The sequence below is a fragment of the Gavia stellata genome, chromosome 7 (genome assembly GCF_030936135.1).
Source record: "Gavia stellata isolate bGavSte3 chromosome 7, bGavSte3.hap2, whole genome shotgun sequence".
NCBI classification, from domain to species: domain Eukaryota; kingdom Metazoa; phylum Chordata; class Aves; order Gaviiformes; family Gaviidae; genus Gavia; species Gavia stellata.
The window spans coordinates 7,106,583-7,214,488 of record NC_082600.1 but is presented as its reverse complement, the minus strand read 5'-3'; the positions used below and the strand labels follow the sequence as shown (position 1 = coordinate 7,214,488).

At 51.2% G+C, this 107,906-nt stretch overlaps 1 protein-coding gene across 1 annotated transcript; it reads right to left on the bottom strand.

Moving 5' to 3' along the window:
* Positions 1-4,548: 4,548 nt before the first annotated feature.
* On the bottom strand, positions 4,549-85,198 carry DAAM1 (dishevelled associated activator of morphogenesis 1). Its single transcript, XM_059819173.1, has 26 exons — positions 85,133-85,198; positions 65,321-65,544; positions 51,880-51,969; positions 38,924-38,995; positions 35,782-35,876; positions 33,613-33,946; positions 33,034-33,144; positions 32,812-32,915; positions 32,316-32,382; positions 31,853-31,970; positions 31,590-31,728; positions 31,044-31,102; positions 30,519-30,706; positions 29,891-30,199; positions 29,669-29,776; positions 24,662-24,691; positions 23,148-23,251; positions 17,712-17,796; positions 16,813-16,919; positions 14,981-15,069; positions 14,568-14,736; positions 13,688-13,795; positions 11,503-11,563; positions 10,720-10,851; positions 7,829-7,999; positions 4,549-7,373 (listed from the first exon to the last, which is right to left on the bottom strand). The coding sequence occupies exons 2-26, from the start codon at positions 65,501-65,503 to the stop codon at positions 7,164-7,166; spliced, it is 3,243 nt and encodes a 1,080-aa protein (XP_059675156.1). The 5' UTR covers positions 65,504-65,544; positions 85,133-85,198; the 3' UTR covers positions 4,549-7,163.
* Positions 85,199-107,906: the final 22,708 nt, after the last annotated feature.

Genomic DNA, 107,906 nt, shown 5'->3' with positions numbered 1-107,906 from the left:
TCTTTCTGCCTGCTTCTGCCAGCAGTACTGATGTGCAGGATTAAGCACTTAAATTTATGCTCAAGGGCTTGACCAGAGGGCTTCACTGAAGTGTGCACACTCAGAGCAGGTGGAAAGTGTCCCCAGGTTGGGGCTGCATGTGGGTGTTGGGCTGGCTCCTAGGCAAGGCTGACAGCTAGGACCGGGCTAGCCCACCCCACCCCACCATGGTGGAGGGCAGCTGGGGAGATGCCGGTGCTGCAGCTGTGGGGAATGAAATCCCCTGGATGAGTCCTACAAATTAAAAACCCTCAGGGTCATAGATGTGGACAAAAGCAGCAAGATAACTGTCTCTTAAATCGCTCACCCAGCAATTCCCTCACAACCACGTAAATGTAATTTGCTTACCTGACCTAGCAACATACTCTGAACTAATCTCAGCATCAGGGAAAAAAAAATGCTCCAAGTAACCAGGTCACTTATTTCTCCAGTGAAATCTAATGCGCCACAGCACTTGTGCTCCTCCCTGACCTCTGCCTGTGGCTGCTGTGCTCAGTCTGGTGCATTTTACAGAACATTTGGTAATATACCGTCCCTGAGGTCATATCAAGTTTTGAATAAAGCAACTGAATTGTGGATTCTTTCCAGAAAATGTAACTCAAACGGTAATCACCCCCTGCTATTAAATTGGAAAGATTTGCCATAGAAAGTAGGTCTTGCCTGAGTGCTTCACACTCTGATTTCACAGTAAAAAGGGTCCCAGGCAGAGGTTGGGAGCTGGCAAAGTGCATGGCTGGGGCTTCCTCACCTTTCCTTTGGCCCAGGGGATGCTCTGCACAGAGCTTGGCAGAATAAATCCATGTGAACGTACACAAGTGCAAATTCAAGCGGATGGAAAAGCTCCCAGTACCCTGCAGTGCTCAAAACCCGGGGAAAGTTGCGGGCACCGTCCCAGCCCGGCTTTGCTTACAGCAGCACCCTGGAAAGCCAAAGGCATGGGTTCGGCAGCAGGAGCATAGCTATGTTGGGCTGTCCTGTGTCCTCCAGACTTGCTATTGTGGTGCCCAGGATAATCCTGGTTTAGGGCAGCTCTGTTTGCGGTTGCCCAAATACATAGTGTATGTGTCCTACCCCTCCTGCGGAGCCATGGCTGAACTGAGAGCATGGGCATGTGAGCAAGTGCTGGAATATGGGCTGGTAAAGAAAGTAATGGAAAAAGTGACAAGTCAATGACTTATCTTCACAGAGCTGCCCTGGGAATGGGGAAACTCCATCTTAATGTTGAGTTCATGCAACATGACAACAGAGTGCAAGGAAAGCTGGGTTTTAGCAAGGGGAGCCTGCACGAACGAGGGTCCCAACACAGACCCCAGCGCTGGGACAAGTCCTGGGCGGGACTGTAGTGGACTGGGGGACTCTATGGTTTTAAAAGCCATGGAGGTAAGTTCAGATGACCCATGAAAGTATTTTGAGTTAGTTTATCTTACACATACATGCATTTGTGTTGCCTGCATGCGCACACATGGAGTGCACCAACCTGAAGCTCAGGCAGTGCCGAAAATTGCAGCGAAGCCACACGTTGTGACCTTTGGCTATTTGACTCGAGCTATGATGGACAGAATTAAAATTATCCTTCCTCAATTATGTTGGGGGAATCTTAAATATAAAGTTTAGCATTTTGACTGTTCCACAGCCAGAGAACACTGAACTTTTCAGACCACAGTAGAGATCTGGTAGAGGAAAGCAAGAAGCAGGATTGATGTCATACTCAGGACAGCTCTAGAACTGTGAAGTCCAGAATGTGCCAGGAGATGGTGGTGCTGCCTTTCCTCAGGCTCTGCTGGGGCCCAGCAGCACAGACTCCCGGCTTTCTCCCTGGGTCATCTGCGCACACTCATCAAGCCTGGTTTAGGGCTAAAAAGAATATAAAATGCTTAGAGGTTTCAGGTCAGAGCACCTCTGATTAAAACAGAGAACTCTCCTTTTCACATGCATGTGTTGCAGGACCCTGAGCAATGCCGGAGAGAGAGCTCACAGGAGAGATGTCTGCAGGATTTGCTGCAGGAGAGGGGATGGGGTTGGCTCACAGCCTTCCTCTTGCACCCACCAGCCTTTGTGTCAGCTTGGCTTCTCCATTTCCTCCTCAGAAGCACAGCTCAAAAGGCACGTTCACCCCACAGCACAGGCTGGTACAGAAATACCCGGGTGCTTTTATGGGGTTTTATTGCTACGCTGGTCTCTGCATTGAGGGATGAGCCTGTTCCTGGGGCACTTTAGCAGTGCCAGCCCTGCACAAAGGCTGCAGATCTGGTGATGGGGCTGCGAGAGAACGTGACGTTGGCAAAGTGCAATTTTACCCCAGAACATCTGCTTGAGCTGTGACATAGGCACGGGCATCGGGGACAGAGCCAGGTCTAGCCACAACAACAGGACTGGCAACATCCCCACTTTGCTTACCCTTTCCTGAGTGTCTCCAGGAGGGACGTCAAAGCCTGACAGATCCATTGGTCCCAGTGTACCCTCCCTTGGGAGTAAATAAATATTTTTGGACATGAAGTCCAGCAAGCTCCTGCTGACCTGGCACCCTGCGACCCCTTGCCAGTGGCACCAAAGCAGCAGTGCTGCCAGCGGGGCAGCCGTGTCTGCCCTACTTGCTGAGCTGAGTTTTGAATGCAATGCTGTTTCCGCATCAGGTCATCGCCCCAACTGCTTGACTCATCTTTTCCAAGGCGGGGCGTGATGCCAAGGGTAACAGGTTGAGAGCGGGAGATGACACCTAACACTCCTCACTCCGGCGGGACTCCCAGTCGCCCCAGCCTTCGGCAATGGGGAAAGCCGCTGGGCTGGAGCGGAGCACAGCCAAGGCTGGCTCAGCAGGTTTGGTGCCACCAACCCGGGTGGCCCCATGGGGCAATTCCTCCGGGAGCGCCATGCCCGGCAGCTCCCCTGGCACCGGCGGGTCTGGGCAGGTTTGGCCCATCCAGCACACCCTCCTCATGGCTTTAATTGGAGGGAGCGGCCACGATTTGGGGCACAGCAGCCCTTTTTCAGGTGAAAACCCAGACAGCCAGGCCATTGGTGGACATAAGCTCTTGGTGACATGGGCTCACACAGCACAGATGTGCCAGTCCAGCACAGCACCCACCCCAATACCCTTTCCTCTGGGATGACAAATGTTGTGTCTCAAATTTATGTTCTCAAGCCATAGATGCTGCTATTTCAGCCCTGAGGAAGGGTTTGCTGGCTAGGAAACTTGCACGCTACTAGGGTTTTTTTCCTCTCAAATATCTTGGTTGATTAAAAAGCTATACCCTGTCCTTGCTCACATCTCCCACTGCCACACCGTCCCCGTCCTGGGGACTGTCCTGTGTCACACACTGGTGTGGCCCAGGAAACCTGCGATCTGCCATTAACCAGAATTTCAGGTCCTCATCAGGTTGTAGGGTTTGGCTGGCTTGTTCACATCCATTTACGGATGCACCCCAGAGCACCCCTGGGCTGGGGACACGGGGATTTGTGAAGGGAAGAGCAGCTGAAGCCATTCCCCTTTTGCGTGGGTCCTTTCACTACACAGCCTGGGGCTGCTTTTGCATGGCATCACCAGCCCACCCGACCACCGGGCGCTGCGGTGGTAGCCGTGCCCTTCACCACCACGCCGTGCTCCCTGCCAGCCCAAATCTGACCAGCGCTGGGTCATAAATACGCTCCGTGGCAGGAAACACTGGCCATGGGATATAAACATGGGATATAAGCTGCCATGTCTACCAGCCCTGACACTGGGTGGGATCGCACCAAACAAAGCCCCAACAAGCCCAGGGATGTGTTAGATGCCCCATCTGTGCTGGCTCGGTGCCGGCTTACTGGTTATACTGGGGAAGCCCTGATCGAAGGGGAAAGCATGAGTCTGAGCACGATGCAGGTACTCCCGTTGCTACAGACAGCGGGGTCTGGGGATGCTGGGTGCTGCAAAAGTCACTCAATGCAAAGAGCATTGGAAAAAGAAGAAAAGTAACACAGAGCCCAGATGGAAAGGTGTGCAGGAAAGGCAATGGTGGGCGTGAATAGGCCAAGAGGGGATTGGGCTACTGCCATGAAAACATCTCTGGTGTGTCTGGATAGGTTTGCTAGAGGCACATTGGCCAGCCCAGCCGGCACTGGCTCGGCTCCGTCAGCTGGAGAAGGGGACATGATGTGATCCCACGATGCAAAACCGGCAGCTGCCTCAATGCAGGCTCCTAGAAAGGCTGGTCACCAAGGTGGGAACAGGCATTAGCAGCAACACAGCGGGGAGAAATGAACGGGGTCACTAACTGGGAGGCATTTCAGAGCCTGCAAGTGGGTGACCGTGAGGACGCTGCGAGCCAGGAGGGTGGAAAAACCCCTGATTGCCTAAAACCCAGCACGCAGGAAAGCGGTGAAGTGGGGTTATCAGCCAACCCCAGCAATGACCACAAATACACCTGAAGAAGAGTAACCCATGGAGCGCCTTTTCTTCAACGCCTGTCTCAATCCCCAAATATCTCATTTTTTTTCCCCAAAAAAATAACTCATGGCTCTGCCATGTACACTCACTGAAATCGTTTTTCTTTATTGCATATTGCCATCTTAGAAAATGTACAGTCTCATAACATTACACAGCATTTCCCGCTAGCTAAGACTACTAACATCCTTGCACCTAACAGACTACCTTGGTCACTATGAAGCTAATAAAGTCCAAGACATATACTTCAGTTTACAAATTATTATGGAATTATTTTTTTTTCCTTTTTGGCATTATTAAAAAAAAAAAAATCATCTTTAAAATACACACCCAAGAGAAAAGAGTGGCTACTTACACCAGCACCAATCTAAAAGTAGTTTTTGACAATGGCACATGGAATTACCTGCACACAGCCTCTGTATTTATTTATAGAGATATAATTTTTTTCTTTTTTTTTTTTTTTTTAAAGAAAACAAAGAAATGGCAAACTCAGCCCAATAACAAGGCTGTTGTAAAACAACAATAATAAAAAAAAACAGGTTTGGAAGGGCAAGAGGAAATCTGTCAGGAAAGGTCCTGATGTGGCACTGGGGTCGCGGAGGCAGGAGCCGGGGGTGGGTGCTGGTGGCCAAGCCCTGCACCCAGGGACCCCGGGAGGCGATCGCCCTTTCCGACTCCCACCACCTTTCGAATTAAACACATGTGACCAACCATTCCTTAAACCATCAGAGGCCAGACTTTTTTTTTTTAACCTTTTTTTTTCTTCTTTTTTTATATTTTAAATTCCCCCCAAAGTTCATTCCCTCAATTTTATATCAGCCCCATTTTTTCAGCCATAAATAAAAAATATAAATAGAGGCACTTTAGTTAAGGAATAGTATTATCATTACCTTTTGTCTTTATTTCCCCCTCCTTCTTAAAGCAAAGTGCTTAACTCCACCTTTGAACATAATCTGCAGGTTTTGCAGCTGCTTGGATATGAGGTGCTGGACTTTTTTTTGCGCTTACCTGCTTTATTTATTACTGCTTTAAATGCTACTCAGAAAGTCTTTTTTTTTCCTTTCTTTTTCTTTTTTTTTTTTTTTAATCTACAGTGCGTCAAAAGTTGCAAAGAAGAAAAGAACAAAATGGTAAAACCACAGCTCTTGACAACTCTGGTTAGAGAGAGATTTCACAGCTTTCACTCAGCACGCAGACCCCGTGGCCTTCAGGTGCTTAGAACCATATTTTTTTATACAAATTAGTTTAAACAGCACTTTTGCTATACAGTACATATAGTTAACTGACATCCCATACCCCACCAGTAATACCGATTATCTGACAAAAAAAAAAAAAAAACAACCTTATTTCAAATAGTGTTAATATCTAGTGCAACAGGGACAAACTCATCTCTCCACAGGAAAAAGAACAAACAAACAAAAAAAAAAGGATCACGAAAGTATTGGTGGTATAAAAAGGTTTTGTTTTGTTTTTCTTAAAAAACCACACCACAAATAAATAAAAGTAAAAAGTAACAGTCCTCTATATACTCAGCATAATTTAAGAATAGAAATGTTAATATGTTAATGGTGGTTACTTTTTATTCTCCAATTCTTAATTTTCTAAACCTTTAAATTATTACTCCCTGAGAGCTTTGAATTATTTTTTTTTTTTTTTTGTCTTTTTTTGGACTGACATGTGACAGGTAGTTCTGCTTACAAATTTGCAATGACAATGAACAGCAAACCAGTCGAAAAAGGACCTGGCTAAGAGACGAGCGTTTCTTGGCATCGCTGCTTCTGTGTGTCCGATAAAGAAAAGAGAAAAGAAGGTGGGTGAAAACCTGGCAGGTTTTGCACCAGCCCCTTTGTATATCAGAGACCTTCGGTCCTGACCCACCTTTACAGAGGATACAGTTTGTCCCATTGAACAGAAAGCAAGAATAAAAATTACAACGCAAAAGTTTATGCTCTTTGTCTCCTCCAAGAACCGACCTTTCCCACTGTCTTGGGCCAGAAAACGTTACAAAAGTATAAACACATTTTGTGGCGTTAGAGCGATAAGCACTTTGGGGTAAACTTTCTCCTTTAGCAAGGTGGCGGTAAGAGGAAAAAGAGCGTTTCCCAAGGACGACAGGAAGAGCATCGCTGGGAGTGCCTGCAGCGCCGAGCTCGGGAACCAGCGCGAAAGCACGGATCTGCGAGTTTTTTGGAATAATCACAACAACGAGAAAAAAACAACCAACAGATTAAAGTTCAGTCAACTTTGTTTTTTTCTTTTCTTCTTTAAACCGCTCGGCTTGTGTGCAAGGCATCCCCCGCAAACGGCCCGGGGGGGTCCAAGCAGGAGAGCGGCGGGGAGCGGCTTCCCGTTGCCTTTGGGGACCATGGGGACTGCCGGCGTCTCTGGGTTGGGTCCTTTCTTGCTCCGCAGACGCGGCATTGTGCTTGTGCATGGGGAGAACTACTTTTCGGAGTGGGTTGGAGGGGAGGAGGCGGCGCTGGCACCCGTCAAGGTGGGCTGCCCACACACCTCCATCCGCGCCCCCGACCCAACTATATACACGGTATATACACACACACACACACTCGCCCGCGGGGAGAAAGAGCGTGCCGCTGTTTCGCTTTGAATTGCAAGGCAGTCTAATGGGAATAAAAAACCCCCCTAGCCACTTCAAAAAGACTAACCCATGGTTTTTTGTTGGGTTGTTATTGTTGTTTGTTTTTCAGAAGTTGAGCTTGGTGACGGGCCTCTCACGGCTGCTGTCGGCCAGCTGGTTGGCGATGCGCTTGCGGTTGCGCTTGAGCTTGGAGAGGTCCTTGTCAAACACTTCGCCTGAGCGCAGGGCTGAGACGAGGTCATCAAACTCACCGCCTTCCTCTCCGCTCTCCTTTGCCTTCCTCGCCTTGCGCTCCCGCTCCCGCTGCTCCTTCAGCTACGTGCCATGGCGGGAGGGGGAAAGGAGAAATCTTATCCTCATGCAGGTGGTTGCGGGGGTGCCCAACACAAGCGTGGTGACCCCCAAACCCATGAAACAAGAGCAGTTTCCCACCCCAGTGCTTAGCACACAAGAGCTGGTCAGGGTTATGGATAGAACCTGCGGGCCGAGGCCCACAGCCCCATGGCTGCTGCTGGTGGGTCACAGCAGCCCACAGGCAGCATTAGCTCTGCTGCACGTTTTAGCTCCAAGATCTCACCAACCCAAGGTCATTAGTTAATTAAGCAACCAAGAGTGAAAAGCAGGTGGGTCTAAGAGCGCAGAAGCTCCTTGCCCAGCCTTCAGTGCTCCCTGTGCCAGCATGGCCAAGGGCATCTGTTGGGGACAGCACAGCACGGTTGCCATCCCTGGGTGTCCTGGGGTTGCTGCCAGACTCGCCAGTGCCCGCTCACCTGTGCCTCCATGCGCGCCCGGCGCTCTTCCTCCTCCTTCCTCCTCCTCATGTTCTCGTTCTCCTGCTTGGCCTCGGTCACAGCTTGAAGGAACTGGTCAAAGATGCCAAAGAACTCATCGGGCTGCATTTTGTCTGTGTCTTCTCCAAAGTGCTTCACAGCCTTGGAAAACTGGGAGAGAGAAGATGGGGGTCCATCAGTCTCAGAGATACCCACCGCACCAGCAAAACCCCCCATGGGAAGCCTTCAACCTGATGGAGCAGAGAGAAACGCTTCCAATGGCCACGGTGGAGAGCAGAGCTTTGCTTCATCAAGCCTTGACTTAAACATGAAATAAATCATCTGACGTTTTACCTGCTGCCCTGTAAGGGCTGACTTGGATCACTCCTGAGCCCCCTCTCCTAAAACATCCCCCACACAACCCCTCTCGCCTCTGGCTCTGCCGAGCCTCTCCCCACCCCAGCTCGACTTTATTAACTAAGCAGCAGTAAAAACAAGGAAGCAAAATATTGTGGGACTGAAGACCGAAGACATAAAACTAATAGTAAACACGGCAGGGGAAGGGAAACTCGCACTTTTAAGTTTTTCTTTGAAGTATTTTTGGGGTATTATTTATCATTGCCACATGCTCTGCTATTGAAACCAAATGTGTTGGTGAAACTTCTAAAAGACATTTCTGCCTAGGTTCAGGCACAGCCCTGGGTAGGGAAATAGGGAGTTTTCCGGCCTTTCGTGCTGTTTGCACACCATTAGTGTAAGGGAGTCGAATGGGGCTGTAGCAAAGGTCAGGACAGGACATCCACGATCTGCCGATGTATCCCGGTCCCCGAGGAGCCCAAGAGTTGTCCTTGGGACTGACATCCTTTGTTCTCACTTCCAGTTTGAAGGAGACTCTTTGTGCACAGAAAGTTTGTTAAAATTGTGATGGTGCGTTCTGGAGATAAGCACACATAAAAGAGAAGAAAAACAAAATCAAAGCACAAACAGATTTATTAGTTGCTTTGATTTTGCTGGGTAGACCAAGAGGAACATTTTTAAAGCCTGCCTGGATGATTTAGTTTTATTTGCAGGGGTGCCCCAGGCTCTTCAAAAGACATTTAGGGCATTTTTATTTCTTTGTTTACTTAAGAGACTTAGCACTTCAAGTTGCAGGGAGGAATCTGAGAGGTGCCACTATGTAGGTCAAAATAATTGAGGTTATTCTTGTTGATTTTCAAGATACTGGATTCTCTGCCATGTTACAGGAGATTCTGGTGGGGGGGAAAGGCTGAAAATGTTATCCTCGCAGGATATAAAGTTTATAAAACAATGATGTTTCTGCTTTCCTCGGAGAAAGCAGTAACACAATTTGAATCTGGACATGTGTTTAAAAAATGAAGAGCTGGTGCACTTTGCACAGCCCATCCTATCCAATAACCATGGGAACAGCTGTGCATTGCTTCAGAGTGGACTTCGATGGGCACTGGGGACCATGACCAGACCTCCTCCTCCAGATCCAGCCAAGAAGATGATAGAGTTTGCAGAGCATTTGTCACCATCTCCACAGTCCTAACTCACTGCAGGCAAGATCTGCCAGATTACCATCAACAATTTAAAAGGGTGGCCTGGGTTAGCCATGGCCTCAGGAAGGCAATGGTCAATCATAATGACCAAGCATGGGTGGATGGTCTGAAGGACAGTGCCAATTGGACATTGGTACAACCAGGGAGAAGGAGGTGGTGACATTTGGTAACTTCTGTCCTTGGAGAGGTAGCTCATGCAGTGGGACAAGGATGGGACCTCTGAAATGGGCTGTGCTGGACTATCTCCCTGCCACTTCAATCAACCTGAAAGCCAGGCCAGGGAGGAGATACTGGAGGACTGTTCTTGGAGGAAAAGGAAACCAGCTGTGTGCCCCTTTGCTGAAAGAGGGGAACCAAAAGGTGCTTGGGAATCACAGATGTCAGCCAATGGCCACCCGTTTGCTGTGATTTAAACCAGCCTGGTAGGGAGAAAAGGACAACATGGCAAGAGGTCATTGCATGTGGCTGCAAAGCACTCACCAAGGCATTACTCTGGGGAAGGCAAACCTTTTAAGCAGCTCCTCTAACCAGGTCTGAAGTTGGCCTCAATTCACATCACTGAGCTCCTCTACCTTTTCTCTGGAGAGAAGAGCTGGGCAGGTCTCAGACTGAAGTTACGCATTGGATGTTATTTTGCCCTATAGAATTGGGGTCACTCGGGCAGCCTGAGTTGTCTCTGATATCAACCTCTGGGTGATCTCATGTCCAGCCTGAAGACCTGGTTGCTTTTTTCCCGCCTCTTCCATCAACACCAGACAGAACAGCCTGCTTTCTTGCCATCTTCAGCCTTCACTGGCCAAGATGCCCCAGCTGACACACTCCTAACTCTAAAGCCATATTTCCATTTTAAGACACGGAAAGCAAAGCAAGCCCTCTAGGCTTGAGTGAAAGCTCTTCACCAAAACTCAGATCCTCACAAATGACCTATCATCTCTTCCCCTGATGGACACAACTCTCCCATGGCTAGCCCCTGCCTTGCACTTCCAAAAGGTATCTCACGGCTTTCTACAGCACATCTTGTGTCCCAGAAGCAGTCTGTTGGCCTGACCTGTGATCCCCTGGCATGTTGGGTTGTGGAGCACGAAAAAGGCCCTGGGGACAGACAGGGATGTAGCCACCCACCCACCCACTCTAAACAAACCATGAAGAGCAGCTCAGCACCTTTCTCATGTCAGGGTCTCAGCAGGACACTCACATGATCTCGTGAGGGAGCTATCTGAGATGTTAACACACAGCATGTGCTCGGGGAAGGCCAGGACCATCCCTCCCCTGTTGGCTGGAGGAAAGGCTGAAATGCTACCCAGATCTCAAGGACGTTGGTGACCTTACCAGCTCTTTCGCTTCCATCAGAAGATCTTCGACATCCGAGAAGCTGAAGCTGGCTAATGTGATGAACTGGCTGACGACAGACACAAACTTGTCGCCTGTTTGCTGAACCTGAGACTTCTGGAAGTCCAGCTCCTTTGGGGAAAAAACAATGTAAATCTGGTCAGGCCCTTGCTGATGAAGGACACAAATACCATTGGCCTCTGGCAGTGCCGTTGGGTGTGTGGCTGCATCAGTGCCATGGGTACTGGCTGCACCATCACTGCTGCTCTCTCCTGCCACGCGTGAGACCACGGATTACCCCATTTTACAATATTGTGCCTGCAGTATGCTTTTAAGGCCAAATCCTGCAGGAGGCATCGTGGAAGCAGCCTAATTTAGCAAGATAGAGAGTCCTTTGGGATACCTCCACCATTTCATCAGCACTCCAGCTGGGCTGCAGAAGTGCTCCCCAGCCCGAGCCCCAGCCCTCTCCGGTTTTACAGCCAAAGGGAGACCCTTCGGCACATCACAGGTCCTCCATGGTCATCATCACTAGACTTACTCAGCTTCCCTTGGCGTATTAGATATAAACCACGCACGTGCCTAAACACACACGGCAACTTCAGTGCCAAAACAGCCCTAAGAGGACAGGCGCACGTGCAGGGCAGGAAGGAAAGACAAACAGATCTCCAGGATGTGAGATAAAAGCAGCTTTGCTGGGAGCTCCCTTGCCTGCCTCCCTAAGGAGGGATGCTGTGGTGCTCTGAGCCAAGCTGGACTATATTTGATTTAAATAATACTTACAGTCTCCACCGCTCTCAGGCCGCTCCTCAGAGTGTTTATTTCTTTCTCCAGCTCGGTCATGCTGTTGGAAATGGCAGGATGTTAATTTTCAGCTTTCCCCAGCAAATTCTACAGCTCTCCGTCCAACTTGACTGTGTTTTTCCAATGAAAAGACCCCAGCACTGTACACATTGCCTCCTGTTTGCAGACCAGCATGTTTCAAGCAGCAAACTGGGCTGCCAGCCTCTAAGCTAGGACAGCCACCCATCTCAAAGTGGTTGCAGTTGCTTGTTTCAAAGTAAAGCACTTTTCTGTATTTTTAATCAAGGGGACTGTGCAGGCTCAGCAGCCTCCAGACCTCTCCAAGCAAAAGGAGAGCTCAGGAGAGGGTTTTATTGGGCACAGATTTCTCTTCCCCTCTCGAGGGCCAGCAGAAGATAGACTTGTCCCATTGCACAGTGGACAGTTTTTCAGGGAACCATGGTTAGGTGAATGCCATGCAAAGCATCCTTCCGAGCAGCAAGGCTTTCATAAAGGGAGACAACCCAAATATAGAGAAGTAAAAATAAATCATCACATCTGGCGCTGACTGTGTTTACACAAGGCTCAAGCCCTGATGAGCGTCAAGTTCAAGTGCTTACGCGTTTCTACCACTACATCTGAGTGGAAGCTTTCTCACAAAGACTGGATGACCACAGGCTTGACGTCTTTCCAGGGGTGTCTGTCCTAGGGCTGGGGACCCTGGAAACGCTGACGTTGGGTCATGGGGCAAGCATTCCTGGCAGGTTTAGTCTGGGAAAATGCAGTTTTGGGAGCCCTGTGCTCCAGCAGTTCATTACTAGTGGTGGGATTGACAGAGGCGGCAATTTTGCTTCACAGCTGCAGGGCTGGGGGGAATTTAGGGTTTTCCAGAGCTTTAGAAACTTTTTGGTTTCATTCTAGATTGGACCAAACCCAAATATTACATATGGTGTCCAGTTTAGAGCAAAATGATAAAGTTTAGGAGGGAAGAAAAAACCTCTATGCAGACGTTTTCTTTCCCATACGTGTATCTGTACAACAGCTGCAGATACACAAGCATGAGAAAGCAGGAGCCTGCACCGGCGAAGGAGCACGCCCTGCTCAACCATGTCCTCAGCTGATGCTTATGAGCGCGGCAGCCACACACTCCTCCTTGCATGCCAAGATTTGTCCTGTCACTTTGTTTAATCCCTATGGCTGATAATTATTTTACATTTTAAACACAAGGATGCTTGCTTTGCACATTTTACAGATCTTCTGCGGGAAAGCCACTATTGCTACAAGAGCACTTTGAAACTTGAAAGACCCTCGAGCCGCCATAAAATCTGTGCATATTTGCCATCCCCTCCCTAAAAAGGTGGAGTTTCAGGCCCTTTTCATGTCCACGGCTAACACGACCGCGTGCTGACTGCAGAAACGTGTGATCTTTGCTGTTCAGGTCCCCGAAGCGGCAAAGCCTGTAAGCTCCTGCTGAACTTTAAAACCGAAACAGAGCCTCATTGATTTCAGAGGGACTTCAGTACATACTTGACGGCTTTGCAGAACAACAGCAGATTCCTCCTGCACTTCAAAGTTCAGCGTGTGTTTAAGGGCTTTGCTGAACGGGGGCCTCTGCCAGCAACGAGACAGTGGCAGCCTGCTCTGAACAGGTCACCGGGAGGCGGGCAGGGTTTAAAAGCTCATTGCAAACACCAGAAGCTCCATGTTGGTTGTGAAACGGGGGCCAGGCAGGACCTGGAGGCAGGTGACCCCCTTGCACCGCTGCCTGGTCCTGCCTGTGCTGCAGGCACAGCCTCCCCACCACACACAGATAAACAGCTGCCCTTTATCTGCAGCCACACCGCAACCGCTTCCTCCCAGATTACTTAACGTACCATTAGAAATTAATTAAATGCTTCTGCGGTGAGATAACAACAGGAAATGGCTGCTCCAAGCAGCTCTCCTCCCTCGCTGTCGGAGGCTCGCAGCCCTTTGCTGCAAGGGCTGAGATTTAAAGCCACCAGGTGATGTTTGCTCCTGCCTCCGGGGCTGCTCTCCGGCCAGCGTGGTCGCAGCACAGGGCCCAGCCTGGCAGCCAGGATCCGGCTGGGAGTGTGAGCATGGGAGGGCAACACGGAAAGGCAGGCTGAAGCGAGGGGAGAGGCAGTCCCGGCGCTCCCTAAGCACCACCTAAATCTCTGCTTACTTGACTTTGGCTGCCTGTGGGATGTCTCGCAGCTCCTCATGCAGGCGGAGGACTTTGGGGTATTTCTTTTCAACAATAGTGATGAGATAGTGCAGAAGGGTGATGTTCCTAGGAGAGAGGAGCAGCGAGGTCAGCGTGGTGGCACCATGGGGAGCCGAGAGCTCAGTCAAAAACCCTGGTTAAATCTCAGCCCTGGTAATGAACTATTTCGGCATATCTGCAAGGATGCTGCTCACTGCCTGTCTGGATCCCAGAGCAGGGGACATGGGATGGGTCTCTCCCATGCACAGCCACGGTGCAGAGCGGCCTAGTCCCTGCAAGCAAGGGCTCTCTGCAGGAAGGACCCAGGGGAGGTGACTTGAGCATCACCACTCCCATCCTCTGTTGTCTTTGCTGATGGATGAGACCAGGCAGGTTTGAGACCTGACCCAGCTCCTCTTGCTCAATGCATGGAGCTTGGTGGGAGAGACTGAACTAGGTAATAGCTGTGGAAGCTTTGTGGGGGCTGCAGAGGGGGTTCCCATGGAGAGAAGTCCCTCTTCCGGCCACTGCGCCACAGCATGATGGCTCTTGGCTTCTCAAAGAGGGAAAAAAGCATTTAGAGGATGATCCTTCCAATCAGCCTAGGCTGCCGTTTAGCTGGCCCAGGAAGAAAAGTCCCCATCAATCCCCATGCTGATCTGCAGCTCAGCTTCCCTTGAAATCTGTCCTGCTCAAAAGATGGATGCTTGCATCATCAGATGTGCCAGGTGGGGCAGGAGGAGGGAGGGGACCGCTCCCACCTACTCATGTCCCAGAGGCAATGCTAACGACCCTTCTGTTCCCCCAGCATCCCTGGGGCCTGCAGATGCTAGCGAGGACGAGGGCAGGGGCTGCTCACTTGTCAATGCTGGACTTGGTGTCCGCGATCTTGTTGAGGCTGGAGATCTTAAACCCGAAGGCGTTGCCCCTCTGGCCTTTGTTCATGTAGTTCCCGAAGGCCAGGACCACCTCCAGCAGCTGCTGGAGGCTGCTGCTCTGCAGCACTGCCTTGGAGCCGGCACGGATGGCTGAAAGCAGAGAGGCGCGGGACATTACCCCCTGCCATGACAGCACACCAGACCCCTTTACTTGCAGCAACCCCTTTGGTGCCCCCACAGCCGAAGAGTGACCACCAGCTCCCTCCCTTCCCCTGCATCACTGCAACCTCCACGCGGACCAGGCTCGCCCTGGCACGGAGGGATGCTCTTGCTATGAACACTCCCTGTGCTGGCACACAGCCCCTTAGCGACCTTAGCAGGTCCAATCACTTGCCTTCCACCTTGGGTTTGACTTCTGCAACTCTCTCTGCAAACTTCTTCTTGAAGTAGAGGGACTGCAGCCTTTGCTGATAATGGTTTATCCTGGAAAAAAAAGAGGTGCAGGTTGAGCTTTGCTTGCTCCAGGCGGAGCTCAGTTGCTCTGCTGCTTGCAGCTGTGCTTACAAAGCACGCTTGAACCACGGTGATTAAAAAATAATGACCACATTTCTCCCTGAAATTATGCTGGGATGGGAAAAAATGACAACTGAAGCTACAGCTGTCCTGGGGTGGATCCAGGTGGGCTCTTAAGCACATGCTTAAGCCTATCCTTAACTCAGCAGGTTCAACAACTGCATTTTTACACCCTACTGCTATGAACAAACAGTTCATTTATGACCACTCCTTAGTAAAGATGCTGATGAGATCTGGGCTCCCAATGGCTTTGTGATGAGCTGCAGCTGGACACAGACACACCAACTACCAGCACTAAAAAAAAGGGACCTTCAGATCCTCAAAATGATGGCCTGGGCTGGAAAGCCACCAACACAGCCCAATCCAGACCTTTCCTGGGCACGTTAGGGACGGCTCTGCTCATGTCAGTTGTATTTAGGCTAAACAAGATCTCACTTGTACGCAAACGGCAGTCTGATTTGAGTCATTTGGACCAAGGACCCACGGGAGACGTGCTCACAGACAAGGCCATGGGCTACGCTGTCGTACTAATCAGAGGTGACAAAGACATCACACTCAGTTACAGACCACAGGGCAAATTAAAAAGCTGTGCTGGAAATCAAGGAAAATATTTGCATTGGCACGTTGTGCTTTCCAAAAGATGAAGGCATGGGAGCAACACTTGGGCAAGAGACTGTGAAGAAGAAAGGTGACTTGTGATAGGAAAGCTAATTCTGAGCATCTTCCATCCCCGAGGGCTCAGGTCTGAACTTCACAGCTTCGTCCTGCCTGTCTTTGACACTCAGCAACTACACAGTGCATTGTCCCGGTGTTTATCGGCGCATTTCTCAGGGAGGACAGGAGCGTTTCTATTTTTGATCTCCCAGTACGATCTCAGATTGTAAAACTCACTGACTTTGCAAACAAGTGACTTGCTTGAATTTCAGCTAAGAAATTCAAAGAGCTCAATACTCAGTTGGATTTAAATAAGGAGCTTCAAGATTTTAAACCAGCACCTCTAGAGGATGTGCATGCAAAAGATAAGGTTATTTATCCCTGAAGACTTCTAAGCCTTAAATGATTGCTACCAGAAGCAGGAAGAAATGACATTTCCTTTCCGTCTCACATATTCTCAGGAGCCCCAGGGACGAGCCATTCCTGAGGTGAGGAGTGGGACTCATCTACACAGCAGGGCAAAATTTACATACATCAGTCTTGAGTATTCTTGAGTATTCTTGAGTTTGTGTGAAGGGGAAAGGAGCATTGCTACAGCATTGTTATCATTCAAACAGCACCACCCACCTGGGCCACGATGCAGATGATGCAGTCTTTCACAGAGTTGTGCCAGACTGAGCTTTTCTTCCCCAAACGGGAGGAGAAATGTATTGGGACATCCCCTGGGAAGCCAACACCTCTCTTCAGAGGATCCATCTCCCCATCCCTCTCCCCCCTGCTCCATCCAGCTGCTGCTGTCTGGGGTGCACAATCCTGATTTTAGGAGCACAGCATCACAAGTGATCCTTATGGGTGGGAGCACCTTGCTTTGGCCCACTCATTTCTTGATGTGAAAAACAGCAAGCACGGCTTATTTCCCAACCAGGCTCCACGGAACAGCCACCTCGCAACCAGCCCGTGCAGCCACTGGCCAAAACACGTGTCTCCTGGGCCACCCACCTGCTCATTTCGAAGAGGAACCGGTCAGCCTTGGCCATACGATCCAGCTCGTGCTTATGCTCTTCCAGGAGGTCAACGTCACCCTTTTCAGGAACAAACTTCAGGAGCTAAACAAGAGAGAACACACTTGTGGACATGAGGTCCATGCACGGTTTTTCAGGAGGAAAACAGTGACTTATTTGCTTGAATCTACTGCTTTTTCAGCAGGTACAGACAGTGACCCTAAGACACCTGTGAAACAAGTGTTATCGCTGTCCCTGTGACCTTCCTCCCATTAGCCCATCACATTAGTGTCTCTTGATTCTGCCCTACCACCATTCTCGTTTTACAATAGATGTACTACATCTGCTCCAAGGAATTTTCGACATCAGCTCTGCCAGAGGAGATGTCAGGGACTCGCATTTGCTGCAACTCTACCTATTTGCAGATGGAAATTTTGTGCAATGAATCCCCCCACGTCTCTGCTGAAAGTGCAATTACTGGCTCAGCTTTAAGGACAGGTGACTAAAATGCTTCCAAAGGGATTCAGAGGGGGTGAAAAAATGTGATTCCCTTTTTGAGGACTGCACAAATGCTGAACAAGCTTTCAAAAATAAAACCCCACTGAGCATGAACATCAAGCTGCAGGCACAAAATGGGCAACTGGCTCAGCCCTGGGGTCCCAGGGCAGACCCAGGTACAGACATGGCACAGGGAGGCCATTCTGCTCCCAGCGCCAATGCTATGACTGAGCTGCTTTCCTGCTGCTCCAACCCACTTGGGTGGTTTTTCAATATGTGGTTGGTAAATAATTTGGGGCCCCCATGCACTTCGCAAAGCCGCGGTTTGGTCACAAGCGCCTTGCGTGGTGTGGCCTCAGCATAATGCAACCACGGAGGAGTGTGAGACGCATCGCTCACCTGCTCCAGCATGTCTTTCGGGAGGTCCTCCTGCTCGTCCATCGTCAAAATCGCTCGTTTGATCTCCTCATTTGAGAGTTTCAGCCTGGGAGGTGGAGGGGGAAGGAGAGTTATTCCCAGCCCAGTAATCACGCAGGGCTGAGGAGCATTTCCTACACGCCCATGCAACATGAACAGTTTAACTCCTGGCCAGCAGCAGCATCACAAATAACACTATACAGCGTGTTTTGAAGAAGAACATGAGAGAAACATGGTAGGACCGCATTCTGCCAAGGCACAGTGCAGAGCAACCCTTGCCCCGCTGTGAACGGGGAGGGGATCAAACCCCACCGGCCAACTCCCTCTCCACGCAGTGCAGCTGCCATCCCCTATTTTATATAAGTATTGTAAGTAGTATATTATATGTATATTAATAATACATATCTTTTATATGTAATTCTTGCCCATAGCAACGCTGCTCCTGCAGTGCCAGCACCCCCTAAGGCCACGGGGCCAGTGGGGGTCACGCTCCCCGTTGGCAGCGCAGCACAGCCCAGCCCGGGCTCAGGAGCGCAGCTCAGCACTGCTCCTGAACCCACTGCCACAACCCCTGAGGAATATTTGGCCAATTTCTGCTGTTTGTCTTGGATATGAACATTGCCTCTCCCACCCCTCCCAGCCACCTTCGGTTGGAGTCTCCCTCTAGGAAAAAAGAGAAAGAAATCCAAAATTTGGGGAAGCAGATGCTCAGCATCCCAGGAAACCCATCAGCTTTTTTTTTTTTTTTTTAGGGGTGGTGATTCAATGTGCTTCGAAGTGTAAGAGGCTGCAAACCAACCCCCCCTCCACCTTTTTATTCCTCTACTTCACATAACAGGAATTGAAAACGTAGCCTCAAATTGGAGATTTCTAAAACCACAGACCATTGTATCACAGCAAGCAACACCAGGCTGGTCTTCCCTGGAAGTGGTTTATTCGACAGCAGCCTGCACAAAACTGAGGCCATAAATAGAAAGACTCCCTCAGCTCCTCCTGGGCTACAGCAGCTATTAATTATAGTTTAATACATCTGCAGCACTCCCCGTGACCGATCCCTGCAAAGACTTTGATTGCAAAACCACACATATTTTTCTTCACCTTTTTGCATTGAGGTTGATAAAATAATCTAAATGCAAAAGAGGGAAAGCCCAGAAGCTCCTGCAACTCTGTCTGCCAATACCCTATCCCTTGCCCAGCTTGCAGTGATGGTTAAAGCCATTGCCACAGATATAGTTTAAAAAAAAATCCCCTGTCCTTGCATGCAGGGAAAAGTCGCACAGTTGAAAAGACCCGTTTGTGGGCTTTAAGGAAACCCATTGCCCCAGTCTCAGTGATCAGCGCTGCCAAAGGATGCTGAAACACTGGATGCGGCTCAAAGAAATGAGCTGAAACCAGAAACACATCCTATGGTGGGATGTGAGACCTTGTGTCAACCTGATCAGGAGATCAAAAAGATCAGGAGCTGACTTGATCACTCCAAGTAATTAAACGAGGAGGATATTTTTCATCTTGGCATCTTTTCAGGGAGCAGACTGAGACTGTGGAGCTGGCTTTTGGAAGACGAAGCTGAAGCAGGAAGGGTGCTGGTCTCCAAGACCAAGGTAGCAAGAGCTTGGTTTAGCTTGAAATCTTTTGCTTAAGACCTGAAGCGAAGGATTAGCTTTGTTGAGGCTGGTGGATCTTACAGACCTGGTAAGTAAATATTTGCTCCTTATGAGTTCATGTTTCTCATCCTGTACCCAGTCCTCTCTCACCTCCTGCTCCAGGGAGCCCCCCAAGAGAGGGTTTATTAAACGAGGAGTGAGTTAAAATCTCACCTCAGCCAGGGAAGGAAGCAGAAAGGTTGCACCAAGCAGTGGCCAGGACAATTGCTAGGGTGCCCCACAAGGAGCAAACCCAGGATCCATGGAAAATATCCCTTCTGACGCTTGCAGTGACAAGCAGCCATGTCCTGGGGTCACCCTACTTGTCCCATACAAGGGAAGTGGCCAGGATGGACATGACCCGAGGTGGGATATGAAGCTGCAGGAAGACTCTTTTACACCCAGTGACACGAGAGCTCAGACCACCAACAAGTGTCACATCGGTCCTCACCCTGGCGAAAAGCAGACACTGGCCGGGTTTGGACATTTGGGGGATCCCTGGGCAGCAAAAATGCTCCTGGGAGAAGGGCGCTGGTAGGCAGCTACCCTCATCCAAAGCCAAAGTGAACACCTAAAGCATACACTTTCCACCGTGATCGTCTCCAGGAGGGTGGTGAAAGATGAGTGTGACTTTCATAAGCCTTGCTCATTAAAAGCAAAGTCAATAATAGAATATTTTTTAAAAAAAAGAGGCTGAAAAACTTTTCTCAGGAATCATCAAAAGCCAGTGCCAAGAACAAGGGCCTGCCCCAGCATCGGCAGAGAGCAAGTGCGGGGCGCCAGAAGAAAACAGCTTCTCAGACAATTTGATGGGAAAGGGGCCAGTGAAAGCTAGAAGCTTATCTATAACCACAATAATTATCATTGTTGGCAGCAGCTGTCGAACGCGAGCCGTCTGAGAGGAACGGGGTCACAGGACTTGCTGTCACAGGGATTTAAAGCCAGCAGCCCGCCAATGCGAAGTGACAGCTCGGCAGCCTGACAAGCGCGGGGCTATTTTGCCTGGCTTTTGTAGAACCCCGCAGAGGACGTAATAAGTGTGAAGGGGAAGGACGAATTCCGCCGAGAAAGGGACGCGCCCTCTTGAAAAGCCACATTCATTTGAGAAAAATGCTCCACGCCGCCTCGTTGGAGAAGGGAATCAAACGAGCCATTCACCGCCAGCACAGGCAGAAAGCAATGGAGCAAGGGCTTGATTTGCATCTTGCAGAATGCAGCGCTAAAAATACACACACACACAGGGAGCAAAGGCAAGGACATGGTGGTTCACTGATGAAGATGCACTGACTTCAGCAAAGCATTCTCCAAAAAACAAGAAGAAGAAAGCAAGTGTTAAAAATATTCTTGTGCTGCATTACAAGCCGGAGGAAAATCCAGTGATCTCACTGCACAGTAATTTCTCCCAAAGCAAGGGAAGCAGGCAAAAAAATAAATCTACAGAGAGAGATAAAGTATCTTGCTGGCTGTAATCTTTCCACGCTGCAAGCCAGACAATGCCTGGTGAGCTTACAAGCGTCTGGGCTAAATCAGGGGCCAAGCTTGCAGGTCCTTTCGCACGTGAGAGTCTGTTTGTCCCCATGGTGGCTGCGCGAGCAAGGCAGGAGAGCAGCAGTCTGGCTGCAGGAAGCCATCCTGCGAGACCAGCCCCTTTGCAACACTGGGACCAGGGACCTGCTGCTCTGCCTGGCTTAGGGATGGGTAGCTGGGGTGGGCAGAGATGGAAGGGTTTGCCCAAGGTCACACGGAGTCTGCTGGAGATGCAGGGGCTGGACCTGAGCCCACCAGCAGGATGCTCGGGCTTCATCCTGACACTGCCCTTCCTTTTAGCCACTTGGCATCAAGAGTAAATCGCCCAAAGGGATTTTGGGGAGAGAAACTCACTGGTGGTCCCTTGCAGAAATGGGGGAAGGGGCAGATTTGGCTGCTGCTGCAGTGCTAGAAAAATGCCCTGCCCGGCTGGCCCCTCCACCTGTGCGTCCCTGGGAGCACCACGGGATGAACACCAAAGCACCTGCAAAGCAATAGCTGGCACAAGCCACTACTTCCCCAGAGCCACTCATCCCTGCAGAGCCCTGATGCTGTGGGACATGCCCGGGAAAAGCTGTATGAGAGTCCTGGGGACCACCCTGCAGGGCAGGTCTGATCCTGCTTCTCCCCTAGGAAAAGACCCAAAGGGAAGGGCAGACAGGCAGCAGCCTCCATCGTGCCCATTTTGTGGGATTAATTACTGGCAACTCATTTCCAGCCATCACTTTCTTGGAAGAGAAAGGTTTGCTGGTGAGATGAAATTAAGACCTTTACTCAGTAAGACATGCAAGATGCCTTTAAAGTTAAGTGCTTGGATAGCTCCCCTTCCCACCGAAGGGCCTCTGTGCTTAACTTTCAATTTTACACTTAAACCTCTGGCTAAATTATACCCAAACCCACTCTGACTATGCTCAGCCTAAGTACTCCGGGGAGCAGCCCATCAGTGCCCCGAATCCCATTGCTTTACTTCCTAATAGCTGGCTGCCATAGACGTACTCATTTGCCTGCTGCTTTAAACTCTGCTTTCATCGTCATCCTCTTTATTTGGACTGCTAGGAAGTACAAAAATCCTCAGAAGCAAGCCAGAGCAGAGACAGCCATAAAGATGGCAATTTTGCCACTGAATGCTGTGGCACAGGGCTCGCTGCCCTCATCGCTCCCACTGCCCACGGGACTGTGGACCACCTCCGGGAGAGCTTGAAAAAGCACCAGGGACCATTAGTTACCTGCCCAGAGGTTTTTTTTTGCAGGCATCAGCCTCTGCAAGCTTTCTAGGGAAGGAAACCAGCCGGGCTGCCCAGGCAAGGCACTGGCTCTGCTGACCCATGGTCCGGGAAAACACAGAATTTGGGCGCCGCAGCTGCAAGCCCAACCTGTCAGCGATGCTGCTCCATCCCAGCTGGACCTTAGTGCCGCAAAAGCTTCTGTGCTTCCAGGCAGCAGAGCGAATATTTCTGAATGGAGCTATATTTTTCTGCTGTTGGGTTTTTTTTTCCTGGGTGAGTCAGAAACAAGTGGCATTTTCTGCAGCTGTTTGGTGTTTTTTTCTTCCCAAGTAGCTATGCTGATGGTTGATCCTTTCAAGGCTACCGCAGCCTGGCTTCTCCTTTCTCAGGAGTTAGTCTTATTCGTGTAGTTTATCTTGCCAAAAAAGGCCCTTTTTATCCTCTTGGCAGCAAGCTGAGGATGAATTAAATTGCTGGTAGCACGGCAGGGCTGAGCCTGCCTCGCAAGGGGTGAGCAGGAGGCTGTCATCCCAGCGCAGCTGGGCAGCTGGAAGAGGGGGACATCCCCTTCCCGAAATCCCGATGTGGCACAGGACACCCGCGCAGGCAGCCAGGCCCTGGCCGAATTACACTGCCGCTCCCCACACCCTGCCGATACCCAGCGCTTTCCCCAGAGACCCTCTTCAACCGCCATCAAAGAGCAAACAAAACCCAGGCTGAGGAAGATAAGAGGTGAAATCAGCTCCCCTCCCATCCCCTGTAAAGGCTCACTGGGCACCCCAGCCCCTCTGGGGCTTTCCAGGGACACTGAGTTGCTACGTACCCGGTTAAGTGCATCTCCCCCCCGTGCCACCCCGCCATGAACGGTGTAAGGCTATAGCTGGGTTCGGCTGTCGCTGGCTCTCCTTCTGCACTGGCTCCTGTCATTAAAACGCTCCTGGGGATGAGGAGCACCTCCCAGCCCAGGGCAGGGTATCAAGCATCCCCCTGCTCCCCGGGGGGCAAAAAGGCATTAACCGTACCTGGAGAGGAGGATATTGCAATTCTGAGCTCTCCGCCCGTCTATGACCGAAAGCTCCTTGACTTTATGCCGCGAACTCAAGGTGTCATCAATAGCATCTTCCTTCTACAAAAAAACAAGGGGAAAAAAAAAAGCCTGGAGAAAAGCCGTGGAGAAGCAAAGACGTTTAGTACTCTCAGCACATAGCAGTGTGATACACAGCGGGCCCCCATTAATCAGAAGTGTCACCATGGGTTACGGGTAAAACCCATCGCCTGTAACTGAAACACAGTAAGTCGTTTCATAAACCAGAGCTGGCTTTGAAGCCACTGGTTAGAAATGTAAATATTTTCTCAGACAGGGAAGATTTAAGAATCTACAAACACACAGGCGCTGCTGAATAAATAAAGCTGGGCTTTCTTAGCATACATATTTGTTATACTTCATTAAATCCTCGCATGAAATATTTCATTACGGGCTGCTGCACACACTCAGCATCACTCTTGTTCTTCACCTCCGCTCCAAACATCTGCAGTTGCCCTTCACGCATCAGTCCTCCCGAGCAAGCTAACCAATACAAGCTACCAGACTTGCAAATGCGACCTGCAGCATTTGCTGCTCTTTCAGGGAAATTCTCCCCAAATAAGGGATTTGAAAGCACGAATCGGTGTGGCATAAGCACCTACATCTCCTAAGCAGCTTAAACACATTCCCTTCAAATGAGTAACAATATACCAAATTGTGGTTGCAGGCGAATGGACAGATCTACGTAACAGCAATTTTGCAGGGTCACCCAAAGGGTTCATGTTGCCCCCGTTTTTAATTTACCATATCACATGTTTTAGCAAGGTTCATCAATTAAAAGCTGGCTATTCAATCCTCTGAAAGGAACACAACCTGGAGCTGCAAGGTCCCACGCGCTACAGATCCGCACTACATGTCTATGAGCGTAGGAGACCTGGCACATAGCCACTGCACGGGTTGAGAGTGAGCACAGAAGTTGCCATTTTTTACTTTTTTTCTTGTTTGAATGGAAAAAAAACAGCTATGAGAAGCGGGAAGCTGCTGGGACAGGTGGTGTAGAGCGAAGGCAGTGGCAGGTGAAGGAAGGGGAGCCCCAAGTCACCTACCACCAGCTGCCCCTCTCATGTGCCTTCCCTGCTCTGACCGAGATGAAACAGAGAGCTTCAACCTGTAGGTATGAGTTTATTTATTTCCATCTTTTGAAAAGTCAAAATGCACAGTGGTAGGAGCTTCTCTGTGTTAAGCCGCGTCTGAAAATTCAACCCCTGGACACAGAAGTTGGCTTCGATGTCCAGCCAGACAGCAGAGAGGGCAGCTTTGTACTTACCAGCCTCCCCAGCATCAACTTTCAAGCTGCTCCTCCTGGTGATCTTTCTACCTCTCTGATTTAAATCCCACTTCGCCACACATTAACCCCCCCGCAGCACCGCGTGCGTCCCTCATGTCCCCAGCTCCGCGCTCGCCCTGCCCTCGCCGCTCGCAGGCACCAGGCTCCTGTGGGTGCTCGCTTACCTGTCTGGAGTTACCGTTCACAAAGAAGTCCTACGGCCATAGCAGAAGCATGGAAAAAGGCAGTAAAAACACATGCAGTTCAGTGATATCAGCGGAACCAGAAGGAATCAAAGCACAGTCAAGGGGAGGGTGCAACATGGGGTGCTCGGCAGCACAGGGAGGCAATCAGGGTCTGCCAGCACCGAAGTAGGAGGGATGCACATGAAAATGTGGTGAGGATTAAAGGATGCGCAAAAGGGGAGGGCTGATGGGAGAGGGAGAGGTGGCTCCACGAATGGATCAGGCCAAGGTGCTGGTGTGCAAGGAGGTGAGGAGGGGACATGGGACGACATGGGAGGATGCTCGCCAAGCCCTGCCACTGCTCTGCATGAGAGTCAGCAAGCGCTGGCCCAAAGGCACAGCACTGCTTAGCCCGCCGTGCCGGGGAAGAAAATTGCTAGTTTTTACGAATCCAAGAGACTCAAATGCCAACACGACTGCCAGGAAAAACAGGGCTTTCAAGTGGAAATAACGAGAGGCTCATCCCGGAGCAAATCTGGCGGCAGCAAAACTTTACCATTTGCCATGGCAACATGTTTCCCCTTGACTTCTCCTCTGACAGGGACAACCCCCCTTCTTCAGGGCTTGGCAGCCTGGCCAAATGCCACCCTGATGCCCCACCGGCGCCGTGCTCCCCCGAAGGCCTGGTTGTCCTGCTGGGCTCCCCCCAGCAGACTGGAAGCATGTGTGGCCAAGCCAGCACCACACACACACAAGGGTTTTCCCTCCTCGTTTGCTGGGCTGCATCTTTTTTACTTGTGTTTGCTTGGCTCAAGAGACCAGCCAGCAGCCCCATGATGGGGAGGGAGGTTTCAAAGGTGCATAAATAATTTAATTCTTTTTTTAGTAAAAAGAGAAGACTAGCAGTGAGTGGAGGAGGTAGGTGGATCCAAATGCAGTTGGTTTACAAGAGCACGTCCCTCCAGCCCCTCTGCACAGAGGCGGCCGATGGCCCACATGTGTGGTTTGAGTTGGACATCCCCAAACACAGCCCCATCACTGCCTCCTTTTTAAAGAAAACCTTGTTGATGCAGGATTTCCCCTGACCGGCTGCCGAGGCTGGATCAGCCCAGGACCCACACGTGGCTCTGGGTGGGAGGATGGGAAAGGGCTCTGTTAGGTGCCACCAAACACTTGGGGCTGGGGAACCGGCACCCGCCCGGGGCTGAGCTGTGCTGACCGCAATCCCTGTGGCTAAAACTGATGCACCAGGCTTTCCTCGAGCCCACAGAAATGCTGCGGCCACGATGCAGAACAAGATGCGCCAGGAGGCCAAGAAACTTCAGCCAACAAAAGGAGCGACCGGTAGAGGGTTGGGCACCCATGGGGTGCAGTGTGGGCACCCCGGCGCGGCACTGCGCCGAGCGGTTCCCCAAGGCAGCATCGCACCCGTCTGCGTAGAAACACGTGTCGAAGAGCTGTCATGACCCTCCCCAGGAGCAGAGCTCCGGCAATGCCACCACACTGGGGGCTTTGCAAAGCAAGGGGGACCTGCAGACCCTGAATAAGGACACCCAAGCTGCCACTCCTGTACTTCGGGGAGATTAGACGAAAAACCATAGAATTTAGCTGGACATGAGGCTGTTGCAAAGGGAGAATTAACTCTGTGGATCAGTCAAGGTTGTAAAGGATTGGTGTTTCATAAAGCAACCTTTTCACAGCAGGCTCCTTCATGGGACAGGCACAAAGCACACCCACAAGCAGCAATGGGTATCTTCTTGTTCATTTAACTGGTCCTTAATTAGGAAGCCCTCCTTCCAGCCCAATGCTCAGACTTGCCCCACACTGCTGGAGAGGAGAAGGACGCGGTGGTCCTCCTGCAGTCTCCTGCTGCAGGAGAGGGAGGGCTCCCCATGCACTAAAGTAGAGAAAAGGCTCGTTACAAAAACCCTCCCTCTCTGCCTCAAACCAGCCTCATCTCTGCCCCTTTCCCTTGCATGAACCGTGACTAGCCTCTGCTGTGGGATGGTGGTGTAAGAAGGAGTAGCTTGAAAACGGCTGTCACCGTCCCCACAAATGTTCCCCACCCCTGTTGCCCCTGGCCCCTGTGCAGGTCACTCTCACTAGCACAGAGGAGCTGGAGGCTTTTCTTATTTCATCCTTTTTTGGGAGATGAATTCTTTCCCAGCTCACTGCTAAGCCCCTGGTTCAACAACATGTATTTTTTCCACTTGGCCCTGTCTCTTTTACATCACTCACCGCTGTGGGACCTGCCAGGACTGCCCTGGCTATGTCACTGCAAGTTATCAGCATCACTCCCAGCCTCTTTCCTTTGCAGGCTCTCAAAACATCTCCAACGGAGGGGCAGACCACTGCATAGCACATCTAAGCCCTGATGGCCCTCGACCTGCTTTTCTCCATCACTGCATGCATGTCCTTAAGCAGCTACCCCTGGTCCTGCTGGGTCCTCACGCCACAGCCTGAAACGCAGAGCTCCTGCAGGTTTTTCTGTCATATCTAGCAAGATTGGTAAATGTGGATATCACACACAGCTGTGGGGCCAAGCCTTCCACCGGGGACAGGGACATCTGCAGAGCTTCAGCAAGGAGGACAGGGAGGATACGGGCTCTTCTGACAGCATGGGGCAGGGATGCTCCGAGGCTGAGCCCCAGGAAGCACAGAGGGCTCCTGTCCTCCCCACGTGGAAAGGGTCTTTCCTGAGAGCTGCAGAGCTCACTTTATAGCCTGTGTTTACATCCCAGCCTGCAACGTGGGAAAAGCATTTAAAGAGATGCTTAATTTTAAGTACATCATTAAGTCTCGGGTCTGTGCACTATTTAGGGATTCCCAGGCACTATGGCCATAAAAATAGCCAAGTCCCATCAACAGCAGCCCCGCAACAGCTACTTGTGGGGGGTCTGAGAGCTCTCTGCACCACGCACACCTCTGTACGCTGCCCCTGAACCCTGCTGGGTCATTGGCCACAGTGATGTACCACCCGGCCATGCGATTTCGGAGCCCCAGTTTGCTCGGGGCACAGGCAGGCAGGCAGCCCCCGACATTCCACATTGTGTCTGAGGACAAGTGAGAGGTGCGATCACCAAGGAAGTGATTCTCGGCCAAGGGCTCAAGACAGGGAGCAGGGAGGAGGAATCCCTGCTCCTCCCCTGCTTGCTAAGAACAGAAACCAACTTTTGCTAGAGCTCAAAAATGCTGCAAATTATTAAGGCATTAGTTCATCCTGCTTCCCTGCAGGGACAGGCCATTCGCATGGAGCTGCCCCAGCCCCACACCGTATGCGAAGTGCCCCGTGGTGCATGTGTTATCTCAAGGAGTGTGCCTAACCCTGTGTGCTGGGCTGTGCACCGCAGCTGTCTGCAGAGCCGTGCTGCCGGCAACGTTGGGGCACACGGCCAGGCACCCCCTCCTCACTCTGGGACTGCAAGTGGCACCCTGGAGACTCACAGGTGAGCAATCATGTGCCCTCAGGTCCAGGGGGATGTGTCCCACCACTCAACTCACAAAAAATGGTGCTACCATGAAGCCTGGGTGAGCCACAAGGAACTAGTGCATCATGCTCCCAAGGGTGACTCCAGCCCCAGCAGCATCTCATGGGTGGGATTTCACATCCTCTTTCCCAATCTCCCTTTCAGATGCTCTTGCAGTGTCTTCTGCCAGTCCCACCCCAGTCCCTGGCTCCCACGTTCAGCTCCCTTTCGGTCCTCATCCCATCTGGGGTGAAAGCCCGTGTCACAGCTCTCCTTGCAGCATCTCCCCCAGCACTTCCCCCTTCTTGCTGGCCCCCAACCTAACCATCCGCTTCACCCAGCAGGACCTTGGCCAAGCCAAATTATTTTCAAATTCCTGCCTGGCAATAATCCGCAGCACACCAGGTGATTCACAGACTCGGGCAGGCAAGCCAGAGGGCAAATCGTCCTGCTGCCACACCAAGTTTCTATTCTTGCTCCCCTTCCATTTCCTTTTCTTGTCTTCAGATGTGCCCTTCAGTAGGCATGAGTCAAGCTCCAAAAATTCTGGGGGAAAGAGCCAGCACCGTGGTCACCAATTCCTGAAACACACCAGGGCAGCACGTACTTCTGGTGGGTTACTCTTGATATTTGCCCTGCTCTAATCCGCCCTGATCTTTCCCTCGATTAGCCTCTGGAAGAGATTAAACTCTCACATTGCCTAAGGAGCTTATGTGTCAGCTCCACTCCTTCCCGGCACCATACCTCCCTGCCTGAGCCTGGCAAGAGCAGGACAACCTGTCCTCTCCTCCCAGCTACGCAGCCAGATGTTCAGCAGGTGTACGTGACTTTTTTAGCCTCTCTCCTTGCTTTTTCTCCTGCCTTCTTGAAAAACCCATTGCTTTTGCCCATCGTGGTCCTGCCTGGGGTAAAATAAGTGTCTAATTTTCTTCGTGTGCTTTGATGCCCTCCAAACCGGGGCCATACTGCTTGAGCAGGAGATTAAAAAGCAGAGACTTTTGCCTGCAGTGCCATTATTTTGGTTTGGGATTTGCTTTTTTGTTCAAAGCTCACATTTTGCTTTGGGCTCACTAAAAAAATGAAAGAGATCCACCCATGGTAGATGTGGGTAAAACTTAGTCCTTCTTGGCCAGAGAGGGATAGAAATTTTCCACCCAATACAGAGACACAAAGCAGTTGGTGTTAAGAGCTATCCAAAAATATTACCCAACCGTGGCCACATCTGGGTGCTATTTTCATACATTCCCTGTCTCTTTTTTTTTCTGTTGTTTTTTTTGTGATCCATCTTCATAACACACGCGGTGAGGTGCGTGGGCAGGGGTGAAATCAGGCACACCGAGCTGTGAACGGCCACTTCAACACAAAGGCACCGGCATGCAGATGAGAGGACAAAGCGGATCGAGTTGATCTGGCAAACACGACGTTGGTACGAAATAATGACAGGAGACCTGTTTTGAGTCCACAAGTGGAGCCACACGATCTCATACATAAAGGCGGTGCCTTGCCCAGATGCCCACACGTGCCCCTGGCCAGCCGTTACCTGCTGTCTTTGGTAGGCGGAGAACGTCCTTTCCAGGTCTTCGAGATCCAGGATTTTGAACACTTTTGCATCATCTATGTCGGTCCACACGGTACCTGCCAGCTTGTTCTGCAAGACAGTGGGAGAATTGAGGGTTAAGGGTCCCCTCCCCACCTGCCCCTGTGGCACCAGGTGGCCATCTGGCACCTCTGGTTTCACTGCCTGAATTATTGCCTGGCTTACCTCTGGCAGCTTGGACCAGTTGAAGGACTTGAGGGCGTTTGTTGGTTGTGGGATGCTCTTCTTCTTGAGGGCCAAGCCCAGCGGTGCTCCGGGGGGAGGCATCACCCCATCCAGGGGTGGGGGGCCAGGGGGGGGTGGGGGACCGCCTGGAGGGGGTGGAGGCGGGGGAGGTGGTGGGGGACATCCCCCTGGAGGCGGTGGTGGTGGTGGAGGGGGAAGGAGGGATCCAGGAGCTGGAGAAGGTAATGGGCCACCAGGAGCTCCTGGTGGTAAGGGAGGTCCTCCAGGGCCAGCAGCACAGATCGCTCTCTGGGAGAGAAAGAGGAGGGTGGACCAGTCATATGGAGCTGGGGGACACCACCCCAAGAATGTCCCCCTGCCGATTTTTAGGTTTTTTTTGCCAAAATTTAACCAGCATAGGAAGCACCCAAAGGCTTCAGCACTCCTGACTAAGGTCTGATGCAGCCAGAGATGAAATGACCTCATCACCAGTGACAGACATCTTGGTGGCCCTCCCAACAAACACCTTTCTCAGTCCCCTGTGTAGCTCGGCCTCCAGAAATTGCCCAGCGGCGTTTGCAGGGGGTTTGGGACTGGGCCACGAAGGGGAGGAGGTTCGGGGCCTCACCCTGCTCATCTCGTGGAGTTGTGCCGTGAGATCCGCCACCTGCTGCTTGACCTGCTTGTGCTCGCTGGACTCCTTCTCCAGCTTCTCCTTCATCTTGTTCAGCGTCTGCATCATTTCTTCCTTCTCCTGGGCCTTGGCGTCGCACTCCCGCTCCTTCTTCTCCAGCTTCTGCTGAAGCTCAGTGTGCTCTGCAACAGCCCCATGAGACCACTTCTGAGGTGACAAACACTCCCTTTCGGCAAACGGCAGCACGCGGGGGACTAACCCCCATGCTGCCCTATGGAGAAGCTGCACAGTTAAGGGAAGGGAGTGTGTGTTGTGCCTTAACGCCCCGGCCAGGGCTTCCCCACGAAAAAATTAATATCTACTTTGCTTATTTCCCTTGTGAGCCCCATAGCGTGATACTATCTCAGCCACTCAATAAAGCCTGCAGAGTCCATCCAGCTAAATACATGTATACGTTATCTGTTTATTTTACTGTGCACGCTAAAGTTAAAGCTGTATCTCTCTCTCCTCATCACTCACCTTTTCGCATTTTTTCTGCTTGCTCTTTCCACTGTTTCACTTCATTTTCATTGACTAACCTAAAAGGAAAAGACAAGTAGTGCGATGAGACAATACTACTGCAGTAAACAAGCGGCCATCGCCAGCAAGAAACACAACTGAGCAAGCCTGGGCAGTGGGATCTAAGGGTCCCAAACTGGTATTTCTAACAACACCTCCACTCTGCCTCCCCCGGCAGGGTTTTGCGGGCTGGGATGCAGTGCCATCTCAACAGCTCCAGGGATGCTGGCTTGTCCAACCAAGGAGCGGAAACATCACTGGGTGACAGTAAGTGATGAATAAGGAATAGTGACAGCAGCAGTCAGGGGAAATAGCTCACTGAGGACACAGAGGTTGAGCTTAATTCACCTGGACATTGTGCTTAAGAGGTCAAAGTGGTGCCAACCTGTCAGGGATAACCCCCAGTCCTGGCCCTCTTGCCCGCCGGAGCGGGAGGCAGCAAAGCCACAGCGGCCCATGTTGGTGCTGCTCGTCAGCCAGCCCTGGGAAAGGTGGGTGAGCACTTACATTCGGACGACGTTTTTAATATTGAAGTTTTCCAGGGGAGTGGCGTCAGGGTCCTGCCCTTTGTCACTCTGGATGACGATCTGCTGCACAATCCTGTCGAGCAGCAGCCAGTACTGGACAGTGTTGCCACTTCTTTTATCTGGAGGGGAAGAAGGGGAAAGACTGAGGGGAGCTGCAGGGAGGTCGCTGCCACCGCCGGGGAGGAGATGTGGGCTGCCAAGCCCCTGGCAGCCGCAGGTTTCCTCCCCTCCCCTGGGACTCACAAGGCATTTGGAGACAGTGGTGCAGGATAGACATAAAGTGCGGGTACGCCTCGGTGTGTGTCAGCCTCTTTCTCGTCAGCTCGAACATCTGAGTCGCACTTTTGGTGTCGATGTGGACCTGTGGACAGGAGCGAACTGAGGTCAGGCCATCGGACGGGCGATGGCACCGCCTGTTCCCCGAGTCTCAGCTCCAAAACCCATGAGCCATCCCCGCCCCAAGCCTGATGGACAGACAAGCCCCACTGCCCTGCAAGAGGCAAACAGCGCTGGTTGGCAGCCGGGGAGAAAAGGGATGAAGCAGGCTGTCGGATGGCATTTGCAACAGAGCAGGGCAACAGGAGACAGATTTCCAACCTCCAAATTTTATCCAAAAAACCACACTTAGTCCCAGACCACATAGGTGCTTATAAAAGGAACCGTGACATTCAGTGCTGGTGTCTGTATCAGCAACGTTCATACTCACCAGCTCAAATCTTTTGGCAAATTCCAGTTCGTCTTCATTTCTAAGCATTTCGAAAAAATCTAAATGCCTGAGGAGAGAAAGGGAAAAAAAAAAGGACGGTTAAAAGCAGATATGAATGTGCCAATTAATAAATTGCAGGCAGCCAGCCTGGCAGCGGCCCAGAGACAAGCAGAGCTTGAAACATCAACTGGATCTTCAGTCTCGAGCTCATGACAGCCTGTCCAAGGAGCCTTTTGGGACAAGAAGAGGAGGAGGAGGGTTGGCAGCATCCCCAAGGTCCCCCAAGGTACATCCTTCCCGGCTCAACCCTACGTTAGAGTCTGGTAAAATAGCACCGGGGGTTTTTCCCTCCCTCTCTGGCAAAGAACTTCCTTAAGAGGGGCCAGATCTACAGTCTAAACCCACATGCTTTCCCGAAAAGCCAAGTCCAAAACCCAGAAAGTAAGGGCGCAAGGCAAGGTCAAATATAACCGGCAGACTGTGGGTCAACACTCACCGGTCGAGGGTTGAATTTTCATGCTCTCGTAGTTTATCAATGACTGGCTGGATCCCGAGCATGAGAAATTCGTATCTCAAGTGGAGTCTGAAATCCAGGCTTTCCTGCAAGGGACAGTTGTGGGGTCAACACAGCAAGATGCACACCCTCAGAAACTTTATTGAAATAACCCCCCCGCAAACCCACCAAAACACCTCCCTCTCCCAGAGCCCCGGTGCTCACCACGCCTGCCCCCTGGCTCAGGACTGCGTTGATGAAGGACATGATGGCTGTCTTGAGGCTCACTTCATCCCGATACCGCCCCGTGCTCTTGTCCAAGTCATTGATCAGCGTCTGCCAAACATGCAACATCAGTTAAACGCCCAGTGACAGCCCCAAGCTGCACGAACGGCCAGGGGACGCATGCAGGAACAACTCCTCGTGGTGCTCCTACAGCCCCTGTAAGCGACCTGCTGGTGATGGATCATCAGCTGCCGCCTGCTGTAACGCAGCCCACCCCAGCACACATTTCGGTTAACATCAGCCCATCCAGATGTGCTACAGCCTTGCAGAGCTGCAATCCCACCGACCCTGCACAAGCAAGCATTTTTTTTTTTAGGGGGTGCTGCCTTAAGTAACTGGTTCCTCGCTCTTTGCTCAGCTGCAGACCTCATCAGACATGGTTCTGGGATAATTCCCAGGGTATCTAAGTTGCAAATGGCCATAATAAATCATTTGCAAGAGGCATTTAGATATCCAGGAGGAGGAAGGGACAAGAACGCTGAATTTTGGGAGCCAAGGGGCAAGTTGAGACCCACCTACCTGAAAACGAGTCCGTTCGCTGGCATATTTCTGGTAGTGCAGCATCGCCTCCAGTACCTTTTTGTGGCCCCCAGGAACCAGGCACACAGCGCCCATGATTTCCAGCACTGCCACCTTCGTCTTAATATTCTCCGTGCTCAGACTCTGAGCGATTACGTTAATACTCTCTGAATGGGCCAGGACGTGAGCCCGGCCCAGGGAGTTGTTCATTAGTGCTTTTATACATCCAATGAGCGAGGTATGTATTCGAGACTCTGCCGTCTCATAGTCCATGCTTTTGAGAAAGTTCAGAATACACGACAAGCCATCCAGGTCGATGAACCGGGTTACAAACCTGTCAGAAAGAGGGTTTTTAGCTTTAAAACCAAATGCTAAAGGACCCTTTTACCCTCAAACAGGGCTGGCTTGTCTGTTGATGTAAACCCAGGACCTTCTCACATATTTTTTCCTGGACTTTGGATAGCAGAAAGCCTGCAGGACTCCTACGGCCCAGAGACAGGGATGGGGTTGCAAAAATCAATTTAGTCAGTGCCTGGTAGCGTAGGCAACTAGGCATCATCTGCACAAGGTTGTCCAGAGCTGGGATATTTGGAAGAGGACCAGCTAACCCAGCCATCAGCACAAGCCCCAGGGTGGAGGTTAGGAGTCTGCAGCCTTGCTGATGTAAAACCTTCCCAGTCTCCAATCTGAGTCTTATATCTCACTCGCTTGGGACCAGTTTTGCGGGACTGGAAGAAGCTCCTGAGCCCTGGAGTTGCCTCCTCGTCAGCTGCAGACACCCCAACGTCAGCTCAGCGCGTGATGCTCGTCAGACTTTCTGCCTCCTGCTACCTCTCCTGCCTCACCACCCACATCTTTCTCCTCCCTTAGGCACATCTCACCAATTTTAAGGGATTTCTGATTTTTATGATGACTTACAACACCACTAAATAGAAAGCAGACAGCAAATGCACGGCAATGCCCCAGGCAGACTCAGTAGAGCAGGCAGACATAGCACTGCACACTGCTCAGGCATTTTAGAACCTCCCTGCCCGATGCCATCCAGGCTGGGTGTATTCTGGTTTGGCAAAAGGCACAGGCTCGGAAAGCAAATGAGCCAAGAACATCCCAGCATTGGGATGATTTTATTTTGCAACAAGCCATGCTGATGCGCAGCAACAAAAGGGGTAATTGTAGGCTCAGGCAAAACCGATTTCTCTGCTTCAAAGCCTGCTCTTCTTCCAGCCAAAGTCAATAGGAAATTTGATGTTCACTTCCCTGGGAGCAAAAGCAGGTCCAACAGGTAAAATTTTCTATAGAGCCTTCCAGTGAGACAGACTCACAAACCACTTTTAAGGAGTTTGCAAAGTTTCATGGCTGGGTACCAGCCCTGCTCCCAGGACACTGCGGGGAGCCAGCACCCAAGAGGTCCAGGTTTCACAGAAATTGGGTGCTCACCTTTGACCCTGGGAATTTCTTACCAAGTACCATCACCAGAACCATTGCAAAAGAGAAATGGAAGAGGGGAATGTATTTGCAAGCAATAGCAAATTTGTTTCTTCCATAACCAGACCAGGTCACGCATTTCTTAATAAAACATTTTCCCATCAGAAAACGTTGACCTTAAGCATCTTAAAGGTTTTGCAGATGTGTGCATGCAGACTCCAAAGAAACTGAATGTAGGAAAAACTACAGACATTCAGAAAGAGTCCCACCCTTTCTTTATTCTCCCCATCAAAACCTCCTAGCAACACTTTTTTTTGTATTTCATAAAAGCCTGAAGATTCATGTGATTTTATTCCTTTAAAAACTGCAAGAGAAGTTGAAACAAAGGGCCTGGTTGACCAACAAAAATTGGATTTTTTTTTGAAAAATTAAATCTGGAAGGAATTTTTACATTCTCTTCCAATGAGCACAAAAGCAAATTTGAAAAAAAGAAAAAAAAAGAAGTTGCCTCATTTGCCTGAACAGATGTGAAGGTCCTGGTGGCTCTTGGCCACTAAAAGGATGGAGGAAAAGGAAAAAAATGACAAGAGGTGAAACGAAAAAAGCAAGGGGCGTTTCAGGGTCCTTGCCTCCCTCATCCTGTGCAGCCCCCATTTATATTCTATTTAACCCCCTGCTCCGCCAGAGAACTCAAATCCAAAGCCATGACCACGGCGATAAAGCCAGGAAACGGAAGGGAATTGCCTCATTGGTTTCGTCCGCAGTGCAGTCTTCAAACTTTCGATTGTTTTATTTCTCTCCTCTTCGTCTTCTTTTTCCAAGGCGATCAGTGATTTTCTCTGTGAAAGGAGAAAGGCAGATGTGAGCGAGGAGATTTCCCTGTGAAGTTCATGCCTGAGGAGCGGGAGTGCCTGCGGCCTCGCCGTACCAAGCCGTGGTGACGGAGCTGGGACCCTAAACTGACTTTGGAAGTCTAAAAGTCCAGATCCTTATGGCAATTGCGGAACTTGGGAAAAGGGGCAGTCTGGAAAAAACCCTGAGGTCTGCAAGGAGACAGCCTGGATTGGGGACAGCAGGGTGAACGTGTCGCTTTAGGCTGAAGACGCTGCCTGCAAGCACCCAGACAACTCGCTAGCACACGTAAAATTAAGCTGTGAGTGTTTCAGCCATCACAAGTCAGTGACACCCCAGAATCACAGAATCACTCACTAAGGTTGGAAAAGACCTGTAAGATCATCAAGTCCAACCTGGGGGGAAAAAAAAAAAAACCAAACCCACACAACACACCAAAAACCAACCCACCCAACACCACACAGCACCATGCCCATCAAGCCACATCCCACAATGCCACATCCACACGCTCCTTGAATACCTCCAGGGAGGGTGACTCCACCACCTCCCTGGGCAGCCTATTCCAATGTTTCACTACTCTCTCAGTAAAGAACTTTTTCCTAACATCCAGCCTGAACCTCCCCTGGCGCAACTTGAGGCCATTTCCTCTCGTCCTGTCACTTGTCACTTGGGAGAAGAGACCAACACCCACCTCTCTGCAACCCCCTTTCAGGTAGTTGTAGAGAGCGATAAGGTCTCCCCTCAGCCTCCTGTTGGCTTTGGAGCAGCGTTGCGGATGGCCTTGCATCTCCCCGGCCACTTGGATTTTGTTTCAAAGCAGAGGGAAATGATCATCGGCCGGTGCTGAGCGAAGCTGCAGGAACCCAGCACCCTCTTCCCCAAACCGGTCCCCAGCAAGACCTGACAACATGCCGGACTCCACAGCCCTGAGATGACTGGAAGAGCTGGATCACCACTTCGAGAGGACACACTTAGCATTGTCCTGTGTGATCATTAAGTTCCAGAGTTAATGCCCTGTAGGCAGGAGTGGTGTCACCCCAAATTGCTGACCTGCAACTCATCCAGACACGCCTGTGTTGGAGGATGCTCGCGACTGCCCCCCTGCAACCCTCAGACTCAGAGCAGAGAGAGAAAGGCTGCAATTCAGGCACAGAGCATCCCAACTCATGGACTCTGGATGTAAATCCTGGCATGTCCCCTACAGCCCACAACACTCCAGGAAACACGCTTTGTAAAAGGAAGAGGTAAATAAGCGCATCAGAGTATCCCATAAGAAAGTGTCTGGCTGAAGCCTGCTCAGAGATGCTGCAGGTGACATCCGGGTGACGTGAATCTCGGTGCATTTCCAGAGGATGATCCCAGGGCTGGAGGGGGCTGTGAGGATGCAGTGGGCTAAGCCAATGCTAATTGGGGGTCCACAGAGGGAAGGTGCTAAATTGGGGCAGGGGAGAAGGAGGTGTCCTTTAGCCTTCCCTGGTACCCATGCATCCCAACAGGTATCCATGTGCCCCTGCAGAGAAGGTGGGGTGCTCAGGGGATGCCCCGCAGCCTGGAGGGGACAGGATGCTGCAGCCATGCTCGGGGTCAGCCAGGGTGGGTCCTGCCAACCCTGTTGCTCCCAGGTCTCCCAATACAACCCACTGATGTGCATCCAGGCTGGGGACAGCAGCTGTGTGCACAGAATGCCCTTGGCATCTCCCACACTGGATTTTGCTTTCAGGCTGGCACTGGGGGCTGGGACCCCGGCTCCTGCAGCTCTACCCGGGCAGCATGGCTGCCTGCAGCCCTGCGCATGCATGCGGTATGGCTTGCTCACCCCAACTCATGCAACCAAGGACACAGCTAAAGAAACACCCCAGGTGCCTTCTGCACCATCTAACAGTGCTGGGCCCTCGGAAGTGTCAGGGTGAGCCCTGCCAGCACCAGCCGAGGCTAAAGCAAAGGAGGGAGAAAGGGTCCCAGCAGACATAAAGAGCTGCGCTGACCCCCACATTTATCCCAGTTCCTCGTCGGCAGCATGTCAGGGAGATCAAAGCCACCCTCCAGGCATCTGTCAGGCTTTGATCACAAGCTCTGCTCAGGCTCAGGGCTTCGACCAGCCGGCAGCCCGTGGCCAGCCCTGGGCATCCCTGCCTTCCCAGAGGGAAGCAGCACGCTGCCTTCCTGGCTCGCAGCCCCCTGCTCCCCTACTCTGCCCCTGCTCTCCCACCCAGCCCTACCTTCCCTGTCACCCTGGCCCTGTGACAGCAGGGCAAACACAGGGGGAAAAAAACCCAGAAAAACAATGATTTCTTCATTTTCCATGCTGCTCCCATCCCTTGTCCACAAACCACAGCAACCTTCAGCCTCTGAAAGCAGGAGAGAAGACGAAGGGGCTCTGAACTGTGCAGCCCTGCAGGAAATTTCTGTATCTCCTACAGAAAACAGTGCTATTTCTGTCTCACCTGGCACGATGTCGACAAGGAAGTATTTAATAAAATTACATCTAAGCACGTCCCTTGTTGGACAAGACAAACCGCAGCATCGTGTTTCGCTGTGGCCGCCTGGCACAGAAGGGTGTCTCGGGAGCAAGGCATCCATGAAAAAGCACAGGAGCTATTGACTTCAAAGCAACCACAGCAGCTTCGTGCCCCAGTGGCACTGCACAGTCAAACGGGGTCTTTAAAAAACAGCCTGGTGGCTTTATACCAAAAGCTGCTGCTTGCCATCCATCTTGCAGCTTCCCAGCCCGGGCCCTTCCTGCCATAGAAAATGCCTCCATTTTCCAACTGTATCTGTTGGTCTAATAGAGGATATCCTTACATCCTTACATGAGGGGTTTCTGAACTGCTGGGACAAATTGCAAGCTACTGCCAACTCCAAGTTGTCAAGAGATCCGCAGACCCGAAAGGCTGAAAACAGCCAGGTCACACCTTTGTGGCTACAACACTCGTCGCCCTCTCGGGCGCGACGCTGTCCATGCCGCAGACTGTCACTGCTGTGCTGCTGCCCCATATGCGGTTCGCAAGCACCAAAGCGTTGGGGAAATACTTACAGCAGCCATTGAATTCAGCTGATCGATATAAAACTCTGGCCAGCTGGTGGCTCCTTTATTTTCTTCCTGGTCCTGGAGGGAGGGGAAAAAGGGAAACAAAGACAGCAGATTAGTAGAAATAGCGTTAACATCCCCTGCCCTTCATGATCGACCACCTCTGAAGTGCCCTTGAGCTCTTGCATTACTTTATATCAATATAAGCATGACTTTCTACATTCTGAGCTCACCACCAACAGCTCCAGCTACGGGAACATTACCTGATTTATTGAACTAGCATATTTTATATATGATCTACATTACACCATCCGCCTGTGACCAAACTCTGCCCCAATGATACTGCATCAGTCTTGTGGTTATCAGCTTCGGAGAAACCACACTGAAATTTTACATTCAGATTTCTCTTGTACCAACTCTACAGTGCCCTTGAAAGTTTTGGCTGCACAGCCTTGAAGAATGTGCTTTGGGGGGAAAAAAAAAGAGTCTCTTACAAGTAGTGAAGAGTGAATACATGTGACATGAACTAGGCTCCACTCTTGGAGCAGGACCATGACTTAGCAACATCCTAAGAGAGACTCCAGGCACAACAGACAACTCTTCTGGGGGTTTCCTTAGGTGTTAGGAGGGAACATGCACCTGGCAATGTCCCCTGTTAAAGGATGTCACCCATGGCCCATGATCTATGACACTGAATGATGCACAGCCTCATTTGGTCATCCTGGTCTACAATGCCCTGTGTCTGGTGGGATGCACAAGGGGTTTTAAGGTTCTACCATGTTCTTGCAGGACATCACCAAAGGACCTCTGAGCCCAGCTCAGATAAATTACGCTGCATGTCACCAGGGACTGCTTGGAGCAAATAGGCAGATTTTGAGGGAATACTTCAAGATCAACCCTTTCCCCCACCGTATTTTCCTAAAAAACTTATACCAAAAGAAGAAAAAGGATTCACAGAAGAAATGCCACACAGGTCTAGGCTGGAGAGTCAACCGATACTACACAAATCCCAGACATCTCTCAGTAACAGTCTTCAGTTCACAGCCCAACTCGCTGCACAGCTTTGCCCCCTACCTAACTTTAAGTGATGTTTGCAGACGTCATCCTACACTGCAACTGCCTGCAACGGTGGGAGCTGGACAACCTACTTTTCTGCCCCCACATCCGTGCATGCAGACAGCTACTGATCCTCTGGATGATTTCAGCAAGCCCAAGGAGCAGAGTCCCAAATATTTACTCTGGTTCAAGAGGAGTACATGGGGAATGTTTGTGCATCCAAACTTCCCAAGCTGCAGCTTGCCAAAATGAGAACACACGGAGTCAGCGATAGGTAATTTGGACAGGACCCAGTTCCCCCAAGGGCAGCCCATCCCTGCTGACCTGACCCTTTGCTGTGCCTGGCTCTGGGATGGGAACAAAAGAATTCTGGGACCAACAAGGGACCTGGCAACCCCTTGGGCATCTCCTGTGACATGCTGAGGCCAAGAGAAGCTGCTTGTCCACTGTTGTGGCCACCTCCAGCCCTCTCCGAGTGGTCGTGATCCAGCCTGGCAGTAACCAGAATGCCCTGAGCAGCTCTCCATGCTGGCTGCCCATGTACACGGTTAGGAAACACATCCCTTGGGCAGGCTGCCCACTGATGGACGCACATCCGTGAGCCTCACTTTTTTTTTTATCTTCTGCAGATCTGGTCAAATTTAAAGCAAATAAAATAACTTTCCTGAGCAAGAAGACTGCATTCAGCTCTCCCTGCCCTCTGCTTTAATACTTTGGGTTGTTCTCCCCTCCTTCTCCGGCCAAGAACTGACGTTTTGAATGAAACACTTGATTCACCTGCCCTCCACATTTCTTTTTTTTTTTAACCAAGCAGGAATCAGCAAAGAGCAAGAATTTTTCTGAGATGTTAGAAAAACAACAAAAAAATCTGTCCTATCCATGCTAGTGCCAAATCTAATAAACCTGAAGGAGGTCCCACCGCCTGCCTCCGCATGCTCTGATTGTTAGTTTTTGCCAGCAACAAATAAAACTGTCCCCATCCTGTCCAAACAGTGCTTAAAAAAAGAGTAACACTCATCTGCTGGCTGAGCGTGCAACATCCAGCCTGATGGGGAGAGACAGGGATGCCTTTGGTCTTCTCACAGCCAGGAAAAACGGGATGCTCTGGCTTCTCTCTGCTTTCCCCTCTCTCAAAAACTCGCCGCCAGCAAAGGCAAGAGGACGGAGGGGCAGGGACCTCTCGCTATCTGCTGGCAAATGGACTCAGTGAGGCAATCCTCTCCAAATAACCCGGGGACCGTCCGGCTGCCTATCCTGCCGCATTTCTGGCCATGTCTGGGACCACGTGCAGGGACTGTCACCTGCCAGCATCAAGTTTGGCCACCCGAAACCATGGCCAGAGGGAGGTTTCCACCGCAGTGTGGGAAACCCAATGCCTTCCAAGGGGCTGGGAAGAGGACACCCATTTGCAGCTGTCTGGTCGGTCAGAGCTTCCTACTAGATTGTGCAGAGAAGCACCTGCCGTGCCCGCAGGAATCCTGGCAGCCGGCATGTCCACTCACACACAGCCTGCCGAAAGACATCCAGGTTGTTGAAAAGATGTTCAGCAGCACGGAGGAAGTGTCAGGGGGCTTGAGAAACAGGGGTGTAATTTATATTTACGTGTTGAATGGAAAGGCACAAATTATACCACCACCTCTCACAGAGCCGAGGGAAAGTCTTCTGCTTCTCCTGAGCAGGGTGGGAAAAGTAAACTGTCATATTTTGCAAAGTATTTGTCACCCTAGGGAAACACACATCATTTCTGCAACCTGTGAGTTAGTGCTGTCAGTTTAACCCAGGTGGGACCACCAGCCCCTGGGGGCGAGGTTGGAGCAGGATACAGGGGAACTGCCCATGACCAGCCACCGTGGGGACGTGGGGATGTGAGGTCAGGCTGCACCCGATGGCAGGTTCAATCTGCAGAGCATCGCTTGCACTATTTTCCTGCAACCAAAGGGCAGTTTCTTGGTGGTGGCCCTATTCACTGCCGCCCACCTCTCCTGCTGGATGACCCCCTGGTCCCTCAGAGGTGCCAAGCAGCTGGGGTGAGGCTCAGGCCACCTTCCTGCTCAGTGATGATTCCATCTGACATAGGCAGCCAGGTTTTTCTGGTTTCTCAGCTCACATCGCATGCCTTCCTAAAGGACACTCTCATCTGCTCCTGTGTGCAAAAGCACACCCCTCCCTGGTACACACAGCCGTACACAGCATGCCATCTATATGCACCAGAAACAGAAGAGCATGTACACAGAATCACAGAATCACAGAATCACAACAGTTGGAAAAGACCTGTAAGATCATCAAGTCCAACCATCAACCCAACCCCACTATGCCCATTAAACCATGTCCCACACTGCCACGTCCACACGTTCCTTGAACACCTCCAGGGATGGTGACTCCACCACCTCCCTGGGCAGCTTATTCCAGTGTTTCACCACTCTCTCAGTAAAGAAATTTTTCCTAATATCCAATCTGAACCTCCCCTGGTGCAACTTGAGGCAGTTTCCTCTTGTCCTGTCGCTAGTCACTTGGGAGAAGAGGCCAACACCCACCTCTCTGCAGCCCCTTTTCAGGTAATTGTAGAGAGCAAGAAGGTCTCCCCTCAGCCTCCTCTTCTCCAGACTGAACAACCCCAGCTCCCTCAGCCGCTCCTCATAAGACTTGTGCTCCAGACCCCTCACCAGCTTCATTGCCCTTCTCTGGACACGCTCCAGCACCTCTATACCTTTCTTGTAGTGAGGGGCCCAAAACTGAACACAGTATTCGAGGGGCGGCCTCACCAGTGCCGAGTACAGACGCACGATCACCTCCCTGCTCCTGCTGGCCACACCATTTCTGATACAGGCCAGGATGCCATTGGCCTTCTTGGCCACCTGGGCACACTGCTGGCTCATATTCAGCCGGCTGTCGATCAACACCCCCAGGTCCTTTTCTGCAGGGCAGCCTTCCAGCCACTCATCCCCCAGCCTGTAGCATTGCATAGGGTTGAAGCCACTGAAGAAGGAGGGAGGGATGCCAGGGAGCCACAAGCCCTGTGCATGTCTGCCAACCCACCCCTCCAATCCATCCTACGCTCTGCCATGGGAAGGCTCTGCACAAACCCTGCAGGCAAAGATTGTGATTTTCCCAGCTTTCCTGCCCTGCTTTAGAGGCTGGTGTGCAAACGGTGCCCCGGGGGACGGCGGAACCATGGCACCGACATGGGCCTTGAACGTGGTCCAAAAAGGGACCAGCTCCTGTCACCTCCTGGAGACATCACTGGAGGTCCTCCCCATCACCCTGGGTTACAAGGAGCATCCCTCTCTCACCAGTGCTCCCAGCAGCAACACCAGCTGGGAAGGGTGGTGACGTCTCCACCACTGCACAGCACCAAGAGATGATGGGCTGTATCCAGTTGGGAGATTTGGGCAGGGAGCAAGACCCGTGCCAAGGAATGGGGTGGGAAAGCAGCGGGGCCGGCTCATCTCATATTCCAGGGCCTTTCCACATGGTGCAAACACCTGTGAGGCGGGCAGGGATCCGGACCTGCTGCTCATTTAAGGCTGAAAGGAAGCGGTGGAGCAAAAAAATAAAGGTCTCTGGGGGGCGGAGGGGAGGCTGAACAACAAAATTGGCTAAACTGCTCATTTATAATTAATGTGCTGCATTATAAATATTTCCCTTTGCTCGGCTCCCTCGGGCTCTTGCATTTCCTCCCTGAAACCCCCAATTTAGAGAGCGCTCTCAATTAAGTGCAGCAGAACCTCATTAATTCAGATGAGCAGCCGGGCAGGCTTGTCGGAAAGCAGCTTCCCAGGCAAGGGGGGACAGCACAATAAAGCAGGCAAAGATCAGGGCACGGGCTTCCCTCCTCTCACTGCAGGACATTGCTCACTGGTAATTACTGTGGCTAATGGTCTACAGCACACTGATAAGTGTCCTTTAGTGCATTCGGTGGCAGTAAAGAAATCTCCTGACAAAGCAAGGAGCCTGGAGGGAAGTGACTCACAGGCTTTGCTCAGAACCAGGAGGAGGGAGGAACCTCTCCAGGCATCCTGGTTTTAAAGGGTGGATTTGTAAGACTGTTTCCCAGCACCCAGGGTGGGTTTTGGGGATGTGAATTTTGCAGTCTGCCTTTGACAAGGGATGCCTGGACACAGAGCTGCGTACCACCAACATCAGCTCTCCAGGATGCTCCATCGCATCCTGCCCAGCTGGCACTGGGGAAACGAACATCTCCCAATTTCTTCTTCTGTGGGCCGCATTTAGGTCTTCACTGTGTTCGCTCTCAGGAAGCACAGAAATGAGGGCTGATCCGAACCCCACTGACAGCCCAGTGCCATGCTGCGGCTTACTATGAGTTGCTCTTCTAGAGGCAGGCTGATGGCTGTAATTGCACAGTGCAGGGACGGATATCCCTTCTCATCGGTAACATTTGCATCAACATCCCTTGCTGTCCTCTGGAAAGCGGCCCCGACGTGCCACCACACACGTGCTCTGCTGCAAAAATTAGGAAATGCCAAAGTTGTGCACCCAAGGGCAATCTTTACCCTGTCCCCTGCTTTGTTCCCACCTGCTCCCCCCAACATCCACTTCTTCCTTCCAGGGACCTGGCAAAAATACAAAAAATCACGTCAGCTGCGGCCCTGGCATTGCTGTGCCCTCTCCTCGCCTGCGCTGCCCTTTCGCCCCAGTCTCCATGCACGGGGCTGACGGATGCTGCCGCTCGGCTGTCTGCACTGCGGTGGCAGTGGCGGGGGGGTGTTGTGGTGTGAACCTGATGAACAAGCTCCATCCCCTCCATCAGCGCCGGGTGCCGCGGGGAAAGCAGCACCCAGTCAAGATACCTCATTAGCAGGATCTTTTCCAAGTGAAGGTCACTGATCTGCCAGCTCCAGCCATCGCTTTGCTCTTCCTGCGGAGATTTCATGCTCCCCAGCCCTGCCACGTCTTGGTGACAAGCCTGACACTTCCACAGCCCGCACGCCTCCCCCTCGGCGTGTCGGCAGCCCCCACAGCCAGACTGCCCTTGCTGTTCCCAGTGACCATCCTTGGGACACCAGGCAGCAGCACAGAGGAGGTGGTGGCTCCGCCAGCAGTGGCATGAAAGCAGTTCGCAGGCCGGTCTTGGCCCTGTTTGGGCACTGTGATTTACACTGGGAGCATGCATCTCCATGAGCTCCTGCCCCTCTGACCTGCAGGAACACAGCCGCCGGGAGCAATGCACCCTCCTGCTCACAGCATGTTCCCATGGCAGTGGGGAGAAAGATGTCTGAGAAGCTCCTCTGTGCTTTGCTACAGCTGCTTTTCTTCCAAATCAAGCTTCTGGCAATGCCTTTCAGGTGCCCAGCCTGTGGGTGATGTCTGTGTCTGAGCCAGCAGCCTCCTTCCTGCACCCGCAGCCTGTGGTGGTGGTAATGGATCTGGAGCTGCTCTGGGATAACTGAGCCCCGGAGGGCGGCTGGCCGGGTTCCCCGGCCGCCTGATGTCCAACATACCAGGTTAAATCCTCCAAGGTGAAACCAAGTCAGAAGGAAAGGGCTGGCTTGCAACAGCCAGCTCCAAGCAAACCCCAGAGAGCCCTTCAGCGACAACGCTCATGACTGATGGTTCACCTCCCTCTTGGCACCACCTGCAAGGCTGGTCTACCCCAGGAGAACTTCACACTGGGAAAGTCACAGCAAGGGGTTAAAAAAAAACCCTCTTCAAGCTGGCACCTGCTGCAAAAACAGAAGCAACCCCCTTCATTTTTACGCATCCTCCTGATTGCATTTTTATTTTGCACAGTGTTCCCCACCCCTCCTTGCTGCTCTGTAACGGCCGAGCAAGGGAAAGCTGGCGGCAGCTGGCAGCCCACTGCGTTTCGGACACCCCTGCTTCCTTTCTGCCGTGGATGATCCACCAGGATGCTGTTTGCAAGGTCAAAAAAGAATCAGACAGCAGTGCGGACGGGTTTTAAAACCGACAGGCCTGCAGCCTGTACGGGGGGGTTTAAATCCAGCCCAGCTCCGCCGACATGGCACGCCAGGCATGCGCTGGCGGAGGTTTTGGCCCACTGTAGCTCTCCGTGTTTTCCTCATCCCTCCAGCTACTTAACTCACCCAGGTATCCCTGCAACAAAACCTAAACGATGCAACTAAAGCCGCCTCCCCTGGACCGATGCTGCTGTAATTTCATCAGATTCTCCTTGAGTTGGGATCTCAGATTCCGAAATGTCCCATCCCAGAACTCTGGTTTTCTGTATGCTAACACTCCTCTCCTCTACAAATACACACATGCCCTCGTACACTTTTCCCAGGGTTTAAAAATTATGCTCCCCATAAGCAAATATAGCATGACCAGATGCCTTTCATAGTCAGCTGGTTCACTGCTTGAAAAGCTTCGCTTTAAAATCCAAAAAGATTGCGAACAGATGCATTTTTTGGCTGGAGAGGGAGAAAAACCTCGCTTAAACAAAAGTGTGTTGTGATTGGGACTAAAAAGGGAATTACCTTTAAAGATAAAAACTATAACCATTTCCTATTGAAAAATACCCCCAGCCATGCAAACAGCCCGTTTCTCTCAGTCAGCCCGAGAAAATGACACCCGAGATGAAATTTCAACCTGCTGCTGCAGTAACCACAGGTATATCTGGATGCTCAGCGGCCGTGGAACGTTTCTCATCCATCCCAGGTGACCCAGGAGCATAGCAAAACGCCGAGCTATTTTTTCCTCCTTCCCCTGCATGCCATCTTTGTCAGCTTTTGCTCTTAGTTCTGCTACTGCAGCTTTTTGCTTGACATTTTTTTAAAATAATTGATGGTTTTTAAATGAAGGAAATAGATGGAAACACAAGCCCCGTGAACCAGCCACAGGACTGAGCTACAAGTGGAAGAGCGAGCTGGAAAGTGAAGCTCTCTGGAGAGAGCGAGTGGAAGGCGCAGTTAGAAAGAGGCTGTCTGGCTGGGAAAATAGTGTTACTGGAGAGCCATCACTCATTTCCCTATTTATCCCATTTTTTCCCATTCTCCCCTGCAAACACACCATCGCTGCCTTCTCCTAATGTGAAGGGATCCTGCTTTTATATCTGATGTCTGAGGAAATTTTAGATGTAAGCTTTGCTTGCTGGGAACAGCTTAACGCTGCCAAGAGCTACACACCCAGCGTTAGCGATGCCAGCGGGTTTTCAACATGAGCTTAGAGAGTGCAGCATCACTTGGCATCCCTGAAGGTCATTTTTCCCCTACCCCGGCTTTACAGATGTTCAGAGGGCTCAGCCAAATCGAAAGGGAGGGGAGCAGAGTCAGACCCTGCATTCGCGTGAGCTGCTTTTTGCTACCGATCCCTTCCACCTGGTTATTTATGCTGAGCTTCTGCCTGAACACCCCTGTATCCACCCATATTTTGAGGCTCATAAAAATCACCCGATGAGCTCCTTTAATAGCTTGGTGTTACGTACATCAGCTGGCAGGAGCCAAACCTCCTGTAATTAAGAGGTGCTGCAGAATAAGCACAAAGTGTTAATTATTAACTCCCTTCGGAGCGTGGCCTCCTGAGAAAGGCCATCCTGAGTCACCCTCTTCCACTGAAGCAAACCCACAGCCAAAGAAACGATAAAGCTGGAAACCCTCCTGCTTCCTCCCTGCGCTTCCGAACAATATCCTCTCCTGGAGAGCGGGGCCAGCAGGGAGTGAAATATTTCGGGATGAGGTATGAAACAAGTCATCATCCAGAAATACCACTTCTAAAAGCAGATTTCATCCCGCTGTTAATGCATCTCCACCTTCGCATTTCCCTGCTTTATTACAGCCGTAGAGGGGGCTGACGACTTCAAAGAAGGTCTCTCCAATAATCTTTAAATCTCTCTCCTGATTTAAGCGCTGCACAACTGCTGGATTTAATGCAGATTTCAGTTCCCATGTGGGTCGCTGCCGACAGAGTCGCCAGCCCCCATCACAAGATGCTTTTTATCCCTCTACCCCAACCCAGAGCATCACAGGGTGATGCAGGTGGGACAGAACCATGGGGAATTCATCTAGTGCATCCCCCTGCTCCGAGCAGGGTCTGGGCTGGGATCAGACCTGGTGTCTCCATGGATGGAGAATCAGGGAGGACAAAACCTCTGCCCTGACAAGCTGGTACTGTGGGCTGGGATAAAAACAGCTGCTTGCAGGGCAGAGAAACCAGGATACGGAGCTGCAGGGCAGGGGGAAATATTCCAGGGAAGGAAATATGATAGTTTTCCCTAATTTCCTCTCGACAAGCACTGCCGAGGCCAGGTGCTGCCAAATCCCTTGCCAGGACAACCCAGCACAACAATGTCTCGTTTTGGTCACCTTTTACCAAATCTTACCTATCATGGGAATATATAAAATGTGCCATCACTGGGACACGCTCTGCAGAGCTGAGTATGTCTGCCGCTGCCTATGGCAAAGCAGAAGTGCCAGAGATGGCACACAGCAGCAGGGAACGTGCTGAAGGGACAGATATTCAGATGCTTTCTGCACTGCACAGACCTTTGCTGTCCATGGAGGCAGGGGAATGCCCTGGCTGCCCGGGCTACAGCCACCGGGCTACAGCCACAGCAGGAGATATTTTGGAGCCTGGCAAAGCTGATTTTCAAGGAAAGCCCCTGGGAGAAGGTTGGGCAGCGTTCTGTCCTGATTTGTGCTGCTTTTTCGAGGGGAAGCTTGTTGCAACTGGTCTCAAACTGGACTTTCAGACTCAAAGTCTGACCGACCGAAGTTGCCTGACTCTTAACAGTCTGTTTCCAACGGGAGCCAAAATTGGCAGCAGAGGAAAGAGCAAACACTGCTCAGGGGCCAATTTTGGATCCTTGGTAAGTCAGGCAGCTAGCTGCCTGTGACTGATGTTTGCCTTTGCCACTGGCACCCACCAGGTGAAACTGGATGTTACCAGCAACTCCAGCAACAACTTGCTATTAAACACAGGCAGGCCAAAGGGTTGGGGTGCACCCTGGACTTCCCTGCAGCCGGGGCAGGGAGGTAGGACCCCTGCCCTGTCTCCAGCTCTACTGCCCCGGCCAAAACCCAGCCATTGCTCTCAGCTGGAGAAGCCCAGCCCCTCTCCTCGATGCCAGGCTACCCTGTAGGTGATTTGTCCTCATAAAAACATAGGTACATGAGTAAGATTTACCACGAGCCGCTGGGATAGCCATCAATGTTTCTGCTGCCTACCGGTCCTCTTCACATAGGAGCAGGACTGCCTAGAGCCTGCCATGCATACAGACACATTCGCCAGCCCACATGATTCCTGGTTTCCTCCACTGCTGGAGCCTCTGTTGATATGGTCTCGCTCATTTTTAATTAAAAATCACAGAATCACAGAATCACTAAGGTTGGAAAATACCTGTAAGATCATCAAGTCCAACCATCAACTAACACCACCATGCCCATTAAACCATGAAAAGCAGGAGTAAAACATTCATCTCCACCAGCACATCTCCTTCAGAGCAAGCAGTGGCACATACACTTTGCAGTACCGAGATGGCACAAGTAGGGAAGGAGTGGCTGAGAGCAGCCAGAGGAACGAGGACCAGGGCAGAACAGCAGCCAGGATCCAGCCTCGGATGGGTGCCTGCTCTGAGGACCCCTGAGGATGCCACGGGGCACTTCTATGGCTCCTTCCTTCAACACCCCCCCCGGAGCAGGGAGTTTCTCAGCATGGTTTTTAAAAAACCCTGAGCGCAAGGAGGTGCTGGAATGGGAAAAAGGCACCATCAGCCCCATCTAAACCCTTCTCCATGAGATTAGATAGTACATAATCTCCACTCACATTAATAATTACACGGCTTTGCGTGATTTAAGTCTCTGTTTTCTCCCCTTAACCAGACTCACCAGAGCACGGCTCTGCTTATTTGACAGGCAGTGACGAGCGAGCATCCCCTGCCCGTTTTCTTGTTGATTCAGACCAGTGCCTGTAATTTGTTAACATCTCTTCTCCCCTCCGATTTAAATCTCGGGCATGGCGGGCCTCCGTCTAACAATAACACAGGGATTTCAGGGGTATTCATGAGAGGCTTAAAACTTAATCCTACATGAGCAAGGTAAGCCTGCTCTTGGCCTAAAACACGCCTGAAAATCTGGTGCCATTGCTACAGCAGGAGAAAAGAGGCATTAACAGCAGCAAGCGCGCTTCGAGCAGGGCCAGGCGACCGCCAGCACTGCCGAGCCAACTCCTGCAGCCAGGTCAGGGGACGCAGCAGCAAATTTGGGGACTGAGTCACAGAATCATAGAACTGTAGAATGGTTTGGGTTGGAAGGGACCTTTGAAGGTCATCTAGTCCAACCCTCCTGCAATACGCAGGGACATCTTCAACCAGACCAGGTTGCTCAGAGCCCCGTCCAACCTGACCTTGAAGGTTTCCAGGGATGGGGCATCTCCCACCTCTCTGGGCAACCTGTGCCAGTGCCTCACCACCCTCATTGTAAAAAATGTCTTCCTTACATCTAGTCTGAATTTACCCTCTTTTAGTTTAAAACCATTACCCCTTGTCCTGTTGCAACAGGCCCTACTAAAAAGTCTGTCCCCATCTTTCTTCTAAGCCCCCTTTAACTACTGGAAGGCTGCAATAAGGTCTCCCTGGAGCCTTCTCTTCTCCAGGCTGAACAACCCCAACTCTCTCAGCCTGTCCTCCTCATAGGAGAGGCGTTCCAGCCCTGGGATCAATTTTGTGGCCCTCCTCTGGACCTGCTCTAACAGGTCCATGCCCCCAACTGGGGGCATTTCCCTTGCAGGCCTCAACGTCCTCCCGAGATTGAAGATTTTTGCCCCATTTCTCCCCACGGTGGTATGGCCTGCAGGACCTCTGCTTTGGCCAAGGCTGGGAGGGAAAATGGGTTCCAGCACAGATAGCTGGGGGGTAACTCCTGTGCCAACACACAGCGGCAAAAAAATTCAGTTTACTGGGGAAGAAAAGATTGATTTTGGCCACCTGGCAGGTGGACAGCCTGTGGTACCCCGTGCCACCTGGGCTGCCTGACCCCAGGAGCAAAAGCAAATGAACCAAGGGAGAAAGGTGGTGAGGCAGTCTCCCCCGTGCTGGACGGACCGTGAGAGCCAGCACCAGCATCGCTGCATGCCACAATCACGAACCTGCCACAGCCACCACAGGCTGTGGCATATCGGTCTCCTGGGCGTTGATTTGCTGCAGATGAACCTCAGATCTTGACCAAGCTGAGACGTCAGCATATCTCAGCATTGGGAAGATGTCCGTGCATGTTCTCAGCTTGAGAAACGTGGCCGCGAGGGCAACAACGCAGAGCGGACGCATCATGCTGGGAGCTCAGCAGACAGATCAGCGACTCACGTCAACCCTGGTCTCTTATCAGCGGTATCTCGGTTCTGCCTGTGAACCTAGAGCCCTTCATTGCCCCAGGGGTCACACAGCTTCACCCTAAAAGCAACCGCTGGGCCAAATCTCTCACAGGCTGCGCTGCGGGGGCACAGCTTCCCCAGCGGCACTTTCCATTTGTGCCATCCTCTGGGAAGAGCCGGTGGGAGGACAAAAATGACGCCCCAGCCTGTTTCATGGCAGCAAACTGGAAACCCAGGGGAGGGGGAGGCTTTCGGGCAGGTTGTAACTGGGCCCCGAGACAACAGCAGAGGAGAACGGGGCCAAGAGAGATGGTGACCAGAGCAGCCCCTTGCTGCCGCAATGCCAACCTCAATGGCCATGGAGCTGCACGTGGCCCTGCTTGTGCTGGCAGGGATGAGTATGGGGTGGGGGACACCCATGCAGGGTGTGGGGACACCTCCTCCAGCCTGAATGGGCTAGGGAGGAAGGGCTCGGCATTTCAGAGACTGAAGGAACAGATGCGTTTCTGTGACACCCCAAACACCACTCAGCATGTCAAGAGACCTGTGTCCCGCCCCACATCTCCTCCCCACCCTGCATGGGAGGGAAGGGACTCAGCCCCCAACCACAGAGCGGACGGGTCTCTTACTTTCTTCTTGCTGCAGTAGATCTGCCACTTCTTCTCCGCCGGCAGCGCGAACATGGCCTCTCTGTGCTTGTCCGTGAGGTCAAGTTCATCCTGGAAAGGGGAAAAAAACCCACAAAACATGCAACATGAGTACACAAACTGGTGATGGCACAGACGCAACCCCCCAGATAAGTGGTGTAAATCAATGTGGGGCCACACCACAGTGCAGCGATGGTCCTGCAGCATCGCCCCGTGACTATTGATTTGTCAGGGCAATGATGCTAATTCTCGTCCTGCTGTTGCTGACCTCCCCCTGACTCCTGGGCTACAGCTGGCTGCCGGGAGGACAGGGCTGCAAACCTCTCTGCCTCGTTCCTCCCAGACATTGCCTCCGTTGCTTTTAAAGGCAGCAAGTGTTTTAGAAAGGACACCCATGAAGCTGGTACAGCTGCCTGCAAGCTAGCCTTGCACAGAGGATTGAGACCTCCGGATGATAGAACACATCTAAGATACGTACAGTGAAGAAAAATTCAAATTGGACCTTTCTTTTTTACCACCCCAGATAATGGCTTCACCACTGAGCAACCTGAGTTGTCCAGCCCATTTCCATCACCGACACCCTCATATCATCAAAAATTGAGGGGTTTTTTTGGCTTTTGGTTTGTTTTCCTATAACTAAAAACAGAAAGAGCTTTTCCTAATATCTACAGTTCATAAAGAGGTACATCCTCTCCATCAAAACTGGACTACATATTTTCTGGCAGAGATAAAGCTGTTTACTGACTGAAACCTTTATTGGTTTATCTGATTTTGTTTTAAAGGACACATCCATCTTTGGCTTTGAGGCTCGGTTAGCAGCATGCCCTCCGCCGGGATGCCCGAGTATTATCAAAGCCTTGTCGCTTCCTGGTGCTAGATGTAGGTCAAAGCTTTTATCAGAGAACTAAATAAAATATTCAGGCAGGGCTGGGAGGCTCATTGCTAAAGCCAACATTGATCTTACAACCATGGATGTCTCTTAAAATCACCACCACTGATGACAACCCTTGTGCTGGAGGGGTGTTGGCACAGTGGTGGGACCACTGTAGATGCTGTAGAAGGTCACAGGAGAGCCCTGCCGTGGCCTCCAGCCAACTCATCCCACCCAGCCAGTGGATTTAATTAAAAGGCTCTCCATTAAAAATTACAGACTTAATTCCAGCAACTAAAAAAGGAAAAAAAAGAAAGACCCATTGAAGTTTCCCTGCCTGAATAATAACACTTATCAACTCAAGCTGGTAGCCCCTGATACCCCAGTCAAAGGTAAAAGCCCCATTTGGCGAAGGCTGAACAAGATGCCTATGGGGAAAGACAGGTCCCTGCATCAGTAACCCCACAGGCCAGGAAGAAATTCAGCTGATCTAAGTACAGCTCATATTGCACCCAGTAGCCAAGGAAGGGAGCCTTCAGCTATCTTGTAACCCAAACCCAAGGGCCCGCCAGCGCAACACGCAGCAACGGAGTGCTGCAGGCGGTCCTGTGAACATCTCAGAGAGGCTTATACATCCACTTCAGGTATCAATTTCACTTCCCGATGAAATTACTCCTCGAAAGGAAAGGTGTCATAGAGCTTTTTCTGTTACATATACAAAGAGGAGCTTTGCCTCTTCCTTGACTTTTTCCCCCCATATTGAGTGACTCTTCAAACCACCGTGCTGCGCAGAGCTGACGTCGGTGGAGCTCTGGAAGCAGACTTGCAAGATGCCCTTACAACAGAAATAAACGTGCTGCCGTGAGAGAGGCTTGGAAAAAAGTGAGGACTGAGAGAGCCTGAGCCCAATCTGAGACCTGGCTTAGGGACTCCTCCAACGAGCGCTGCTTTCAAATATCCCCCGCCCCTATAATTTGGGAGGTCAGGGATTCATATCCAGCAACCGATCTCCTTCCCAGCCTTGGGCAAGTCTTGTCAGCCTTCCACGTCTTGTGCATGTGAAAAACAGAAATTGCACTTGATGTCTTTCTCCCTTTGTGTCTCCTCAGGCTACCAGCCGGTCAGACACCCAAGCTCTGCTTCAGCCCAAATTCTGCAGGTCTAAAGGTGGCCAACAGGATGACACCTGACACTGGGAAATTCAGCTTGTTAGAAAAGTACATCTGGGAGTGTGGGAGAGGACAAGGGTCTCCTGATGAATATTTACCTCTGCAGTGAGGGTTTGAGTGCAGGAAAATGCTTCCACTGCGATCCCATGTCCCTGCCACAGGAATCTGGGATTCAAGCATGAAAGCACCAGCCACACACTTCTGTACTTAGGTTCTTAGAAAAATATTTATTGAAACTTTCAAAATACACATACCCTAAAAATACAACTTGTGCAAACGTGAAGATTTATTAACCAAGAAAAAAAATCTAAACGGAGCTGAAGCCTAAGCAGGAGCAAGAAGGAATAAAGCAGAAGTACATATTAGGTGCTGGTACATGACAACGTGCAAACACATCCAAAAAAGGTGCAGAAATGCTTCTGAGCCCTACACAGCACGTTTCATTGTGCCCCGGCTCCAATATGCTCAGTCATCGCAGCCCTGCATCACTCAGCAACACCTACCTAATGATATCTTGCAGGATGCTTGGGAGAGGTGTTAAATAAATACTACGTGGCACCCAGTGAATACAACAATCCTCATAATCAAACAATGACTAATGACTGTTATTCCGAGCTGTAACAGTGACTTAACCGTGAAGAGTCAGGTCTTTGCTGTATTTATGTGCATGGGGATTCCTGCACCCACCTCTAGCCCTTCGTTTACGCTCAGTAATGGGTATTTCAGTACTCCTTGGCCCCAGGCAGGTTGCTCATAAACTGCCCTTCAAACTCCAAAAGATCAAGAGGGGACAGGAACATCAGCCATCGCCCAGTGGCTCACAGACCACCGTACAAACAGAGCTCTGACAGAGCCTTTTGCAATTGCACAGCGGAGTTGAAACGCGGCAGAGAAGCTGTGCATAACCTCAAACCCATATGCACCTTCCATTAATCATCATGAGCTCGATTAGGTGATTCTAACTGGCAATTAATTTTATAGGCTATTGGCAAGCCATGCACTCCCGCTACAGCGTGCAATGTTGGTGGATGTTGAAGAGTGAGAAGATAACCAGTAAGTCAGTGTCCCTCACCCCTCACTTCAGCCTCACCTTTCACGGCTCTGCCCCTTCCACCTGGCTGCCTCCCACGGCAAGATCTGCCAACTTCACTATTTTAAATACTTTTTTGGAATCGGGTCAAAGGCACGTAAAATAACAGCCTCATTTTGCTACCAAAAGGAAGTCTCTGCCCAGAGTGTTTTTACTGGAAAGAGATATGCTCCTCTTAAATATTTATCCTGTACAGTTAAACTATTCACCTTTAGATCAGGAAACATGTTTCAACATTAAATCTTCATTTGAATATGACTTAAAAAAAAACTCATGGGGAGATTTGATTCTCGGCATGTAGTTGCTGTTTCTAGGAGGTAAAATACTTCCATGCGGCTTGCTTTGCTGATGGCTCTCCGTTCAAGCCAAGCAAACCTCCTCCTCTCTCTGAGCACAGCACGAGCTCCAGTGAAGGTGATCCCACGCCATTCTCCTAAAGCTACCTCAGAAACATGTGGCTCAGCTCAGCACGCTGTGAGCAGGACCCCATGGGCTAAACAAGTTTTCATCCCTCCCTACACCTTTGCCTTGGAGGTGCTCAGCAGGGAGCTGTTCCCATGGTCCCTACTTTCCTCAGCTGGCAATTGGGTGGTATGAGGAGACCCGGTCACCGGAGGTCCTCTGGTCCAACCCCCTGATCAAGCACGGCCACCTAGAGCCATTGCCCAGGACAATGTCCAGGCAGATTTTGAACATCTCCAAAGATGGAGACTCTACCACCTCTCTGGTTTGCAGTCAAGGTAGTCTCCAACCACCTTCCGAAGGCAAAGCCAGATCAAGCACAAATGCAAGGCACTGCCGCTGGAAGAAATATTTGAGCCTCCCAGCAGAGAAGGCATCAAGTCTAGCCACAGGCTGTTGCAGGGACACTCACAGCACGATGGCGTGGTCCTTCAGTGCAAGCTCCTGTCCCTGCTGCTTCACCCATGCCACGGAGGATGTTTTAATGAGCATCTTCCATGGGCCGAGAGCCATGGGCTTTAATGGGGGCAACGGCAGAAAGCCGGCAGGATGCTGCAAATCTCTGACCTCGGAAACAAGCTCCAGGATGGGCTCTCGGAGCTGGATAAGCCCGCGTACTGCCCATCCATGGCTGCAACACCCCAGCACGGCTATCACCGGTTCTTCCCCTACAGCCCACAGGTGCTGTGGGCCACCAAAAATTCTGCAAGAAGTAGCTGGGGAGTAGAGTTTAAGTAAGGGATGATTCCCTTTACAGAGGTCTGCACCTCCGGAGTATCTTCAGAGGGGGTAGGAAAAAAGATGAAAAACTTATCAGTCTAATGCACCTTTCTGGCTGATAAATTGTGTAACAGTAATAAATGGAGGTGACAGGGAAAAATAAGGAGGTTATCCATTGTCATAATTGAAATAAAAATTAATTAAAATTTGCTGTCTTGTTCTGGGTTTATATATACATACATATGTGTGCATATATATATACACACACACACACATACAGAAAGACGTCACTAGGTCAATAAATGACCAACATAATAAAGAGAAAGTTAATTTACTCCTGATGGATGGATGCACAGAGTTTAGAAACTTCTGCAAGTGAGACTACAGCACGTAAAGGCAAGATGTTCTGCATCCTCAAATAAAGCATGAGAGATCCAAGATTGCTCAAAAAAGAAAAAAAAAATAGAAAGAAAGAAAGAAGCAGGAACTTTTTTGGCAACATTTGGCATTAACTGGTACAGCATGGGAATTAATAAATAAATAAATAATGGCCTGTTGAAGCCTGCACCAGCTTCCTTTCTCAGGGGTCATATCACTTTTTCACCCTCTTCCAGGCATTCTTCTCCAAGTTCATCAATTTGATTTATCCCAGAATGCTGCAGTGTCAAGGGAAACGGCAATCAGCATTTTTCCCCCGTACCTCATCTAATCGTCTTCCGCTGCGCCAAGGCGCTGCCCGCACGGCCAGCTGGGCGGCTGCCTGCCCGCGACTGCCAGCCCTGACGGCGATCTGCACCGGCGTGCCATAAACCTCCACATAAACCTCCACCTCAGAATCGATCTTACTTAGCTCGTTATTTTCTTTTTAAGCTGTTTTCCTAAAGAAACAGATTTATTAATCAGTGGCTGTTACAGTGCAAACAACAACAGCCGTCGCACGCATCCTGCACCGCAGGAGGAGCTCCTCCATCTGCAACATTTATTTAGGAGATTATAATTCTCGATGTATGCAGATTTATCTTAGGTTTGGTTTTTTTTTTAAATAGGAAGGTAGCAGATGAATTCTTTTATTTTTAGTATTAGTAATAAAAATGCCTCCTCCCTAGCACACGTCTTTTCATAGGACCTTGAGAACTTAAAAACAACCTTCCAGACAAACGGGTGCCAGCCAATATTATCATGATGTATTTGTAATTTACCCATGACAACCTGCAGCTGGAATTACAGAACGTGAACAAAATGCAACTATTCATATTTATTAATGAATAAGCCTAAAGGATAGAAGATTTTTATTAATTTTGCCTTTATCACGTAATGAATTTTTTTAATAAAGGAAATGGCCCACAGCAAGAGAATTAACAGCAGCAACGAGGAATAACGTGTAAGCACTTTGAAGCGCTCACACCTAGTCGACCTCTTCCCACATTGAATTTTTAGCCCCAGACTGGAAAAGGAAAGACCCCAATCCACCCTGCTCTGCAGTTTTCACTTATTGACCTGAACGCATTGGACCGACGTAAATAAAATACGTGTTCCTTTCTTCTTCTGCAGGAAAGATTACGGCCATCAATAGCTGATTTAGCTCCTCAATAAAGTCTAGCTGCAGCTGGTTCATGTTCCCATCAGTTCAAACACCTGAGGCAGACAGTACATACTGCTTTATTATTATTTCATTTAATTAATTATTTTAACACGCTAAAGGTTTTAAAGGTGTTCATATTCCAATAGTAATGTCTTTTAAAAGAGAAGTATCTACTTAGGTTTCTCAATCTTTTTTGTTGTAATAGATATCTATAACCGCATATATACTTTTTTTTTTATTTATTGAGCTCAGCCTTCTGTGACCTTTTCACCGACATCATCTGGAAAACCCTTCTCCCATTTTGATTAACACAGGGTACTTTTACAGCCTGAGTTATTGATCTATGCAGTTTTACCCTGAAGAGCGCTCTCCGATCTAGAAGCCCCGCAAGTGGATCACCAGTGCACTTTTTCCACACAATTGTACATAAACCCTGAAAACAAAAACGATGTATTGGCCCATTATTTACTACTGTGATCGCTAAAATGGATTAAATTCAAGTCAACCACAGCTGGGCATGACTGCCCTTTGGTGGGTGTACCTTGTACCATAATAAAGCACAGACCTGGCAAATAAATAAGAAGGTTTCGGATGTGGATTTCCCAGCTATTTACAGACCCAAAGAAGCAGCTCCCTTTTCAATCAGTTTTTAGATGCCACCTTCGCTGCTGGTGTCCCTGAGAGCTACTGAAGTTGTAGGACAAACCAACGGGTCAAGTGTGGCTGCAGATGTCCCCTGCCCGATGCGGATGCTCACTTAGGAAAGCTGTGCATGGTTGGTCTGGGGCTAAAGTGCTCCAAGGTTTCCCCAGCTAAGGCCCTAGGAAAGACATTGAAAAGGAGCTGGATGGGAATTAGTGGCTGCAAAGAAAGCCCCACGTCAACTCGATCCTGAAAGCTTCCCAAGATTTACTGCTCTGGGACCCTAAGGATGTGGCTGAGGGGAGCAGGAGCCAGCTACAGCCCGATGCTGATGGCAGCGTAAGGTGGAAGTGGGTTCCTTGCATACATGTGGCTTGGGTGGGACAAGTAGTCCTCACTTCCCCACAACCATGGCTTTGGTCAGACCCGGCACCCTAAGGTAATTTTTAAGAACTCGAGCAGCTGCAAAGCAGAGTCATCCTGCGAGGAGGCGATTTCTGACCGAGGTTTGACATCCAGCAAGATGCCTAGTGCAAGCAGGCATCGGATGGGCTTACAGATTTGAGGTGCTGTTGGGGAAGGGAAGCTGATCCCCATAAATAACAGTATTGATTTGAACACTGGAGTTGATGGGAATTAGGATGACCGGATGCTGAGGCAGGATCCTGCCTGCAGGGCTGCAGAAAGCCTCGGCTGCCGAGAGCCGACCTCAGTGATGCTCACACGCGCCAACCTCCGTGATGCTCGCACGCCAAGGAACGTTCACACTCTGCCGGCGACAGACACTACAGCGGTACGAACAGCTTTCATTTGCATCTGCCAATGGATACGAGGCAGGCATGGGCTATTCCCAGCAGGAACGCTTCCTGCTGAGGTTGGTGATGAAGCACAACCCACGTGCTGCTCAATCCTGCCCATAACTGCAGCAACACCACCCAACCACCAAGCAATCAGGAAGGAGAAGACCACTGCTGGAGCAGATGCCCCATCCAACGAGGCCGGTACCCTCTGTGGTGACCTGTGCCAGAAACATTTGGAGCCAGTGCAAGCCAAAAACTTAAATGCCCCGATTAAGGTCACTGACGCGTTACCGAATGAGCTGCCCAGGCATCTCCCAGGGGTGTGGCCTCCTTTTTTACGAAGTGCGAAGTGGAAAGCACTTAGCAGGTAGACCATATAATTTTTCCACTTCAGCTGTAATTCTCATGGAAACAAAGGGGTTTCTTGTTTGCTCTCTGCCTTCAGCTGGGGTTCACATTGTGCTATAACACAGCTCCTTCATAAAATTACGGGTCGGGAACACCATGGTTTTTAGGCAAGCCCCCACCCTGGTTTGTACCTGTAACAGATATTGCAATTACACGAATGCTTCAGCTGAAATACAGTGTTCCTCAGTGGATTACTTCATTCAGGTCCGTGGAACGCATGTGGGCAGAAAATGCCTATTTTCTTGCTGAGTAGGTGTGCGACTTCTGTATCAGATGCTTACCTATCAAAACATATGTTTAAGAGATTATCTGCCAGGGTGTAATGCCGCGACATGACAAAAACAAACGCCGTGAGTGGCAGGCTGGGACGGGAGCATGGCAGGTCCAGGCTGTTCACATCTAATGAGCAGAACCTGGGCAGCCCAGTAAAAGTGTCCACATGGTTCCCTGCAGAGTGAATTTAAAAGCAGGTATTACTGAATCACTTGTTTTTCTTCCTTAAAAGTGATTCATAAGCTCAAGGGAGCTTGGTCTTGGGAGACGGTGGTGGGATGGGGTCAGGAGCCCCGTGCTGCCTGTCTGGCCCTGGATAGACTCTGCAGGAAGGCGTGTTTTACCCAGGACACAAGGGTTATTGCAATCGTATTTTTTCTGGGTACCAACTGTATGCTTTTCTTTGCAGATATAGAGGAAAATGGCTTTGGCCACCATTCAGTGGTTCCCAAAATCCTGAAGTCCTTAATGCTGCAAAGACTGGGCAGCAAAAAACAACAGCTGACCTGCAAGCATGAAATGCAAAGCTTGGCTTTGCAGCTGATCCCTCAGCTGTTACTTAAAAGCCGTGTTGTTTGGCAAGGCCCAAAACCTCATATTTTTTCCTTGTTAGATTAGAAACTGGGGGAAAAACACATTACTTAAGTTCCTAAGTAAAACTGGACATCACTAGCAACGAGTTCCCAACCCTGCGCTGCTATTAACACATAACAGCGTTTACACTGACGGCACCACTGCTGAGCCCTCACATTGGGGTTGTCCTCCGCTCCCTGTTCCAGCAGTATATAAAATAGCAATCATCCCGGCATGCCGGGAGGGTGGGAAGGCATGGCTCTGCAGGGCAGTTACGCATGAAGCATCTTACCCAAGCACCCCACATCGTGAGCCACAGACTGATCGCCCACCATGAAGCATTTCAAAGGCGACACAGAATTAATCTCTGTGACGGGGGGGATGTTATCTCCTAACAGATAGCATCCAAAGAGCGGCTATGAAGAAATGCATTAGTTGCCCCAAGTACAGCAAAAACAAATGCTATGACAAATCTTGTAAGCTGCCAGAGACCTTTTTTTGTGTTCCCCAGGCTCTCGAGTTTCCACTACTTTATAAAGCAGCAGGGAGGGATGGAGCAGCATTCAACGTCGCAGGAGGGAAAGGCATAAAGCCGGCACTTTGGAGACCGTGTGTGAATATCTCCCCCCCAGCAGATCCCAGTGAAGGCAGTCACTAACACCGTGCAATGTCAGCGGGCAAGGGTCTGCACCCGTCCTGAGCCCGGGGGGCTGGGGACACTGCACAGCCACTCGCCTCCCGGCAGCACCTCCCCAGGTCTCTGAAAACTCGTCAGCTGCTGGAGTCCGGGTGGAGGGACCTGGGGAAGGTTACCTGCTCTGGTTTCACAGGCTAAAATGGGCTGCTGCGCATCACAGGCAGGATGCAGGGCTAGACAGGGCCTGCTCTAATTTCTTCTGCATTGCTAATGACAAGTCAGAGGTGAAAAGTCTGAGAAGCCCCATTGGGAGCAGTAACTGGAATTTCCTCAAAGCCAGGTATTTGGGAGGACAAGCCTCGAGAGGCAGCTGGGGCAGCATCTCCTCTGAGCCCACCCCTCCGCCTGGAAGCGAGGTGCGGGACCAGGGAGAGGCAGCACCTCATGCTCCAGGTGCAAGCAAAGCCATGCCGGATCCAGCAGCTCCTCTGAGCATCCAGGCGGTCTGAGGAGTCGCCGGAGCATCACTCTCATACTGCCGGGATGGAGATGCCACTGAGACCCGGCCCACCAGGAAGAGAGCCAGCGAGGGGTCCTGGGTCACGCCAGGGCTCCCGCTGCCCTCTCCAGACCAACCCATTCAATCCCCTCGTGCCTCCACCCCCTGGCCCGGCGCACGTCCCGCGGGGCTGATGCACACCACCACACACAGAGCATTTCATTACAAACCTCAGAGTGACAAGGAGTGTTAAGCAGATATAAAGGACATCAGTCATTTACCCATCTGGTGGAAAGTCTAGTTGCTGGCAGAAAATAGAGAGGATTGTTACGGCAAGATCTACCATATGGCACCATTATGTGGAGCTTTGCAAGTGCTTTCTCTGAGCGTGCAAGCAAGATTTCAGCCTTTGAAGAAACGCCGTATTGTTAGCCTGGATACGCAGGAGCCTCTTGAAAGAAGCCGTGGCAGATGGCACAGCTTTGTTCTCTTGGTTCGCAGGCAGCTCGTGCAGCCCCAGATATTCCCCCTCACCGGGGATGAGCAGCCTCACGGCACAGCGATCCTCCTGATGTGTCCTACGGGAGGACCGATGGCTCCTGAACTCCTTCAATCTGAGTCATGTTGTGTGGCGGGTACCACACCGCTGCACGAGCCCCACGAAGCAAACACCACCGACCCAAGCCGGTGGGATGCACCAGTGTCCATGAAAGGAGAACTGAACGAAATTGCACAGCCTTGTCCCAGTGAAGGGAGCTGCAAATTAGTAAATCCTCCTGGAATACCCCACTTTTGTCTGCACCTCCCTGCCAGCACCTGCTCCTCCCTGGGTGGCTGAGCCTGGCTGGAGCCCCGGCAGGACAGCAGACAAAGAAAAGCCTTTCAGACCAGGTCGGTGCCTGCTTGAGCGACATCCCAACAATACCCCGATGAAAACCCATTCAGCCCAGGCAGGAGGAAAGGAAGGGAAAGGGAAAAGGTTCCTCCAGGAGGACGCAGTGATCAGTCATTGACCACAGCAACAACATCTGCATCTGCCCTGTGCCAGGGAAAAGCCATTGCCTGCTGCGTACCGCTGGCTGGGACAGGGTGCATCATCCCTGCAGCTGGGATGGAAATTGGGCATTTCTTAAAGGCTAATTGCTTCTGTTTGTAGCCAGGCAAAAAAACCCCATCCCCTGTTTCCCTATTGTTCCTCCTGAGAAACACTTACACGGCCACAGAATAAAACCCTAACTATTTAACTATTCTATTGAACTATTCTAGCTAAAATCTGAAGTGCCCATATACCACATAACCGGCCATGAAACACACACTGGGAGAGCAGATCGAGCCTTTAGCTGACCTTGGAGTCAGCTGCTCCAAGTCCCTCTGCAGCTCAGGCTCTCGTCCTCTGCCGCTAGCATGGGATGGTCACTGATTTCTCATGCTACGGATGTTTCCTGACTCAGATGAACAGGCACGCTTAAAAACAGCCAAAGCCCAGAGGATATTTTGTGGGATAGCTCCAAAAAGAAAAAGGTTTTGCCCTTTGATGTATGCAGCAGGCTGGGATCTGCGGAGCAGGGACCCTGTTGGATTGTTGGTCTCTGTGGAGGACTGTCCATCCCGGTGATCAAACCCACTGCTGCAACGTCCCCAAAGATACTGCCCATCCCAGGCCTGAAATCTTCCCCCGCTGCTGCTCCGAGTCCCTAATGGGAACAAATGGGGCAGAAAAGTCACTGTTAAGCTGCAAGAGAAGAGTTGGCCAAGGACCAACCCGAGCTGGCAAAGCCTCCAGATACCCTCCAGCCCCTTTGACTTCCCTCAACCCAATCGACTGAGACAACCAAGAACTTCGGAGGGAGCCCTGGTCCCACAGAGCAGGCACAAGCCATCCTGCCCCGGGTTGGTCAAGCATGATAGGCCGAGTGGCATTGGGCTCCCGCAGGCGTAAAAATCAGCCCAGTGCCTCTGAGTGCTTTCTCTGTCTCTCTTCCAAATGTTACACAGTGGGTTTATACAGAAACAGTCGGACACTTTCCAAACCATTTAACTAATGCTGAAATTTAATACCCGACACCAACAGGTTACTGAGAGCAAGAAGGAGCTGTTGTAATGGAGTGGGGGAATTTGCAACTTCTCTCTCCCCAGATAGGAATATGCCCTTTTGCACCCACAGGGCAGAGCTCGGCTTCCCCCTCCCTCCCACCCGGCACTGGCTCGGGTTGACATCTGCCTGATGGGTTTTTTGGGGAGCCAGGGGGTTGCAGCTGCTTTCACGGGAGCACGGTGAGCACCCACTGTCCCCCCTCCCTATATGACTTCAGTCCCTGGGGAGCCAGCACGGCTCCTGCTGCTGGTGTTCCCTGGAGCAGCAGCTGCCTCCAAGCCTTATTCTCACCCTTGGCTGGGGATAAAACAACAAAATCCCAGCAGCACGGAGCAAGGGATGGACAGCAGAAGGGCCACACCAGGGCATGCCCCGGGCCTGAGTGGTCCCTGCGAACGCTGCTGGGCTCCTGCCTTGCCACACACACAGCACTTCCCTGCGGCACAGCCTCTGCATGAAGCATTCGGCTGAATCTGGGGGAGATGCTTTGAAAATCCCGGGCTGAGGAAAGCACTGCGGGTGTACAGGTTTGACGGGGCTCCAGTGCATGACCCTCTGTAGATGCCTCATTCAGCCCAGCTGGCAACACCAAGCTGCAGCGCAACAAGCCCTTACGCTGCCTTTGCCTGGGGCACGGCGGGAGTTTTCCATGGGAAAGAACTTCCCCAGAAAAATCTGATTTGGCCAAGTTATCAGTGGAGAAAAACGTGGAACAGAGGCAGTCACTGCACCTGAACAAACCAGGACTGGCAGCGTTTTGCAGGACTGCTGCAAGAAGAGTCCTGCTGCAGGGGCATCTCATCCCCACCGTGCTGTGTCGGGTGTCCCAGTCTGCCTTCTCATCCCGCCCATGGAGAAGGACATCTGGGCAAAACTGGCTATCGTAATACAACCTGGAGCTCTCCTCTACTAAGTGGCCTGGCTCACCAAAACCATGCTGCCTGGTATCTAATGGGACGTACTATACCATGAGGTGTGACTGACCAGCATCACGACTCCCAGCTCCCTCTACGCATCAAAGCACCGTAGAGAAACCCCATTCCATCGCTGAATCAACTCAAAGTGGAGCACTCTGGGTCCATCCAACAAACCACACCAAAATGTTTTCGCTTAGAGGAAATTAAAGCTTTTTTTGGCTGAGCGTTTTTTTTTAAATCCACGTTTTCCAGAGTTTTAGTACCAAGGGATAAAGAAACAATATCCTGACTTTCCAAATCTCAATTTAGCCTGCACCCAAGGATTTCTGTGAAGCAGAGTGCCCAGCAAGTGAAGTCACTTTGCGCCTATGGGGGACAAGCTGCTTTCTTGGCTCGGACACCCCTGCATCATCCCAGAGGTGCACAAAGTCAGACCAGCCCCCAAGCCCTGCTCTAAGAAATCACGGCTTTCTAACGAGAAAGAGAAACCACCCCAAACTGGCAGGGCTTCAGGGAAGGAGCAGAGCTCAATGTTCAGTGCAGAACTGCTCCCAACAGCAGCCCCGATGCTCCCTTCACAGCAAAGCTTGCCTGAAAACTCAAAACCAAACCTGGGGAGACTAGAAAGAAGGAGGAAATAAAAGGGGGGAAAAAAATAAAAATAAAAAGCATCCATCCTACTTACCACCAGCTCGGTGAACATGACGTCCAGCTCCTCCACCGGCGGCATGGGCAGTGCGGGCTCCATGGTCTGCAGGGCGAAGCTACTGTCATTGCGCAGCCGGTACGTGATCTCGGGGTGGTCGCTGCTGCGAAAGCAGCAGAAGATGAAGGAGATCCCCCGACCGCTCCTCTTCCTTGGGGCCATGGCCGAAATCCTCTGCGTCCCTCCCTCCTGGGCACTAGATCCTGAGGGGAAAAGAAGAGAGAAGGCTCAAGCAGCCGCACCACAGTGCTGCGCTCCTGTCCCGCCGCGGGGAAGAGGAATCAAAGCCACCCACACGCTCGGCGCGGAGGGGAAGAGCGGAGACTGTTTACTTGCCAAATATTTCTGCTCAGATTTGACATTTACAGTCCTGGCAACCTCAATGACCACATGAATTAAAAAGATGCATTTGCTTGCCTTGTGCCGAAGCTGGCAGCGGCAGGGGGATGCACCACCATTGCTGTGGGGAGAGGGGTCCTGGACCCCCACCACTGCTTCAAATCCCTGCCGACCTCCCCGTGCCGTGGCAGCCAGGCCAGCCTCCATCTCAGTCCGGCCAGGGCTATGGCAAACTTGGGAGGCTGCTGCCAGGAACAGCTGGATGTGCTCGGGGCCACCAGGTATGCGGTCCCCAGCACAGGTGACTCGGTGCTTGAAGACCTCATGTGGCTCAGGATGCCCCAAGCCACAGATGGCAGAGCTAAGAAAATATCCCGTATTCTCCCCCCAGCTCTTAAACGTGTCCCTTAACATCCACCGGCAAACACTGGTTGGGCAGCTCTTTTTCATGGAAAGTTTTACTTGGCTTTAATTAGATAAACCCTACTTGAAATTCCAGTAAATATTTACAAGACGCGATTTCAGCTGATAAAAATCACAAAGTGCCGGTAGCTCAGACTTTCCTACGCAGTGCTTACGTTGGGCATTGCTCGCGCCGGCGGTCACTTGGGTTTTGTTGATTTCTGAAACCTAGGTTGGGAGCAAAGCTCAGGGCAGGAGACAAGTGTCTTGCCTGACCGATGATGGCAAGAACCAGGCAAATAGCGCACCAAAATTGGGACCATCAAGCGAACGATACAAGAGGAGGGTCACCTACAAGGAATAAGGATGGCAGAGAAACACCCTAACAAGAAAAATCCACCAGCAAAGTAGAAATTTTTTAAAAAGCCTAAACATTTGTCTTGTAAATCCACACACCCACACATTTTATCTCTGCGAAACAAGACGGCGAGATGTTAAGAGACAGGACAAACAGCCAAGGTTAATACAGAAGGTTGAAATATGGATGACTCAGATCTATTAACAAAGCTATGAAGAGACTTGGGAAAAAAGGTCGGCATTTGGAGAGGAGTGTCTGATCTCCCTGGAGCCAGTCATGTGCCTTCGACTACAGATTTATACACCCAAATAAACAGCCGCTGTGCCCCACGGAGAGCCAGCGCCGGAGGTAGGTTGGGGGCAGACCTGGGGTCGGACCATGCACCACCGCTTGCATGGCAAACACTGCCCTCTCAAAATAGGGACCTTGCAGAAAATTCAGGCTCTACCCACATTACTTTAACTGACCCTTGAAATAATTGTCTTCAATTGCATATTTTTAGCACACGGTGTAATCGTCTGCTGAACCACAAATGACAGGAAACAGCTATCGGGTCTTCACGCGGGACAATCCCAGGCTGCGCAACTGCTCCGTGCCCAGTCTGGAGGGTCCCCCCTTCCTGAAGAGTCCCAAATCTCATTTCACATTTAGCATCTTGGATGTAGAAAAATGCAGCCGCTGGAGGAATTTCAGCTGCCATGAAAGCTCTCTCATCACGGCTCCCCAGCAGCCAGCACCGCAGCAAATCCATTAGCAGCCCGCTGGCATCCCTTCAGTGTTAGGAGGGTTTTGGGACCTGCTGGGGAGTTTCTTTCCTAAAGGAGGGAGGGAAACAAAAAACCAAAGGCACGCAGACCTCAGTCCCCTCTAAAGTAGAGGAAAATGTTGCAGGTTTGGGTTTTAAAGAGCCCTGAGGAGCAGGGCACAGGGAGAGATGCTGGTGGCTGCCCAGCGCTTTGCGCCTGTCGTGGGAGCTCGGTTCTGACCCACACATCCTCAGCTGTGCAAAGTTTGGTCACTTGGTCATTCCCAGTCTGTGGGTATGGCCATGTGTGCCCAGAGCAGGGCCTGATCCTGCTCCTGCAGCTGGTCCAGAGCAAACGGACCCATTCTCCGCTTCCATGGGGTGTTTTCCATCCCCTTTTTAACACCACATCAACCTCATCCTTGAAACCCACTGCTACGTACAATCTCTGACTTGGGCTTGCAAAAATGTATGGAAAACTTTTATCAGAACAACACCTGCTCTTCAGAGATACACACTCCTGATGATGTTTTACGAGGAGTTTGAATGACAGACCAAAAGGCAAGATTTTATTTTGGGTTTTAAAGCAGACAGTCATGTAGCAACCAAGACAAGGCATTTTTGAGCTGCTTCCAGCTTTGGAGCTACTGAGGTTCCTCATTTTCATCTATAAACAATTAAAAAACTCAAACCACCCTATAGTGCAGGCTGAGTGGGTTGTATTAGCCTTCATTATTAGCAACGAAGGCTAAAAAGGGTTAGAGAGAGAATATGTTAGCTACCAGGCAAATAGCATTAAACCTTCAGAAGGCTGATGAATATTGATGCGATGGATCAAAATCAGAACACGGCTCCCTGGCAGGTTGTCAGGAGCTGCAGACAGCGCAGATTGCATCGTCAGTACAAAGTCCAGCTAAGCAGCCTCCTCCTTCCCTGCAAATCCTACAGAAATCGGTTATTCATGGAGAAAAAATGACAGCCCCTGGCAACCTGGAAACTTGTGTTAAGGAGAGCAGAAGGGACCAGCTCCACATAGCATCACATGTCAAGTGTCCTGCTCCCACCTCCCATTTATACCTTTGAGCACTAATTAGATCAATAAATTTAAGTCAGATTGTGATCTAATGCTGCCTTCTGGCCTTTACTATTGAGCGGGCCAGAATAAATTAAGTTTAATTGCCCCTGTACATACAGAGCCAGGGAAGATAGGATGGGAAAGGTCATTGAGGGAACTTGTAGCCAAACCCCAAATCCCAAGGAAGGACTGATGGGGCTGAATCATTCCCAAACAACTTCTCTTTCATAGAAACAGGGGTGGAAATGTGTGTGCGATGGGGTCAGCCTGGAAGCCCAGCGAGAGGAGGACAAGGAGAAGGAGGAGGAGAAGGAGCTTAGCCCACGCGTGCCACTGAGAAGAGCCAGGGTCCCTGCACAGGACAGAGGCCACGGGCTGCAGCTCAGTGATGCACAGAGAGACAAGCTCTGTTGTTTTTCCCAGCCCTAAAAAAAAAGGATCAAGCCTACATCGCCCTGAGCAGTGCTTAAACGAAATCAGTCATTAGGAGAAAATTGGACCCCGGTGTCTCTTCCGCCCTTGCTTTAAGGAAACGAGAGCAGCAATTACCGCTTGCATATTCAACAGCCTCCTTAGCAAGCTAAATTAGCCCGCGTGGAGCAACATGCTGCCAAAGCCTGTCTGCGACCGATGCCCCAACAGGCTGGTTTAAAGCCAGCACTGGCATTGCAGTGTTGCGGTCTGCAGCCTAAAAATACCCAGCAAGGGTACAAACGCATGCAAAGGAGCGTGCACGCTCCCCTTCACACCCGCCTCCAAACCCGCCCAGAAGCTAGGAGCTAAATCTTCAAATATGAATATTAGCGTGTTGTTTTTCTGGCTCCTCTCCCATCCCCTCCCAAAAGAAAGATGCAAGATCCCGAGCGAGCTCTTTCTCAACGGCAAGCTTTATTTCAGTGCGTTGCACAAGAGGACAGTATTTTTGTGCAGGTGCAGTAATGCTCACCGACTGTCTCTGCCAAGCCCTGACCGATTTCAGCATCTTGGTGACAGCAAGCTTTGTCTACCCCCAGCCCGCAGTTTCAGCGCAGCCTGGGCTGCTCTCGACCGATGGAAATTTTCTGACTCTCTTCCAATGCTGCAAAGTGACCTCCTTGGCTGGCGGTGGCTGGGAGGCACTTGGCCTCGGCAGGCAGTTTCGGAAGATACCGTCATCCCCGCCAAGTGCTAGAGCCAGGTGTCCTGGACCACTTTCTACAGCACATAGAAGGCAGCAACTTGGCATCCCACACATTGCACCCTATGCTTGTCCCATCCCGCTGCTGAACAATGGTGCACCCTCCCTTGGTGCTTCTCCCCATGCATCTAATACCCAGCACAGGGCACAGTGCTGGGGTGCACATCAAACCCACTAGTTACTTTGCATCACTTTTTTAAACAAACAATTCTAAATTATTTTCCTCCCATGATAAGCAACGTCGAGACCTCCATAGCAATAAAAGCTAGATGCTCCCACAGCATTTTTCAGACCGCCTGTATGTTTGAGGCAACCCCTGAGAAGCATCAAAGCCTTCCCTGGGCACGTTTTGATTTTTCACCTTATGGACCCAAGACAGCCAGCACCCTCCTTGGCTCTGCTCACTAACCCGACCTCTTCTCAGGTTCAGTCCCTTTTACGAGCCCTCCGAAATGTGTGCCCAGTACTCTGCCCATCTGATCAGGTGGCAGCATTTGGGCTTATCCCTCTCAAGAGCAAGAAGTGCTGCTCTGTTTCATGTTGGCACCAAAACCAGTGCAAAGAAACCCTTTTTAATGAGGGGGATCCAAGCATTATTTAATTTTAAAAATAAAAGCTTCGAAACAGACCCATGTGTGGATGAAAAGCTCAGAAACAAGATTGCCTTCCCCTAAGCAGGTGCCACCTTCCCTCCAGCACAGAAGCCTGAAGGACCTGAGCCCATCACCAGAATTTCCAGCATGGACCCCATGCTAAGCATGGTGCCGGCATCACCAGCATGGCCGTTCCTGTTAAAAGCAAGCAGGATGATTTTTTGGCCACAAGCTCCCATGCCGATTGCCAAAAACCCCCTTCTCCAGTGTAAAGCTGTTTTCAGGCACAGGCTGCAAAGGAGGGGAATGTTTGCGTTTGGTGGAAATCCGTGCGTATCAGCAGGAGGGGGAAAAAAGCCAAAACCCTCGGCTAAAAGGCTTTAAACTGTTTGATGATTGCCTTTTCCCCCTCCATCCATCCATGAAACAGCAACCACGAAAGCGGATGGGGACAGGACCCTTCCAGCGATGCCAAAGGAAAATCAGCTGCCAGGAGGAGCCTGACTCATCGCTAAATCACAAGAACCGTAATTCTCAGCGTAAGCAAATCTCAAAGACTTCGGTTTCATGGATTTATAAATATATCTGCTAAATCCTAAATTACCCCAGATCCTCCTCCCCCTTCCCAGAAATCCTGTTATACTCCATGAACCCAACAAAGAGCATTTTGCACCTCCAAACCTTGCTCAGGCTACCCGGTACCCGAAAGGCACCGGGATACCGCTGGAGCTGGCTGCAGTCACAGGCTCTCGGCTCGCTCCCGGAAGGCCCCATCTGCCAGCATCGTCAAAACCCCAAAGCTCGCCTAAAACGTGTCGCCTCCTCTTTGTATTCTTTCCTTTTATTGTGGCATTCATCACAACCTAAAGCATACACCCGGGCCTGCTGTCTCACGAGAAAACATTTTGTTCTGCTCAAGAACAGATGAGATTCGGGGGCTCAATGGTGAAATTTAGGGTGCAGCAAGAAAAATCAAACCAGTTTATTCACAGAGCCAGCAAACACTCATACGTTCACCAGTGAAGGAAAAAAATAGTTTCACAAATTTGTAACACACCAGAAAAAGCCCTCCTTTTCCCATCTAAACAAAATTTACACCTACCGCAAGCAGCAAAAGTGCCAGGAGAGACTTTTTTGTACGTGTCTGCATGGGGCTCCCATCTGGAGGTGTTGATGATGCTACTCAGGGAAAAAAGCAACAACCTCCATCACACTGTGAGAATATTACAGCCTGGCTTGCAAGCCACCTCTCCAGCACACGAGCGAGCTCCCCACCAAGGGAAGCACACGTGCTATTGACTCTGCAATCCACTTTTCGGGGGGAAGAGCGTGGTGCGCAGCAGGGTGGGACGAGATCTGTCTTAGCGCTCTCCAACCAAAATCAAACCTTGGAGCAGTACTGCTCGGCTTGGCAAGCCAGCAAAAGTCTGGAGCAGGGGATGGTTGCTGGTGTGTTGCAGGACCACGACTGTCCCAGGGCATGGAGATAAGCTTGGGTCCAAGGAGAAGATGCTGAGGGCTTGCGGCATCCATCCCCCGCAGTGGGACCTGCCCCGGGGATCCCCACACAGCCCTTTACCCCCCTGCAGTTGTGGAGACCAGCACAGCTCAGTGCACAAATGAATCTGACCAGGGACGATGCTGCTGGAGCAAAACTTTGTTTAGTTTTTGAGGATTAAAAATCAAACCCTGCTGGAAGTTTCCCAGTCAGCTAGATGGCAAGCAGTAACACCGAAGGAGGTCACGAGTTCTCCGCTAAAAGGGTAAACTTAATCAGTGACGAGCTGAGCGCCAGATCCGCTAAACCGCTACAGACGGCTTCTTATAGGAGCTCCAGCAGATCAGCTCGGGCAAATGCCATTTATTTCAGGAACAAGGACAACAAGCGAGGAACCACAGACAAGACCCAGTTTGGGAACCTATATAAATATATATATATTTTTCTTAATACTCACTAGGGTGCTAAATGACCCAATTCTACAAATGCACACATGCCTTTTTTCCAGCAGCCGGGCGGATTTGTGGTCCTCTTTAGCAAACCAAAAACCGGGGTGGGTTGGCGGTGGGAGGAAGAGAGGGTTTTCAACTCACATATTCCTCCCTTAAATGAACCGAATGATTCGCATCCCGGAACGCAGGCACAACACTTGTTGGAGGTGGGTTAAGCCCAAGAGACTTCCCAGGAAGGCAGAGGGAGGTGAAGACGATGGGGGGACTCCCCAGGAAGGATGCTGGAGCATCCCCCTTGCCCTGCCCGTGCCCCAGCCCGGCTTCAAAAGGCAGCACAGAAAAACCCAGCAGAAAGGAAAGGAGATGCGAGGGGCCACCCCTCCCGGTGCTCCCCTCACCCTGCTCTTGTTTCAGGGTGGCAGCTGCCGGCCCTGCATTGTGGTGGGGCTCAAAGGGGCAGAGATAGTCCTTTCAGAGCCGAGGTCACGCGCGGGGAGGGATTAGCGCGGACCCGGGGCTCTCCTGAAAGCCTTCAGCCTTGCAGAGAAGACCCTCACAAAAGTTGTTCTTTGCCATTTGAACCTGGTCTCTCAAGAAGCCTTTGCGGGCGTCTGGCCCTGCAGCGCTGCAGACGTCCGGGCTGGGCAATGCCAAATCTTGGCCGGGCAGCCCTCGAGGCCAAAAACAGTCAAGAGAGGGATGCAAGATCCCCTGGACAGGTCAGGGGGCTGCTACAGCCCCGCCGAGCATCCCAGGGCAAGCATCCTCCTCCATCCTGGCTCCATCCCCATGACCTGGCACAAGCACAAGCCAACATCCAGCCCCACTCCATTTCCACCGCTGGTTTTGGCCCCAGCTGGGGGAAAACACTCACACAAAGCTCAAAACAGCTCCAGGAGGCTGATAATACCGAGCTGTGAATCCAACCCCAGCGCATCACAAGTTACATATAATTAGCCAGGAAGACCAGCTTCGGTGAGCAGAAACCTCCTGAGATGTTGGGCGCCAGGACCACCTCCCAGCCCGGCCGCTAGAAGAAGACCTCCCCTCCCAGTACTTCCCTCTCCAACTTCAAGGACATGGATTTAAGTCACTTCATTTCTGAGGTCGCTCCTGACTCCAACTACTCCCTTTGATGATGCAAAGCTTTTGTCAATAAAAACTCAACAGCCTGGCAAGCAGGGAGAGAGGAGCTGTATTTCCCACTGGAAGAGGATATTTGTTTGCCAATTAACCTTTTCCCAGAGAACAATAGTTCAATAAAAGCTGTCCTTTATTTTAATTCTCTCTTTCTTCCTCCCCCCACCCCCCGCCTCAAGCCCGGCTCCTCCAGTGAATATTTGGGCTTTGACTTTGATTTATCGTATGCAAAGCCTCACTGCTGAGCTTTCCATGTCACTGCTCCCCATTTCAGCAGTAATCCCCGGGGTGAGACAGGCTCTCCGAGTGTAAAACTGAGGGAGAAGGCAGGCAGGTTTTTCCTCTCTTAAAGCCTCTTAATTAATTTGGCTTAGGAAACTGGAGTTTCCAAGCTACTCAGCAGCAGACGCTTCCAGTCCATCAGCACAGCAACGTCTGCTGTGGGGCCACCACCACGGCAAGGCAACCAGGAGCTGCTGGCTGAGTCCCGACACGTTAGTTTTGGGTTGTGTTTGGAGATTTTTAGGATTATCCATTCTTAAGGTGAGGCTACTGGAACCACTGGTGTTCATGCAGCTTGTGGTGTGTAGCAAGCTGGGTTTTTTCACTTTCAAAATGGAAACTCGGTGGAGGCTGCTGTAAATAGGAGTCCTTCCTAACAGGGACCCTGATGGGTAGATATCATTAAATTTCAAGATATCATTAAACCTGTAGTTCAGAAAGTGCCCAAAGCAAACAAACCACATTTGTCAGATCTCTCAGCTGCCTACCCACCTGCCATGCTGATTTCCCTTTAAAGATTTTGAAATCCTGATGTTAATCCAGAGTGATTTTTCCCCCTAAAGTACGAACCTGGGGTTAAGAATTCCTTGATAAATATGTCTGATGGCAGAAATGGCCCGCCAGCCTCTTTCCTTCCAGTACGACACACATACCTCCCCATGCTTCAGCAGATGAATACCGAAAAACAATACACGTGAGCTCGCGTCAGGCACAACACAATCCCAACAGCTCCAGCACGATGCCTACTCCCACCCGGCCTGGGAAAAAGCAGCAATTTTTACCACATTACACTAAAAGACTGTTTGCATTTAAACATCATAAAGAAAAGCAGGTGAGCACAGCAGGCGAGACTAATTGGAAGGCTTGATTATGTTCTTCTTACGTAGATGCAACACAATGTAGCTTATGGTAAAAGTCCCGCTTTGACAAGGATGGAGCTGCACCACCCCATGCCACAGGACAGCGGGACTCAGGTTTCCCAGGAGAGCTGCTCAAACCCACCACCCGCAATTCAGAGGACCCGGTTTAACGGAGGCACACCATTTCAATTGCCTAACTATCCTGCCTCCCACAGACGGCAGGGAGCAAGGAAGGGCTTGCTCCCAAGTCAGCCGACCCATCGCTGCCGGGGATGGACTGAAGGACCATCCCTCTTCCCTGGCAGGAGCATCCAGAGGGGAACATCCATCCAGTGGAGATCCCAAGGGGATGCATTTAAAAATCAATAGAGGCTATTTTAACGCTTAATCCAGGAAAGTATCAGGATCAGCAGCATCAATACAAACTAAATTTGAACACACTGAGTACATGCACAGGATTATTTTTTTCTTTTGTGCATTGATTTAACCAAATCTGTTTTTCCCCAGACACTCTGAAGTCCAAACAGGGCATCCGTAGCATCCCTAATGCTTCAGGCATCCTGCCTGCCTCCATCTCTACATGCTGCTTAAAAAATGAGTCTCTCCACCCCTCCGGAGCAAACGTTTCAGTCAGGAAACCCCCCTTGAAGGTGCAATAACGCAGTGATAGTGGCCACCTCCCTGCCAGGGCTATTTACAGAAGTGGATTTCTCTTCTTTGCAGGTTTTTTCACACTGTACCCGCCACAAATTGCAACACAGGCTTCCCATCCCTGTAGAAATTTGTACAATGATCTCTCTCTTTTCATCAAAAAAAAAAAAAACAACCAACCCAACAGCCTCACAATCACAAAGAAATGCTTGAAAAAGTGACCCAAGGGGATCCTGAGAGGCTCAGATACCCCGAGAGAAGATAACTGTGTTTGAATTTTTTAATTTAATCTCATCTGCTGCAGGAGGGCAGTCTGGGTGTTCATATATTTGGGACTAGCCACACTCCAGACACACCCACAAGCACAGACGTACCTTCCCAGTGGCCAACGCAGGCACAATATGGGCTCAGAAAGCCATAATGTCACCCATTTCTGTTGGGGTACAGCACAGTGCTCTGCCCTCTTCCATCCGCCAGCTCCCTCCTGTGTGCCCACTGCAATCTCTGCAGAGATGCTCCACGGTTCAACACCATCACTTCGCTCGCCTTCCTAAGTCTTCAAACCAGTCCTCGATGCTCCTGGCCCTTTTCAAGCTCACAACTCCTTGCAGATGACTTCTTGCTTGGGGTTGGAGTCCACCACTCTGGCTAGCAAAGTGAAAGTACTTCTCCCCATCGACACCAGTCCAGTTTACTCACTATCTGAAGCAATGGAGAACTTCACCTCTTTGAGGGTTCCTGAGTCCTGGTGGTGGCAGGGTCTTGCAAAGGTCTTCATATCTGCCACCTGGGCAAGGCTTCACGGTACCACCAAGGTGACCAGTGCCTTCGTGACATTCCTTCAAAACTCACCTCTTTTCCTGGCTTCAGGGCTATGTATTTGACTGACATCAGGTCTGTCCAGCTCTCCAGTGAGAAAGTGTGTCCCCAACATCCCAAAACACACCCCCATTCCTTTAGCAGCTTTGAAGCTGAAACATCTCTAGCAGCAGAGGTGGTGACTGAGTTTGCTGGTAGGAGCCACGCAGGGTTGCATCTTTCCATTAACCAGCTCACCAGATCTTTCAACACGGCCCAGACAACACCACTGATAAGGAACTGGGGCCCAGGAGGTCTAACTGAGCTTGAAACCCAGTGAGCTGAGCCCTGTTCCTCAATTTGTACTTCCTCATGCCCATGCTATGAGGGTCACAAGCCAGCCAAGCAAAGGCTTCAAGTGGGGCAAGCCATGTTCATTGGGCTCCCGAAGTGGCTAAGCAGAGCCCTGACAACCAAAAAGCAAAGCCAAGCCACTGGCTCAGGGGCTGCAACGACGTCAGAGCATCTCTGCTGAGACACCCAAAGGTACCATTGCTCTACGCTTTGCCACAAAACAGAGGTCGCCATGAGAACGGGCTGGGTAAGGCTGTTTTCTGCTTAGCTCTTAGCACAAGCACATCCATCTCAAACCCTCCCCCAAATGGAACAAGAACCTCCAACATCCAGAACCTCCAACTCAAACCCCTCCCTACAACGGAGGGCCTCCAGGTTTGCTGGCTAGCCACTGCCCTAAACCTTGAAAAACTTTTTCCTCCGTGTCTAACCTTGGTAGCCCATTGCTCCAAATTAACACTGCAGTTTGGATGCCCTAAACACATGCTAATGAAATAACTCAAAGAGAGAGCGACCATGAGATCATCCACAATCTCGTGACTGTCCACAGGGGAAGGAAATTAAATGGCTTTTGGATAACAAATCTTCACAGCATTTTCCAGCACAAGACCTGTAATATTGCAGCGAAAGCTTGAAGAAGCTGCAAATTGGATTTAGGTACCTGAAAACTCCAGGTTCACTCCACTACCACCAGAGATACCACAGGAAGAGAAAACACCCTGAAATAACTGCCTCTACAGACAAAAACTTTCAAAACTCCATTAATGCAGGGTTTTAGAGCTGGCAAGAGCTACCCATCCGCACTGACTGCAACATGAGCTGTGAGAGCAGGAGGAGGAGAGAAAAAGCATCTTCCAGGCAATCACAGGCATTTTTCGTCCAGTTGAGTCCCTCGTGGGGAGAGCAACCCATGCATCAACAGGAGCACTTGAAGCATGCCAGCGCTGTATAAATTCACTTTCAGTAGATTTACCAACACGTCATATGGAAAAGGAATGCGTGCTATGCAAATCCAGCCCCAGACTGTTCCCTGCCTAATCTAGCTTTAGATTCAAATGCTTATTACCATGGCGTCTAATCGGGTAATGCGTAATAGACAGGTTTAGTTTGGGCTCCCAGTACTTCAGCTGTGTTCTTACTAAGGCACCCAACGGAGGGGGGAAAAAAAAAAAAAAGAGAAACAAAGAGAAAAAACCCCAACACTGCAAAGAATTCATGCTCTGGTGGAAAGCAGAGAACAAAAACCAGGCGTGGAAAAAAGTATTGACACCTACCAGTAAAGGCCAGGCAGATATGCAAACATTTGGCAGCTCACCAAGAACACAATGAACATTGAGTCCTGTTCGCACCCCATCGTATCCCTGCAGGGAAGTAGGTGGCTGGTCTTTCAGGGTCTCTCCCTTCTGCCCCCTCCGTGAGACATAAGGTGATGCAAGGATCTCACACACCCACGTAGGACCCATCTACCAGCAGGTACCTCCCAGCAGCACCGAGCACAGCTGGTCACACTGTAACCTCCGGAGTACCTTATGGATGCTCTGGCACCCATGCCAGGACCTCCAGAGCCTGGGTAACACGTGCCAACCAGGAGCTGTTTGCTGGTTTGGGAAGGAAGGGGTTCCCTTACTGCATCAGGGTCTGCAGCTGGACACAGGGACCACGGGAAGGTCACTCCCGGAGGCCACGACCTCCCTGTTTGCTGGCACCAGCCACACAGCAGGGCTCACGCCACAGCCAAGGTCATCTCTGCCCTTACCCACACCAGGCAAGATGATTCATTTCACTTCTAAGTTTGTCAAATACAGTCAGTCTGCCCAAGCCATACGTCACCCCTGGTACCTCCAGGATGCAACCCAGATGCCAACCTCTTACCTCCACCATGCAGCTACAACTCAGCCTCTGTGCACCAGAGAGGACCCAGGGGCAGGGACACAGGACCCACCACTCAGGCTTGACAGGTTCTCCTCTCCATCTGCTGCTCATCTGCCACGCTAAGTTTTCCTGTGATAGAAGATGGTGAGGTTTTCAACACCATCGTCCAGCTCCCACCTTCAGCATGCCGAATCCCAGCAGCTTGTCCCCCCGCCTCCGCAACGCCGAATGGCATGCAGACCTGCAACCAGCTTCAGCAAAGGGTCAAGACATGGAAATGTTGCTACCAGCCTCTCTACAAGACTGCATTGACCCTGCTACACTACAGAAACTACACTCGGTGGGGTAAGCAGCACTAGGAATACCAACACTAACAAAGAGGTTTCCCTCTGTGAACCTAAACAATATAAGCCACATTTATATTAAGGCTGCAGGATGAACTTACATTTATTAGACATCAGAGAATTCACATAGGCGAACATCCCCCCTGCAACACGTACATGTCTGTGCAAGTCCTGCAGCATGGGCTCTCTGGTGTCTCGTAACGTGGTAAATCCAACTAAAGCACTCTTTATGGCTTGGATGTTCATAACATTTATGTGTATTCCCTGGTATCTAGTACAGACTCAGTTTTCATTGCATCCTTTCCCTTAATAAAAAAACTCCACAACACCCTTCTAACCCAACGACTATTTTGACAAAACTTGCAGCGGCTCCACATATTTGAGATGAAAATCAACGTGGAAGAAGGGACAAAACCAGCCAATGGACTTGATGAATTGTCAGTGACAGGGGAGGAGGAGCAGATGGACCCACCAACTTTAAAGCTTCCTTTCATTAGGAAACTAAGCTAAAATCATAGGTTAACTTTCCACGATGCATGTTATTACTGCGGAAAGTGAGGTGGTTGCTATTCTGCCTCTCAGGCACATGTGCTCTATGCTTCATCATTTGCTGAATGAATATTCAAATGCTTTGAAAGGAGAAGGAAAACAAACCCAAAGAAACCAGTGGTTGCAGCTTGCAGTATTTTCATAAGCCTGTTCAAAGTCCACGCCAGATCTACCATCGCCTGCTTTGCTGCCTGGCTGCGTGGGTGACTGGCCGGGCTCTCCCTCCGGCCCCGCACCTTCCCAGCTCACAGCAGTGCCTGGAGCTGGTCTGGGGGACTTTCTTCCTCGCTCCTGCAGCCGACGTGACAGCAGGGATGGTTAAACAAATTGGAAAGACCCCCTTTCTCACGCAGCCCACCCCACGGCGCAGAGGGAAGAAACCCTTTGCGAGACTCCCCATCCGAGGACATGGAAGGAGATGCTCGCGGGGAAGTCCTTCCCAGCACCAAAGGAGCCACCCAAATAGTATTTACCTGGCCACAGGGACTAAATACCCTAGCAAAGTCATACTCATTTGTGAGCCAAAAAAGAAAGAGTTCACATTCCCGTATTTATAGCCACTTCCACTTCTGGAGCTCTGTCTACAACAGTCTCCAGGACAGGGTCATTCCCAGTGGTGACTGTGAAGAGGTCCCAGTGAAAAGGTCCTTCATCCCACTGTGGCACAGGGACTTACGGATAGTTCACACATACATATTTCCAAGGGAAAAAATATTTCAAAGCCTCAAGAAGCTGCATTTCTGGAGCTGTGGATAACACACATGCGAAGAGCATGCTTCACTTATGATAACCCAGGATTGGCAACCCATTTGAGATGTAAAAATAATTTAATGAATAAGTATATTTAGATTTATAACCCCACAGCAGCTTTATTTATAGGGATGCCAATCACTTTTACACAGATATAAAACTGGCTGGCAGAATGCCTTAGACTATATCCAGAAACCCATCTGTAACAAATCTAAGCCGTGATATCTCTACATACGTTTGGCCAAAGAATAACGCTAATGCCAGTCATCTTGACTTTAAATGTACAGATGGGCTGGGGGGGGCTTGCCAAGCCTGCCACATGGCCAAAGATGGATGAATTTTGCTATCACCTACTATAAACTGGTTGGGGAAAGGACCAGATGAAGGAAAACCAGTCACTGTCTGGGCTGTGTGGATGCTAATACCAACGCAACGCTGGCTGGAGAGCAAGCCAGCATCCAGCTGGCTACAGGTGAACCTCTTTCAAAGCCTTTCACCACTGAAATGGGGAGCTATAAGCAAGGAAAAAAGACCCACAGGAGCTCTGCAGCACCTTTAAAAGGCGAGGGGTTTAAGCTAGGGCTCTTGCGTATAGTTTTTTTGATCCACCGCTCAAGACACAAAGCTGGAACAGCGGAAGATGCAGGAGAAATTAATTGAAAGTCATCGCTTGGCTCTCGATCTCAAAGCAGGTGAGGATTTCTAGTGAGACCTCTCCTCTCCCACCACTGCCCAGGATCTCACAGCTTTATCTAAACCTGCAGACATCAAGGGGAGAGGTTGCCATTGATTTCCACGGGGCTGGCGTTGCAGCATCCCAAACTACCCCGTGTTGTTGGGGTGGGTCTGGGGGCTTTCTGTTGCTGCCTCTCCAGCTCAAGCGGGAACCACCTGGAGACCTGAAAAGTTGTGTCTAATTCACAAGAAACAAAGAAAAAAATGCTCTTTGTCCCATTGGGGCTTCTGGGGTCTGGTTGTCTCAGAAATGGGGCAAAACAGGGATGGCTCCATGTCAAATACAGACTATGGGTAAATGCATCTCATCCACGGAAGCTGCAGTATTTTGGCAAATGCCAAGACGGAAAAGGTTACTCTGGAATATTATTTTGAATAGCTCTGGGAACAAACCCAGCATTAATTTTCAACACTTATTCAGCAAACGATTTGAATAAACTGAGGGAGGCTTGCGCACACATACCGACAGCATTATTTCGTAGATTTTTGCCTCTGCTCCTCAGATAATTTATGAGAAAACAACTCCCAGCAAACACGATCGCCTTCCAGTTCGACGCATGGATTCAACTGACCCTGCCTTGGGGACGAGGTAACCTCTCAAGATCCCTTCCAGCCTAATTTTAATACCATTTTACACCGCAAACTGTTTACATGCTGGCATTTGCTCTGATTAATCCCTGGAAATAAATACGTCTAAAAGAGTAACCGATGGAAAGAAAAAACAGAAACCCAACAGCAGTTCCCTCTCTCAAGGACAAAGCAAAGGAAAACAACCAGACGCGGAGCTACGACATCCTCGATTCAAATGTTTTCCAAAACATTTCCAAATGTTTTCCAAAGCCTCCAGCTGAAGCTTTCACAGCTAAGCTGCGACTCCACCAAAGCCTTGGGCTATGGTTACAGCCTGTGCCGTTATTTGAGTGCGGCATCACGGCGAGTTGTGGCACACACTGAGGAGATGGTTGGCGATGACTTTTCCAGTGACGCACCTGCCAAAACACACAGAAGACCCTCGTGCAGAAAACACAGCATTTCAAAGAAAACCTGCCTCTGCTTTCTCAATGGGGCATCTTCCAGCGTGATGGAGCTCAATTGCTATGTGGGCTTTCAGGAAGAGAGAGTCAGTGAATGCACGTGGCCAGATGCCCTCACCTTCACGGCAGGCTTTTGAGTTCATTCCAAGCACCTTCGGAAATCACTCCTCTGCCTCTAATCCTTTGGAAATATGGAAAATAATAAAATAAAAAATAAAATAATAAAATAACAATAAAAAATATTTTAAAAGCCCACTTATGGAAAGTAAAGAGAGAAAAACATACATTTTCTACACTTAAGCAAGAAATGCTGAAGTTCTGTCCAAACACCAAGAAACATGGACATTATTTATGGTTATTACACAGCCAAAACTGAGATGGTTGTGGGAGATGCTGGTCTGAGCAGCTGACCCCAACCGCAGCAGCCAAAGGACAAGCAGCGAAGTCTCAGCAGTGCTCAGCTGCAAGAACTGCCTGCTCCGGTGACCGGGGGACTGGCACATGGCAGGTCCCCGTCCCCAGCCTCCTCACCCTGCTGCTGACACAACAGCTTCCACCCATGCCAACGGCCTCGTCAGAAATGGCAGCGCCTGTAAAGCCGAGTCTCAGAGGTCCTTCAAAATCCAAAGCTGATCTCCACCTCTTTCAACTTGATTCTGGACACAATAAAAACCCAGAGCAGGCTCCTTTCTGAAGGAGCCCTCCTATCAACTGTACGTGGGCTTTTGATTAGACCTTTTGTAGAGTTGAAAAAAAAAAAGCCTTGCTTGAGGATGATAAAGTCTAGACACTACAATATATTTTCCAGCTGATCTAGCAAACCTAAAAAGCCCTCCCTTGATCTTGGACTGCCACGATCAAAGCCATTATCCCATTCGGAGCCCTTCTGAAACTTTAGCTTCCAAATGTGCAAGTTATTTTAAAAATCTAAACCAGGCCAAGCCTCTTGTTTGGAGTTTTACGAGAAAAAACGGGGTGTGCTCCTCCCAAAACTTCCCCTGCTGGAAATGGATGGTGGGCACATGGCGGAGGGCGAGAGCAGGAAAGCGGCCCCAGTCCTGGGGGCACTGTGTCTGGGGGCACCTCAGTAGCACCCAGTGGCCACAGTCTGCTTGCATGGAGGGACACAGCCTGTCCCCCGAGGGTGGCTATGGAGTGGGGGAATATTCCCTGTCCTTGACTGAGATGAAATTTCTTGGAGAGCAAACATCCTTTGCATCCCCATCCTTAGGATTTGTGCCTGCCTTTGGTATCCTCCATCACAGGGGTGTGTTATTCTGGGGTGCAAGAAGAGGAAACAGCTTGAAATACTTCCATTTTCTACAGGAATTAAATAAAACTAAGTGCTACGAATTTCCTTTACCAGGTAGCGGGATGCCCAAACGCACAAAGAACATCCAGTTCTGCACCAAGGGACAACCAGGGAAATAAGGTATTTCAGGAAAAAAATGATTCTCCAGTCTCTTGGAGGAGTGTTTCAGGTGGCTGAAAGGAAAGAAGAAACACACAGCCCTGCAAAAGCGTAAGAAAGCCAAAGGGCCATCAGCTCTGCCTTAAGTGGGATGCTCAAAGAGAGGTGATGGAAGACCAGCCAGCTCATCCCAGACCAGCCAGTGCCATGTGGTGAGCACCAAACCTCCTGGCACACAGTGGCCTCCGCAGCAGAGGGAACCCATGGTCAGTCCCGATCACCAACGCTCGTAGCAGCCAGACTGGGAGAAGTCAAGGGATGGGTGGTCTGGAGTGACAAGGAGCTTGGGGAGAACTGGCAGGGCTTTTTCAAAGCATACGGCCACCAAGCTGCACCTCCCGTCTCCCAAGGTGGACTTCTAACAGGGGGACGTTCTTCCAAGAGAGATGGGGACAGGAGGTGACTCCCGCCACGGAAAGGAGAAGAGAGCAACGCGGAGCACTCACATGCTCCAAAGCTATTTAAATGCCAAATGTAGCTCCCTAGTGAATGCTGCATTTAACTAAGCAGCTTTTAAAGCACTGGGCAAACAAGCCTTTTCCTCCCAGCATCCACTTCCACGATGCTACCCACCTCCCTTCCCCTCTGTGCTTTCACCCTCCTCAACTCCCAGCAGCTCTGCTCCTCCTATCCACCTCCCCCTCCTCCAAAGCAAGCAGATCTGTAAAAGGCTGAGTGAAGCGGGCAGGCACGTGCCGGGAGGATGGTGATTAGAGACCCGCCACCCCCTTCGGCATCGCTTGCTGCGGCTGGAGGGGCTGTACCGCGCAGGAGCAATGGCCGCGGTGCACATCACACATCCCCAGCGCTTCGGGAAGTGTCGTCTGAACCTCCACCAGCTTTCTAGCTGAGTAAGCGTCAAAGAAAAAAATCAGGTCAACAGCCCTCCCTCCTTGAGAACGTTTCCATCAAACCGGACTTTTCCCACCCCAACACACACCGAAGCAGAAAAAGCGAGGGCTGCTGGCTGTGACAGCCGCCACGTCGGTTCCAGAGGGGACAGAGGATTTGCCAGCATCTCCCCAAAATGTTGCTTGGGAGCTGGGTGAGGCGGGCATGACATGGGAAATCTGTCCAGCTTCATCTCTGCCGCGGCACAGAGTCCAACACATGCCCCAACGTAGTGGTCCAATCTTTACTCTCCCAAACAAATACAGAGAGGAGGTGGACTTCAACCTTAGCCTCCAAGTAAGCGTGTTTCACTGGGTCTACTGAAGCCACCAAAGCCCCGTACATCCCGATGTTCCCACCTTGCCCTCGCCCTGGCCCCTTCCCTCTAACGAGCTTCTCCCAGGGAAGGACAGCAAAGCCCCACTGCGCATCCGTAATCCCCAAGGACGGCTAACACAAAGTTACTGACCTCGAAAATTTATGGTCCCCATCACACAGGAGAGCAGAGAAGCTGATGGCAATGGCTGCTTCTGGATTTAAAAGGATCTAAACTCCTCACGGAAGCAGCCTGCACCCCAAACCCTCACCCCCAGAGTTTGCACGCCTGACGTGATAAATGAGGCAGGGAGGGCAGCCGACGAGCCAGCATCCCGGCATCCAACCCCTACCACCCCAGCTGGGGAAGGAAGGGAAACCAAAGGCAAAAAAGCAAATCGTCCAGCCTTACACTGCCATCAGCATGGCGGCTGCCCTCAGCTGCTCTTGGTGATAAATATTGAAGGGAAAACATCATGCGATTCATTTAGGCGCCAAGCATAAACCAGGAGTGCGTTCAGCACCACATCTGTCACGTGGCGGGGCTTTCCAGCCATCCCATCCTCTTCTGCAGTGTTTTTCTGTGTCTTTCTCATCTCCCGTGTTAAAGAGATGGGAAATGTGTGCATCGCCGGTCCCCCCTTCCCAAACCAAACGTGCAAATACAGGCTGAAAAACACCCAGTTTCCAATCCTGGCAAACTTACAGCAGTAACTTATTTCCAGGCAGAGCTGTGATTTTTATAAGGGATACTACCTAAGGAGTCAAAGGTGTAACTGTACAAGCAAACGCAAAAGCTCTTTATTTCTGTAAAGTCTGTTTGGTTTTTTTTTTTTCCCCTCTTGAAACGACAGGGAGTAACACAGCTCTTGCCAGTTTAGTGGGGTATACATGAAGGCTTGGCTGAAAGCAACCTCATTAAACTGGCTGCGTTGTTAAGCGCCAATCCAAACACACAGTCCTCTGATCACCGCATGACAGGCTGAGAACCAAAGGCAGTTCGCAATTAAACCCATAATAATCAGGAAAAATCCTTATCCCCCCCCCCCCAACAGAATCCAACACCATCCCCACCCTCCTTTCTTTTTTTTTTTAAATTTACTTACATAATCAGCATGACAGATAACTTGGAGGAAATCAGATGCTTAATGATTAAGAGACACTTAGGCAGCACTCTGGAAGATAAATACACCCTTTGGAAACCCTGCAACAAAAACAGAAGGTATAAACAGAGAGTAACTAGTTATTCTGATTAAATCTTGGAAGACCTGAAATACCCGACTGCAGCAGAACAAAGCCAGTGTGCGCCTGGGCTGCTCATAAAAATAAGTCACACCCTTTTTTTAAAGAATTCACCCAAATAAACCTAAGTGCTTCTGTGTTGTTTTTGTTTGTGTGCGTGTTTCTTAAGGTCTAGGCTGACAGGAAAACTCCGCCGTACCCTGGAGGGATCCCGTCGCCTTCAGCTAAAATTAGACTTCAAGGAAAGCGGGCAAAGGCGAGCGTCTCCAACCTGCGCCAGCACAGCGAGGCTCCCACTGCGCGCCTGAGGAGCGGTGCATCAGGGTTTTCCCTCCCCTCCCATCGAAACCAAAAAGAGAGGGGGTTTTGGATGAAAAGAAATTAAGGAAAAGAAATAAATAAGGCATGCACTGAGGGAGAAGGGAGGGGACAGCAGATCTATCCCACTGCCGGGCTCGGAGGGACCCGAGCGAGGACGTGAGGATGCAGCTGAGCCACGGGGACAGGACAGGGTGCGATGGGATGCTCGACCCAGCGGTGAGAGAAACCGGCAAAGCCCACCAGCAGCTCACCCACCATCGTGGATGCAGAATAAGGCACCTGCTTTATCGTGGTCCGTGACACCAGCGCCGGGAGCCTCTCTTACAGCAGATGGCATGCAGAGCAAGACAAGGGGATGTGCTCAGTAGACATTCCCCTGCTTTCCTCGCCCGATGGTTTTCCTCCTCCACTTCTCTCTGCCCTCCCCCCCACCACATTAAATGCCAGCGAAGCTCCGGGGAATATTTAATCTCAAAACTCAGTAATCAATCAGTTCACCCTCACGCATGAGAAAGAGTCACAGCAGTAAGCACCAAATCCCATTTCTACCCAGCAATACGACGTTTTAATTACGTACATAAAATTTCCCTTTTAACATAAATCCTGAACAGATCCAGGCAGCCCCCGGGTTGTGGGTGGGGAAGGACACACTGCCGGGGAAGAACACAGGGATGGGGGTGAGGGGAAAGAGAGGAGAAACCATGCCGGCAATTACTTAAATCGACAACTCTATATGGCTGCTCCACTTTGCCATTGGCACCACGACGCTTTGACCTTGCGTTCACCATCCCAGAGGAAGGGCAGCAGCGTGGCGAGCAGCAAGTCCGCATCCAGCCCTGCCACCAGCAGATGCATTGGTTTTATCCCATCACACCAGCAAGCATGCGGGAAAATGGGAAACGCACGACAGACACACGCGGAAAGGTTTGGGCCAGGCTGCGACACAAATAACAACAACCGGGCCTCGCCACCGGTGCTGCGAGACTTACTCCAAAAACTGTTCACATCAGAGGAAGCCTTTCTAGCTGGGTTTGAGCAAGTTTGGCGTAGTTCCCTGTAAACACTTGGTTTTTCCCAAGCTCAAGCACAGCCGGACCAGCAGGACCATCAGACAGCTGCCAGTGCAATAAGTAGGCAGCATCCTGCTGCAAGCAACATCCCTCCTTCGCCCAACCAGACCAGTCCTGAGTGGCATAGCTCACAAACAGCTATGTTAAAATATATACTTCTTTTTTTAAATATAAACACATGCACAGACGTTTCTCATATATAGGAACAAAAGAGGGGACACCCCGCTGAAACCCCATGTGCAGCTCAACTGCTCTCTGAAGCAACGAAGGAAATTAGAAGCAGAGACCAGGCACACACGCGCTCGCCATGGCGTGGTTTGGCTCTGGGAACGTTTCTGGATTCCCCAGCACGAGCTCTGACCTCTGAGAGCTGCAAAACAGTCTCGGAACCACTCTGGAGGGGAAGTGGAGGGGTCCTTGGGTGCTCAGCAGGGCAGGCAGAGCAGTATGGAGAGCCAGGCTCTGGGTGCCCATGGGGACGGCTGACCCCAGTCCGTGCCCCATCAGCTCAGAGGTCCCCAAAACACCCATCGTGCCCCAAGAACAAGTCAGAAACCACCTCCCACACACAGCAACAGCCTTGCACCCCTCAGCACAAACAAAACACCCCAATCTCACAGCATGCAGCAGAAAGCAAGGTCCCCTCCCAGGGGATGAACCCACCCATGACCACCGCTCCAGCCCCACCAGACCATGGTGCTCAGAGAAAGCAAGGGAAACAAGCTCAGGATTGGGGATCTCGGAGTTATCTTTGACTTCTCTATGTGTAGCAGGGCTGGGTTTTTGAACATTCTTTTTTCAGGCACATCCCGTGGTGGGCTTCTTCAACATGTGTGCAATGCTTTCAAAAGATGTGCACTCCTTGGCTCGCAAAAGCAGTTTTTGGAAGGGGAGGTGGCGCGGTGCAACAGGAATTTTTCAATTCCTCTCAACAGGAAACATCACGCAGAGATCTGCAAGGGAAACCTACCTGTAACTGAGATTTCCACACAGTGGTCTCCTTCCAAAGGCCAATGCTCCCTCCCCTCCTTTAATCTTTGGCTTCAGTTTCCCCAAGCCCTGTAACATCAGGAATTGCTTGGCATAAGGGACAAATTCCTCAAGCTCCACATGCATACCTAGAGAAACTATTGCACTTACACCCTCCCTAACCTCTTTAGCCCACATTGGAAGATGCACAATTAAGAGGGACCGGGCACCATCAGCTGCCCGCAGCGTGTTCCTGGAGGATCCAGCCGTATCCCCATCCTCTCCCAAAGAGCAGGACTTCGCAGTGCAATTCAGGACAGAGCTACTCGGTACAGTATCTAGAGCAAATTAAACCTCCTGGGCACAGCAGTAAGCATGGATTTATTGATTCATGGAAAAACGTCCTTATAAATTACTTCATTCAGATCAACGGGACAAGACAAAACGAGGGCTATCCTTGGCAGTGAGAGGCTGCAGCGCTACCATTTCCCGTACTCCAGAAGAAACCACTCTTACGGAGCAGACACTTCTAACAGGGCTTCGTGGGGCTGACAGAGGACGATACAGAGGCCAGCGCGGATCTATGCCATGTCTCACCCAGTCCCCACCTCTCCGCCCCACAGCAGGCAGAGCCAACGGATGATTTTTGCAAGCAAATAGGTACAAATGCTGCTTGACATCTGCTTCACACCTGCCTGTTGGCTTGTGTAGGGCTGCAGCCGCCAGGCAAGGTGGGATGCAGGGTCTGGATGCAGAGGTTGCTGCTGCCGACGGCATCCCATGTGCCGCTCATCCGAATGGGTCTGCCTGCCGTGGGGCAGGGAAGTGGGGATCTGGTGAGACATGGCATGAAGGCCCATCAGAAGTGTCTGCTCTGAAAGAGTGATTTCTACTGCAGTATGGGACTCCCAAGCATTGCAGCCTGTTAATCTTATCTGCTTTCTTGATACTGAGGGCTGAAGGCACTTTTGTCAAGCTCAAGCTTCCTCCTGGAGCCACCAGCAGCATCGATCCAGCATGTCAAGATGAGGCTGAGGCCATTTTCTGCGAATGTTTGTTCTAGTGCTTAAATGCAGTTCAAAAATAAACAAATACACAGATGTACCTGTGCCTTGCTCTAGATAGCACACATCTGGCTTTGGCTTCCAGACACGGGCTGTTTGCTAGACTGAAGAGCCGCTGGATGCCCACCACCACCCCCCTGACAAAGCGATAGAAGCTCACATTTTTCAGCTTCTTGATGAAAAGGCAAGAGGACCGCTCACGTTCCCCCAGCATGAAGCATTTCCCCAGCTTTTATGCACGTGTGGCACTTCCCCGCACCCTCATCAGTCAAAGCAGCCCTGTCAAACGCCGAGGGCAGGGCCACGTGCTGCCCTTCCACCACAGGCTCAGCAGCAGCCATGCTCCCCAACTGCCTTTTCCAGGAGCATGTGCAGCTGATCACGGCTCAAAGCCCTTTCCAGGGCTCCAAATCACCTCCTGGGATCACTTCCCAGCATCCCCATCTTCAGATCATCTCCTAGTTTTTAAAATCGGCGCCAATTTGAGACCTACTTTAAAAAACCACGAGCGAAGAAGCTGAGTCACATTGTTGGATGCCTCCAGGACGGTACCTGTGGAGGTCTTCTAGGAACGCCTCCGCCTCACGCGAACTCCTCCGCTGGTAACAGTAAAACTACAATTATCTCTGCAGATTAATAAAGGGTACCGCATCTCTGGCAGCAATCCGAGGCAGGGACTCCCAGCAGCAATAAGTTCAAGTTATCAGGGCGCGCAGGCACACACAGCTGTGTTTGCGGTCCCCATGGCTCGCAGTCACCCACCCCCGCCACGCTGCCTCACCCGTTCCCCAAAACACACCCCATCCCCCCGGCACCGATTAGTATTTTGATAAACAAACATGTCTCCTCACATCTATTCACTTAACTCACCATCGAGGGGTTGCCATTCCCATGCGCATTGGCTTTGCAGAATAAAACAGTGATGGGGTTTCGCATCCCGGTGTGCCACTGTCCCTCCTCCCAGCCCCAGGGCACAGCTCCCAGCTCCACAGCATCCTTCTGGCTCAGGGACTGGGAACTGCCATGCTGGATGGACCACCTGCCCTCACCCTGCTATTTGGGGGTGGTGGGGAGAAAACAGCTCCTTTACGTGGTGAGAATTAAAAAGAAAAATCAATGGATTTGTACCACTGCAGCGGCCCGGGATGTTTGCAATCATCCCCTTATAGCAGACGGGCTGTGCGCAGCACCGGGGAGCATCCAACATGAGTGCAGGTGATTGAAATGGAGGGCACCGGCCGCTGCTCATAGCTCTTGGGAACACAATAAATAATGCCACAGAGCCCAGAGCTAGGAGCTGGGAAGGCTGCAAGCCCTGTCAGCCCTTCCCATCCTGGGCGAGAGGGAGAGCGAGCTGGCACGTGTGCTTTGTGCAGGTCCTTACACTCCTGGCTGCTGGGTCCAGGCACTTTCTGGTTGCGCCATCTCAGAAATTGCCCTCACCGTGAGTATCTTTGAGACCAGGCACAGCAGCCTTCGGGGACTATTGCTCTCCGCTGCACTCCTAAAACGAGCTCTGCGCTCTCGCCGTGGTGCGGCTGGTACCCAGATGAGGTAGGTGAGCCCGTGAGCATCACTGAGCACTGCGCGCTTCCCTTCAGCTGCTGCCCGTGCACACCTGAAGCAATACAGAACAGGCACAAATATACCCTTAAAGTCAGTGTCACGCCAGAGTGAACCACGAAGGTGTCACGCAGGAATATGCAGCCAGCAAATATCTACTTCTTCGCTCACTGGAAATCATTTAAAATGGCAAAGAGGAAAGGCAGAGCGTGGGGCTGGAGCCAAGCCCAGCAAACGCTGAGGGGATGAAGGGGCAGAGGGCTGAGGACGTGCCACCACTCGCTGCCGCTTTCACCCTCACCAGGGGACCTTCTTCCAACCCTAATTGTGGAAACACCTCTGCTTTCAGAGCAGCCCATGCAAGGGCAGGGAGATGAGATCTCACCCCGCCCCGCACCTTTCAGTGTGAAAACAGGCACCACGGTGGAACGCTGCTCTGCTCCCGAGACACCAGGAAAGCACCGACCGCCCCGCCTCTGGAAAGCCATTCTCTGCTTTCCTTAACTCACTCAGGCATGGCCACAGAAGGCAAGGAGTTGATCTTTCAAGGATAAAGCTGATTCCCCCTGCTTTTATCTAAAATTTGCCTCCCCTCTCCATCTGTAAGCCAAATCAGGGATAAAGCAGGTCAGTGGCTCATTATTTTAGGTGCCATGATGAGATGTATATATATATATATATTTGGGTTTTTTTTAATTAAAGGGAAATTCATTCACTTAAACACTTCAATCAGCTTAATTATCCCTCTCCAGGAGTTGTTTTTGGTTTTTTTATTTTCTTATTTTTTTTAATAACAGAAGCAATCAATCATCCCATGGAGGGCAATCACCCATTTCCCCCGGAAGCCCCCACCTCCAGCCATGGCTGCAGCCATCCGGGCTCCTCCCGGCATGCCGGCGCGGAGGAGCAGGACAGCGCGGTGGGCCGGCATGGCACACGCTGCCAACACACAGGCGGATAAGGGGGTTAAATCCAGCTGCTCAAGGATAAGCTGGTCACAAACTGCAGATAAGAAAATGGGGAATAGCGGTTTGCCAGCCTACAGCAAATACCAGCACAAGCCACTTGCGTGACTGTCACCGGGTGTTTAACTCAGAAGTTGCCGGTATCGGAGACCGTGAAGCCACATTTTGTTAAAGCTCTCCTGTTGAACTGCTTTCATGGCTATTTTGAAGCCTGCAGTAGAGAAGGCTGAAAAGATAAAGCAACTCTTGGCTTTGAGGCTGGCACCCCAGAGAAGACGCAGCAGCGCTTTTTACCTGTTGCTGTGACTTTTTGGCCTTTCAAGGACTCTCGTGGGGCCAAACACAGAAGAACCTGAGTCACACCAGAGAAACCTCAGGAGATAAAGCAACCAGAGACCCACCCAGCAGCTCCTGCAGAGCACAAACACAACCACACCAGCGGCCCCCAACATGCACAGAGCCACAACTTGCTGATCTTAATCCCAGGCACATAAATTCCCAGGTGGCACCTTTGGACTAATACATTAAATTTCCCCACTGACATTTAATTTCCTTTTTGCCTTCCAAGACTAAAACTTCTTCCAATTGCTGCTCAAAAATAAAAGCAACAGCTTTTTATTCCTTTGCATCCAGAAATACTGAACTGCTGCCTCTGGGGATTCTGCAAAGATGGAGAGGACCCTTTTCTCTGCACTGAAGCCACCAGCCGTGCCCAGGTAGCTGCAGCACAGCCACTAAACTTTAAAACCTGTCAGACAATGGAAAGCTTATGGCTATGCTGCAATACCTAGTGCTTCCAAAATCTGCATCGCCCAAAACCCCAGAGCTAGAGATCACCACGCAGCTGCCTATCGAGCATCCCGCACCTCAGCTGTGGTCCAGATACAGGTTAGCAGGAGAGAGCAACGCAAGTCTTGGCCATGGGATGCCCCATTCCGCTCTCCTCCCAGCTCCGTTCGGAGGCAGCCAGCTGCATCCCGCGTTAGCGTGTTTTGCAAAACGAAAATGGGAGTTAACCTCCGTAACCACAACTCGAAGGGTATATTTAACTCAACTAGAAGCCAAAGGAGATTGGGTCCACCGCAGATTAAATTAGCTGAGCCTGCTTACGCCAGGAGCTCCGGTCTGGCATCAGCCACACCTCCCACAGACTTATTCCTCCTAGCTCCACGATTTAGTGTTCCCCCAATGAGGAACGGACCTGCTCCATCAAAGCTCTGAAAAGGAAAATACACAGAAAAGAGGCAGCAGAGTGGGTCCAACAGGTTCCCAAAGCCTTGTGCAGGACACAGTCCTGCAAGGGTTTATATCACCCATCTAGACTCCGGAGCCACGGTGCGGGATGAGGTGCGGTAACCTGCGTGGTGTTGCCCCTCCTTCAGCCCAAGGGGAGGAAGAGGAGGATGGAGGACAATGGGGAACCCCCTCAGACCACTCCAGAGCCCAGCTCCAGTGTGTCCCCTGCACCCCAGCACAGTATGGGGGGAGGGTGAGGACGTTTCCCTTGTGGTCTTCTGGACCTTTGTTTCAGATCTGCCTCCCAGGAAAAGGCTCATTTTTCCTGCCTAATTTCCACTGGTAACGTTTCATCCCCCATCTCCCTTCACTGCGGTCTCACGCAACGTGGTTATTTTTACATTTTCCTCCCAGGAGATGGTATCTCCACGGGGCACGGCTGCCACACTACATCAGATCACTGCACCATGCCAGCTCAGCCCTACGACAGTAGGATGAAGTCTTGGGGGAAACCCTGCCGCTGGGTATTTTTCTGTCTCACCGGTGTTAAAACTCCCCAGTTTTTCAGTCATGGGCATCCCAAAAAGCAAAACAGTCCCAGCCCTAAAAGGTAGCAAGGTGCTGTCCCACCCCCTCTCTCCATAGCCCCCCACCCAAGCACCAAAACCATCTTCCAGTCATCCTAGTTTTGGATTTTTCTGAGGCTTTTGCATTTGTCATGGCACCCTGCGAGGCACTTGCTTCACCCAGATCTGGGTCTTTGTGGATCCAGGACTTCCAGCTTGACCCAAATTTCCTCCCCACAGGGAGGGACTGGGTTTGGCCATGCCAAGATGACCATCCTCCTCAACGTGGCATGTGGGCTTCAGCATGACATGGGATTTCTTTAGACCCGCATCGCTTATTGGGTACTTTTATACTGGGAGAAGAAAAAAAGCAGCACTTCCACAAGTAATCTAAGAGCTTTTGGTCTTTAAAGAGCAGGGCAATGGAGAGCAAAGCTGGCAAAGGGAAAGGCTGGTTTGTACACCCATGGGAGACCACCAAGCGGTGCAGGACGGTCTCCCGCACGCTACAGCGCGTCCGTATGGTGCAGCTACACCCCTTCACAGGCACAACATCACAATCCCACCGCCAACCTCCCATAACCCACCGCTGGCAGAGCCCACACTCCTGGCTTGGAGTTGGGGTGGCAGCAGTGAGTGGCAGCCAGGAGCACTGGGATGGGGAAAACGGGATCCTTTCCAACAAAAGGAGGACAGTTCGCCCAGGGTTTGCTTTCCTTCCTTCCCTTGAGATCACTCTCCCCACGATTTGGGCAAGACAGAGAAGCCTGGTGATCAGGGAAGAAGATATTAGGCTGTGCACTGCTTGTTTACGATTACTTTACAAATAAAGGTGACCATAAAGAATGTTTGCATCCTAAAAAAAAATCCCAGCGCCCTTCCCCCATCTACGCCTCCCAAAGCGGAGCACAAATCCAGCTGCTCTGCAATCTTATCTTGACACAGAAGCAGCCTGGGACAGAGATATAAGAACTCCCCGAAGGCACGGTTTATTAAAGGCATCTTTATTTAGTCGGTTCTCTTCAAAAACACCACACTGAAGTGCCATTCCCGGACCGGTTTTCATTGCAGCAGCAGCAAACACCACCCAGGCAGGGTCCCCCAGCCTGGCGATGCAACGTGCCCCCCCCAAAAAGCTGTGGGGTTTTCCCAGGCTAAAAAGCAACTTAAGACCGGAGGGTACACCCAGGCCAAGGCACTTTGGGGGACCCACAGCTGAGAGTCGCCAGGAGCTCCAGAACACGCCCTGCTCTCTCCCCGGGGATATTACAAGGATGGAGACCAGCACATTAATGAAGTCAGCGGGATGTTCCCTATTTATCCAGCAGCTCTGCCTCCGACCCCACGACAGGCACGCTACCATGGAGGTTTGCACACCAGCAGCCAAATATACCTAAGCCCAGATTTCAAGAACCAGAGCTACAAAACAACCACACAAAGAGGCAGCGGTTCACACGCATCCCGGGGAACCTCCCCGCAACCAACGCCTCTCTATTTATCCAACACGCAATCTTTACACGTTCAGCTATTTTCATCCCACCCTGCTATTAATGGATGCAAAAAGCAGTTGGGTAAAGCGTTCGACAAAAATCTCATTTAGAGATCAAGACAAACTTAATTGGTTTCTAGCCAGACCTGCACAAAGATGGGTTACTCCACAAATACAGTTGCTAATCTGCCCATTATACTCCCTAAGCTCTCACCGACAAAGCAAAAGAAAATAAAGGAAAGATGCACAAAGAAAGGCAGTATTTTCAGCATGTTACTTCCAGGGAGTAACACATCAGAAGCGATGAATTCTGCAAGAACAAGGGCTTTGCTTTTCTTTGAATGATAAGGAAAACCAAGTGGTAAACAAAATAACAAAAAGACCTAACGTAGATCAAATCTGCATTTTCCACAGGCAATCCCCTTCCATTTCAGATTCTTGAAGAGCATTTCCAGCAGCTATTGTTTCTGCAGCCGGGCAGTAGCAGGGGAAAAGCTTGTGACATGACGGCTCCTCAGCCATGTAAGTGACGGAGTAAAAAGGATGGAAAACCTTGTGATTAAAAAGCACAAGACTGAAACCCTGGAGAGCTGAATTCACTTCCTAACTTAGCTGTGGAAAAAAAAAATAAAATATGGCGAGTTTCCTGTGTGATCACATCCTAGATGATTTATTCAAAAACCTGGTGTTGAAAAGCAAGGGAGGGGGAGGAAGCAGGAGGAGGAAGGGGAAGACGCGGTCCTGTGGGCTTTAAATAGGCTTGGTGTTAGACCAGCACTGGCAAGCGGTTAACATACATCTGCATTGGGCGCTGCGTGACCTGGAGCTGGTGCTGGGAAAGCAGCGAGCATCCCACGAGCTCAGGTAAGAGACCACTCTGCTCCTCCGCCCAGATGTGCGGCACGAGCTCGCCAACCCCACATCCCCAACAGCAGCGTCCCACAAGCTTGCACAACGCGGAACTCTGAACAGAAACAAAATCACATGCAAAATGGAAAGGTTAGCGGTAATTTCCCGTCTTGGAGCTATGCAAGAGTTTAGAAACAAGAATATAAAGCTGTCCTCCAAATGCAGCATATTATAAATTAGACGGCAACGCAATCACAGCGCTGCAGAGCCAGTTGCAGCAGCAGCACAGGTAGAGAAGCGATGAAAGGGCTGTTTGGCTACAAGCTTCTCCCCTTGTGCAACAGCCCAGGACTCCCAGCTCTGGTGTAGGCGGCGTTGGAAGTCTGTTTATTTTCCCGAATCCAAGCCAATTCTGCTCGGTGGGAAGTGCTGCACCCAAGGGAGAGCGGAGCTGCGGATCCTCTGGCAGGACAGAGCTGAAAGCAAGGCCCGCACCGGAAAGGACGGCAGTCGTGTGTTTTCGACCTTTACAGCAACATTCCTCAAGGTCCAGAGCATCTTTGCAAGAGCCTTTTGTAGCAGGTGGGTTCTCTATAGGGCAGAGAGCCAGAGAGGTGTTTTTCCAAGACCTTCCTCAACCGTGACACGTGCTCGCAAATCCAAGGCTTGGTGCGAGCAAAGGGCAGCCCGATCCCTGGCCTTGGACAAGGGCTGCCAGGCATGGAGATATGGGGCTGGTGCCATCCCAAAAAGCTGCCGTGGGAACCCCAGAGCGAACAGATTCAAACTGTCACTTTCAGCAGCGAGAGAAGCTGTAATTAGCAGCACCAAGTACAGCCCAGATGCTGGGTATGGACATCCCCGTGATGTTTGCTTACAAGGCGACTGCTGGATATATTTGGTTTGGCTTTCCACCCCGCCACCCACCCCCGGAAAAACGAGCACCCATTTTTCACGGGTCTTTCTCCCCCCTCCCTGTGTTGCCCAAAGAGTCGATTTCCCAGAGCAAGAACATGCATCTCAGGACACACCGTAACCACCCATTGCCATAGCTGGAGCTCAGCCCTTGGCATCCCCAGGGACGGGTCCCTCCTTAATTGCTCCAATGCCCCACGGCATACCGGGGATGCCAGACCCCAAAGACACAGTCTCGCCCCTGACTCCCACCAAAATGAAAGATGTAGACCAAACACGAGGCAAAGGGAAGAAAATGTGGACATGAGGCAACTGAGCTACAGCTGTGAGACACATCGTCACCACTGTCTCACGCGTTTCTCACCTACTTCAGCCTCATCCCCGGTGCAAAGTCAACAGAGCTTCCTCTGATGCAACTACAAGCGATCCTTTGGAAATCGATCTGGTAAGTATTTTGAGGTTAAAGTCCCTCTTTACTCTCTTTTTTCTCATGCTGAAAGCTGTCACACTATAGGATGGCTTGAAAAGCCAGGGAGATACTGTATTTTATGGGTGCAAGGAAAGTCTTGTCATGCCAGCTAAGAGAACAGCAGAATTTCACAACTATGTAACACAAATCACAGCCCATCGCATATCACTGCAGTTTGAACGCAACTATGACCACCGCTGCATCACTTAACAAATGGCAAATTTTGTTGAACCCAGTGAACGAAGAGCAGCATTTAATACAAAAGTAAATGTGAGAAAATGATGAGCATAAAGATTAATTTCCAGCTCCATACCCAAAAGCAAACCGACTGTAGGGGTTACAATATTTAGCATACTCCCAGAATTTTCCTTGACATCATTTTGCTTTGTGTGATGGGTAGAGATATCTCGTGGCTCCAGAGCCACCAGCTACTTCACATGCAACTTGCCAGGCAGCACTCTCCACAGAAGAAAAAAGAAGCTGGAGTTTATAAATGGATCCAAGTTGTCCCCAAAAAGCCTCCAGCCTCTTTGCAGGATGCCTCCAAAATGCCTGGGTGAGGAGGCAGCACGTGGGCTGAGGTCTCAAATCCAACCTCTCATACCCAGAGAACTTTGGTAAGCAAACGCCTTACGTAAAATAGCTGTCAGGATACCCAACTGAAGCACCAGCTCTTGTAAACAAGGTTCCTCTGGAGGCAGCGGGGATTAGCACAGTTCAAACAGTCCTTGGCATGACTTACCGGAGCGCCCAGGAACAGATTTGCAAGTTCAGCTTTTCTCCTGCCCGACACCACCAAGCAACACCCAGGCTCCTAACAGCCTTAACCCTGTGACTCCTGCACATGGAGGCTGAGAAACAGGGCCAGGAGAAGCCCTGTGCTTGACCACAGGACCTGACGGCGGAAGAAAACCCAAGGTGGCATCGCCACGGGGCTGCTCTTTTCCCTTGCAGCTGGAGGAGCTCCAACAGCAGGGTGTCCCTGCGCAAGCTGGGTGAGCATCCCTCGGCGGAGGAACGGCAGCCGAAAGTTATGCATCGGATATGCAAGGAGAACAGTGCCAAGCAAAACAGGGCAGCTGAAAGTCACCATGCATCCAAAAGGCTTAACCTGATATTAAGGCAGAGAGCAGCCTCTCTTCCCTGCACCGGGCACACAGCTGCAGCCAAGACACCCCTAGCACCTTGAGGCCAGAGGGGAGAAAACATCAGCAAATGAAGCGTCCTTTGCACGCGATTTCTGTGAAAGCCAGGCATGGCGAGGGTATCCAGCCTCCCAGCCGCCTCTCCCCTGCCCTCAGCTCTGGCTTGGTTGAGACGGTGCTGCGGTTTCCAGGAGCGGCAGCATGCAGGAATGGGAGCGCAAAGGGCGCCTGGCAGCCACGGGAGAGAAAGCTTTACACAAACAGATTTACAGTCGCTTACATCCACACAAGCATCCTTGAAGGAAACAGCTGCACCGGACCTCAGCTACCACAGACTCTCCAGAGTGGCACGCAAGAGTTCCCAGCTCCTCTAAGCACTGTTCGCTTAGAAGATACTGATGCCAAGCAAGTAACAGGCACCCAGAAAAAGAAATAATAAAATCTCATGACTAGGCGAAAGTCAGATGGATGTGCAGCTCCAGAGAGCCGCCTCGGAAAGATCTGCACAAAAGAAACACTCAGGAGCAGCAGCGGGGCAGACCCACCACAGCCTAAGCTAAATAGCATGCAACACATCTGAGCCAGAAAACATCCCGGCTGTGCTGCCTCCACAGCCGTGCCATAGCAAGCAATTCATCTTGCTTGTTTGGGGAAATGGTCTCCGGACTGTTCCTCCATCCTCCTCCTCCCTGCTAGAGCTGGGCACAAGATCTGCTGCCATCAGAGGATGCCGGTAACAGGCACCGAGCAGGTAGGACATGGCCTGAGCAGCATAGCACAAAACACTGTGGGTCTTTCCACGACCCCGACCTGCTGTGCTCACCCCAGACCTGAGAGACTGCGCGTCCCACCCCAGAACGATGCCCCTCTGCATCCCCCATTCTCACACTCCATTTTTCTTTGATTTTTAGGACAAGTATTGTCCTCTCCTCTGGGCTGAAGCAGTGCAAAGCTGGGTCCTGGGTGCAGAGCGCAGCCCCAGCTCCCCTACCCTGCAGCATCAGGGTACGGGCAGTTTTGCTCCTGTCCAAAAACGGTACATGCACTTTCCTGCTTGTTGATAGTCTACCCTCAAACGCTCAACCCTAAAATCTCCAAGGATGCCCCGCTTACTAGAAGGGCCTCCATCGGGAAGGATCCTCACTCCTGCGAAGCAGGATCTTCACTGATCCTCACTCCTGCGAAGCACTGAAGGAACCAATGCTCCATAGCTAAGTTTTGCATATCGGTACAGAGCCCAGCTGTTGGTCTTTCACGCAACCTCTCCCAAGTCAGCTTCTGAATGGCACAATTTGGAATTGCCTTCCTCCTGCTATAGTGCCCCGGGGCAGGATCTGCCAGCAGCCCAGCCCGTCTCACAGGGAGACAGGCATGAGAGTCCCATGCGGAAGACGAGCAGCAGGGAGCAACGAACACCTGGAGATCCCACTGCCTTCTCCTCTGCTCTCCTGAGGATGGGCACAGGTCAGATGAATTAATTGGGTCCTTCCCCTCTCTTTATCTCACCGGTGTCTGGCTGCTGCTGGGTTGCTTTGAGCTTTGGCATTGCTGCTTTCCTCCCGGGGCCGGTGCCAGAAGGGATGAGGAGCCTCAGTGCAAAACTCCTGGCAACAGCCCAAATCCAGAGGTTGGGAACTGGGTCACTGGGTTCAGCTTCTGAAAACCGTCCCTTCAGGAGGGGTGGTAAAAGCAGCAACAGTCGCCTTCACCACCGAAGCCAGCACTGGACACTTCTGCTGCTCCTCCACCACACCCTCCCCGTGTTATTTCATTTACACTCTTGTAAAAACACTCGCATGTCGATGGAGCAGCCTGGAGAGGGACAGCCCTGACTTCCAGGGGATGAAGCTGTGTGCACAGGGAAGACATGATTCAGGTAAGCAGCACGTAGCTGAAAGCACATCGCTATGCAATGCTCACCCCGAGGAATGCAGAAGGCGAAACATGAAGCCACTTGTCTGGCAAGGCAAATAACCCTTCAATCATCCGCCAGGCCCTGCAAGTGCTGGGGAGCTCGGCACTCTGGGTTGAGAAAGACGAGGACGCCTCCAGCCAGCAACACACCACCTCTTACTAACCGCACTGTGGACGTGCTGCTGCATTTCCTCAGTGCCGAGTCCAGAAGAGTTCAGCGAGACAGCTCCGAAATGATGTAAAAGAAAAATCCAAACAGCAGCAAAGCAACTGGCACGTCCTCTGGGAAGAGACGAGGCGTGAAGAGCAACCCTGCTCTGGTGGGTTGACACGCTAGCGCCAGTCAGCACTGCTGCGATGACCAGCTGGCGTGTGCCGTGGGGGGTGGGAACATGCCCGTCCGCCAACACTGCCCCTCCAGTGGGTCAAGGTGATGTTTTGAACACAAAGACTCTCAAGGCAACTCAGTCCATGAGGAGTAATATACTGAGTAATTTATTGAGTCACAATAATACTGACTCATCAATGACTGTCACTAGGTTGGGCCATGCCATCCGTATGGCTGATTTAGGAACAGACAGGGAGCGACCTCCTCACCCAGGTGCTGGAATTCAGCAAATTCACAACAAAGGGCTGGGTGTGAACGCAGGAGGGAGCGCGAACAGGACGGGGTGATCGGAGATTCATACAGAGCACACAGAGGTTGCTCCAGACCTGGGCGCAGCGTGGGTCGGGATGCCCTTGGGAATGACCCCACCCAAATTCACCACAAGGAAAACACGGGCCAGATGTTCAGACAACTTCACGCGTTAATTTGGTTAATTTGCTGTAATTCAGGTGGCTGGTGCTCAGGCCACACCAATCACAAAACAAAGCACTGTCAGCTCAGATCATGAAACTCTCCAGTCAACTAACCACGTCTTCATGGTGTGCCAGGCCGCTTCTCTCATCTCCACCTCCTTTGGTTTTCTTCTGAGCGGCCACAAAGATTTTAAAGCTTTATGACTCACTGAGCTGAGATTTTCTACGCTACCCCAGAACTCCTGGTTCTTCAACGTATTCCAAAACATTACGACACGCCACGAGGACAGGAGATACCAAGTGCAAATGATCTCCTGAGAGGGCAGGAGGGTAAGAAGGCACCAGCACAGCTTTCCTCCCAACCCAGCTCAGGTTGAAGAAGGCAGCGGGGGGGGGGGGGGAGGTGGGGAAGCGGGAAGAAGACTCAAAGGCAAACAGCAAGTCACAAAGTCACACTCAGCGCCTTGCAAGGGGCTGAGGACCATCTATTTTTTGCATGAAATACAAAGTTGGAAATATGTCACTAAGGGTGCGGGAGCTAATGCAATATGCAGAAGAGCTTTTGCTAGCATATTTAACCTCTTTCCAACCCTTTACTAGTTGTTTCTCTTATCCCCTAGTATGGTGAGCACATACAGTAAGAAAATCTATATGGCTTAGCATCTAGATTAACCACCGCAGAAGTCAGGATCAGACATTCAGTATTTCTTCCCCAACATACAGCCCTTTGTTCAGATCACCTCTTTTTTCAGCACAGCGCTGACATCTGTCGTGGTGCAGGAGTGAAAAGTACACATATGATTACCTTAAAGGGGGGGGGGGGGGGAATCAATATGGACATGATTTGAATTTTACAGCATTCAGCTACCACGATTTGCAAATAAACAGCTGTCCCAGCAGGTCCATGCAAGCTTAACAGCACAGCAGTAAAACACAGGATTTTTCTACCCCTTTTTAAGAGAGTTTTACTTATATAAAAAAGTATATTTAAAAAAAAAAAAAATCACAGCCTGAAGAACGTAGTTAGGTCACGCTCAATTCCTGCAGAACAAGCACATCCTGCTTCACATGGCCTCACCAGTCACTCCATGGCAGTGGCAGCTTTCCGAAGCCAAGTTAAGATATTTAATTACCAGCATCAAGTCAGAAACCAAAGCATCCAACAAAATCCTCATTTGTGAGCGAAGCCTGCAGAAATCTTGTTGAGCAGGCTTTGGCAATCTCCAAAGCTGACAGCTGGATGCCCTGGCTTATCGACTGCTAGAGCACGCACAAAAAAAGCTCTGAATACTTGCAGTGCCGAGCAAGCCTTCAAGGCAGCCCTGCCGGCCTCTTGAAAAGGCTCCCATAAATAGGCAAGCTTCATTTATTAATACTTCTGAGATAAAAGTGTCTGTGTAGGAGCGGCTCAGTGCGTATCTGCACAGCAGGATGGGCAGAAGAGGACCACCCGCTCTGGGTGGTGGATCTATCAGCATCCCCAGCCAGTTTTTAACCAGTTCAGGTTATAAACGCAGCAGGTAAATTTGCTACCTGTGCACGTGGTGGGCTGGCATAAGCGCGTCAGCCAAAGATCTTCAGGCATCAAGCCAGCGCCGATGGTCGACGCACACAGACTGTGGAGCGGGAGTATAGAGTGAGAGGGGACGCGCTCCTGGCTGACTGGTAAAGACTATTTGCAAGGAGCCTGGCTGCCCAGCAGCTCTGTGCCTCCCCTGTGCTGGCTTCCTCCGCTGTGGCAATGACAGCACGGGAGAAGAGGGGGGAGAAACCGAAACAAAGCACAGAACCAAGGGAGATAAACATGACCCAGTTAGACCGGCTGTCCCCAGCTCCTGCCCACCCTCGCAGGAGGGCTCATCTGGGACCAGAGGAGCCGGCCCGCCATGGCCATCCCTTTCCTGCTCCCTCCCGCACCCCTGCTGCAAACAAAGGGTCAGATAAGGAGCCAGCTCAGGTCAAGACCGGTTTGACTCCGTTTCAAGCCCAGGGGAGCGGATTCGGCGCTGATTTTACACCTCACCCATCCTGTTTGCCTGCCTGGGGCGGAGGCCGAGATGAAGAGCAGCATGCAGGCCTGGCTGGCTGGACCCAAAAACTCTGGGGCCATGACAGGGGCACCACCGGCAGAGCCACACGCCAGCCAAGAGCTGGCCGGAGCCAGGAAGCATCAGTACTTCCTGCTGTCCTGCTGTCACACATTGTCAGGCGGTCGGAGATCGCGGACTTTGGCTTTTGCTTCCTGCTCCCAATGGAGCAGGGGCAGGTCCCGGCGTACGGCCACGGGGAGAGCAAGACGAGTCACTCATTAATCGAGGAACAGCAAGGTGGATGGATGCCTGACCCTGCGTGCCGAAATGAACCCCAGCACCCACAGAAAAAGGTCCAGACACTGCAGGACCCATTTACTCCTGGTGGGACTGAAAGAGGGGCAGGCAGGGAAGGCCGATGGCTTCGGCATACATTGTTTTCAGCGAGGGATGATAAAGAGGTTACATTGCGGTTCACCATGGTGGCCTTAATAGACACCACCACCCAATTTTGTATGCAGTATCAGAACCAGCCTCTAGAGAGGAAGAAAAAAAAACCACCAAAGAAGCCTTGTTCTGCCATCCCTCTCGGTGCAGCCAGGAGAAGCCGGCTGGTTGCACAATGCTGAGTGCCTGCAGTGCTCGGGACTGGCTGAAATCACCAGGGCAGCCCATGCCCACGGGTTCCCCTCGCCCCAGCACCTGGCAACGGGGGCTCGGCCGTGCTGCCTCCGATTTCCACGGGGAGCTCCTCGTCCCTGGCTTGGCAGCACACAGCCCCGCCAGTTCAAGCGGCTTTTATCAGGAGGAGAATTGTCATCTGTTATTGCCTTAAATTAACCTTAATCACTTAAAGATGCAGAAAGCCTGTTTCACACAGGCAGCAACACACTAGGCAGCACAGCTGTCCACAAGCGGTGCAGACCCCATGGATGAAACCCCACTGCTAATACTGATGACTTTGTGCCAAGCGAGTCAAGACCTGGCAGGATCCAACCGCAGCCATCGCATGCCAGTGGCAGCGGGTGCCAACCCCCAAGGCTCGCATGCAGCAAGGGCATTATCCTACCTCCATGCAGGCCCCCTGACCCGAATCTCCCTGAATTTCCAGCCCGGTGCAGCCAGTGACAGACCCGACCTCCCCATCTGGCAGCTCTCCAGCTGGTACCTGAGCCACAAACCCGCTCGTCCTCCACCACTGACGCAGCCATAGCCCGACACCGAGACACGCCGAACTCCTACTCCCACCCCGGCTCCCACATCAGAGCAGTGGGCTGGACCAGAGCGCGCCCGCAGCGACGTGTTTTACACCAGCACTGGTGTCTCGGCACATACTGACGATTAGGCAGCCCCAAATTGCTGTGCCTAGTGGGGAGGCATGGGGGCATGGCAGAGACCCACCAAACCCCCTTTTGCTCAGCCAGGGGAACCCCATCCCTGGAGCTCTGCGGGTAAGCAGAGGGTCGCATCCCGCCCCTGCGGGGCCCAAGCCCGGTTTGGGAGCTGCCGCAGAGGTAGGAGCCACCGTGCCAGCAAGAGCCGGGGACGAAGCAGCCCTCGGAGGCGTTGCCATGGAGAAGGCAGCGCAGCAGCATCCCGCATCCCACGCCCGCGGGTGGGCGCCCCCTGCCCGGCGTCCACAGGGGCGGGCACCGCCCGGGCGCAGCGGCGGGGCCCCGCTCCTCTCCCCGCGCCCCCCCCACCTCCACCCCGCCCAGGCCACACCGGGGCCGGAGGGCACGCCAGGCCCCGCGGGACCGCAGACCCGGGATGCCGGGTAGGGGGGGGGCGGTGGGCGCCGCAGGGCCTGGCCGCTCCCCACCCGAGGGGACAACCCCACGCAGCGCCCCGGAGTGGGGCGTGGGCTCGGCTCCCGCCCTCCCCACCTCCGCCACGGCGGGGGAAAGGCAGCCCCCGAGCGGAGAGAAGCCCCGGCCCCCCGCCCCGCTGCCAGCGCACCCGACCGCCCCCCCCCCCCGCCCCGGCACGGCCAGCGCCCCCGGGGCACGGGAGAAAGGCAACCCCCCCGCCAAAAACCAGCCAGCCGAAAGGGAAGAAGAGGCGAGCGGCGGCAGAGCCGCTGCCCGGGCGCGGTAGACTCACCCCCGGGCGCGGACGGCCGTACCTGCCGGCGCGGCGCTGCGCTGCGCGGCGCGGAGCCCGCCCGGCCCCTGCCCACAATGGGCCGCGGCCGCCCCGCCCGCACGGCCCGGCCCCGCCCCGCGCGCTGACGTCACCCCGTCGCCGCCACGCCCCCTCAAGCCGCCGCCGCCGCCGGGAGTTGTAGTGAAGCGCGGGCAGCGGCACTGGCGCGGCGGTGCCGGTGTCCCGAGCAAGGGGTACCGCATCGGAGGACGGCCTTGCGCAGAGCAGGAGGTACGGTGCGGGCGTCCCGCCCTTGCCTGTGCTGCAGAGGAACCGCAGGCCATCTCCCGGCGGCGGGATGGCAGCAGGGCGGGGAGGGTGCAGCTCCCTCCCGGACGAGCAGCGAAGATAAAGTTTCATCTGACTGGCGACATGGGTGATCGTGGACACGCAGGCTCAGCGTCCCGGCTGCCTGACAAAGTTCCCCCAAGCTGCAACATTCCCTGCTGCTCAGCTCGGATTTAAGAAATCAATTTTCCAGGGGTTCCCATTTCATGAAAATCAGAGCAGCAATCTGATACATGGCTGGATTCCCACATGCACGGGAATAACCTCCTTGCACGAGATAAGGCTGTGGGCTTCATGCAGAAGTAGTTACTGCTTTTGGTGCAAATCAAAACTCCAGATCAAATTAATAGCGTGTAACATTTTAGCCTAAGTAAACATTTTTTCCTGGATAAGAGGTCAAGCTATTTATATCTTGTATGAATTTTTTTCTCAGCAACAACCGTATAGGAAGGTCTGAAAGGCTGGAAGGGATTTACAGGGATTGTTTTTATATGGAGTCCGCACAAATTGATACAGAGACAGAGGAAGAGCCAGTGATGGGAAAGTAAAGAAGGAGCGTCCTGAGGGGAGTTGATACCAAAGCATGGAACAAAAATATAATGTGGGAACTGGGATAGCTTATACACAGCCGTCCAAACTCCTAGGTGGCCTTCTGTACGAGGGAGAGAGACAGAAATCTATGTATGTATAGAGTCATGCAAGTGCTAGACAGATTAAGCACCTACAGGCCTGACACTGGCTTTCTCTGCCCATCTAAGCTCCATCACAGGACTTGATCTGCAAAATAAAACCAGGGTAGGACCCATAGAGTTTCAACCCATCCCCTACAGTTTCATCCCCAAACCCCGCACTTCCTACCAAAATCCAGGTTCCAAACAACCAGTCAATACCACCCCTGGAGGAAAATGCAATAGAGTCTCAGGAATGGTTATGCCCATTCAAGAAATTTGTTAAGAAGTCAGCTGGACTTTTTAAAGCAAGAAGGTGTATTTATCTCAACAAATCCACACTTTCATAAAATGGATTTTCTCCTTCTCATCATGCCCAGTCCTTTTCCTAACATATTCTAGTCTCCTGTAGCAATGAGCTCCACAGGATAAGTGTGACTTAGAATCATAGAATGGTTTGGGTTGAAAGGGACCTTACAGATCATCTAGTTCCAACCCCCCTGCCATGGGCAGGGACACCTTCCACTAGACCAGGTTGCTCAGAGCCCCCTCCAACCTGGCCTTGAACACTTCCAGGGTTGGGGCATCCACAACTTCTCTGGGCAACCTGTTCTAGTGCCTCACCACTCTCATAGTGAAGAATTTATTCCTTATATCTAATCTAAATCTACCCTCTTTCAGCTTAAAGCCACTAACCCTTGTCTTATCACTACAAGCCCTTACAAAAAAGTCCCTCTCCAGCTTTCTTGTAGGCCCCTTCAGGTACTGGAAGGCTGCTATAAGGTTTCCCTGACGCCTTCTCTTTTCCAGGCTGCACAACCCCAACTCTCTCAACCTGTCCTCATAGACGAGGTGCTCCAGCCCTCTGATCATCTTTGTGGCCCTCATCTGGACTTGCTCCAACAGGTCCACGTCCTTCTTATGTTGGGGGCCCCAGAGCTGGATGCAGTACTCCAGGTGGGGTCTCACAAGAGCAGAGTAGAGGGAGAGAATCAGCTCCCTTGACCTGCTGGTTACGCTTCTTTTGATGCAGCCCAGGATACGGTTGGTTTTCTGGGCTGCGAGCGCATGCTGCAGACTCATATTGAGCTTTTCATCAACCAACACTCCCAAGCCCTTCTCCTCAGGGCTGCTCTCAATCCATTTTCCACCCAGCCTGTATTTGTGCTTGGGATTGCCCAGACCCACGTGCAGGACCTTGCACTTGGCCTTGTTGAACTTCATGAGGTTTGTATGGGCCCACCTCTCAAGGCTGTCAAGGTCCCTCTGGATGGCATCCCTTCCCTCCAGCGTCTTGACCACACCACACAGCTAGGTGTCATCAGCAAACTTGCTGAGGGTGCACTCAATCCCACTGTCCATGTCGCTGACAAAGATGTTGTTAAGCAGTGCTGGTCCCAGTATCGATCCCTGAGGAATGCCACTCATCACTGGTCGCCACTTGGACATCGAGCTGCTGACCACAACTCTTTGACTTGCCAAGAAAAAAACTATTTCACTTTATTGGTTGTGAATTTCAAAGTCATCCCAGTTCCCTGTTACTGGGCTGACTTCACCTCTAAGCTTTTTTAAATCACTCTTCACAGCCTAGCCTTTGGCAGACAACCACCAGCTGCCGTCCTGAGAATGAATCTTCCAGCAGGTGATACATCTTGCACCTTCCTGGAAACTAGTGAATACTCTGAAACCTGAAATAACCCCTCTGAAACCACTGACACCTTTCTATAGACGTGCTTGTCTTGCCAAGGACTTAACCATTCCCCAGAAGCACGAGAAGATGCAAACTGCTGGAGATTCCCCAGAATCTCTCTGTGTCCGTGCTAGCCCACAGCAAGAGATGCATTACTGTAATTCCTGTTGTAATGCAATGTGCTGCATGAGGTGTCCTATCTGGGTCATGGTGGGACTTGGGAGATTCCCAATGCTGGGACCCTTCTTTGCAGAGGGACGTGTTGGAGGCTTCATCTCAAGCTGAAGTACCAGAAAAAGGGCTCACAGATCATACTGGCAAAAGGAATAATTACAAATTGCCACAACCAACTGTATTTTGCACAGGGGTACTGCAGGGACCCAAGGTGCAAATGGCAACATACTCATTGTAGCATGCACGTGCTCTCTTAATGTTACCTCGGTATTGGAGCAATGGGAGGTGGCAATCACGGAGGCGGTTT

Bases quoted from the DNA above. Each gene is read 5' to 3' on its own strand.
- DAAM1 (XM_059819173.1), bottom strand. From the start codon at position 65,503: ATGGCCCCAAGGAAGAGGAGCGGTCGGGGGATCTCCTTCATCTTCTGC. The intron at 24,692-29,668 runs GTAACGGCTGGC...CTATGGCCGTAG, and splicing joins CCGCCTACCAAAGACAGCAG to GACTTCTTTGTGAACGGTAA. The intron at 8,000-10,719 runs GTAAGGTCACCA...TCTCTCTCCCAG, and splicing joins TGATGGAAGCGAAAGAGCTG to TTTTCCAAGGCTGTGAAGCA.